The sequence below is a fragment of the Rhineura floridana genome, chromosome 1 (genome assembly GCF_030035675.1).
Source record: "Rhineura floridana isolate rRhiFlo1 chromosome 1, rRhiFlo1.hap2, whole genome shotgun sequence".
Taxonomy (NCBI): Eukaryota; Metazoa; Chordata; class Lepidosauria; order Squamata; family Rhineuridae; genus Rhineura; species Rhineura floridana.
The window spans coordinates 103,193,535-103,315,430 of NC_084480.1; the positions used below are offsets into that span (position 1 = coordinate 103,193,535).

Genomic DNA, 121,896 nt, shown 5'->3' on the forward strand with positions numbered 1-121,896 from the left:
CATAATTTTACACTTGTTTATATTGAATTGCATTTGCCATTTTTCCACCCATTCACTCAGTTTGGAGAGGTCTTTTTGGAGCTCTTCGCAATCCCTTTTTGTTTTAGCAACCCTGAACAATTTAGTGTCATCAGCAAACTTGGCCACTTCACTGCTCACTCCTAATTCTAGGTCATTAATGAACAAGTTGAAAAGTACAGGTCCCAATACTGATCCTTGAGGGACTCCACTTTCTACAGCCCTCCATTGGGAGAACTGTCCGTTTATTCCTACTCTCTGCTTTCTGCTTCTTAACCAATTCCTTATCCACAAGAGGACCTCTCCTCTTATTCCATGACTGCTAAGCTTCCTCAGAAGCCTTTGGTGAGGTACCTTGTCAAACGCTTTTTGAAAGTCTAAGTACACTATGTCCACTGGATCACCTCTATCTATATGCTTGCTGACACTCTCAAAGAATTCTAATAGGTTACTGAGACAGGACTTTCCCTTGCAGAAGCCATGCTGGCTCTGCTTCTGTTGATGTGAAAATACTGCATATGAACCCAATTTATCCATTGTGTGCAGGAAAGATGCAGTAGTGATGCTATAAATTCTGTCAGCATAGTTCTCTGCTGGTAAGGTGAATTGATTTTCCATTTGCCTGTCTTGGAGAGCTTATTTCCTTGAAAAGACACAAGTCTGGATGTAACCATGGAAAGCAGTAAATAAAAAAGTATTTCATTCTTGTTATATGGTTGGATTAGTTTCTGTGACAAGGTTCTTTTATATATGTAGGAAGAGAGACTATACAGAGACTAAATATTACTTAGAGAATTTGGGCATTACTAGCAATGTGAAGACACCTGCTATCTATTGAATTAGACCTACAGGGTGATAGCCATTGTTAGTCATACTCAGAGTAGACCCACTAAAATCAATGAGCAAGTAACTTGACCTGGATCTCTATCTCTAATAAAAAAAAAATGTAGGATTATAATGGAATTTACAGCTTATGGCAATAGAAGTAAGAATTTTAATAAATTCCTAAGCACTGATTAACTTGCACACAACTCTTGCATTGACATACACTGCTCCCTTTTCAATAGTTGGCTGGCAATTCAAGAAGCATGAGACTAATCATCAACTTAATGCTATGCATTTGAAAAACTTGCTTACTCCATCACTAAGGTTTGCACTCCTATATTCACATACCCAGGAGTAAGTCCCATTGAACTCAATGGGGCTTACTTCTGAGTAGATTAAGGCTGGAACTATATTGTGGTATTTAACATACAATAGGGATCCAGAATAGATGAAACTGAGATAAAACAACTTCCACAGATAAGCACCTGCTGATTGTCAAATGGTGCACTTTATATGTTCCTGTTGTCAGTAACCTCTAGTGTTTGAAATAAGACTCTGTTGACTACTAACCAACATTAAAACCATTATTTCCCCAGGGATTTTCACCATCAGAAAATCAGAAATAAGGCATGCACTGACTCTGATGCAATTTCAGCACATGCTAAAAATATTTTTGTTCACAATGAGCTTTGCTGGCTGTTGGTGCTAGCTACTATAGAAATGTATGTGGTTCTTTTTTGACTGCTTGATTGCATTTGATTTTAATTGTATTAAATTGCATAAATTGTGTAACAGGTGGTACATAAATATCTTAATAAATAATACATAACTGAAAACTAATGAATTATAAAACTTTATAAAAGTCTTGACTAGTTCAGTGCTGAAACTGTACTATAACATTTGAGCCTACCCAAGTGTAACTGAAAGTGAGGCTGCTTCCAGACAACCTGTCTGTTGAGCAGTCATCTTGATTTGTTTGCACAAAGTTTGCAGGGAGTTTATATGACATCAGCAGTTTATTGAGCAATTATTCTGATTTTATTGCAGGGGAATTATATAATATCACATCAAGCAGTTGCTATTCCACATTCGCCCATGCATTTTCCTGTCACTTTCCTTACTACAAAAACACATTCATTAAAAGCAATTTGTTGCACATGATCTCAAAATCCACTTTAATTGTACAGCCTGAATCTGCTGGGATGCCATTGAATCCCACCCACAAGATAGTAACATTCTAGAAGTGTCCACCCAGATCCATGAGAAACTTCTTTTAGAGTCAGAGTCTTCAGGACCCCACAGAGAACCCCACTCCAACTAAAGATCTGGAGGAACCACAGTAGTCTACATGCAGCCTGAAGAACCCCATCTCTGGGATATCTCACCTAGCCCCTCCAAGGAATCCCTCACAGTTGTCCCTTGATCCCCCACTCTTTCCTCCAGAGGCCTCAGAACTGAAGGCAGCAGTAGACTCAACAAAAAGCCCGGAGCTGGCAGAGGAGTGCCCATCTGACTGCCAGACAACTCTGTTGCTAGAAGTTTACTTGGGAAAATGGGTCTGAGGAAAAGGAAGATCAAACTGCAAACAATGAGCCAATAGAGGAGAAACTGAAAATGGCTGTATAAATCTCTCAATCTCCTCTACACCTTTGCTGGGCTAACAGCTCCCTTTTGAGCTCATTAATCTCCACCTCCCACTCCAGGTGCTGGTCATGGACATTAAACAGCTGTTGCATGTGAAGAATTGACAAAAGGTGAGTTGTATGCTGCTGTTTTCAGTGACCTCTAGTGGTTGAAAGAAAAACCTCCTCATTACCAAAATTAAGAACCATCTTTCCCAGAGACTTGTGAAACCAAAATGGAAAAACTGAATAAAATATTGACTTTTACACTGAAAGGTAATCTTACATATGTTCTCTCACACACATACAGGTACATATTGTCCATAACACCAAAGTATGTTCTTCTCAAGTTATAGTTTTAAAGCTGTAAAAGAAAGGTTGCAACTAATTCTAACATTCTTAACTCTGCTCTTGGGAATCTGTTGCTATTTTTAAAAAACCAGACAGCACTCCAAATATATCACAATTCAATCCAAATGTTCATTCCAAGGTATAGTGTTTCTTATTATGATTTGGAAATTTGTCTTTTCCATACTTTATTCTTAAAAAAAAGTTAGGTGATGTGGCTAGCTTCTGATGATAACATTATTTGAACTGGCTGATGTTATGTGCCTCCAAGTTGACTACGATTTATGGTGACCCTATGAATCAGCAAGCTCCAACAGCATCTGTCATGAAGCACCCTGTTCAGATCTTGTAAGTTCAGGTCTGTGGCTTCCTTTATGGAATCAATCCATCTCTTGTTTGGTCTTCCTCTTTTTCTACTCCTTTCTGTTTTTCCCAGCATTATTGTCTTTTCTAGAGAATCATGTCTTCTCATGATGTGTCCAAAGTATGATAACCTCACTTTCATCATTTTAGCTTCTAGTGATAGTTCTGGTTTAATTTGTTCTAACACCCAATTATTTGTCTTTTTTGCAGTCCATGGTATCCGCAAAGCTCTCCTCCAACACCACATTTCAAATGAGTTGATCTTTCTCTTTACGCTTTTTTCACTGTCCAACTTTCACATCCATACATAGAGACTGGGAATACCATGGTCTGAATGATCCAGACTTTAGTGTTCAGTGATACATCTTTGCATTTGAGAACCTCTTCTAGTTCTCTCACAGCTGCCCTCCCCAGTCCTAGCCTCCTTCTGATTTCTTGACTATTGTCTCCATTTTGGTTAATGACTGTGCCAAGGTATTGATAATCCTTGACAAGTTCAGTGTCCTCATTGTCAACTATAAAGTTACATAAACCTTCTGTTGTCAGTACTTTCGTCTTCTTGACGTTCAGCTGTAGTCCTGCTTTTGTGCTTTCCTCTTGAACTTTCATCAGCATTAGTTTCAAATCATTACTGGTTTCTGCTAGTAGTATGGTATCATCTGCATATCTTAAATTATTGATATTTCTCTCTCCAATTTTCACACCTCCTTCATGTTGATCTGTAAACTAGAGCTCATCCCTAACAAGACAGATGTTCTGCGAGTTCATCTGTTTAGGGAGATGCTGTTTAACCTGTTCTGACTGCACTCCCCTAAAGGATCTATTTCACAATTTGGGGGTAGTACTCCTAGATCCAGTTTTGTCAGAGGAGCCAGATAGCCTCTGTGACAAGTACTTTTCATGAGTTTAGGCTGGTGCATCAGCTGCAGCCTTTGGACACAGAGAGCCTCACCACAGTTATCCAAACCCTGGCAATATCTAGGCATGAGTACTGTAATGCATTGTACATGGGGCTGCCTTCGAAGACTATTCAGAAACTACAGCTTTCAGAATATAGTTGCTACATTACTATCTGTGACTAGACTCTTTGAACATGGTGCTGGCTATTAAAATTACTTGACCTGCTGTCAGATCATTTCTGACTGCAATTCAAAATGATGGTCCTTTCCCTTAGAGCAGTGATGGGGAACCTGTGCCCCTCCAGACATTGCACAACTCTCATTATTCCTGGCTATTAGCCATGTTGGCTGGGGTTGAGGTGGGCTGTGGATTCCAGGTTCTCCACCCCTGCTTTAAAGCCCTGTATATGGCTTGGGAACCAGGCACATGAAGGAACACATGCTTCAGTACCAACCTGCCTGCGTACTGAAATAATCTTTTGAGGCTCTTCTGCAGATTTTGTTAAGGTGGCTGGTGACCAGAGAGACACAATCTTCCCAGTTGTGGTGCTCCATTTATGCATTTTCCAGAGAAGTTCCTCTGTTGCCAACATTGCTATCTTTACAAAACCAGGCAAAGACTTAAAAATAAAATAAAATCCAGGCTTTTTAATGCATTGCTCTTTTAGCATGTTGCAATTTATTTTATTTTAGCTTTTTGTATTTTATCATATTTCTCTAAATGACCTTGGAAGCATTGCTGAAGGGGTGTGTGTATGTGTGTATATCTGTCTATGTTAAATAAATTGACAACCTTTTCCAGCTGGGTGAAAAGATCTTTTACTTTAGTTGTTTCTTCTGTGATGTTTTTATGTATTTATCAAATATTTCTATACTGCTGTAAAATATCAAAGTGATTTACAGCATGTTTAAAACAACAACAGCCATAGAATGTTTGAAAAAACATTAAAATACAATAAAAACAAAGGTCAATTGTTGTGAAAAAAGCATGTTCTTAACCGCCTGCATAAGCCTGGCGAAACAGAAAGGTTTTCAGCAGGCTCTTAAAAGTTAAAACAGAAGGTGCCTGCTGAATCTCTATTGGCACAGAATTTCAGAGAACTGGGCCAATGACACTGAAGGCTCAATTTCAGGTCAATGTTAAATGAGTTTTGCCAACTCAGAGGATGACCAAATCTCCTCCTGCAGATGATCTCAGTGATCAAGCTGGGATGTAAGGCTTCAGGTGGTCCCTCAGATACCCTGGTCCCAAGTTGTTCAGGGATTTGTAAATTAACACAAGGACTTTGAACCTGGCTCGGTAGAAGATGGGCAGCCAGTGCAGATGTTTTAGAAGTGGCATAACATGTTGTTCGCTATGTGCTCCCATCAGCAATCTGGCCACCACATTTTCCACCAGCTGAAGCTTCTGAACCAGGGCCAAGTACAGCCCCACATAGAGCACACTGCAGTAATCCAGCCTCAAGGTTACCTACGTGTGGACTACAGAGGTCAGGCTATCCCTGTCCAGGAACAGTCATAGCTGATGAACCAGGCAAAGCTGGTAAAAGGCACTCGTAGCCACAGAGGATACTTGGGCCTCTAGTGACAAAGATGAATCCAGGAGTACCTCAAGGCTATGGACTTGGTCCTTCAGAGAGAATGTGACCCCATCCAGAACAAGTGGCCTTCCTATCTCCTGGACATGGGAACCACTTACCCAAAGAGCCTCTGTCTTCCCAGGATTCAAGCACAGTTTATTGGCCCTCATCCAGTCCACTACAGTATTCATATACTGATCCAGAACATTCACAGCCTCTCCTGATTTACGTTATGGAGAAATAGAGTTGCATGTCATCAGCACATTGCTGACAGCTTGCTTCAAAACATGTAATGACTGTTCCCAACTGCTTCATATAAATGTTGAATAGCACTGAGGAGAGAATTGTACCCAGTGGACCCCATAGCACAAGTGCCAGGGGACTGAGGAATACTCACCCAGTGTTACTCTCTGGACATGACCCTGAAGTTAAGAGTAGAATCACCGTAATACAGTGCCTCCAATACCCATCCTACTGAGTCGGTCCAGGAGGTTACCATAGTCAATGGTATCAAATGCTGCTGAGAGATCAAGCAGAAGTAACAGGGTCATACTCCCCTATCTCTCTCATGATAAAGGTCATCCTTCAGAGTGACCAAGGGTGATTCTGTTCTGAAACCAGGTCTGAATCCAGATTGTGATGGATCTAGATAATCAGTCTCATCCAATAATACCTGCAATTGCTCTACAACCACCTTCTCCACAACCTTTGCCAAGAAAGGGGTGTTGGTGACTGGTCTATAGTTGATACACACCATTGGGTCCAGTGTAGGCTTTTAAAGAAGTGGACGCACCACCACCTCTTTAAGGGCAGTGGGCATCACACCATCATGCAAAGATGTGTTTACTACCCCTGTGACCCATTCAGTCATCCCACTTTAATAAGCCAGGATGGACAAGGACCTAATGAGCAGGTGGTTGGGTGCATCACTGCAAGCATCTTGTCCACATCATCAGGCCACATTAACTGGAATTGGTACCACAACACTGGGTTTGATGTTGCATTGGACACCTCGGCTGGCACTGCCACAATAGTAACATCTAAATCTTGGAGCAACTTTGCCCTCAAAGTGTTTAGGCAGCTGGTTACAGCTGGACACTGTGTGCTCCAGAGGTCCATCCCCCTGGTCAGGAGTGCCCGGACCACACGGAACAACTCAGCTGGGCGGTTCCTCAAGGACGCAATGGAGGCAGCAAAGTAGAATATCTTTGCTGCCCCACTGCCATGTTAAAGACCTGATTTTCAGCCTGAACATGTGCTGGGTCTTCTCCAGAGCAAGATCTATGCCACTTACACTCTAGCCTTTGCCCAATCTGTTTCATTGACAGGAGTGCAGTTGATGAATATAACAAGGAGCAAAGCAGGCTCCACAGCACCAGAGAGGGCCCTCAGGAGCAATTGTATCAATGCCATTCCATAGTGAGACTAGGGCCTCAGCAGGATCACCTGCTTTATCCACTGGAAAATCCCCCAGAGTGTTCAGGAATCTATCAGATGCCATCAGTCTCTGGGGGTGGACCATCCTAACTGGTCCCCTACCCTTGCAGGGGAGAATTGCTGCTACAAGACCAAACCTCACCAGGAAGTGGTCTGACCATGACAATGAGGTGATAGCCATCCCACAAATTTCCAGAACATCACCCTTCTCACAAGGAGCAAAGACTAGATCGAAGGTATGCCCTGTTCTGTGTGTCAGACTGATGACCATTTGAGACAAGCCCATAGTTGCCATGGAGGCCATGAACTCTTGAGCTAGACCTGAGGTGGCCTCAGCATGGATGTTGAAGTCACCCAAAACCACCATTCTGGGTTTCTCCAACACTACATCTGAGACTACCTCAGCCAGCTTGGTCAAGGAGGCTGTTGGGCAGCAGGGTGGGCGGTACACCAACAGCATCCTTAATCTGTCTCTTTGGCCCAACATCAGATGCAGGCCCTCCAGTCCCACTCTAAGAGAGAGGGGTTTCCCGGTGATAGTGAATTCCTATAGTCTACAGGAACACCTCCCCCCACCCCTCCAGTCTGGGCTGATGTCATACTGAGTACCCACGTGGGCAGATCTGAATTAGATTTGGGCTGCCCAGCTCCCTTACCCAGGTCTCAGTGATACATGCCAGGTCGGCATTCAACAGTAGAATCACCAGACTGTTGGGGTCAGTGGTAGACATCCATTAGTATCAAGGGTAAGGGAGACCCCAAAGAGTTATATCAGATGCAAGTACCTATCATCACCTCTCCGACATCTCCTTCTACCATGCCTACCCCTCCACTCAATCACTGAGATAGATTGCACAACAGTCCCCTCCTCCAGTATTCTCCCTCCAAGACACATCTTTATGCGTAGAAACACTCTGCTAGAATTTTTTTAAAAAAATCAATATACCAGGCTATACAGACATAAATACACCTCTGGTAGACCACAATACAGTCTGCCCTAGATATACCCACCCTCCAACAAAAGGAACAAAACAAATTAGCAGGCATCCCATCCCATCTCTCACCTGGGGCATACACTATCTCTTCTCTAGCCCTGTCTCTGAACCAGGGTTTTTTTTTAACTCTCTGGGATGCACCCGTCTCTCACAGTGGGCACCCCAAAAAGCATAAGAACAATATATATCATGCAGTTTAGCCTCTCATACACCCCAGTTGCATGTTACATACAATAAAAAAGAATAAAATACCCACGGGGGGAAATAAAGCAAAACAAAATAGGAAACCAAAATGGGATGGTATCCTCATCCTTGTTTCAACCCCAAAGAAATGACCCCAAAGGGATGACTCCCCTGGGGTTTGCCCACGGCATGGCAGCCCACTGCATGGGATGAGGCTCTGCTATATAGTTCTGCTGCTGATAGCAGTTAAACGGACAGCAGCCACAATGTCCTCAAATCCTGTTGTTCTCAGTTGCTAGGCTCTGTGGCCTAATGGTAAGAGGCTGGCCAGATGATGGATGGCAACTGCAGGCAGGTAAAAGGCTAGCAGGAGAACAAGGGAGCTGGTGTAGTTGCCTAGAAATCTCTAAGACCTCTCTCTCTCTCTCTCTCTCTCTCTCTCTTTCCCTTTATCTTTAAACCTTTATCTTTTAAAAATGTAAATCATCTTGAGACTCACGACTTAGTTATAAATTAATAAAATAAAAATAATGTACCTGTTCTACAGCATTCTTCCCCAACAGTTCCCCTGCAGACTGCAGTTCCCATAAGCCCCAGCCAGCATAGCAGTGACCAAAACACTTGGAAGACACCAATTTGAAGGCAGCCATATGGCTGGCAGGCCCCATCTGCACTATGCATTTAAAGCAGTATTATACGCTCCAAAGAATCATGCGAACTGTAGTCTGTTAGGGTGCTGAGAGTTGCTAGGAGTCCCCTTCAGAGCTACAATTCCTAGAGTTCCCTGGAAAGGATTGATTCATAAATCACTCTGTAGATTGTAGCTCTGTGAGGGGAATAGGATTCTCCTAACTCCCAGCACTCTTAACAAACTGCAGTTGCCAGGATTCTTGGGGGTGGGGGGAGCAATGTCTTTTAAAAGTGGTATGATACTGCTTTAAATGAATAGTGCAGATGGGACTACTTATTAATGTAGGTTACAGTGACTGAAATGTTCCTAGGTATTTAAAGTGACATTTGCTCTTGGGAACTTCTAGGGTCAATTAGTGGGTCCAGGACAACCTCCCCTGGCTCAGCATGGGAGTTAGCAGATATTAAGAGCAATCAACTATCTTCCAGAGAGGTGTGATGTTAGGTCAGGAGAGAAAGCAGGGGAACTTCTTCAGTTAGCATTCAAAGGATCACCATGAAGTCAGATGCATAAATAGATGGCAATCTAAGGCTGCAACTATACATAACAAAATCTGAGCTGGTATTGTGGAAAGACAGAGGAATGCATTAGGAAGGCCCCAGTTCAAATCCTGCTGAGCTCACTAGTTGGCCTTAGACAAGCTTTTCAGTGTTAGCCACACTGGGAGGAGGGCAACCCTACCATTAGGCAAAGGGAGACTGCTGCTTTGGGCATCAGGAAATGGTTGCAAATTGCAAGTTATTTATACTGCAATCTTATGCACATTTACCTGAGAGTGAGCCCTGTTGAACATGATGGGATTTGCTTATGAGGTGAACATCAGGTGTGGTGTTGTGGTTGTGTTGGACTGCGACCTGGGAGACAAGGGTTTCATAGAATCATAGAATAGTAGAGTCGGAAGGGGCCTACAAGGCCATCGAGTCCAACCCCCTGCTCAATGCAGGAATCCAAATCAAAGCATCAAATCCCCACCCAGCCATGAAGCTCACTGAGTGACCTTGGGCCAGTCACTGCCTCTCAGCCTCAGAGGAAGGCAATGGTAAACCCCCTCTGAATACCGCTTACCATGAAAACCCTATTCATAGGGTCACCATAAGTCGGAATCGAAGGCAGTCCATTTCCATACATATACAGGCACTGTTAATCTATTACTGTATTTTAACTTTCAGACTAGGAAGAGCTGCTTGTGGAATTTTCTGCCTCAGATTCCAGAATAACTTGGGCAGCCTTGAGTGTTATGCACCTTGACTTGGAGTGGGGGTGCTCTTTTGCCTCAGTCCACAAAATGCCTTAAACCAGTTATCTATAATATGGGAGGAGGGTCTTGGAAATGATTAGTGCATGCACCCCTCCCCTGAAGCTGTAAAAATAGATTTACACCACCCCAGCTTTTTTTTAAAAAAAATGTCATGTCTAGTTCAGCCCTCAGACTCTATGTGAACGTATTTTTAAAAAGTAACAACTGCTGTCTCACAAAAATGAGCAATTTTGTTTACATCTGGAGTTTACTGTGTGCTTATATGTCAGTCAGTCAAACATTTCCATTGTAGCTTACAATTAAATGTTTGCTGAGCAAGTGTAGAAATGTAAGATGCTTTCCTGATAGACCACAAGCGGCTGACATGTCAGTTGGTTACTATATAATAAATACTACATGCTAAAACTACATAATTTTAGTGTTAAAAATTAAATGTTGGGATTCCAACAAAATGAGTGATATGGTGCCAGAATTGCATGTCTACTTCCTAAAGCATAAAACACAGAAGAACCATTATTGTTGTTTACTGTGTTTTGGGGGATAATTTGTGGACCGACTCATATATTTACACTAGGTTGAGATTCTTCACAGCCAGATGTGAGCAACAAGGCTTGAATCTGCCATCCTCTGCCTCCAGCCAGTCAGAGTTAACGCAATGCTGAGAGGGGGGAAATATAGAGGGAAGAAACTGTCTCATCCATTGGGGAGTTGGAAAGGTAGAGAGTGAGGAGTATGGTATGTTCTGTGATTGCTCTTGTACTGGAAAGAAAGATTGGTAACAAAGCCTAAGCTTAGGGCAAGGGTGGATGAAAGAGTTCAGGGAAAGTCCAACGTTAGAAGGAAATGTATCTTTTTATGGCTGTGAACCAGCTAGGAATTATGGCACTATAAAATGGGTGTTTGTTTTTTAAAAAGGTTCCCTCTTCTGATTTACCCAGATGCCTAGAGAATACAAGTGGAAAACAGTATACTGGTCACTCACCCAAACAGACACTGGGACACACTTTAATGTTTATTTTATTGTTCGTTGGACCACAGTCCAGATTACCCAGTTGTGGGTAAAAAGAGGATGGGCGAAGTGGGATATGTGGCTCTAGTGAGGGGAACGAGAACAGGGAAGATATACCTGGTGCTACCCATGAGCATCTGAGGCCTGTCACATATTTGGTGGGATTGTGGAGATACAGCTGGACAGAGGGTGGGTGTCAGTGTTCCCAGTGGAAGGAAAATATTGAGAAGATCCTTTAGATACAATTACCAAGTGCCAAGCAGAGTGCCAAGGACTGTGTGGTTATGTTCTATAGCAACAAAATTTGTTCCTCACACAAACTCAACACCTTTTCAGACCCTGCTTTGAGCCCATTGCCATGCAAATGTTGGTTGCACTCTGGGGATCTTTGTTGCTTGTTTCCCAGGTAGGATGTAGGTTCATAGTACTGATGTTCAAAGCCCTATATGGCTTGGGACCTGGATACCTTAAAGATTGTCTCACCCCATATATATGCAATCAATCACTGTGCTCTGCAGAAGGGCCTCCTGCAAATAGCATCCCATCCATATGATTTAGGGACTGGGCCTTTAGGGTAGCAGTTCCTACCTTTTGGAACAGCCTCCCATTTATTTTCAGACAGGCACTGTTTCTATTGTCTTTTCAAAGCCTATTGAAGACCTTTTTTCAACAAGCCTTTTAAGTGGAGATTTCTACATCTGTATTGGACTTGAAATTGTTTCTATATGTGAAATTGTTTTATAAATGTCTTTATTGTTAAATCACTTCAAGATGTTTCATAGGAAGTGATTAATAAATGGAAATAAGCAAACATTGCTTGTGGCTTTTGTATGCAGTCTTTTTTTTAGTTTGGGTCACTGTTTTTCAGTATGCTGCTTGTTAACACTACCTTGAGCCTGAGAAAAGCGATAGTAAATAAGTAACAAATCATTTTAAATACCATTATATATTTGTAGCTACAGTTAAAGAGAAATTCCACATGGATTACTGTCTAATATTAGGCTGATGTCCTATAGTTAGATTGTAACTTGCTCAATATCTGTATTTCCAAGTAAGTGTTTTTGGGAGGAATGTCAAGGTGAAATACTTTCCTTTTTTGCTCAGATTAACTTATTACAAGTAACAGATCTTCATGGTAAAATAAATTACATTGTACAAATAAACACATAATAAACATCCTTTAGAGAAGATCTACTAGTTAATATAAAAGTAAAAATGACTGATTGTATGCACATCTTGCAGCTCAAAATATTATCTTCAGTATGCAGATAAGACAAGAACATAAAATGAAAATCTCATAAAATCCAGGGTACTAATCTAGGGAACTATATCTGCAATGGAAAAAGCCTTGTAAAATAAGACTAAAATTTTAAGAACTTAATTACACGTGCAAAAGGGAAAGAGCTCATTTCAGGGCAGTGTCAATTTTCTAGTAGACATAAATTAATATGAAACAATAATTAAGGCCTGTACTAAAATTTGCATCAAACTTATAATGTAAGCACATTTTAAAAAAATAGATTTATGACTGCAAGTTCCTCACTCCCATTTTGTTTACCTCTTCATTAATCTATGTTGAGATTGCAGCTATAATCTGCCAACCATTAGTGCTGCAGAACCTCTATTAATTCTAACCCAGGCAAATTCTTGTGTTCTTAAGGAGGAAATGTAATCAAAGTTTCAAAGCATTTAAAATATTTATTCAATATTATTTCTGAAGATACTTTTGGTTTCTGGTTTACCACCAATAAATGATTCTAGAAATGCATCAGGTGTTGAGGTGAAATACTTTAGGGGGAAACACACACACACATACATATAAAAAGAACAAGAATTTTTGACAGAGAAAAAGAAGCCAAGGAGCATAAAGTGAGAAAAGCACTCCCCGCTTCCATGCTACAGATATGAAAAGCACAATGCAATCCTTTTGAGTAAGAGAATCAGTTCCTTCTCTATATAAATTCCCTGATTGGACTGGGTGGCAAACCCAATACCGAAGCTGGCTTCTGTACACTTATGCCTCATGGGATGTGGAACCTTGTGAATGAAAACTTGTGCATCTTCTCTTGAAACAGCTGCTGGGGCTGTGTGCAGAAAGCGTTTGTAGGAAAAGGAAACAAGGGGCTGGATATATGAATATAAAGTCCTTACCTCATTCCACTTTCCTCTCAACAGCTGGTTAGCATGGCTGCTGATTATAATACAGTTATGTGCGTGCACATGAAGATGGCCTAAGTTCTTACTTTAAGAGGAATACTGCCTAAGTCCTTAGAAATGAGCCATAAAACAGGGAAGTCAAGATTAATGGGCGAGATAACATCATCTCCCATCCAGTAAAATGCAAATTTTAAAATCATACACACACCCCTGCATATAGCAGGAATTTTAAAAGTTCATGGGGACAGGGAATGGCAGGGGGAGAGAGAGAGATGAGTCGTGGGAGAAATCTATCCTGCACTCTCAGTCATTTCAGAGGAAAAGAGATGCTATCCTTCACTCAGTGTGACTGCAGCAGGGGATGGAGTTGGGCTTAGATGGAACATTCTTTGTTTCAGAGTTTTGTTTTCCCCTACAGTCATTCCAAAGGGATCCTCTAAGCATGGTGGAGTGGCCAACAGAGGGATTTGGGGCTTCCTGCGTTGGCTAATGCAGCAGGTCTAGCTCCCTTCTCTCATTCAGTGCTACTCACTCCCTGTATCTGCTCAAGACTAGATTTGCAATCTACTGCTGTGGTTAATTTATTTATTTACTTAATTTATTATTTGATTTATATCCCACCCTTCCTCCCAGCAGGAGCCCAGGCAACAACAGAAAATATGCATACAACAGTCATGTCCAGAGCCAGTTTGTGGGAAACTGGAATATCTATTCAACTCCAGTCCGCTTAAGGGTATGTTCCCAACATAAAATATTTTCCTTCCCTGCCTTGAGTTTGGGCTCCCAGTGCACATGCATGGAACCAGCTTAGACACAAACATATATAAATACCCATGTGTGTATATATATTGTATGTAGATGTATATATGTACACAGACACAGACACACAATTCACATACACACAGGTGAATATATGCTATGGGGGAAAAAACAACCCCTGAGATGTTTCTCTCTCTAAAATAAAATATAACTTTTATGGCATAACATTAAAAATGGCTGCCCTGCATCAAGGCTTATGATGGTGTATCCCAGATATTATCCCCTTTTTAAAGAAGACAAGACTCTTTCCAGTGTGATGGGAACTGATGGGAATACCCATCATACACGATTTAAAAGCAACTAGACCTTTTATGGACCTTAATACTGGGGAAGGAGGCAGATTTTGACCCTGTGGAAAGGATATTTCATTACTGTGTGCATATGAAAAGTGCACTTTTTGTAGTCAGAGAAAGGATTTGAGAAAGGTTGAGGCATGTGAAGCAGGAAGTTTTTAGACAGTATTAACGCAGTTCAATCGGAGTCTTCTTCATCAAGATATTCCTCCGCATTGCTTAATGTTCGCATTATGTCTAGAAAGAAGAGCAACAAACAATTTGAGCAAATTGTTAATTTAGGATGCAATACAAAAGCCAGCCAGAGGAATCGGAAGCAGCTTAAGTGCTGCTCCACCAGCAGAAAGGCACTGTATCTGTAGTCAGCACCTGCACTCCAAGACCACCCCCAGTATGTCTGTGGAAAGCCCCACAGATGTAGATGTACCACTGGTGGTGTTCCACTGGCTGTGGTAGTGGAAAGGGGCATGTTGGGGTGGCCAGCAACTGGCATAGTTACATTTCTCCCTCATTGGTGTGAATGGGAAGGAAAATGTACAAAATGGGAAAATGCAGGAGTTTGGGGAGGCGGAGGGACAGAAAGAACACTGCCACTCCACCTTCTCCTCTGACTGCAATGAGGGCATGGTTCTTCCCACCACCACTGCAACGTTGCTCTGTTAAGCATAGAGCCAGCCATTTTGATTGTTTTTAAATTCTGTTACTTGAATCTGTCATTTCCTGTGCCTCAAATTTCTAGCAAGCCAACTTCAAAATGTTTTGTATGCATCTCCATATTCTTAAAATAATCACAATAATTAAAAAGGCTCCTCTCTCATCAGCTTAGCATTCCTCCAGAACTACTATCTCATCTTTCTCCACATATCTGAGAACACATTGCCCTCTGAGCTCTGTGAAAATCAGCGTCTTCAGCTGGGTGCCACCTGTCTATCATTACAACTTGTCATTGTTCATGGTCATCTGTCTGCCTTAAGCAGATACACCGTTTCTAACCTCCTTGCATAATTCCACTTTCAGCAACTTGGGGACATTCTTAATTTGCTTATCGATGCAGCTCATTGTAATATGTCAAGACAAAAGAAAAAGAAAAAGGTCAAACCACACCTTGCCCTTGTTTCTTTTTAAGCAGGGAAGCACACGCTGCATTAGTAGCCATGTCCAGAGCCAATTTCTTCTCATTATTTCTTAAATCTGTTCTAGCACCTTTATGAAAATAAGATATAGGGCATCACTGTTAGAAATTCTCAGATGAAATGGCAAGAGCAGGGGTGGCTAATCTGTGGCTCTCCAAATGGAGTTGCCAATAACCAATAGTCATGGTAATGGGAGCTGTAGTCCAGCAGCATCTGGAGGACCACAGGTTAGTCACCGCTGTGTTAGAGTCACATACCTTCATTATCCTTATTAGCACTTTTGGTCTAAAGCCAAACTAGTTTTCCATTCAGACTTCCAATGAAAAGTATATAGGACTATCCTAATAGTGATTCTAAGGGACAGAGTGATGCCACTCTGCTATCTGAGGGTGCATAGCACAGGCATAGGATTTTCATTTTTAATTGAAGTTTCAACTGTACGTTGGGGGGAAAATGACTATTATATATAAATTATAAATTTGTATAAATGTATAAATGATTATATTATTATATATTATGTATAAAATGTGCACTGGTTTAAAATGTTCTTCAGATGTTTTATTGTGTTATTTTTTGTTGTTTGCCACCCTGAGCTTGTTTGGGGAGGAAGGACAGGATATATATACATTTTATTGTTGTTGTTGATGATAATTCACCACAGCAAACACCTCAATATCAGTGAAATAATTTCTCACATAATGGAGGTGCCTTTTATAACCTTGAACAATGCTAGCCTTGCCCTAGAGTTCTCCCCAAGAAAAAAGGAGAGGATGCTATAGAAGAAATGATGTTCTAGGGTTTTACTAACAAAGGTGCCAATCAGAGGGCTAGTGACCACAGCAAAGAAAGTAGCAGATTTGTTACTACATTCTTTATCTGATTCTACACCTCTGTGGATGCGGTACAGAAGGCCTACATCTTAACAGTGTCTGAGGACACAACAATATGGAATGCAGAGAGAGCTTGATCCAAATCTCCTTCACATAAGGGACCCAATAGTGCAGTCCTGTACATGTGTACTCAGAAATGATCTGAGTTCAGTGGGGCTTACTCCCAGTAAGTGAGAATAGGACTGCAAACCCAGGGACCTATGAAGATCTCAAGAGTTGCAATCCATGGACAATCTGGATCTTTCTCTCAATGTTTATTATGGGAAGCTTCAGTGACTACTTAGGATTGAGACTCAACAACTATGCCAAGTGAGAAAAGAATGATTAACTGCATTGTAGAAGATAAAATGAGGCTACAAAAACAGTTTGCTTCCATTACACGCTGCAAACTTGGTAGGCAAATATGTACCTATGGCTCAGTTCAGATGTGCGAATCTTGGCTTGATAAACTGACATATTTATGAGACTTGGGTCTACATGTTCCATCCTCCTGTCACCTCTTTCCTCCTCCTTTGTCTCCCAGAAGTCTTCAGTTAACCATAGTTTCATGTTCTGACATTACCAGGAAATTATGGTTACCAGGATCACAACCATTTAAAAAGCAACTTCAAACTGTAATTTAATATCCTGGCTTGTCCCAATGCTGGTAATCATAGTTTCCCAGTGCAGTTGTAGTGTTGATGGTTCATTAACACAAAAAGGGTTGAATCGTGATATGAGAAGAAAGGGGAAAGGGGAAAGGAAGGGGTAGTACGAGAACAACATGTGCAGGCATAAAGCTCATGTATTGCTCAGTTTTTTAAACAGACATCTGACCTGGGGCCACGTCTATAGCACAGCATGGATGTGTTGGTAAGCATAAATTACCTTTTGCCAGCAGTGTTTCTACAATATCTGCATAACCCTTCCATGCAGCAGCATGCAAAGCTGTGTCTCCCAGTTTGTTCTGTGGAAGTAGAAGGGAGGAAACCCATCAAGGTTAAAATGTGGCAATGCAAGTTTAGATCATGCCAATGGTAACCAAACACATTATCGCAAACCAATTCTTAAAAGCCATTCAGTGTGTGATTACCTACCTGTTGGTTTAGTTCTACATTTGGTTGCGTCAACAACACTTCCACTATATCTGCATAAAGTGAAAAGACATGGAGGGAAATGTCATGAGAAAATGGAACTTGCTTTCTTCTACTCAAATGCAGCAGGAAAGTCAGGTTCTAGACTCAATTAGCTCAAAAAGCACTGTAATTGTTTAAAGCCTGTGGAAGAAGAATTAACTTAAAGAATGAATGTATAAAAGTTGATACTTTCTTTTTTTAACCTCACTTTCTTAATTCCTTTCATATTTCAATTATATTCTGCTTTGCTATTATTAAGAGCACATGATTTTAGATCCATATTTATTACTCCCAGAGAGGTAGCCATATTAAGTCCCTCACAGCCAAAACAATGAAGTTTTGTGGCACCTTAAAGGGTATCAAATTTGTTGTGGCATAATCTTTCATGGACTACAGTCCACTTCATCAGAGGCATGTAAGTATTATTCTGAGTTACAAGTATATATATATATACATGGTTGGCAAAGGGGGAAGGAGGATGTAATCAGTAACGTCAGAAGGAAATGCAATGCAGAAAAGTACAGACAGTGATGATTACATCCTTAACAGTGGCAATTTACATAAAAACAGTTGTACTGATAACACAGACATACCGGGCTATATTACTGACAGATTTCAAAATGTCTCCTTAAAATGTTTATTTCTTAATTCCCCCTCCTTACTTTAAATTGTATCATACAGAAATTCAGACTATTATCGATTGCAGGTGAAGAAGAAATAATAGCTGGTCCATTAACCCAGCAAATGAAACCTCCAAGAAGAAAAGCATTCATCTTGATTTAAATTCTAATATACCTTTGTGTCCACCGTGGCATGCCCAGTACAAGGCTGTGCTTCCAGCTTTGTCTAAACCATTGACACCAACTCTGTTATCCAAACATTCCCTCAACCAGCTCAGGTTTCCTAAAACAAAACAATTTCCCCCCCACAAGGGGAAGAGGAAATCAACTATTAAATTAAATCATACTGAGAACTATGAAAACCACTGGTATGCAAGCATTTCAATTTATAAAAAAATAGTTACTAGTTCACATTATTGTTGCATGAACGGAAGTGTTATGCAAATTCTACCTTCCATTAAATATTCTTCTTAGAGGACACTAGCCTTTTTAACAAGTATTCAGCTGGTTAACTTTTAAGAGCCCATACAGTTGAACCTATGCATTATGCAGAGCTCACATAATCAAACATGACCTGTCCAGTAAGGAAAAAGTAATGTAAACTTTTACAGTCAAAATTATAACAAAGAATGAAAATTGTTGTGGAATCTATTCCAATTACAATTCAAACACTTCCAATTTTTGTAGAAATGTATTTTTTGCAGACCAGCTGGTATAGCACAGTGGGGAGGAGAGCCTGGTTGGGAGCCCAGAGTCTATGGGTTCAAATCCCCACTTGTGTCTCCTGGGTGTCAAGGGTCAGCTAAAGACCACCCCCACAGTGAATGGCTCAGGGGTTATGTGCCCTGCCCCCTGTGCAGCCGTGGGCAAGCTGCATAGTCCCAAGGAGCCCAGTTGCCCCCCAGCTAGCAGTTGCAGACAAGGAAGGGGCTGGCTTGTGCAGCTGTGGCAAGCTGAGCAGGCTCTAGCCAGCTGGGGAGGACTAGCCTCAGAGGGAGGCAATGGTTAACCCCCTCTGAATACCGCTTACCATGAAATCCCTATTCATAGGGTCGCCATAAGTCGGGATCGACTTGAAGGCAGGCCATTTCCATTTTTCATTTTTTTGCAGACCAACTGCAGGAGCAAATTCCACCAGACTTACTTCAGGGTAGACTTGAAGAAGATTGCACTATAAGTATTGAAACCCAACCATGCAGATTGCCTGTTTAACCAAATTGCAAGAGCACCAGTCCAGTAACTCCAGTACCCATGTGGCTGCTCCATATGAGATGAGGGTGTCCTTGGTTTGGACATCACACTAAGCCAAACCATGGCTTATCATGCATATGTGAGGAGCTCCTGGGGAGAACACACAACTGTTTTGCTCTTCCCCGGTTGTTTTGCTGCCCCGCCACACTAAGCTAAGCCACAGTTCAGCTTAGCATGTTGTCTGAACCTGGGCTCACAGTCTAGCTCTTTCCAGACTAACCATGAGGTATAACTAAGGTTTGTTCTTGGCTGATGGCTCATTGTTCGTCTGGAGAGAAATAAACCATAAGCCTAGGTTCAGATAACATGCTAAGCCAAGCCATGGCTTACCTCAGTGTGATGCAGCAGCAAAACAACCAAAGAAGAGTGAAATAACCGCAGTCTCCTCCCAGGAAGCGCATGCTTTTATTCTAAGTCATAGTTTGCCTCAGCATGACATGCAGACCATGCCAGTGATTAGGGATTGTCCTGCAATGGTGCCAGCAGTTAGGTTCTGCGCAAACTAGTAGGTGCTTTAACTAATACTATTACTGAATTTTATACACACTTACCTGGGAGTAAGCCTCACTGAACTCAATGGGACTTACTTCTGAACAGACAGACACAGGATCACACAGTTATTTAGGAGTAACCTTCAGTGAACTTAGTGGGAGTTACTTCCAAGTAAAATGCATCAAATTAGGGAAGTTACCCTTTTTAATTCTATTTATAAAGTGTAAAAATCAAAACCTAAAGAAATACCAAAATATTACACAATAATACATATAGTTAATCTGATCATGGGTAGAGGGAAATATAGCCATGGGGATGTGGTGAATTACCATAGAAGACGAGGGCAAAGTTATCTGCGCCTTGTTCCTTGCTGCCACTCCTCTCATGGATGGGTTCCTTGTTGCTCATCTGCTGTGCTCACTGGCCTGTGTGTGTTGATGTTTAACACCAGATCGGTACACAACAAGACCACTCTCATCCATGATTTGATTGTGGATGAAGGTGCCGATTTGGTGTGCATTACTGAGACCTGGGTGCGTGAGCTGGGAGGAGTTGATCTGACCCAACTTTGCCCACCTGGATATTCGGTGTAACACCAGCACAGGCTGCAGGGATGGGGGGGGAGGAGTTGCTGTGGTCTACAGAACTTCCATCTCTGTCACAAGGAAACCACTCTGTCTTGGAGCTGGCTGTGAGGGCCTGCACCTGGTGTCGGGCCGAGGAGACAGTAAACTAGGGTTGCTGCTGGTGTACCATCCACCCTGCTGCCCGGCAGCTTCTCTGACTGAGCTGGGAGAGGCTGTCTTGGCTGTGGTGTTGGAGGAGCCCAGAACGATAGTCCTGGGTGATTTCAATGTCCACGCTGAGGCTGCGACTAGTGTTCCAGCTCGGGACTTCATGGCCTCCATGACGAGCATGGGGTTGTCTCAAGTTGTCACTGGCCTGACACATAGGGCAGGGCACACCCTCGACTTGGTTTCTGCTCCAGATGGAGGAAGGGGTGGTCGAGAGATGGGGGTGGTGGATGTCACCCCATTATCATGGTCAGACAACTTCCTGGTGAACTTTAGACTTATAGCTCCAATCCTTCCCTGCACAGTGTGTGTGAACAGATAAAGATGGCCCACCCCCACAGACTAATGGAATCCACAGGATTCCTGAATGCCCTGGGGGAGTTCCCAGTAGATAGAGCAGGTGACCCTATTGAAGCCCTTGGCACGCTGTGGAACAGTGAGGCGCACCAGGCTCTTAAAACGGTTGCCCCTGAGCACCCTCTCCGGCACTGTGGAGCCCAGTTTGCACCTTGGTACACCAGTGAGCTAAGGGCAATGAAACAGGCTGGATGACGGCTACAGCACAAGTGGCGAAAGATGTGCTGTCAGGATGATTGGGCACATCGAGTAAAACATCATAATCATGCCTACTGTGTGGCGGTGAGGGCGGCGAAGAAAGCCCACTTCTGCCTCCATCACATCCTCAAGTAGTCATCCGGTGGAGCGTTTCCATATTGTCAGGGGTCTGTTGACATCAATTCCAGGAAATGGAATCTTAGACCCTTCGAAGGTCCACTGTGAATTGTTTGCAAGGCACTTTGAGGGTAAAGTTGCTCGCCTCTGTAGAAGTCTTGATGCCTCATCCACATCTACTGTAGTCTCCAATGAGGTGTCCAATGCAATGTCTGCTGCAATGTCTTGGGAATGGTTTTGGTTGATGAGGCCTGATGATGTACACAAGGTGCTTGCATTGATGCAGCCAGCAACGTGTCCTCTCGACCCTTGCCTTTCTGGGCTTATTAAAGATTGCTGAGGGTGTTTGACCAAGTGGATCCAGGGTGTGGTCAACGCACCATTGCAGGAAGGAGTAGTTCCAGCTGGCTTGAAAGAGGCAGTGATCCAACCATTCCTGAAAAAGCCCACCCTGGACCCATTGGTTTGTGACAACTACCGACTGGTCGCAAATACCCCCTTCTTAGGGAAGGTGATTGAGAGGGTTGTGGCGCAGCAATTGTAAGTACCCTTGGATGAAACAGATTATCTTGACCCGTTCCAGTCTGGGTTCAGACCAGGTTATGGGACTGAATCGGCCTTGGTCGCCCTGATGGATGACCTTTATCGGGAGAAGGACAGGGGGAGTGCGACCCTGTTATTCTTACTTGATCTCTCAATGGCTTTTAATACCATTGACAATGGTATCCTTCTGGGCCGACTTGGTGAGATGGGTATTGGAGGAACTGTTTTACAGTGGTTCCTATCCTATCTCCAAGGTCTTCTTACAGAATAGAATAGGGTGACTGTCTTTCGGCCCCCTGGCAATTGTGCTGTGGGGTGCCGCGGGATACCATCTTGTCCCCCATGCTGTTTAACATCTATATGAAGCCCTTGGGAGCAGTCATCAGGAGATTTGGGGCAAGATGTCAGCAGTATGCTGACAATACCCAGCTCTATTTCTCTGTAACTTCTGAATTGGGAGAGGCTGTGCAAGCCCTGGACCATTGCCTGGACTCGGTGGTGGGTGGATGAGGACCAATAAACTGAGTCTGAATCCTAGCAAGACAGAGGCACTGTGGGTTGGTGGTTCCCGAGTTCAGATAATTGGTCAGTTGCCTGCTTTGGATGGGGTCGTACTCCCTCTGAAAGAGCAGGTTTGTAATCTGGGGGTGCTCCTGGATCCATCTTTGTCGCTAGAGGCCCAGGTGACCTCAGTGGCTAGGAGTGCCTTTTACCAGCTTCAGCTGGTAAGACGGCTGCAGCGGTTTCTGGACCGGGACTGGCTGACCACTCTTGTCCACGTCCTGGTAACCTGCAGGCTGGATTACTGTAATGCACTCTATGCAGGGCTGCCCTTGAGGTTGGTCCGGAAGTTGCAGCTGGTGCAAAATGTGGTGGCGAGACTGCTCACTGGGGCAGGGTATCGCCAACATGTCACCCCGCTGCTGAAAGAATTGCACTGGCTGCCCATTTGCTACCGGGCCAAATTCAAGGTCCTAGTTTTGGTGTACAACGCCCTATACAGTTTGGGACCAGGATCCCTGAAAGACTGTCTTATCCTTTATATAGCCAGTCGATTACTGCTGTCTGCAGGTGAGGGCCTCCTGCAGATACCATCTTATCAGGAGTTCTGTTCTGCACAACATAGGAAATAGACCTTTAATGTGGCGGCACCTACCTTGTGGAATTCCCTCCCCTAAAATATTAGGCAGGGGCCATCTCTGTTATCTTTTTGGCGCCTATTGAAGACCTTTCTCTTTCAACAAGCCTTTGAAGTTGAGACCTGTCCCAGTCTGCATCTGTGTTGGAATTGCTTTTAATATGTTCTTAAACCCTCTTTTTAAAAATGTTTTTAATCTTAGAAGATGTTTTGATAGCTTTTTTTAAGTACTGTTTTTGAAGATGTTTTGTTTTAATGTGTTTTAAAGTTTGTTTTATGATGTTTTAATGTTTTCAGTGCTTTTGTTTGCTGCCCTGGGCTCCAGCTGGGAGGAAGGGTGGGATATAAATCATATAATAATAATAATAATAATAATTATTATTATTATTATTACTAGAGTGTGATTATGTTGTGTATATACTGTCTTAGACAAATTTCATTATTTCACATCAGTCATCACATCCATTTATGAAAACAATTAAATTATTGATCACCATATACCCATGAAGCAGAGCAATCAAGTTGTCGTTGGCTGGTAGGAGAGGAGCCGGTGGGAGCAAAGCCAGTGGAAGGGACCACCACCAGCTGCCATTCAGGGGGCACAGTGGAAGGAAAGAAAATGCATGTTTCCTTCTGCCACCCTTTTTCATGACATACAGCATGTTCCAGGACTGGGGAGCCACAGGACAGCGCCAAACAGAACTTGGATGTTGCTAAGGCCTCCAGACACACTCCAGAATGCCCCTGTTTGGGGCCTTGACCTGCCTTCCACTGGCTTTCCTAGCCCGGGCTGGGCTTCTCCAGCAGATCCCTGGGTGAACTGGGCTGGGCCCTCTGCCCTGTGCCATGGCTGTGCCAGGAAGGGGGGACTTCTACAAGCATAGCCAGGATCCAGTTGGCTCAGCCAGGGATCTGCTGTGTCCAACTCCCCTTAACCTAGCATATAAATCCAAATCCAAATTTAATCCAAATAGCATATATACCACTTAGATTTTCCCATTAGTATATCACCATTACCAAACCAATTATTTATTCTAAAACCATTATCCCTTTCCCAATACTGAAATAATTTATCTATCATCCCTATTTATTCCAACAAATACATATTTTGGAAAAATATATATCCAGAAAATCAAGGCTATAAGACATGAAGGCCAAACTATTTGTCCAATATACTCAAGCCATAAAAGAAACAATGGCAATCTTTTCTTTTAAAAGTAAAATTATTTTATTGTCGCAAACACAACAAAGAAAAAAATTCCACTCTCATAGCTATTTCACCTGTGAAACTAATAGAAAGAGACCCCATGAACTGCTGCTGCTGTAACTACCACTATTTAACATGTCTTTAGTGCAGCCATGGGCTGGCAACAGAGTACACAAGCACATTAGGGGATCTGATATACTGTGAACTCCATCTGTACCCACCTCTCTTAGCAGCTTCATGTAGTGGGTTGTCAATGGATTCTGCTTGCTCAGCCACTAAAACAAAAGCAAAAGCACTTGTCATTTTAAGCAGCTGCATTGATTTCTGCATCTTGTTGAATGGGCCTGAGAAAAGAGACTTGTTAATTTCTTTCTTCCTAAACATTTATAAGGAACCTTCCCTTTGGAGAAGGGCCATAGCTCAGTGGTAGAGGATCTGCTTTGCATGCCGAAGGTTCCAAGTTCAATCCCCAGCATTTCTAGAAAGGGCTGGGAGAGACTCCCTGCCTGAAGTCCTGGACAGCCGCTGCCAGTCAGTGTACACAATATTGAGCTAGATGGACCAAGGCAGCTTCTTGTGTTCCTAAACTGAAGATTGGTGATCTCCACATTACAAAGATCACAGAACTTGGTTGTGCTTAACAGAGCTCCTCACGAAGCTTCCTATTCAGTTTAATGTCAGGAAGCTCTGTGTGTGGCACTCCTAGATACAAAAGAAAACAGGGCTCCTCCACCTTCAACAATTGTGTAGAAGAGGTAGGTGTAGTTTGTCATGAAAGTTATACCTGCTGAATTCTCTTGGGCCCCTTTAAAGGCATGTGAATGTTCAGAACTGGCACACTGAGGTGCCCTTCCTGCAGCATCACACACTATGTCTAAGCCTCTTTCCAAAGCTCCCATGGGTTTGGGGGATGTTTTGCCTGATGGAGAAGCACGCTGCCTCTTCAAAGAGAGGCAGAAATGGCTTGGCCAGTGGAGCAGAATTGCAACACTAGCTTCCAGGCAGTGGTGTTGCTGCCACTTACCAGGAAATAGTGGTGTAGGGAGGTCAGGGCTGTGTGGGCGCACTGGTGGAGTCAATCCGGCACTCCCATCCAGTGAAGGTAATAAAATGTGGAAAGAAGAGTATGAAGGGAATGCATTAAAAAAAGCCATAGAATTGTTGGGGAGTCCCTGCAGGCCACCCAAAATCTCTTGGTGAGCCTTATAGTTAGCACCCCTGCTGTACAGACTGGTATTCAACATCCAGATTATGCAGATTCTACAATATGTTAAACCTATATGCAAATATGCTAGCATAGTATATCAGTCCGGAACTGAGTAGAAAGAGCAAACCATCTCTTATGCATTTTGGAGAAATGCAAGATGACGACATGATAGCAGCAGCGTTTGTTTGGAGCTCTGAAATTTGTTTGATTTTTATTATTTTATTATTCTTGTTATACTTCCCAGTTTGCGCTGGACGGGAGATCAAACCCAACTTAGATAAGGAGAGAGGAGGAGTGAAGAAAGCTTTGAAAAACACAGAGCAAAGCTGGAGTATTGACAAGAGAGTGATAGGTAAGCCTAATACAGCACGCAATTTAAGCAGTAAAATGTAAATACAGACTGATATACTACATCATCTTCAGATATAACACTAGTCCAAGGGTGAGGAACCTTTGGTCTTCCAGGTTTTATTGGACTCCCATCAGCTCCAGCCAGCGTGTTCAGCAGCCAGGGATGATGAGAGTTGCAGTCTAGCAACATCTGGAGAGCTACAGGATCCCCAACACTATGCTAAACCACAGTTGAACATGAATGTGCCTAGGCAAGCCTAAGGCTCACATGCTTCTCTTCCCCTTTCTTCCTCCTGTGTGGCCAGACAGAATACTTCAGAAGGTTTTGCTTCTGTTTTGCATGAATTGCAGTTTAGCATTTCATCTGAACTCTAAACTATGGCTTGTTTTCCTCTGGCTTGGCAAAGGGAAGAGCAGGGTGAGTGTGATTTGAGCAGCATGGCCATTATTCTGCTCATTCACACTAAGCCATAGTTTATTTCAGACTGTGGCTTGTTACATGTGAATGTGACTTATGATTTGAAGTTGGTTTATTTTAAGCAAACCACAGCTAACATTAACCACAATCTGTGTAGCTAGATGACACAACAAGCCATAATTAAGCAAAAACAGAAGCAAAAGCTTCCAAACTACTTCTCCTGGCTACATGCTGTAGGAGATGACATAGGTGAGTGTGCAAGTCCAAAGATTACCAAGGTTTGTTCATATCCAATCTTCTCATTGAAAATTAAAATTACTTTATTGTTGCAAACACAACAAACAAACATCCCACTCTCATAGCTTTTTTATGTTTAGTGTGAATCCAAATGCCCCAGAGTTTGAAGGATTAAAATGTGAGAAAGCAAAGTAAGATGGAGTCCAAAAATGATGCTGTTGTTCCTCCTCCAGTTTTTAAATCCTCTTAAGTTGCGAATATCTTTCTGTGTTTCAACAGGAGAAAGAATGAATGTACCTTTAAAAAATGAATCTGATGTTTTTCCAGCACTATGTAAAGATCAGTTTATTTTTCCAGGCTTTTACATTTATGTTGATCTGTTTTATTCTGTCTCATATCATATTTATGCTGCTTTTATAGACTTGTTCTTTTTAGCTTATTTTTATTTTCTTGTGTTCCTAACATTTTATTGAAAGCCATCCCAGTAATGTGATTGAAGTGTAGGGCATAAATTTGAATAAGAAACAAATTGATAAAATGGCATTTTTAAGTGTTCTTGAGATTTTTTTTGTTCTTTCCATTCAGCAGATGGCACACAAGAGCACATGGAAGCATTCTTCCAGTTAAAATACATGTTCTTGAAGCAGCTCTCTACCATGAAACCATGTACTGATGCCCAGTTCTGACATAGTATTAGAAGGAAGACACTAGGTTTCCTTATATTCTGATCACAGATACTCCCTAAAAATAAAATAACAAATACATGTATTATGTATTTCTTATTCTTCACAGTTGCGGTGGATGTAGGTACATCTTAAAAAGCAAAACAAATGTGGAATATACCATAGTTGCTGGGGATTAGTCCAGTTCTTCCTTTACAGGTTCCCTTCCACCAATTTGTGTCACTCTGGAGGGAAAAGAAAGCAGTGTTGGAAAAGGGAACTATCACTCCACTTGAGATATATTTGGTTTATCTAATATAGTCCAGTTGTTTTATAAACTCACCATATCCGAAATGTAGATAACATCCCCTTCTTCAAAATACAGCTCATCTGGCTGGAACAACAAATAGGATCCTTGAGTTTGTTGGCTGATTTAAAGCATATTTTAGAAGCATGTTTTGGGTTTACCATCCAACTCCAACCCTCCCACCTAAAAGTCAAATCTTGCCTAATTATGTTTTAGGATGTTTTTTCTTCTTCATTCTTGAGGAAGAGATACAAACTATTCTTCTCTTGCGCAAATGGTAAAGTGGCCAGATGAGTGTACATCAATTCAAAACTCAACTGCAGGCCTGCCTATGCCTTTGGGAGGGTTTACAAAAACAGTCTGAGGCCTATAAGAGAGTTATTGCTTTTTCATTCTGTTTTTATCGCTAAGAACATCTTTCCTTTCCACTTCTCTTTGCATAAAAGAATTAAGCAAGGAAAGGAAACAGAGGCAATGTTGACACCAGATTCAAGTGGCTGCCTGGCAAAGTGCCGTCTTCTGTGCCTCACCAACAGTACCTGCCATTTTAATTTCCCCACAATGCCCCAACACAGTGTTGCTTCAGAGCATTCTGGGAATTGTTTAATAGCAGGCAACTTGTAGCCATGCATTGCCAGATAAACATGGAGTCAGGGAGACTAGATGGTCCCAATTTACAGAAGACATCAGTACTAGCAGGCCTTTGTCAGCTGCCTGAGGCTACATGGTGCTAACATCAGGCCTGAACAGAGGAATAATTGTGAAATCATTTTTATTCAATGAACTGCATTCTTAACAACTTTCTTTCAAACTTTTTCATGCTTTCTACCTGGCACTAGATTAATGGAAGTCAGCATCTTTTGCTGAAATCTATCATGTGGTCTTTCAGCAGAAAACCTTTGTCCCTCTGTTCTTACCTGGCATCTAACAAGGTCACCACAACACTGGCTCATAAGACATTCAATGAGGAGCTTATCCTGGCGTGGGAAACTGGAAGTTAAGGAAGGGTCAAAAGGTGCCCCAGACAAGCTGAAAAGGGAAGGAAGGAAGCCAGAGGTTGGAGGTGGTTATCCCCTGCTCTGCTGGGGGGAAAAGGGAGAGGAGGAAGAAAATTGCTCCTGCCTTGAAAAGAAGCTTTGGCATCTCTGCCCCAAGGATGGTGGAGGTAAAGGAAATGTGGCTATTGCTGTCCCCGGCTGCCACCTTCTGGCTTGTTAAGGAATGATAAACCAGCTAATAACTGCAGAAGGGCTAAACTACATGTGATGCAGGAAAACTGTGATGGGATTTCCTGAGTTTTTAGTTTACTTTCCTGTAGCTGAAAGGGTAATTTTTATTGGAGCTGTGGTGCTGGGGAGGGGGTGTTCCAAAGTTCCTATTTGCACGGCAGTGGAAAATGTACAGGTACGTTTATTATGCCTATGATTTGCTTTTTGCTACAGAGATAATAGTGACTAGAGGAGGAGGTTATACAGATCTGGAAAAAGATACAATGTACGGGTTTTAAAACACCCTCCTCCAGCAGCATTTCTAAAAAACAAAACTGGGTTGGGGTCTCAAATCAGACCATCCAGTCACAGATCTTCTGTGTCGTGTGTATTGGCATTTTGTTTAGGGAAGACTTCTCATGCAGGAAGGTTGCACATACCTAACTTCTCTACTGGCCCACAGGCCCCTCCCCCACACCCTCTGTCACTATTATGCAGCAACAAGAGTGGCTGTATACTATAGCCAGCGTGGATTTTTCACATTCCACAATGTTAAATTGAAAATACCCCCCATGCCATTCTGATGCTTCCCATCAGGGCCGGTTCTAAAGGGCTGCCAGGTGGGGCACTGGCCTGAGGGCCCCTGGAACTACAGGGGGCCCTCCGCTCTCCTTCCGCGATCAGCAGAAGCATCCGCGGACTGCCATTCTCCTCGCTTTACTTACCTTTCCGTTGTTTTATGTGGTGCGCAGATTTGCCATCAATCAAGATGGCGGCCGAGGTTTCCTTAAGGGGCTGAAGCCTCTGCCGCCATCTTGGCTGATGGTACGCATGCATACTACACGCGCGCATTGCTGCCATCAACAAAGATGGTGGCAGAGGCTTCAGCCCCTTAGGGAAACCTCGGCTGCCATCTTAATTGATGGCAAACATGTGTGCACTGCAAAAAACAACAGAAAGGTAGGTGAAGCGTGGGGATAGCAAGGGGATGGCAGGCAGCGTGGGAGCTCCTGTCTTGCGGTCCGCAGATGCTTAAGTTCCATGGATCGTGGAGGGGGAGCGGAGGGGCCCAGGGCAGGCTGGTACCCAAGGGCCCCGGCATGCCTGGGGCCGGCCCTGCTTCCCATAAGCTCATTTCAAAACAAAACCTTACAGAACTTATAGTCCTGAACTCAGAAACGCTTGCTTAACAACCCTCTTAATTTCCATGGCGATACACGAGAATCGAGAGTTCAAAGTGTAAAAAGAGTGGGAAAAAAACCCAGAGCCCTTTTCGACTTCTTTCTCTGAGAGTTCTCATAATCTGTTGAAATTCATTAAAAATCAGCCATGTTCACAGAGTACCTGTAATCCTAATACTGACCTTGCCCCATACTCTGATCTTCATCTTCTGCAGTTTAAAAGTTAACAAAATGCCTGGCTAATTTTTAATTAATTTAAGGATGTTTGGCTGGAACCCAATTATAATGTGGGGCATGCTCAATAAGAACCAACTGTCAGTGTTCTAAAAGCCTCACAGCTGCTGGGCTTGGCTAATCAGAGGGCCACACCCACACCAGACTTTGATTTCACTTGAGACAGTCATGGCTTCCCTCAGAGAATCCTGGGAAGTGTAGTTTGTGAAGGGTGCTGAGAGGAGACTCCTGTTCCACTGAGAGAGCTCCAATGGCCAGACTGGTTTAATAGTCAGCCACTCTGATTGAAGGTTTGTGAGGGGAACAGGGCGTCTCTTAGCAACTCTCAGCACTCTTCACTAACTACACTTCCCAGGATTCTTTAAGAAAAGCCATGACTCTCCGAAGTGAAATAAAGGTCTGGTGTGGATTTGGCCAGGGACAGCTTTGGTTCAAATTTAGGTGGGAGGCTATATGTGCCTGCTGTAGAATAAAAAGGTGGGGGAAACGCTGAAAAGCAATGATACTGTTCACAACGTTTTCCTTTTGGAAAGGAAAGGATTTTCCCCTCTGCCCAGTACTCACAAAACCAATCTCCTTCCCTCCCCCCGCTTCCCCCAGGTCAGACTAGGACCTGGGAGACCAGGGTTCGAATCCCCACACAGCCATGAAGCTCACTGGGTGACCTTGGGCCAGTCACTGCCTCTCAGCCTCAGAGGAAGGAAGGCAATGGTAAAACCACCTCTGAATACCATTTACCATGAAAACCCTATTCAAAGGGTCACCATAAGTTCGGTCAACTTGAAGGCAGTCTATTTCCATTTTAAAACATGATTGCACAGAAATAAATCCCACTGAACTCAAATAGTATGCAAATGATCAAACTAGGGTTGCCAGGCCCAGCCTCCAAGAGGTCTTCTGTATCTTTAAAAGTTGTGCAGGGGGAAGGGAGAATTTCACCTTGTGGTTTTTCCCATTAAAGTGTTTCAAGAAAACCTGTACTTGGCTGAATTTTCTCTTCTCTTAAAGATACAGAATCATTCTCAGGCCCTGATCCTGGCAACCCTAGATCAAACCCACTCTCTTCTCCCTCCTATCCCCTCCCTCTTGCCCCTCCCTCCCCTTCCAATTCCCTCCCTCCCCATCCCCTTCCAATCCCCTCCTTCCCCTTCCTCCTCCCCCCCTCCCCTTCCTCCTCCCCATGGTCAGTTTAACCTATCTTAAGCATGATTGCACGGAAGTAAATACCACTGAACTCTATAAGCATGCAAATGATCAAACCTGCCCTCCCCTCTCCCTTCCTTCAATATGCTCTTCCCCCTTCCCCCATGGTCAGTTTTTCCTATCCTAACCATGATTACATAGGAGTAAATCCCATTGAACTCAATAAGCATGCAAATGATCAGACCTGCTTTTCTCCTCCTTCCCCTCTCCTCTCCCTTCCTTCTCCCCCTCTTCCTTCTTCCTCCTCCCCTGCCCACTCCAGCCCTCCCTCCCTCCCCCCTCCGGTCAGTTTTACGTATCCTAAGCATGATTGCACAGGAGTAAATAGCACTGAACTCAATAAACATGCAAATGATCAAACCTGTCCTTCTCCTCTCCTCCCCCTCCCCCTCCTGCCTGCTCCCATCCCAGTCCTGCCCGCTGCCTTTCTTCCCCTCCCCATCCCGTGGTCAGTTTCACCTATCCTAAGCATGATTGCAGGGGAGTAAATCCCACTAAACTCAATAAGCATAAAAATGAACAATCCAGGAGTGTCTCAAACAGTGGGAGGTGAAATATATTCTAGCAAAATTCTAGGTGTGCTCAATGTTTTTAATTAACCGTGCCCACCTTGCCTTAAATGAAGTAGTGTAAACATAGCAGGCTGAAAACATGCATCGTCTTTTTCCCAACAGCTAGAGTCATTGCTGAAGTAGCAACATATTGTAATCAGTCTGATTTTACATCAAACTGCAGTTTCAGATTCAACTGTTAATGCACTCAAAATAGAAATAGAACATAACCAACAATTTGAAATACAAAAGGCTATCTTCACCATCATATGACATTGACCAATAAAAAGGCATTGAAATTAATAAAAATAAATTTGACACAGATTTCTAGGATTAACAATGTGGGAAATAAAATTTTCTAGTCTGGATTCTCTGTAGAAACATTAGTAACACAGGAAAGAAGCAAAGTAAGAACACCAACAAATATACAAAAATATAATTCTCCATCTTTGGAGATGGCAGGTATTGCCAACACTCACTATGCTCAGAGGCACATGTTACCAAATTCTTCCAAGCTATTTCCCTGCTTTTTAAAGTTGGATAGAAATATCTGTGGGCTATAGGTATGTTCTTAAACCGCAAGGTTTTTTGCCTATTAGTGAATTCACATACAGACTCAAACTTTTCACAAATCCAGGCAGGTCCTTAAGCTCCTTAATAACTTTCCCATCATGTCCTGCATCTGGGAGGATAATGCAATATAAATAGCATCATGCTTCTCATTTGGGCCAGACTAGAAGTAACCTATGTGTTCCCACGTCTGGGAACATAGGCATTGCTCCCTGGTCTTGTAATGAAAGACCAGTCATTCTGCTCTGAGTTCCCAATGCAGACAGATTTCTATATGAGGTTTGCAATAACCATTTATTTGGTCACCTCTGGTGAGTAATGGTAAACTGCAGGTGACCATTGGCTGTGATTTCTCTCTCCCTGAGGTATTCATCCAGCTAGGCAAATGCAGCAACACTCACTGGTATCTTTCTCTTTTCATGCTTTCTGTCCATCTCTGGTGAGGAGGGAAAGACAGAGAAAGAGAATGAGAGGCTACAGCACATTCTCCTAACTGAACAAACAAAAAGAAAGCTTGCTGGTTGTTCTCTCCCACTTCCCACCTCAGTCAGTTTCTGAAAGAATTCTCTGGTTTCTGAAGTGCAGCTGTGGAAACTGTACTTTACTTTCTTTCCCTCAGTTTCTCAAAATATGGGGCAGAAGAAAAGGTGCAGAGAAGAGTGGGAAGAGAACTGGGCAAGGAAGGCTTTAGAGAGCTGATTAGCAAGGCCAAACATTTTTTATATCTAAAGTTACTTTATACTGGGAAATTACTCCACAGCAGGGGTTCCATTTTTCCTGGAGGCTTATCTGTACCTACCCTTAGGGCAGAGTTAATGCAAGCCTGTTATTAGCCAAAAGACACTCCTTAGAGAAAAGCCTATGCCTCATCCAGTGCTGTAGTAGAAGAAATCTGAGTTTGCTTACTCTGCTTTTCTTTACTGAAAGGATTTGTAAGAGAAAGTTACTTTTTAAGCTTTTGGCAGGATGTAAGAATAGCCCTCTATGTAACTGCTCAGAAGACACGCTGGATCAGCAAGAGAAAATAATGCCAACATCTTAAAAGGATGTTGGTGTGGAGCTTTTCACCCACCAGCCAAATGTATCTGTTGTCAAAATTAGGTTCTTGCTTCCTTTTAATGAATTCAGATAAATGTACATAGGCTGCTCAAAATCTTAATGACGTGGTGTTGCCACTGCACATCTCTCTGCAGGAAGCAAAAGATGAGGCCTAACAACTCTTTCCCACCTCCAAAAACTCTGTCCTACTTCTCACTTTTTACGTTGTTTATTCAGGAATTACTGCTGCTGAAGTCAGCTGGATTCAGAACTGACTAGCTCAATCATTGTGAATAAGATACATAGGGAACTTGGTTTTTACCCCACGGCAAGGTGGTCATGTGGACTCACAAGAATGTGTATGATTCAGTATTCTCGTGTTGATAAACACCAGTGCATGTTAGTGCATACTGAAAGCCAAATCCTTGGTTAAGGTGCACATCGCTGGCCCACATTTATCTAGAGGACACCATCATGTGAATAAGGCCTTGTTCCTGAGTAAATGTGTGGAAGATCAAATTACGCCATTGGTCTCTGGAATGCTCTGATTTTTCACCTCTGTGGGTAAAATGGAAATATCCATTCCTATGTTTTAATGTAATAAAGACTAGACTGAGTTTAGCTGACAAGTCATACTCAGAAATAACTTTTCCTTGTTCTTGAGAGAGAAAAGAATGAAACCTAAATACTTACAGTTCTGGGTTCAAATGTATACAGGGCTCTAAAAACTTTGACTTGTCCTAAAATAAAGAAAAAAGTAAGCATTAACAGAATAGTTTTTCTTTTCCCTGGAGCTGAATGAATCAAACATCTATGCACTAAACCCAAACAAACAAAATTAAATATTAATTAAATTTTAATTGCAAGAGTTATAAATGATAGCATGTACCCAGTAGTGGCTAGTGTTTATTTATAAATATATTTGTACACTGCTATTTTATTTTTGAAAAAAACATCAAAGCCGTTTCCAACAAACAAAAAAACCCATACAGTAAAAACCATTACAAATACGGTAAAAACAAAGGTCAACTATTTTAAAAAGACATAGTGTTGGGTTTGGACTGGTAAGACCTGGGTATGTCACATACCTTGTCACCCACAAAAATCCCAAAGTAAGCTTGGGCCAGTAACCATCTCCTAGCAAAACCTACCCGACAAGGTTGTTTTGGTGACAACATGGGCAGGGAAGATTCACATATACCTCCCAGGAGCGACTTAGAGGAAGGAGGATTAAAAATGCAATAAATAGACACTGCTGGTCTTTGCTAACCAGTATGTCAAACCAATCCCTGGCACTGCAGATGGTTAAACTTTGTGAAACCATTAGAAGCTTTAGTTAGACTTGGGACATTTTGTTGGGCATGGCAATTTAAATAACAGATGGGGAAGGTACCAAAAAACCTAAGAGGAAAGGAGGGGGACAGGAACAAGTGACTGCTACAATCATTCAGAAAGCCAGTTTTTCTTTCCTATCTCCTAACTTGCAGCACAATCCTATGCTCAGAAATTCAGACTTACTCCTATGAAAGTGGGCATAGTACTGCAGCAACTTACTTGGAAGTAAGCACCACTGAACACAATGAGGCTTGCTTCTGAACAAACAAGCATGGGATTGTACTGTAAGAGAACTCTATTATTCAGAAATAGACTGCTACTCTATACACATGTACCTTTGAGTAAGTCCCACTGATGTCAGTGGGGCTTACTTCTGAGTAGACATGCATGGTACCAATTTACTTATTAAATGCATACCCTCTCTCATGGGAATAGGACAATGTACCACACAATATAAAATATTAATTGCAGTTTCTATGTATTTCAAAAGAGAAAAAAGAAAATGAAGGTAAGAAAAAAATAACTAAAAATGTACATAGAGCTGACGGGTTTTTGCCTGGAGATTCCAAATTTTGGGGGTCCTCTCCAGGTCTCCAGGTGAGTCACCCAATCTCTGGACTCTTCGCTTTCATTAAAAAAATTAAGATCCTAGGCAGTCTGATTCAAGAGATATACACCAAAACATCAGTCCCCCCAACTTCTGTTAAATGAGCTTGTAGCTGGCTGCTCTAACCTTGCCCTTTCAGGTTTGTAGCCAATAAGTGAAGTCAGGGTTGTGATTGACAAGGGATTTGTTGACTGTCAGGCAATAGCTAGAACCCATTGCAAGGCCAGAAAACTGGTATTTTTTCCTGCTTGTCTGAAAATATCATAAGCTGTGTAAAAAAATGCATCATTTTCAGCAACAGAAAAAGTCTCTTTCTCTCTTATGTGCAGGAGAACTAAATGCCATTACATTGTGTTATGCTTTTCTAATTATGAGGAGTCAAACAAACTTAAATTTTCCTGTGCTGTTGAAGAGGCAGTTCATATGTCTAATTCACAGCCTGTTTTGAAAACCTTGCTTTTCTGGGAGAAAAGCTGCAATGTAATCCCATATTCTGGGAGTAAATCCTATTTAAGAGGACTTACTTTTGAGTAGACATGGTTAGGATTCTGCTGTAAATTAAGGAACCTTTGAGTGAACACAGCAAAGAATTGTGTTTGTGTTGTAAATCTTTCTCTCCCCCTCCAATCCCATTTTTAAAGCAATTAAGCGGAGCTTAATTAGGTGTCACTGCTTTTATTATGTAGGAAACCAATACTGATTTCCCCCCCCCGCCAAAAAAAAGTTCTGCAATGACCAACTGGTTTTGACAATAAACTATTATATGGGGTGTATGTATTTTACATCTCCAGTGTGTGTGTGTGTGTGTAGTCTTTCCAACAACCCTGTGAGACAGGGTTGCCGACTGGAAACCAAGGCAGCTCACAACAAGAAATAAATCAATTTAAAGTCCAATAACCATAAAAACAAGTATAAAACAATTGCAAAACAGCTTAAAGTGGCATGATTCTGAATTTTGGGTTGGATGAGTGAAGTTCCTTTTCATTTGAGGTTGCAGTTCTGTGCACACTTCCCTGTTTGAGTAAGCCCCACTGAATACATTGGGGCTTTCTTCTGAGAAAACATGCATAGGATTGCACTATAAATATCTTGTGTAAATAATAAAACAAGTTTGACATTCTTATATAAATAGTTCTTCATACTATGTCTCAATAAGTATCTAATTTCACACTATGGTTGCACATTATTATTTCCTCTATATTTTAAGTGTGCTCTTCCTTGGGGTCGTCATGACTCCCCTCTGTTGTTTTCATCCTGAGGGGCAGATTAGGCCGAGAGAGGATGAGTAGCCCATGGTCACCCAGTAAACTCTGTAGCTCTTTTCCATTTAAAAAAATTAATTAAAACAATTTACATGCAGGCAAAGTTTATGAAGTAGATCCACACAAACATTTAAAGCACATCCAACTTGCATTTAAAACGCTTGACTTCCCTCAAAGAATACTGGAAAGTATAGTTTCCCCCTCAGTTATAGTTCCTGCCACCCTTAACGAACTACAGTTCCCATGATTCTGTGGTGGGATTCATGTGTTTCAAATGTGTATTGAGTGTGCTTTACATGAATTATGGGAATCTGTCATAGGTATGCTGTGCATTCATTAGTAATTAAAAAGAATAATTTTAAAAGATACTTTTTTAAACAGGGGAGGAGTTGTAGCTCAGTGGTAGGGCATATGCTTTGCATGCAAAGGTCCAAAATTCAATTTCTGGAAAAGACTATTGCCTGGAATCTGGAGAGCCAATGTTAGTCCATGTCATCAGTACTGAGCTAGATGGTACCAAATGGCCTGAGTCTCCATAAGGTAGATTCCTTTGTTCCTAACAGTGGAAAGAGACCCAAGGGCCACAGCAACTCAGCCTGGATGGGAGACTGCCTGGGAACATGTATGCCACCTTGGGTTCATGGTGAAAGAAAGGCGGGGTATAAATGTAATAAATAAATAAATAAAATAAATAAATAAATAAACTCCAAAATGTATTTATGTATTTTATTTACAACATCTATATAAAAAACCTCAAAGTGGTTTATAGGAATTAAAACAATAAAATTATTAGCAAAAAGAGTTAGGTATTTAAAAACATTCAAAATAATAAAACCAACAATGAGTTAAAAACAGATAAAAACATAACAGCTTCTACATGCCTGTGTAGGCTTGCTGAAACAAAAATGTTTTTGCTGAAAGGAGTACAATGAAGGTGTCTGCCTAATGTCAATAGGTCGGGAGTTCCAAAGGATAGGTGCTGCCACACTAAAGGACTGATTTCTTACAAGAGCACAAGTACTATGTGGCATGTGTAACATGGAAAGCACATCTTGAACTTGACCTGGTAGCAAATCGACAACCAGTACAGATTTCAGAGCAGAGGTATGATGTGCTGATAGGGTCTCATTCATGTCAGCAATCGTGCCACAGCATTCTGCACTAACTGCAGCCCCTGGATCAGGTTGTGCTGCATGGGGATTTCTGTGACCTTGACTGACTGGCTGCCAGAATTTTTTAAGTTTTCATTTTTAGTTATGAATCCTGACTGGTTGTGGGATGCGGAGTTCTTTGCCTTACTCATAGTAATCTTGTTGTGGTTGGTATGGTATATTGCATTTACAAAATCATCACTGTGTTTTCTTTTTCTTTGTCTATTTGCATATCATTTACCTTTAACCTCACTCCCTAACATTCATAGAAGCAATAACAGTGGTTCCATGCGCTAAACCCCCTTAAGCCACTGATGATGCATCATGTTGTTTGCATGACAGTTTGTGTCTTGCCCTGTGGTGGTAAAAGAGAATTCACATACTGGGAAGTATGGCTGCAATTGCTGTTATTCCCAAGATATTGCTTGTGAAGATGAACCAAACCATGTGTGTTTTCTCTCTGTCAATTATTACTCCACACCACACCACATTCATAAGAACATGGGCAGCTGTCTTTTCCTGAGTCAGACCAATGGCCCATCTATCGCAGTATTGTTTACAACAGTGGTTCCCAATCAGGGCTGGCACCAGGCATGACTAAACCCTTGGGTACCAGCATGCCTCGGGCCTGCAGTGCTCGCTCATGTGCCCCACCTACCTTTCCTGTTGTCTTGAATGCTGTATGCACTGCAAGCATACGGCTGCCATCAACCAAGATGGTAGCAGGGGCTTCCCTAACAGGCTGATGCCCCCGCTGCCATCTTGGTTGATGGTACGCATGCACGCTATGCTACACATTCAAATGCCTGCCATCAACCAAGATGGTGGCAGGGGCATTAGCCCCTTAAGGAAGCCTCTGCTGCCATCTTGGTTGATGGTAGGTATGCATGCACAGCAGGCACAGCATTCAAGACAACAGGAAAGATAGGTGGGGCATGTGGATGTGTATTGTGGCCCCCAGTCTGTATGGGGGGGCCTGGGAGCACCCTCTCTGCGATCTGTGGCAGGTCAAGAGTCAACGCTGCTGCAGATTGCGGAACAGGAGTGCTGCCTCCCAGTCTAAGGGGGGTCTTCAGCCAGGGCCTGACCTGGCTGCCCTCTGGTGCCAGCCCTGTTCCCAACCTTTCCCCTCCACCAGACCACTTCAAAAAATTGTTGATGGCCTTGACAGACCACTTAATGATTTTTCTGCTTGTTGTAGCAATTGTAATGCTGTGCCAGGTGCTGTATGATTTTAATGGTATTTTTATTGCTTCTTTTTTTCTTGTATTTTATTGTATTGCATTACAATTTGCATTCCATAGAATTTAAAGTGCAATACAATAAAATGCAATAGAAGAAATAAAATTAGTAATAAAATACCATTAAAAGTTTTGGGAACGTCTGGTCTTCACTGATTGGCAACAAAGTCTTTCCTAGTCCTACCTCAAGATGCCGGGGATAGAACCTTGGATCTTCTGCATGCAAAGCACATGCTCTACCACTGAGCTACAGCACTTCCCATTCCACTGCTTTCAATGGGATTTCATTTTCATCTAGATAGAACTGTGGCAAATTTGTGTGTTAAACATGGATCTACCTCAGCAATGTTGAAAGATAGGTGTGTAAATATAACCAGAAATTATAGTGAAGAAACAAGCTGGCACCATGCAACCCGAGAACTGCAGACATGTTAATTGAACATTACTTGGATGTAAACTTGGCTGAAACGCTAATAAATTTGTTTAGGATTAAGTGTTAATCTGTAAAGTATTTTCACCTCATTCATCCTCATTACAAACCCATGAGGGTAGAAATTATGCTCTAATTATTTCCATGTTTTCTTATGCTTATGTCAACAGCAACCACAAGAGACTAGACTGTTTCCTTTTGGACTTTTTATGTTTTACTGCTCCCTTAAAGGGACATACAGTGGGCAAGAACAAGAAGCTGTTCACAGGGATTTTCAAATGATATTTTTCCAACTCAGAAGATGGTTCATTTGGGAATTATGGCTCATAGGCAAAGTTCACAAAAATCAAGGGCTATTAAAAACTAGCAGGGGTAATAGGATCAGAGCAATTGCACATGAAAGGGAAAAAAGAAGCAACTTCTAGTATTCTTTTAAAATATATTTTTGTCATCATTTAAAAAAATGCTCTCTCAGATATTGGAAAAAGTTGTTCTTTACATGGTCTCAGATTATTTTAATTGCAGCAGCAGTTTGGGAGGGCTATGGTCTAGTCAACAAATGGATTACTGTTTTGAAACACTAGGGCTTTTCTCTCCTGGCTTTTCCTCTGAGCCCTCCCCCTTAACCCTGACTCTTTTGTACCATCTTGCAGACGTTCTTGGAGAACTATGCCCTCCATTAGTATTTTCTATATTAAAAGTGCTATTGTCCTCCTTATTTGCCTCTGCACTCCCCCTTCCTCCTCCACGCATACCAAAAGTACACATTTTAAAACCTATGCAGTTGCTTTTATTACAACATTTTGGTTGGGCTTAACTTCTGAGGAGGAAAAGCTTACGACATTGGATGAGGGAACTGACAATGCCTCTGTATTGCAAGTAAATGGTTCTGCACTCATGAACATTTAGGAAATGACGCTGAACTAATGCAATATGGCATTACATTAGTTATGTTACAGGACTTTAGTACTGGCCTGGACTAACGTAGAAATGTTTAATTCTGCTTGTGTACAGACAAGATAATGCTAATGAGTGTCCAAGAGGTGTACTACACAGGATGTTTATTTATTTAAAATGGGGTGGGGAACCTCCACCCTGACATGCCTTCTCATTTGGACCATCATTTGGACCATGAAGGTGCTTGGAGGAAAGCCACATGCAGGTGTGGGGTGGGTAAGGGGGGGCTTCAAAGGAATAATTGGGAGCTTAAAGTGGTCTCCCAATTGATCCTTTGCTAGTGGTAGGTAGGAGTGCACCTTACTCAAGGAGAGGGAAGCGGTTTCCATTCAATGGAAGCCACTGTTCCCTCTCAGCACTGCTCTGTGAAGCTGCCCGTGTGGCTTCTTTTCACCTTTGACAGGCAAGGAGCCATATGGGGAGGCTTGCAAAGCACTTTGCCATCCTCCCCACGCTTCTCCTTCGCACTCTAACATCAGGGGTACAAAGGTGAAAGGAGGATTGCAAAGCCCTTTCCTGCACTCTCCCTTTCAACCTCCAATGCCGCAGGTTGAAAGAGCAGGGTGGGGCGGGCCTTGCAAGCTTTTCTCTACTCCTCCTTTCAACTGCCAATGCTAGGATTTTGGCAGGTGGGTGGGGCAACCCACCTGCCAATCATAAAGTGTCATGAGATTGACAGATGGGTTGCCCCACCCACCTGTCAAAGTTGACCTATTGGGTGGGGCTAGATAAAGATCTGGCCCCCAGAGCCAAAAAGGTTCCCCACCCCTGATTTAAAGCATCCACGCCCTGCCTTTCCTCAATGACCCAAAGGCAACATAAGTTAAAACAATAACTTAAACACTACAACATCTACAATACATACCAGAAAGGAGCTATGAAACAGGGGAAAGCAGGGGGAATTTTTTTTACAAAAAATTAACTGCAGCATTTAAAACCATTTCAAAAATAAAGGAATAAATAAAAGGACTTTGTCTATGGAAGGTCATCTGAGAGAGGGGCGAGACAAATCTCTCTCAGGGGGGAGGTTCCTCAGAAGCTACAGTTTTCAATGGGAGACTGGCTTTTGGGGGAAAAGGATCTGAATCATTTGATCTCTGCCAGTTTCCTACCCTCACCTCTGTGGGAAGAAAAATGTGGATAATCACATTTTTTCCTTACAGGGTTAGAAGCAGCACAGAGGGCATAGAGGTGAAAACTGGCAGAGAGGAAAGGGCTAGGATGCCCCATTCGCTCATTGGAGATTGTGGCCTTGATGGCCGCCTTATTTAAAATTAGGACTGTCCATGTTTGTCACTTTCGGTTTCTCATTTTTCCAATCTTAAATTTAGTTTACTACCTTTCTGCATCTTGCAAGTGAAAAAAAAAAGCCCTCACAGAAATTTGTCAGCATTTCAGAGTGCATTTTCCTTACAGACCCATAATTCTCAGAATTCCCTGCGAAGATGGCTTGATTGTTAAACCACTCTAGCATCGGTAGCTCTGTGAGGGGAATAGGAGTCTCCTAACAACTCTCAATCCCTTTAAGAAACTACAGTTCCCAGGATGCTTTTGGGAATCCATAACTGTTAAAGTGGTATAGTAGTGCTATAAAGGTAATGGTCTTAAGCTGAAAGATACAGATTGTCCCAAGGTCACTTACTGACAGGGTTGCCATATTCTAGTAGCACAAATCTGGGCATGCTAATATGCATATTATGCACATTATTTGCTAATTATGCAAACTAAGCATATTAATGGTTGCATTGTCAAGGTTTTTTTGTGCCTAGTAATTACCCTCAAAACTGTGGAAGGATGTGGGGAATCTTTAAAAAAAAAAGTTACAGTTTCAGCCTTAAATGCCTAGACTCTAATTTCCAACACGATGCATAGATTTATTTATTTAAGAGGATGTATATCCTGCCCGTCCACTGTTCAAAACAGAGCTTAGGGCAGCTTACAAACATAATAGAAACAAACATAGAACAAGTCAGGGCAGTAGTATAAAAAAACCAGCATAAAACAAAAAGCCAACAAAACATCAATTAAAACTAATATTGTGACCAAGGGGTTGTCTGTAGCAACAATTAAAAAATGTGAAATGAATACATCACTACAACTTGTGATGCAGATAAAAATCAGTATTATCAGTACCGCTAGGACACTACCCTGTACTACATGAAATAATAAAAAAGTAGGGTCTGAGTATATGATGCGTCTTTACTGCACTGATTCTCACATACCAGATCAGGAAGAGGGAAAATGCCACCTCCTATGATAAAGGCTGGAACTTGATGGAGACTAGAGTGCTGACACCTCTCTCTTTCTCTCTCTCATATATATATTATATGCGCACCACCTGGCCAACTGTGCTGGCATTTGACAGAGCAGCTTATAGCATACTCTCCCAGCTATTTTCTGTCTTCCATGAATAATACTGCTGGTGGTCTCCCCTGAAGTGTGTGTGTGTGTGTGAGAGAGAGAGAGAGAGAGAGAGAGAGAGAGAGAGTACACACCCCATCCACCCTAGGGAGAAAATGAAGTAGGGTGATCTTTGCTGGGGAGATGTCTGCCAGTCATTTTGAAGAAGGATATGAATTTTTAAAAAGTACTTTTTAGCCTTTTCTGAATTGCTGAATGGAGGCTGTCGGGCAACAGGGTGAATGAGGCTGCATTCCAATGCAACTTTACTTGGGAATAAGCAACAATTAACTGGGTGGGGGCAGAGCTGGAAAATGCAAATACTAATACCTCAGCCTTTCTACTGAGAGGCTTGCTTTTATATCTTATATTTGTTCAGGGGAAGGAGCGTTTGGTGGATTCATACCCCTTTATTCCATCCTCCATGTGATGGCAGGCAGACATTCCTATTGCATTTACCACTTAGGACACCCTGAGATACAGAGACAATTGAGATGGAGGCTTCTCCTTGCTGACTTAACCAGAAAGTCTACGGATAATGGGTGGAGCTGCATGTATTGATCAAGTGAGCACATGCAATTTTCTAAACTTGTAAGATTCTGCATATGCAGCAGGCAAAAATTCTTGATTTTCCCAGGACAGCTGTGCTGTCCTCATTGGCTAAGAACAATGGAAGGTGGGAGTAGGCTGATTTCTCACAAAATGATTTAGCAGAAAACTGCCTCCGCATTTTGCCTTGTATCTCCGGATCTACAAGGGCTAGCTTGCTTTTTTACAAAAATCAAAGCTGAGAATCCGGGCACTGGGAACCAGAATCCGGGTAAAACCCAGCTAACTGGGCAATATAGCATCTGTACTTACTGAGCATTGTAGTTGTGGGATTTGAATGAGAGTTTCCCGAGTCCTAGTCCAACACTCTAACCACTATATCAGGCTGGCTATGTGAAAAAGCTGGAGAATATAGCGGTTTATTTCTAAGCAAATCCAACTGCCCCCCCAAAAAACCCCCACAAGCACAGTATTTTTCCTGTGTCGCTACATATATTGTCGCCTACCAAGTTTTAATGATTTCCTAACCTATCATCACAGATGCCCCCAAAGCATCTATGCTGGGGGGGGGGAACCTCAGCCCCAGTGACCAAATCAAGCCCTCCATCCACTCTATTTGACCCCAAGGCTCCTTCCAATCCACATCCCACCCTCACCAGCCCTACTTTGCACCCTCCTTGAGTGTCCTTGAATTCTCATAGATGCATCTTGCTTGTTTGGATTGAGGACAGAGAGGAGTATGTGAGGGTGTGTAGAAACTAATCTACTGTACAGAGGCAATATTTACATCCATTGCTCCATGCACATTTTCCTCCAGCCTCACCCACCACTGGCATGTGGCCCTCTGAATGTTCCCCAGAAGGAAATGCAGTCCTCAAGCTGAAAAAGGTTTCGCAGCCCTGATCTATGATGTGTCATAAGCAGCCCATGATTTAAGGCTGCAAAAGAACTCCTCATATCCCAGGGGAGTTCCCTGTTGCCCATGTGGTCCAGGGGAGTTCGACAGAGAGGAGGGGGTTTGAGTGCATATGTGTCCCTGCCCAGACATGTATCATTTGGGGTGTTGCAAAGAATCAGCCTCTTTTATTATACAGCCACAAGAGTGGCTGTATACTATAGTCAGCATGGATTTTTCACATTCATATGCACAAAACTTATTTAAACCGATTAGCTGAACGATATCAACTGTTTTAATATTGTTACTTCCTCCCTGCTAAAACAACCTCAGCAGAGCACATGTCTTGTTTCTGTTATTTGGGCTGACTGCAGGTGTTGCCACTGCTCACCATATGCTCAGAGGCACATGTTACCAAATTCTTCCAAGCTACACAGGAAGTGGATTGGACTGTGAAAGACCAACCCAAATTGTGTTTGCATTTTGACGAATTTGTAGGGCAGCACAATATCTCAGAGAGGAGGTCAGGTCTCCTGCTCCCCTGGTGCATTCACTATAGCTGCCCAATAGCCCTGCTTTTTAAAGTTTGATAGAAATATCTGTGGGCTATAGGTATGTTCTTAAACCGCAAGGTTTCTATTAGTGAATCCAATCTTGGGCTCAAGGAAACTCCTTGTGTAGAAACTCTTCTGGACTGTGGAGTGATGGCTGTTCCACTTCCATAGATAAATGGGGAATTTTGCTCTAGTACAGATTTTAATTCAACTTGAATTTGGGGCCTAATACTGCTTGCCTGTTCTTTGAGGCAAAGATTATAATCCCCCAACTTTTTATCCAGGCCTGAGCACAGGAAGCTTCCCTGATCAGGGCCAGATTATCCATTAGGTTTAGTAGGCTGAAGCCTAGGGGCCTGGAGCTCTTAGAGGTCCACGATTCGTGGAAGCAGGACAGGAGCCACAGATCGTTGGACAAGAGCTTCTGAACCTCCTGCCATCCCCCTGCTTCACTTACCTTTTTCTCCACTGTTTTTTGCGGTTTGTCACAAATGAAGACGGCGGCCAAGGTTTCCCTAAGGGGCTGAAGCCTCTGCCGCCATCTTGGTTGATGGCACGCATGTGTGCTACATGTGCGCATTGCTGCCATCAACCAAGATGGCGGCAGAGACTTCAGCCCCTTAGGGAAACCTCGGCCGCCATCTTCATTTATGGCAAACCTGCGCGCGCAGTGCGCACAGCCGCAAAAGAGCAGTAAGGTAGGTGAAGCGGGGGGATGGGATGGGACGGGATGGCGGGCGGCTCAGAATCAGCCTAGGGTCCCTCCTCAGCTTAATCCAGCCCTGTCCCTGATAGTCTACTATGGCTGTTTTCACACAAGGGGTATTTCATTAGTTTTGCAGATTAAAATGGTAGCACTTCTGTCCCGATTTCTAAAATTCCTTTCACACTGCAGTACCTGTTGCATTAAGGAACCATGGCTTTTTCGGCTGATATACCAGCATTACGTGCAAATGTCTTTCACACTGCTGCAATAAATAATACCTTGTTTTTGTCCCTCACCCATTGCACACATGTGCACTGTAGCTCTCACATAATTCACTGCATGAGTTAGTATCTGGATACAGAAGTGTGTTGGGGGAAAGGGGAAAGTGGAAGCTGATACCCACACCTACACTGGAATACCGGTGCAATTTTCATCAGAAAAAAAAAAACAGGCAAAAAAAAATTGACGTGTGCCTAAAGGGCAGAATGCATTGCATGCTAGGATGACTATCATGTGAGCAACTGCAGCTAGTGTTAAACTCCCATGGTTTCCCAGGTTCCCAAGCTTGCAAGCAGATTCTTTCTGGAATCATTTATCATGGAAATGAGCACTAAACTTCCACTATATTCCACTCAGTTTCTGGAAGTAGCTTTTACGTTGTGCAAACGATCAAATAAAATGTGCCAAATACCAGATAAGAAATCATTGGAATAACAGAATAAAGTGCAGTGTGAAAGCAGCCTAAGTAGCCTTATACAAACCTGTTCGCTTCAGCCTTTCAGTTGTAATATGGGGTAATAATGGGCCTACATTTCAGGGTTTGTGGGAATTACTGAAATAATGCATGTGGCATGTTTGAACCAATCAGAAAAAGTACTATATAAATATTAAATACTAAGCATTATAATTTTGTCATATAAACCTTTTGGCCTTGCTGATTCATGTTAAGTTGAATGACAGTCCTCAGATCCATGAGTATTAATAAAAATTAAATAACTGGTCTACTAACAATATTTAGTAATTTTAGATTGCTTTAAAATAATAATGCTTAACTACGTTGTGAGTTCATCTGGTCCCTTTATACCAGGGGCAGGGAACCTCAGGACCTGGGCCCACTGTGGCCTTGCAGGCTCCCTGGCTGGCTCTTGGGACACTGCCTAGGTGGCCATACCCCCTCCCTAGACTGCATATCTCACTTGCCCCGCTTCACACCCTCCTGGAGTGCTTTTGCATGTTTTTGAACTGTGATTGTGCTTTGGCTGGAGAAATGTGCGCATGGGAATGTGTCCAGAGACCTCTGTCTGAAGGTAGCCTACGGTACAAGGATAAGAATTGCGTCTCCGGCTTCATCCACTTTTGCCTCTGACCCTGCCGACCACAGGCATGAGACCTGAAGGCTGCCAATGAAGGAACATGGCCCTTGTGCTGAAAAAGACTTCCCAACCCTCCTTTAGGCAACATTATAGTGCAATGCTATACACATTTCCTCCAAAGTTTGTATGACTGGGAGTTCAGTGAGACCTATTCCAAGGTAGGAATGGAAAGATCTGTCAATTTTGGTTCTCTCTGTTTCTCATTTTTCCATTCTTTAATTCAGTTCTCCATATTTCTGCAGCAATATAAATAAAAAAAAAATTTGAAAATTCTTTAGCATTTTAGTGTAAATTTCTGCTAATAAACACATTTTTGTAGACAGTTTTGGCTAATGTACATTTTTGCAAGCCATTTCTCATCATATAATGCATTTTTGTATGTTATTTTCACTCATACATTGATTTTATGCACACTTTCCCCTAACAAAGCATTTCTGTAAACCCTGTTAAATTGGTGAACTGCACTGCAAAATTCAAATAAATGCAAATTTCAGAGGATGACTGTGTTTTTGGTTCTCCTATTGTTCCAGAAAGTGTGAATGTGATAGATTTATTATTTATTTATTAGATTTATATCCAGCCCTTTCTCACAGTCGTTTAGTTTGAAATGCAAACAATCAAATTTCTTGACCATCCTTGTTTCCAGGTCAATGCTCCCTTAGATGGGGGAAATTAGATGGGGGAGAGAGAAACTCTGTGCTTTACCCAAGAGCTTGGTTGCTGCCACACATTTTGCCTCACCCCCAGCTTTTGCAGTGGCTGCAACCAAGCACTGACTGTGAGAGAGTGGTCTGGCCTTTTTAGTGCACTTATAAAGGCATGTGGGGTTCAATAAGGACTAATTATCTGCCTTGGAACTATTTTTGGTCTGTCATGGCACTTTGTGTAGGTGGATGCGCACACCCTGCTTTTAGCATAATATCTTTTAATGGCATCATTCCTCCAAGGAGAAGTGTTTTTCATCTTGCGTCTCTTAGTGCTCTGCTGCTAATGGTATATTGCAATTATGGTTACAGTAGGGCCCCGCTTTACAGCACTTCGCTTTACAGCGCTTCGCTAATGCGGCGGCTTTCAATTAGGGAAAGTCCCCGCATTAAGGCGCTTGTTCTGCTTTTACGGCATTTTTTTAATGTCGCGCACCATTTTGATGTCATTTTCGCGCAACATGCCCCATTATCATCAATGGGTTCCGCTTTATGGCGATTTCTCCTTTATGGTGGCAGTCCAGAATGGAACTTGCCGTATGAGCGAGGCCCGCCTGTATTGTATTTAAATGATCTACCCTGTGAACCTCTCAAGTATCTTTGTGGAAAACGTAGTATACTCATAAACATTTATCAGCATTTTAGTGCAAATTTCTCCTAATATACACATTTTTGTATGTAGTTTTGTCTAAAATGCATCTACCCTGTGAAACTTTCGAGCACAGTGTCTTTTGGGAAATGCAGTATACAAATAAATTAGCCCAGTGTCAGTGCTATCTTATTCTGTGGAAAAGAGGGATGTTTTTAGGTACAAAACAATCAGCAGCTTTCTTGGGCCAGAAGAATATAAGAGGTCAAAGAGCCATGTCCTCCTTTATTTTTAGAACTTTTTCTCTTTGGGTAATAAAGGAATTTTATCACCTCACTACGAGATGCACCTTTCTTCATCCACTTCGATATGTAAATTGTACAGGGTTTGTACTGGAGTCCTATCGCATTTCTGAGGAATTGCTTTCAAAATTTTGATCAGGGAGTTCAAATTAGAAAGACAATTCTCACATTCCAGAGCAGTCCAACTGGGACTTAATGAAGTCGATCTGGCTTAAGAACTGTGGCTTTTCAGATAATCCTACAATGCTATTTCAGTTAATATATAGTGTTTCCTCTTACCAATGCATTTTTGTACGTTATTTTCACTAATATGTGCATGTGTACGAACATTTCACTCAAGTAAATACATTTGTTAACAGATTACTTGCCTGGAGAACTGCATTGCAAAATTCAAAGAAGTGTGGATTTTGAAGGATGGCTGTGTTTCAGTTCACATTAGTTTCAGAAATTACAAATTGGCAGGTTTGCCTTTAAAAGAAAATGGAATCTCTCTCTCTCTCCCCCTCCCCCCCTCATCGTAGTGTTTGCCTGTTGGCTGACAACAAACGTCTGGAAATTGCTCTATTCTTTTATGATGGCCAGAGTGTAACAACTGTATCAACATTCCACTCTAAATCCCTTCCTCACCCCCAATAATGGGCTTCATCTGGGGATGGGAAAATCAGTAACTGGCTATGGCCTGGCATGAAAAAAACACAGTTTTATTAATGCTTTGAAACAAAGCTACAATCTTTCAAAACACAAGCGCGTGTGGCAAGATCAGCTCTTTAAACAAGCTTTTAATGTTTGTAATTTTCCACAATATTTATTCAGTAGCAGCAGCTGAAATAAAGTTGGCATTCAAAGAGCTCTCATAGAATGAAACTCAGATGCTATACATGCAATCAGCATGCAAGATAAAATTAACTATGCAAAGAAAGAAATGTTTTCTTATATTGATTATAGATTTTTGTAACTCAAATTAAAATAAACAATTGCAGGCTTTTATTGAGATTGGGAGTACATTAGGGCCCCGCTTCCCGGCGCTTCGCTTCCCGGCATTCTGCTAATGCGGCAGCTTTCATTCCCCATTTTAAAGCAGATTTTGCCGCTTTTGCGGCATTTTCGCATCATTTTCGCGCGACGCGCTCCATTATACTCAATAGGGTTCCATTTACGGCAATTTCAGCTTTACGGCAGGGGTCCGGAAAAGAACCTGCCATATAAGCGGGGCCCGCCTGTACAGTAAGTATAGCTACTTCATGGGTTTTTGCAATTTTCCCTAGAATTCAAACTAAGGCTACATAACTAAACACACTAGGAGTAAGCCCCATTGAACACTGTGGGATTTATTTCTGAATAAACATGCATAGGATTCACCTTCCCATGCAGCTCAGAAGTAAGTCCTGCTATGCTCAATAGTGCTTTATCCCAGGTAAGCTTACATCCTTAGTCTTTCTTCTTAGAAAATGCAACCTATTTCATGTATGTACTGAAAGGCCAACATGGAAATTAATAGATATATGTAAACGGGAAAAACTGTAGCAGCTCATGCCTGTTGCCACAAAGCAGCGTCCTGGAGAACCTTTATGTCCCTCAAATAATGGTTCTCATCCGGAAGGAAGGTGAAAAGTTGGATTTTGTTGACAGCCAATTAGAAACTACATATCTTCCTCATTGTGTATCTTTTCCACTAGGAAACCAAAACAATAGCTTGTAGCAACAGATTTCTAGTGATAGCCAGTTCAAAAGCTGAGCTTAGAGCCTTCAGTGCCTTTACAATTGTTATACATCATCCTAGACGGTATATAATCCCAGAATTGTGTGCAATATATTGGAGTCAGAGCTTCATTCAACAACAGACAAAATGAACCATAAACCACAAGCCAACAAACTAGCACTCTTGCATTTTAATCTTATTCATGGTACTCAAACTAAAGTGATTTAAGTTTGTGAAATCTGGCCCCACACAGGTAGAAACAGGATTAGGTGCTCTTGAGCCCATGCCATTTGCCCTTACCCACCAAAGTCTTAATGTCCACCAAATGTAAATATCTCCATGGGCTCGAATATCTTATGGACTGCATGAGAATAAATTTTCTATACGTACCCATGTCACCTCTCAGCAGAGGAGAGGTCATATTTGTATGGGTAGTTTCCCTATAGTTCTAATAAATGGACAGTAATTTCGCCACTGTTGGTTCCAGAATTGAAATTCACTCCTATCTGACCACAGTGTTCAAATTATTGGGGTGACCCTTAACAAAATCTGTAAGCACCACCCCTGGCTGCCTGCCCACCCACTGCACTCATCATCTGAGGCCTTGCTTCATGTTCCATTACCTTCAGAGGAATGATTGGCTGGGATGTAGGACTGGACCTTTTTGGTTGTGGCTCCCTTCCTCCCTAGACAAGCTTGGTTGCCCTTTCTCTTGTGGCAAATAGTAATGTGTGTCATTTAAAATTATTTCACCAGATGTTTGCTGTAGTTTGACTCTCTCTGCTGTCTGAATTCTTTTTAATCACTCTTGTCATGCTGTTTGCTGTTATTCTTATATTTATCTATTTATATTAGTGTATTTTATTTATTCATTCATTTATAGACAATTTATATTAATCACCATTGTCTCTAACAGCGAACAAGGAATATAATATAATGAACATAAAAATTGGTTAAAACTATAAATTAGGATTCAGTTAAAAAACCTGCTGGAATAAAAAAAATTTTTTAAGTATGTTTTGTTCAGCATGATGTAGCCTTCTGTTTTGGGGACTATACGATTGGAGATTCTTACGGTGGATTTTCTCTGCAAGCTGTATTTTTTATTTCCCTCTGAGATTAAACAACTTCAAAGTTTGTGAATTATTGCTACAGGCAAAGAATCTGTACCATTTGCCACCTGAGCCCTCACAATAAAACCAAGTGCCCAAATATGTCTGGAGGGCACATCCTGTAGCTGATAGGCAACTGCAACATGCACACAGCTCTGGGCGGCAAAGTGGCCTGCTGAGTATCGAAGGCAGGCCTGTTAGATTTCCAGATGTTGTTAGACTACAACTCCCATCACCCCAGGCCACCGGCCACGCTGCCTCAGGCGGATGGGAGATAGAGTCTCAACAACCTGTGGAAGGTCACAGGTTTCCCACCAGCTCGTTCCTCAGAGTGATTCTGTTAAGGCCATTGGAATGATTCCTGATAAATGGTAAAAAGAATTTCAGCTATACAACCAATCTAAATTTGAAAAAGAGAAAAATCCTTCTCTGTTCAAAAGAGACCGCAAGAATGGGCATTTTTACAAAGCATAAAGGCGCATCTAATGAATTCTTATATTTGTATCACTTATAGACAACATTTACTTTGCCTTGCAAGTAGTTGAGAGGAAACCCTGTGAAACAGCTGTGCTTCCTTGTCTCCTCCAGAGATGCCAGATTTCTACCCAAGATATTGGATTTGGGAAGGGCTGCAGCGCAGTGACAGAGCATCTGCTTTGCATGCAAAAGGTCCCAGGTTCAATCCCTGGTGTCTCCAGGTAGGGCTGGGTGCCTGAAACATTGAAGAACTCCTGCCAATCAGTGCTGGTACTACTGAGCTAGACGGACCAATGACCTGACTTGGTGTAAGGCAGCTTTCTATGTTCCTACTCTAGAGTTCTATTTTTGCTGCATTCTGGACAGGTTGCCAAGAAGGGCTGCCTGTCGGGACATCTCTCTCTGCCTCCAGGCTCAGCAAGGCTAAACAGCAGCTCCTCCAACGTTTACGTTTCTGACATGCCTGGTTATGCCACGGAGGGTGGGTAGGAGCTTACAACTCGTATTTGCTGCTAACTGCTCAGTAAGCTGCATTAATGCACCAAACCTCGAGCAACGGCAATTCTTTCGCAGCAGAACGTATAAGAAGAGGATGCCACCGGATCGATTGCCTTTGCATCAGCCACGCTCCCGCGGCCTCTCCACCGACCACAGCGGCGCGACGCGAACTCGGCGCACTTCCTGTCCTAACTCGGGCCGGGAGCAGCGAGAGCTCTTTCTGCTTCTTCTTTTTGACAGGAACAGCCTCGCTCAAGAGCCACACCCCGGATCAGAGAGAACCCTCTCGCTTCACGGGAGCCCCCACCCCCGCAATCTTTTCCTCTCCATTGCCTGCGCATCGCAAAAGGAGAAGCGGAGAACTTGGGGAGGGGGGAGTCAGGCAGGCAAGCAAGGCGGCGGGGATCAAATCAAATTTGGGGGCCAGACGCACCATTAGCTGCTAATTCGGAGCGCCCAAACTTAAGCCGGCGGGGGAACTCCAACCCACCGCGCACAGCGCTGCTTCACTGGCAGCGCTTGCTTTAAAAAAATAGTTACTATGATGATCCACGTGTCAGAGTTCCCCCTTTCTCTCTCCCACCCGGTCCGGCATTCGACATCAGCTGCTTCCCCCAAGCCATCCCCTCCCCCGTCCAGCTGGAGAAGGGCTAGATGTGGCGGCGAGGGCGGCGGCAGGAACAGAGGATCAGTATGACTGCCACCAGGAAGAGGAGGAGGAAGGTTAGGACGCGGGCACCTCCCGTACCTGGCTTGGCTGGTTTAGGTGGCGGCTTGGACATCGCTGTGCAGAAGTTGGAAGCAAAGTCCTCCTGGCCGTCAATCTAGTGCTGGGCTGCTTGCTCCCTGTCGATCTACGTAGCCCGCCAAGCGCAGGCTTTCCGGAGAGGCAGCGCGGACGAAGAGCTACGGACTTTGTGAACGTCTCAGCAGAGCGCTTGCTGAGCGCTCAAGTTGCTTTTGCAATGATGAGGAAGTGGGAATCGCAGCAGTAGCAGCAAAACTGGGTGCTTGGCGCTGCTGCCTCTAGCGGCCGAAGAGGAGCACTGCCCGCAGGGAGAAAGAGAGGCATTGAGCAGAAAGGAGGAGCAGGCGCCAACTTGCCCCAGTCAAATCACCTTTCCAGTATGAGGGAGGAGTGAAGGGCAAACGCGAACCAATAACATTGCACGTTCCTTCCTCAAGAGGGGAGGGACGGCTCCCTGGGACAGGTTCTCCTAGCTGCGAGTCTTGGCCAATCGGAATGCAGCTATGGGATCTCTCTGCCTGTTGTATTTGCATAGAGCACCGTCGGTCTGTGTTTATCTGCCACCCCTTTCCTTAACAAAAAAGAAAGAGAAACGCTAGGAGGGTTATAAGGGATGGGGTGGAGTTTGTTGGCTGTATGAATGTGGCTCGTACTTTCCTGTGGTGGTAGTTCGCGCGCCTTGCTTTGACGAGGAAGGTAGGTGGGGATAATATGCTTTATTGACAATTTACTGTGGAACAGTCCCTGCTGTTGCTGCTTTATAGGGCATCGGAAGAGAAGGCTTTTATCCAAGCCTGGGTAATAGTGACAAACGGGTGACTTGTTCTGTTTAGTGTGCGACGATTGTTGAATATGCAAAAAAAAAAGTGTTAACCCTTGTGTACATTCAAAACGTGTTGTGTACGTGGTATTTACAGGGCTGGCACGAGACATTTTGCTGCCTGGGGTAAAATAAAAGATGGTGCCCCCCCCCCAGTTCCACCTACTGAAGCAGACTAGACTGGCCGGTATATCAGTTCAGCACTCCGTTAACCTGTAGACCGATATGTGGTCCTAGGAGAGCCTCTGTGGCAACGGGAATTCGGGGGAAGGGCGCTCAGGAGAAATACCCAGAGGGTGCTATTGCTATCGCTAAGCATCCGCTACCTGAGGCTGTTCTCTTACTCTGCCTACTGGTGGGAATGGCCTTGCATACATACAACCAGATAATGTGCCTCCAACCAGATAATGTGCATCCAATAGTTTGCCTAACTGCAATGATTTCTTCATTCTGTCAGAATTAAGACTGCAACCCCTAAAAATTGCTACGGAATGCAATCCTGTTCACGTTCACTCGGAGGTTCCCTACAGTGTTCAATAGAACTTGCCTGCTAGTGAGCATGTTACAGGAGGATCCTGTTTTTCAGAGTTTGAAATCTAACTACTCTGCCTTCCCTCCTCACTTTTCTCGATGTGTAAATGAATAGATACTGTATTGGCTCAGGGCTTCAAGAGTTTTACTGCCAGTTTTATTCTCAAAGCTTTTGAGAAAAATCTCATGGGAAATGTTTCAAGAAACTTGGCTGCTATCGATACATTTCTTTCCAGTATCTAGGACTAAGCGACATTTAAATCAGTGTGTGCAGTTTTTTAAAATCCAAATGTAAAATTGCATTGCTTGGCATGTATGCTTGTGTAAAAACTGTTCAAGGGTACCAATCACAGCATGCTTACTAGGAAACAGATCCCACTGAATCTGGTGGGACTGGGATTGGCCTGCTAAAATCATTAAATGCTTATGGTGTTTTCCCTTGGAACCCTACTACTGAAAACTGTAATTATGACAGGATCACTTTTTAACAAAGCATTTCCATGTATTGAATAGCATGTTTTGGTCATAAAACAGTTGGGAGCTGTTAGCTGCACCGTCATTCTTACAGAAATTGGTGGTAATGGTTTGAGAATACTTCTAGGATCAGAGCAGAACCAAACTGTGTGCTACAGACAATTGGACAGAGTACAACTATTGGCAATTCTTTTTCCTATATAACATTCTCCTTTGATGCATGTTTATCTTTGTTTTGGACCCATGCCCTGCTGGCCTGGAATCTTGCCTTGCGTCACTTTCCATAAAATAGAGTTCAAAGCCCTTTAACTCTGTGTAGTTGGTAAATGGCTTGGCAGCAACTGTTTCTTAATGAGTGAGAGATTAACAACACATAAACTAGTAGTATTCATCTTTACTAGTATTTTTAATAACAGTGTTGAACCTGTATCCTAACAACACTTTGTCACAAATGAACCTTGAAGTGTTGACTTTAATGAAATTTATCACATGGACACATACTGCTTTTTATTGTTTGTGTCTGTAGTATTTCCAACACTGTTTGGGTATGTGTGCCAAATTTTATGTAAGATATTCCCCTAAGCGAGAGCCAGTGTAGTGTAGTGGTTAGTGGATCCATCTTTGTCGATAGAGGCCCAGGTGACCTCAGTGGCTAGGAGTACCTTTTACCAGCTTCAGCTGGTGAGACAGCTGCGGCTGTTTCTGGACCGGAATAGCCTGACCACTGTTGTCCACGCACTGGTAACCTCCAGGCTGGATTACTGTAATGTGCTCTATGTGGGGCTGCCCTTGAGGTTGGTCCAGAAGCTGCAGCTGGTGCAAAATGCGGCAGCGAGACTGCTCACTGGGGCAGGGTATCGCCAACATGTCACCCCGCTACTGAAAGAATTGCACTGGCTGCCCATTTGCTACCGGGCCAAGTTCAAGGTTCTAGTTTTGGTGTACAAAGCCCTATACAGCTCAGGACCAGGATACCCGAAAGACCGTCTTACCCGTTATATACCCAGTCAATCATTGCGCTCTGCAGGTGAGGGCCTCCTGCAGATACCATCTTATCAGGAGGTTCGTTCTGTACAATATAGGAAACGGACCTGTAGTGTGGCAGCACCTACCCTGTGGAATTCCCTCCCTTTGAATATTAGGCAGGCGCCATCTCTGCCATCTTTTCGGCGCCTTTCGAAGACTTTTCTTTTTCAACAAGCCTTTTAAGTTGAGAGCTATCCCAGCCTGTGTCTGTGTCAGAATTGCTTAATATGTTTTTTAATAATGTTTTAACCCTTTTAAAAAAGTCTTTAAAATAGTTTTTAACGCTGTTTTGTCTTAATGTATTTTAAGATTTATTTTTATGATGATTTAAAGTGTTTTTAGTGCCTTGTTTGCCGCCCTGGGCTCCTGCTGGGAGGAAGGGCGGGATACAAATTAAATAAATAAATAAATAAATAATGGTAAACCACCTCTGAATACTGCTTACCATGAAAACCCTATTCATAGGGTCATAAGTCAGAATCAACTTGAAGGCAGTCTATTCCCCTAAGCATGATGTCATTGTGCTTACTGCACTTCTTCTGTGTTACCATTTGGGCAATCTACAGTGTTAAGCATTGGAAATCATAGGACTGGTGATGGAAACCATACTTTAATACAGACTTCATACTGTTTAAGATCTACCACACTTGTGAAAAATATTTGTTCACAGATTCATGAACAGCCATGAAACTTGCATAGCTCAATCTGTCCAAACGTTACTAGAACTCTGTAAGAGAACAAGACTTGATATTGGGTTCACATGTTGTGAAAGAAAAATATATATCTTTAATCTTCAGCATTAGGGAGCATGATAGTCCCTTTATTGTGAGCCTTGATGCTGCTGTGACCTCCCAAAAATTTTCCCTATGAGTCCGGCCATCACAGTGGGGTTTTAGCTCCACCTATCGTGCGAAGGCAAGAATGTCTTTGAAGTCAAGACTAGGGGTGTCAGGCCCCTCCCACTCTCCAGTTCATTCTTGCCTTTCGTACGAACAAGATTGAGATCTATATAGCGTAGCGATTAGCTAAGTTCTTTTGGTGTTTGTTTGTGTGTTTGTTTGACAGGGCGCGGAGGTATTGTCTCTTGTGTGTCTCCAAGTGTCCTCCTTCCCTCCGTATTGTGTTTAACTGCGTTTAACTGTATCCGAAATTTGGGGAATTCTCTTGGGGAGCCTTTTTCCCTTGCCCGGGCAGTTTGTTTCCCCTTTTGGATTACTCCCCACCCCTAGGAGAGACCGCGGCTGTGGATCCTCCTCGTCCCTTCGCTTTTCCCTTTCTCTTGGGCTCTGCGCTTCCCCTGGGAACTTGCGGCTGCAATTCCCTTCTAGCGGCTTGTCTTGCTGGGCTGCCTTTTCTCCGCGCTCCGTGACGCTCTCGGAAGACCGCGGCTGCGGTTCTTCTGATCTCAGTGGGAGCTTGCAGCTGCGGCTCCCGCCGTTACCCTGTCACCCGTTTTAGCCTGCCCGGGTCCGTTCTCGCCCCACTGAAACCTGTGGCTGCGGCTATTTCATTAGTGCCTTTACCTGAGCTCTCCCTTTTACCTCAGCTCACCCTCACTACGTGGCTTTAATTTCCCACCGCAAAGGGCTTTGCAGACGGCGACGGCGGCTCCCTCTGCGGCGGCTGCCGCATTTCCCCTACTGCCTGTTCCCTCCTGGGGTTTTTTTAGAGCCGCTAGTGCGGTTTTCGGCCCCGCGGTTCCTCCTGCGAGACTGTGCTGGGCAGCCCTTCCCCCAGTTCGCTTCCAGACGGCCGCCATTGCTCCTTCTCTCTCCGCCATTTTTTCCCGCTCTTTTTTCCGGGCACCATTTTTTGAATTCAAATTTCCCGCCTTTTTTGTTACCCTTATTAACCATCGGATACCTCCCCTGCAGGCTATCTATCCGTATGTGTGTTGTATACGTGCTGCAGACAGACTTACACAGGGCTGACTTACACACAATTTTACTGTGGCTGTAATCCTAGTGGCTGGATTATATTATCAAGGCTGGAGCTCCAATCCTAGTGGGCTGGATTGTATTATCAAGGCTGGAGCTTTAATCCTAGTGGCTGGATTGTATTATCAAGGCTGGAGCTTTACTCTTAGTGGCTGACTTGTACTAAATCTGATTTATATTGGTATATCCTGCCCCCTCTGGGGTCGTGAACCAAGCCTGAAACCCAGCCTACAGCACTAATCTGAGTGTGCCAACTCTAAAACAGCCTATATTATATTAACGCTGATACCTCAGTGCATTCTGCCCCCTCTGTGGCAGTGCACTTCGCCATCTGCCAGTGTATTCTACCCCCTCCGTGGTCGTACGCTGTGCCAGTTCGGGTCTTTACATCCTGCCCCCTCCGTGGCAGTGTACTGCACCCAAGTTAATATAAGATGGCAGAACAGCCAGGCATGTCGCCATCAACCCATATGGTGCCAGATCAGCCAGGCATGCCACAATCAGCCAAGCCACAACATCCTAACACGACTAAGACCAGACATGCCAAAGCACTGGCTAAGACAAAACATCTTTCCAGCCATAGTAAACCAAAGCGCCCACGTTATGTCTCTGTGCCAACCACCACCACAGCACAGGCACACATAAGCGATATTCTCCATTCCCCTGCTGCTGCCTCTGACGAGGAAGAGTTTGTTGGCTTTCCCGCTCAGTGTTCGCCTAACGAACCTCCCTCCGTTTTACCGCCCCAAACATCTGTTCCAATAGTTCCTCAGGCACATACATCTGCCACATCCGGTCTGCAGCTCTCTCCTGATTTCCTCTCCCAACTTCAAGCCATGCTGGCATTTTTCACCCAAATGCAGTCACTACCACAAGTTCCTGCCATACCTCCACTCAACATGGACCAACGTGCGTGCCATGAAGCTCATTCTTCCTGTTCACCAGATCCCTTTGATGTAGCCAGAGGCAGATGTATGGACGAAGCGTCGTATGCGGAGGAGTCAACTTTCACTGACCATGTTGAAGGAGACGACTGGAGCGACTATTCAGATCATGAGGAGGATACATCTTATCGCTTGTTTAATACCTCAGACTATCAGCCGCTAGCACGCAGGGTAGTTAATACCCTTGGTCTCCAGACTGCGCCTTCAACTTCGTCCGCCCCAGCTATCAAAGGGGCCAAGGTCCTCAAATCCCCTGCACCTACTGAACACTACATCCCAGTGCCGAACCCAATTGCCAAATTAGCCTCTGAAGAATGGGCTCATCCACTCCAAGCTCGACGCTTCAAGAACCTGGCTGACAGGCTTTACGCCCTAGCTCCAGACTTTGCCACCAAGTTAGACGTCCCTGGCATAGATGAACCAATCGCTCGCCTCGTTTCACGATCTCTATTGCCCAGGGAAGGGGAATCCCACCTAAAGGTCACTACTGAGCGACGAATAGACTTCACCCTCCACAAGAACCACGAGGCCACTGCCCTATCCATGCGTGCCTCCGCTTCAGCCTCCATTTTCTCCAGAGCATCTATGATGTGGCTGGATGACCTTCTAGAGGACGCTAACCCTGATCCTGTCGCCCTCAGAAGAGCGCTATTGAAATTGCGTAAAACAGCAGCTTTTGTGGCCGATGCCACTCTGGATGCTACTCAATTAGGGGCACGAGCCATGACGGCTCAAATAGTCGCTCGACGCACCCTCTGGCTTCGCCACTGGCAAGCTGATTCAGTGGCCAGATTGAACCTGTCCAGGGCTCCTTACTCCAGATCTCTACTCTTCAGCGAGGAAGCTCTAAAGGCAGTGCTGGTTGATCCAAAAGACGCCCACAAACCGGTTCTGGCCACAGTCAAGAACATCGACCACAGGCCTTTCAGGCGATTTCCTTCCTTCCGTTCTAACCAGCCCTTTCGAGGAACGCGGCCAGGAGGACGAGGCCGCGACTTCAGATCCTATGACCCCAACGCATTCAGGGGCTCCTGGAACCGACGCTTCCAGGGCAGAGGTCAGTACCAAGGGCGCAGGGGCAACTCATTGTCCTCATATAAGGGAGGCCCTCACCTACGCAAGTAGTATTAACGCCCTCCCCATAGGTGGCAGATTACTTAATTTTGAAGATTGATGGCTGCGCCTTACTACGGTCTCCTGGATCAGGGACCTTTTCAGTTATGGCTATACCATAGAGTTCTGGGCAACCCCATCAGACAGATTCCACCCGTCTCCTTGCCCAAGGGCACCAGCCAGGCACAACATCATGCAGACAGCTATACACCACCTCTTGGACATAGCGGCGATAGAGCCAGTTCCCACAACTGAGAGGTCGGAAGGGGTGTACTCCCTCCTATTTGCTGTGCCAAAACGAGATTTATCATGGAGGGCGGTATTGGACCTCAAGTTTGTCAACCGTTTTGTAACATATCGCAGGTTCAAAATGGAATCACTCCATTCCATTACGGAGAGTCTGCATGAAGGAGACTTCCTGGCTTCTATCGACCTTAAGGAAGCGTATCTCCATGTGCCCATTTGCATAGCCCACAGAAAGTTTCTTCGGTTTGCTTTTGGCCACCAGCACTTTCAATATAGAGCGATGCCATTCGGCCTCTCCTCTGCTCCAAGAGTGTTTACCAAGGTGCTACTCATCCTAGTGGCTTACCTCCGGACCCAAGGGGTTCATATCTACCCATATTTGGATGATCTGCTAATACGGGCCAAGTCTGAGGAGCTGGCTCATCATCATTTAATGATCACCCTCCATGTTTTGCAGGCCTACGGCTGGCTTGTCAACCTCGACAAAAGCCATCTCCAACCAACCCAACGCCTACTACATCTAGGGGCAATGTTGGACACCCTGCAGGCAATGGTCTTCTTGGCTCCAGATCGCATCACTGCCATCACAAGCATCGCAAGGTCCCTGATGCAACAAACATCCGCAGACGTCATGCTTCTCGCCAGAGCGCTCGGGATGTTTATCTCTACAATCCACATTGTGCCATGGGCTCGAGCCCACACTCGGCCCCTTCAATGGATTCTGTTGCCTTTTCAAAAAGACATTGCCAGCTCCAACCATCGCAAAGTTCGTTTGAGCCCCGCACTGCGCCTCTCCTTCCGCTGGTGGACCAAGGTTCAACACCTCTCCAAGGGCACGTCGTTCAGAGAACCCCGCAGAACCGTTGTAACCACAGATGCCAGCCTCATAGGTTGGGGAGCCCACTGCAACTCCCAGTACGTTCAGGGGGTTTGGTCCAACGCAGAGCAATCTCAAAGCATCAACTGGCTGGAACTAAAGGCTGTCCACTTAGCTCTATGTCATTTTCAGTCTCTGTTCCCTTTGCATCATGTGCTCATTCGAACAGACAACACGTGTGTAAAATCACATTTGAACAGACGGGGGCACCAGGTCTCGTCCTCTGCAGGACTTAGCCTCCCTCATCTTTGTCTGGGCAGAACAACATCTACAATCCCTGAAAGCAGAACATCTCAGAGGGATTTGGAATGTGACAGCAGACTGGCTCAGCAGACAACAGGTCTTTCCGGGAGAATGGAAACTTCATCCAGCCATTTTCCATCGTCTCCAGTGTCGGTTCGGCGCCCTCTCAGTCGACCTGTTTGCTTCCAGTCGCAATTGCCAGCTTCCCAGGTACTTTGCCCGATACCTGGACTCAACAGCAGAAGCAGTGGATGCTCTGACAACACCGTGGCCAGACGGTCTATTGTACGCCTTTCCTCCCATACCATTGTTAGCCAAAACCTTGAGGAAGGCGCGAACCGAAAGGGCACAGCTGGTTCTGATAGCACCATTTTGGCCACGCCGACCGTGGTTCTCAGATCTTCTGGCAATGTCAATAATGGATCCTTGGACACTTCCAGTAAGGCCAGACCTTCTATCCCAGGGTCCAGTACTGCACCAGGACCCTACTTGGCTCAATCTAACAGCGTGGCGTTTGAACGGGGACATTTGAGGTCAGCTGGACTGTCTGACGCTGTGATTGATATTATTTTGGCCTCGAGAAGACCATCTACCACTCGTATTTATCAACATACCTGGGTGGCTTTCTCCAAGTGGTGTCAGTCCCACCACCATGATCCATCCCAGGCAACTGTGCATCAGGTGCTCCAATTTCTCCATAGCGGCTTTATGATGGGACTTCGACCCAACACTACGTCGACATGCGTCCACTCTGTCGTCCATTCTCTCAGTGTCCTCTCCTGGAGATCATATTTCCTCACATCCGTTCATCAAACGTTTTTTGAGGGGAGTCGCCCTACGCTCTCCGGCTGTTGTCCATCGGTTCCCCTCATGGAGTTTGCCGAAAGTTCTGCAGGCTTTGCAACGCCCTCCGTTTGAACCCATCAGGACTGTGCCCCTACGTATGCTGTCCTTCAAGGTCTTGTTTCTGATTGCAATCACATCTGCCAGACGCGTTTCGGAGTTGGGCGCATTGTCTTCTGCTCGACACCTCTGCGTCTTCCATAAGGACTCTGTTGTGCTGAAGACTGATCCTTCCTTCCGTCCCAAGGTCGATTCAGTTTTTCATTGCAACCAGGACATTGTTTTGCCTTCCTTTTGCCCGAATCCTACCCATCCTCTTGAAAAGGCTTGGCATTCGTTAGATGTCCGGAGGGCTCTCAAGACCTACCTGTCTAGGACCCAAGAGATTCGACGAACGGAGTCTCTGTTTGTATCCTTTCATCCAATGTCTATAGGGCATAAAGTTTCCAATCCTACTTTATCCCGTTGGTTAAGGGCATGTATTACTTTAGCATATGAGTCTCTGAAGCTGTCAGTTCCAGCTAGTATAACGGCTCATTCTACCAGGTCAGCTGCCACTTCGGCTGCTTTTGCCTCTAATGCTCCTGTTGCCGATATTTGTAGGGCTGCAGTCTGGTCTACCCCACACTCGTTTATAAGGCATTATAAAATTGATCGTTATGCCTCTGCTGACGCATCTTTCGGCAGACGAGTGTTGCAACAGGTTCTTAATGAGGATTAACACGTGGGTGGTCCCTCCCTGTATGGGCTGCTGTGGTACATCCCGCTGTGATGGCCAGACTCATAGGGAAAATGGACCATTGGTCTCACCTGAAGGGTGATTTTCCTATGAGTCCGGACATCACGACCCTCCCAGTTGGAGGATGACTATATATTTTCTAATGTGTTATATATTACTGTTACGCTATTATATTTAAATTTAAGAGTGAAGTCAAGACTTCTAGTTCTGTTATACCGCTATGTTGGAGTCATGTTACTATGCATGGTACTATTGTGTTATTTTCCTGCTGCCAGGCCGGTTGGCCTTGTTCTTGTATTTTTAGATATTTCTCCTTAGACTCGTTGCGAATGAACTGGAGAGTGGGAGGGGCCTGACGCCCCTAGTCTTGACTTCAAAGATATTCTTGCCTTCGCACGATAGGTGGAGCTAAAACCCCGCTGTGATGTCTGTACTCATAGGAAAATCACCCTTCAGGTGAGACCAATGGTCCATTCATTGCCTAGAAGCAGTGTATAACAGAGCAGTCTTAACAATAGAAAGCTGGTGTAACTTACACTAGTGTGACATACCCAATTCCAAACTCCTTTCAGGAGGAATTTGACAATTACCACTCATTTTGCTGGCTAAGTTTCGTCAGGTTGCTAGGGCCCCATCTGCAGTATCATACCACGTTAAGCAGCCATGACTTTCACTAAAGAATCCTGGGAACTGTAGTTGGTTAAGAGTGCTGAGAATTGTTAGGAGACCCCTATTTCCCTCACAGAGCTACAATTCCCAGAATTCTCTGGGAAGAGGGATTGCCTGTTAAACCACTCTGAGAATAGTAGCTCCGTGCGATATATAGGAGTCTCCTAACAACTCTGAGCACCTTAACAAAGTTTTTTTGGGGAAAGCCATGACTGCTTAAAGTGGCATGATACCACTTTAAATGTACAGTGCAGATAGGGCCTAGGTAACATAACCAAGTTGAAAGGGGTTTGGAATAGGTGTAAGACTCTCCTTTGCCTTCTCTTGAGCAACTCTTACCCACCTTCCTCAGAACTATCTCCAAGCTTATCTGAAATTGTTAGTCCAAGATTCCATGAGCTCAATTCAGGGACAGCATGTTATTCACTCTTGTTACAAGGACTCTCTCTCTTTCAATTAAACTTTTAGGCTGTAAAAGAACTATGAAAATGTTGGTGATTGGACTTGGAGGGTAAGTGTGAATGAGTAGTTAGTTAAAATTTTGTTTTACTTTAGATCAGGGATGGGGAGCCTGGGCTCCTCCTGATACTGCTTTAGTACAACTCCATTCATCCCCAACCAGCATGGCCAATGGTCAGGGTGAATAGGAACTAGCTCCAGGGCCGGTTCTAAAGGGCAGCCAGGTTGGGCACTGGCCCGAGGGCCCTGGAGCTACAGGAGCCCCTGAGGGCCCCTCCGCTCCCCTTCTGTGATCCGTGGGGGCCCCCACACCCCCCACTTACCTGTCAGCCAGCTTTTTAGCATTGCCTTTAATGAAAATGACGGCCGCAGCTTCCCTAAGGTATTAAAGCCACTGCCGCCATCTTAGTTGATGGCAGAGATGCACGCACATAGCACGCACGTGTGCCATCAACAAGGATGGTGGCGGAGACTTCATTCCCCTTAGAGAAACCATGCCGCCATCTTCATTAAGGGCAATGGTAAAGACTAGACAGGTAGGGGGGCCGCAGGGGGCCACGCATGCATGCATACGCATGTGCGCACGCACACACACACACACACCGGGGGGCCAGGGCAAGCTGATGCCCAAGGGCCCCCGCATGCCTGGAGCTGGTCCTGCTAGCCTCAAACAACATCTGGAGGGGCACAGGTTTCCCATCCCTGCTTTAGATGTTTAGATCTGTCAAATAGCTAAGAGTAGAATAATTTTCATTTAGCATGCTATGACTGCTTCCTGACATCTTTCAAGACAGTGGGGAAAACACAATTTTGTTATCATTCTGCTAGTGCTAACTATGGAGTGGGGATTGGTATCTGACACATCTCATTCCTGTTTCTTATATGGGGTAATATAGCTAACATGAGTCCATGACACTCATGCAGTTGAAATTGCTCAAATGTTTGCAAGAGGTATAGTAACTCTTTTTTCCCCTAGTGTCGAAAGACTTTTGAGTTGTGGGAAAATGCAACTCCCTACAATAGGAGCTCTTGAGGGAAGATATTCCCTGTAACAACAGGGTAGCTATTTTGCATTTGTTACACAAAAGATGGTAAAAGGTGTCTGAGAAGATCCTTGGACTCCTCTGTCTTTGGCCATTATAGCATACTCTATCTGAACACACTAAAAATATCTAGGCAAGCTGTATCTGCCATGTTACAATGTAGATGCTATGGTAAACAAAGCTGCTAACACTGGATTATCAGAATGATGTGGCTGTTACTATTTATTATATTGTCTGCTACTGTTCTGCCATTCTTTTCTTCAAATCTCTGATTCAGTGTAACAAATGGAGGGAAAACAACTCTGGCAAGAAGGCTTAAGAAACAGCTTCCAAACTGTATTATACTGTCTCAAGATGACTATTTTAAGGTAAATAATTAAAAGGACTTGGTTATATTCCTACAGGTTAGAAGTAGAATACAATATATCTCCAAAGGATCAATAACCTTGTTCGCTATGTTTAGAAGTTATGAGATGACACTTGTGTATTCTGGACAGCTTCCTCCAGGGCCGGCAGCAGAAGGTGGTCAGTTTGGGCCCTGGCTAAGGGCCCCTGAAGGGCCCCTCCTTAGGATGTGTGGGTAGAATTCCCTTCTGTGATCCGCGGCAGCGTCGACTCCCAACCCTGCTGTGGATCGTGAAAGGAAGCTCCCAGGCACCCTCCTACTACCGCAGAGGCCCGTGATGCCTGCCTGCATGCCCCACCTACCTCTCTCTTGATGTAAATGCTGGTTGCGCTGCGGATGCATGCCTGCCATCAACCAAGATGGCAGCCGAGGTTTCCCTAAGGGGCTGATGTCCCTGCCGCCATCTTGATTGATGGCAGGGATGTGCGCGCGTAACACGCATGCATACCATCAACCAAGATGGTGGCGGAGACATCTTCCCCTTAGGGAAGCCTCAGCTGCCATCTTGGTTGATGGCAGGCATGCATGCACAGCGCAGGCAGCATTCACCAAGGGAAAGGTAGGTTGGTGGGGCATACATACATGCATGCATGCGGGTTCTGGGGCAGGTTTGTGCCCAAGGGCCCCAACATGCCTGGTGCCGGCCCTGGTTTCTTGTATTCTTCCTTGCCTTCCTGTATATGTCTGTTTATTGCTTCAATTTTTTTATCTTTATCATCCTGGTCCTTGCTGACTTCAGATGAATATGGAGATTGCTCAACTTTTAAATAATAGGAATGTGCACAAACTCACATTTTCAAGATGTGCAGGTTTTCTAGTTGCTTGGTAAAGAACAGCGGTCAACCTTTTTGGAACAGAGCACAAATGTCAAAATTTGAGAGACTAGTGGGGGCACCAATCACAAATTGGCTACCATGGGGGGGGCATGGCATAATGCAAAATTAGATAATAGTCATGGGAAAGCTTTTCCTGTAATTGTATCTCCATACTAGAAAGGGCTTGACCTGTTGAATTTCTGTCTGCCATATAGCTGTTAATGGCACAAAAACCCTGTTTTTCCCCAGTGCCAACCCTAAACCATCCTGTACCCACTTACCTGGAAGTAAGCCCCATTAAACACAAAGATATTTCTGAGTAGACATGTATATCATTGTACTATAAGTTAACTGAATGTGTCCCTGGTCTTTAACTCTTGCAAAGTAGAAAACTTGCCTAAGCCTCTTGGCAAAGTTTTCACATTTGCCTTTTGGGAAGAGGAGGATTATTTAACATCTACCCACACTTTTTGTGTAATAGTATTTGTAGGAAATATTTCTTGGCACTGCCTAATATCAGGTGAACCCAATAGAGGAAAGATGCATCCTGGTTGCTAGGGAAAAAAGAAGGGCAAACTATGGAAATTCCAAGGAGCAGGAAAAAAGACAGAATCAGAAAAAGTGCACTAAAAGGGAGGGCAAAACAACAGTTCTTCAGGACCCCAGGGATTCCTATTGCCTGATGCCCAAATTATGCACTTATCAATCACAGTTCTGACTTCACTCATTGGCTAATAACACTGACAGGCAGGAGCAGCCAGGCTGGCTCATTTTACAAACATTGCTTAGAAGAGTACCTGCACATTTTGCTCCATAACTTTCTTTCTAGGAGGGCTAGAGAACTACTTCTTTTTAAGCTCAGATTCTGGGCTACCTGCTTGGGGTGCCATTGAAGACGTTTGTGGGTGCCATGGTGCCTGTGGGTGATGTGTTGGCGACTCCTGGTATAGAACTGTCAGGTTGCTTACTGTTTGTTGTGACTTTAAATGTCCAACTGTGTTCACTTAGAATGCTGAACAGTTCAGGGTGCTACTGCCTATCACATTATTTGCCTTTGTATACAGTGTCCCATTTTCAGTTGTGTTGCTATTATCTACCTCCAAAATTGCTGGCTCCAGTCCACCTATGCGTTTTAAGTGATCTGTATTTCTTTTTCACCTTCAAGTTGCCACCATAATGCTTATTATTTTATTTTTTTTCTAGCCGGAATCTGACGTGGCTGTAGACGAACATGGATTTTTACAGTATGATGGTTAGTAAACAAGTGACATTAAAAAATTGAGTTTTGAAAGCCTCAAATTAAGCAAAAGTGTAATATTCAAAGAACCACCCTCTTTTCAGCAGGCATAAAGATCAATTTGCCTCTACGGTTATCTTTAAGTATGTGTTCCATTGTACAATGGCAAAATTAGCACCTCTGATGCTTTCAAGAAATACATATATGAAAGGAGAATTGGATCAGCTGGAAAGAGTTCCAGTGGCTGAACAAGTATGTCTGCAGTGACGTGTTCAATCAAGCCATTCTAAAAACTATTATATTATTTGTAAAACTTTTTGTGCATTAAGTAATCTGCTATTCAGAAGCCAAATGTACCATTTTTGCAGCCTAGATTTGGGTTCCAGTGGGCTTTTCAAGCTTGTAGTACCAGACACTTGACAGTAAATGGGCAGCATACAGTAAGTTGTAGAGAGCAGTCAATGCTGACAGTTTGAATGCCAAGGAACAATAGGTGTTAATGGAAAAACTGCTTAGCAGTGTCTTACCAGAATCCCAGGATTCTGCAGGACTGTGACATGTGAAAGGAATCTTCACTTTCACAATCTCTCAGTTTGAACTAGCAGGAAAGCTTAGCTTAACCAGAGATAGCAGAAAGGAGCTAGGCAAAAGAGATACATAAGATAAATTTTGATGCATTGGTTTTAGATGCAAATTTTTGGTGACTTCTCTCAGTGCTCCCTGATTCAACTTCAAAGGCTCAATTGCATAACCAGGTTCTGAGTGCCACTTATACTTTAAAGAATATAAGTTTTGGGCTTCCTCTAAGTAGCAATATAGAGGTATTGCAGTCATAAATGCATAATAGTGGGCTCAGCTGAATCTGAGTAAGCATCTGGCCCAGTGACAGTTTAAATTGCACAACTGAGTTTCTTTCCAGATATGATCTGTGTTTTCTTGGCAAGATAATAAGTGAGAGTTTGGACTTTAGATAGATGGCCATAATAATATTTATTTATTTATTACATTTATACCCCACCTTTTCATCATAGAAACCCAAGGCGGCTTACATATGGTTCCCAGAAGGTCTCGCATACAGGCACTGACCAGACCTGACCCTGCTTAGCTTCAGCAGGGAGCTGGCCCTATGTGCCTTCATACTTCCCCTCCTCATACTTCAAGTTATGGTTAAACCAAATGGTGACTTCTGGTACATAGAAAGTTCAAACGGAAATTTGTTGGCCAACTTCCTCCATGCAGCTATTGCAGAATTGTAACCAAGCATCCTGTGTTTGTGAATAGTGTTCCTAGCAGTTAATCCATTTTGTTTAAAAGAGGCACTGATACTCCACTCCAAATGTATAATTCTGACATAGTCCACCTATGACAACAAAAACCATTCTTTCTCTCTTGGTATTGAATGGAAGCTGTTCATCTGCTCTGCTTCCTCATTTGTCCTTTATTCTGTCACTCCATTTCTCTGCTCTTTTCATCTTCCTTACAAAATAACCTTGCTTGTCTTGAGAGAAGATCACAGATTTGGGAGCTATAATGTAATTATGAGATATTCTCAGTTGTACAACACTGCTCTCTTCCTATTAAGAGCCTTGATGAATAATAGTAAAAAGATCAAATTTTAGTTCAGATGAACTCTGCCAATACTGAATCCTAAAAATAATGAAAATAGCTACATAGAAATCCCATTACAATAATTATATACCTCAAGCATTTTAATTTGTAGACTGTGAATGTTGCCTTAAATTTTAAGATAACACTGTTTCTTCTAGTACTTGATGCCCTGCATATGGAAAAAATGGTGGCAGACATACGCTCTTGGATGACAAACCTAGAAGACTCTGCATTGACAAGGCCACCATATAGTACCCATGATAATCAGAAAGGAGCAGAAGGCACTCGTGTTTTAATTGTTGAGGGCTTCCTTCTGTATAACTACAAGTAAGCACATTTAGCATGTTACAGTAAAAATAATGCATACCAAATAAGCCCACCTTACTTGTTTCTTTATTATTCCAGGCCTCTCAGTGATATATGGAATAAAAAGTATTTCCTAACGATTCCTTATGAAGAATGTAAGAGGAGGAGAAGGTACTATGTTCTTAAAATCGTTGCGCAATGTAATAAATTACTCTTTGTTCATGGTTGTGCATCCCCACTATCGCCATGCCTGCACTCAGGGCCGGTTCTAAAGTATGGCCAGGTGGAGCACTGGCTGAGGGCCCTTGGGGCTACAAGGGCCCCTGTGCTCCCCTTCTGCAATCCGCGGCAGGATTGCTACTGCGGATAGCATGGCAGGAGCTTCAGAGCCGCCCGCCATTCCCCCGTTTCACCTACCTTTCCCTCTGCTGTTTTTTGTGCGCACAGGTTTGCCATCAATCAAGATGGCAGCTGAGATTTCCCTAAGGGGCTGAAGCCTCTGCCTCCATCTTGTTTGCTGGCATGCATGTGTGCTATACACGCGCATTGCTGCCATCAACCAAGATGGAGGCAGAGGCTTCAGCCCCTTAGGGAAACCTCGGCCGCCATCTTGATTGATGGCAAACCAGTGTGTGCAGTGCGCGCAGCTGAAAAAACAGCACAGAGAAAGGTAAGTAGAGTAGGAGAATGGTGGGCAGCTTGGGATCTCCTGCCCTGCAATCCGCGGTACCAATCTTGCGGCAAATCGAAGAAGGGGAGTGCTGGGGCCCAGGGTAGGCTGGTGCCCAAGGGGCCTGGCATGCCTGGGGCCAGTCCTGCCTGCACTATGCAGTATAACAAGGGGGTTACAAAGGAGCTCCAGTCTCAGTTGGTTGGGGAAAAAAAACTTGTGCAGGTATAGAACTGCACAATTCTGAACAATGTATTTTCCAAAAAAGAATTAGCATCCCAGTGTGGCATAGTGGTTAAAGTGTTGGACTATGACCTGGGAGACCAGGGTGCGAATCCCCAAATAGCCATGAAGCTCCCTGGGTGACCTTGAGCCAGTCACTTCCTCTCAGCCTCAGAGGAAGGCAATGGTAAACCACCTCTGAATACCGCTTACCATGAACACCCTATTCATAGGGTCACCATAAGTCAGAATTGACTTGAAAGCAGTCCATTTTCATTTTCCATTTATTCTGTGCTTTCTTGCCACTGGCAAAAGTCTCTTAGAAATGAGGATGGAGTCAACACAACAGTCTTGACATCACAATCCAACACAGATTTAAATGATTTTAACTTTATATTGAATCGTGGCCTAAGGGAATGATATACATTTGTTCTATATATCAATTAAACAATTATGCTGTATTTATATTTTGGCTATAAGGAGACCATTAGAGTGCTAGTGAGTGGTGCCCTATTCTACTCCAGAGAGGAGAGGCCTTAGTTTCCAGCATGCAAACTTTGCATATTTGTATATTAAGCTTTGGCACTTGATATACTATTACAAATATTGTTACAGTACACAAGCGCAGACTGAGAATATAAACCTTCTGCTCAGAAGGCAATGGACAATAAGATACTGTTCATTCATAAGGCCTCTTCTTCTAGCCTTAACATAACTTGACAAACAAGAAAGAAAATGTTTGACTTGTTCAGCTGATAATATATTTAATATGCAAATGCAAGAAGCTCTGGTTGTGTAAAATCTGCAGAGGCTAGAAATGTATGCCTTAATGCTCTAGGCCTGAGATTCTCATTGAGACAGCCCAGCACCAACCTGCCCCAGGCCCTGGCACTCCCCTTCTTCAATTCGTGGCAGGATTGGTACTGCGGATCGTAGGATGGGAGATCCCAAGCCACCCGCCATTCCCCCGCTCTACTTACCTTTCTCTGTGCTGATTTTTTGGCTGCGCGCACTGCACGCACAGGTTTGCCATCAATCAAGATGGCGGCCAAGGTTTCCCTAAGCATGCATGTGTGCTACCATCAACCAAGATGGCGGCAGAGGCTTCAGCCCCTTAGGGAAACCTCGGCCGCCATCTTCATTGATGGCAAATCTGCATGTGCAGTGCATGCAGCTGCAAAAAACAGCAGAGAAAGGTAGGTGAAGCGGGGAAATGACAGGCGGCTCTGAAGCTCCTGCCCTGCTTTCCGCAGCAGCAATCCTGCAGTGGATTGCGGAAGGGGAGCGCAGGAGCCCGCGGCCAGTGCCCCACCTGGCTGCCCTTTAGAATTGGCCATGGCCCAGCACTGTGTGCATACTCCAGTAACACTTCTTGTGAATTCAGTGGGGCTTAGTCCAAAGTAGATCTGTATAGGACTTCAGTCTTGTGCTTCAGTTCTTAAACCACATGTACTTCAAACTAAGACATACAGGAAAACAGTAGAACCTATATTTATACATACAGGCATACCCTGCTTAATGTCACTTCACTTAACGTCGCCTCTCTATAACGTACATGCTCCATATGCCTGTATTTCTCCAGAAACGCAGCAGAGGCTTTAGCGCGTGGGGGTGGAAATAGACGCGATCGCGCCACCACAAATCAGCTGGGAGGCGCGATCGCAATCAGCTGGGAGGTGTGGCAGCGCAGCAGCAGAGGCTTTAGAGTGCAGGGGTGGAAATGGACGTGATCGCGCCACCACAAATCAGCTGGGAGGCGCGCTCGTGATCAGCTGAGAGGCGCGGCAGCGCAGCAGCAGAGGCTTTAGCGCAGGGCTTTGAGGCTCTGCATGAAGGAGAGGGAAAAAAAGTTTTAAAAGGTAGTGCTTCACTTTAAGGACATTTTCGGTTTATGTACTCGCTCTGGTCCCATTGAGTACGTTAATGTGAGGTATTACTGTATTATAAAAATGTAAGAATGTCATCCTGCAGTTCGCTTGGCCACAGGCAGATGGCACTGTGAACTACTGCATGACAAGGGGCAGTTGATGGGTGGTCTAGATGAGCTGCAGAGAGACAGCTAGACCAGGCTGCAGAAGCCCCCCAGCTTACTGGCCTCTCTACCTGCCACCCCAGGGGCCTGTTTCCAGGATCCAAATCCCCAGCCTGGCGCCACTTCTGACCACCTTCATCCTCGCTGGTCGGTTTGGGGATTCCCTGCTCCCACTGCTACCACCCAGCCAATTAGGATGAAGAGTTGCTATGGCAGGAGGAGCAGTTCAGAAAGAAGGAAGGTGGTCAGAAGCAGCACCCAGCCAACTTGGTAACCCACTGCTGCAGCCACTGCTGCCAATCCCCCAGCCAACTGCTGTTTCTGGCCTTCTTCCACACTGCACCTCATACCAGACCTACTTTACATCCTGCTTGGCTGCGGCAGCAGTGGCATGAGGTGTAAAAGAGAAGGTCTCAGACTTTTGCAATCCTCACCGCCCTTCTCCTTTGCACCTCCAACATGCGAGGGGCAGGGGCAAAGGAGAAGTGGGGAAGGATCATAAAAGGTCCCCTTTCAATCTCTGATGCTGGGATTTTGACAGGCGTGGTAATCCACCTGTCAATTGTGATGTCACAATGGCATGTAATTGACAGGTGGTTTGTCCTGCCCATCTGTCAAAGGTGGCCAATGTTGAGGGAGCTGAAAACATTCCCCACTCATAGGGGTTAGTGTGGGGTGGGGAGTGTGAGTTGATTGCAGAAGTTGAGGGGAGGGGAGTTTTGCAAAGGGGGGTAGGCAGGATTGGCAAGCAACATGAGCAGGGCACAGCCCTTAGTTTAAAATAAGCATGTTCCAGGTCAGAGTGCAAACACATTTTAATAGTAGACCCAGCCTCACAATGTACAATAGTGTTTTTGAAAAACCTGCAATTAAAACTGCCAGAGGATCTTTCATGGCCCTGACTACTCTAGTGTGACTTGTCAGGACATATAGTAATCTAGCAGGGCAGAGACTTGCTAGTGTTCTACTAGGTGTCTCAGGTCGTGCCAGCACATTTGACGGGGATCTGTCAAAAAATCAAAACCTGCATTAGGAAAGTGACTTAAAGGAACCTACACCATGTCCTTAATCTCACTTTGAGATTAAGTCTCTGAGTGAATATGAATAAACTACTGAATGACCACTATAATAAGAAGCTGCCGTCTTAATTAAATAGACCTATTTTCTCTAAGTGCTAGATCAGTCCTCCAGTCTCTTTAAATATACTTCACAGAAATTCCTGCTAAGGAAGATGTATGAATAAAGCTCCTGTGTTCTTATGTAGCAGCCGAATTTATAATCCACCAGACTCACCTGGGTACTTCGATGGACATGTATGGCCCATGTATCTGAAACATAAGAGAGAGATGGAAGAAAATGAAACTGGCATTGGTATGGCAGACATATATTTTAATATACATGTAGCTCATCCACACAGAAGATGTTGGCAAAAGTAGCAATGTTGTGTAGTTCAGGCTCAAAGGACTCGCCTTGCTGATATTATTTCAGCATCTGCCTCATATAGCAGATGTGAATGGGGAGGACTGGATAAGGCAGCGGTAGCTGAAGATGATGATACTTTTTAAATAATGCTCTCTTGCAGTGCAGTCCTGTGCTTGTCTACTCAGAAGTCCCATTCAGTTCAGTGGGAATTACTCCTAGGTATGGTGTAGAATTGAAGCTTTAGACAATCCTTTGTACTGTTACTGTACAAAGTGGTCTGCAGCTGTTTTGGATTCACTTTTTTAAAAAGGCAATATGTAAAGCTATGTGAAGGTAAAGAGTTGTGAATGGCATTTAATACTGAAATATTCAGTATATATCTATTCAGTTAAGTCCTCTTTTGTGGGTTGCACTGGAAGGCAATTTATTGAGAATTTCTGATCTGATTTCTTTGCTGGTTCTCTTTCAGTTTATTTGGATGGAACAAAATCACAGGAAGATCTCTATTCAAGAGTATATAGTGAAATAGCACAGGAACTGGAAAACACAAGTAAGTAGGTAGCCTGGGCTAAAATGGCTCGCATTTTGAAAACTTAAGGATGACATCCTACACACTGTTAGTAATACTTCCGTGAAGAAGTTAGTTTAGGCCAGTATATTCAAAACCGTGTGCTTGGAAGAAATGGATAATCAAACTCCTATAGGCCAAAAGCCTTCTTCCACAGAAGAGACTGCCTGCTGGACATATTTGTGGCTCACTGCTCTGACTTGGCTAGGCCTGGTGTCCTTGGGCAGCACTGATGCCTGCTCTGAGACTCGCTTCCCCTTTCCTCCTAGCTTTCAAGCTTACAAGGTAGCAGCAGTGGATGCTGCTGAAATTTAAAATTTCCCACAATGCTCCAGAGTGATATTACACCAAGTTATTGTGGGTAATTAAAATGGTAGACAACATGTAGCCACTACACACGGACCATGGTGCTGCCACTGCCCACTAATACTGTGCTGACCCCCCCATTTTTGCAAAGATCTTCAATCTCCATAAGAAAGATTGTTGTATATGACTCTTCTATGGACAGCAAACAATTTCAAAGAATTTTTTTTGTGGGGGGAGTACATCTACCTTATTAAGTATACCTGCTTCCAGCAGTGCAGATGCAAGGCTCTTCATACCAAGGCTCACATTCTGGAGCACTTCCTAGAAGAATAGGATAACATTGTGTGGACACATGGGCTTTCTAGGAAGTGCTGCCAAAATGTATTGAGGATATATATCAGTTTTGTCAAAAAGAGTACTTTCTTGGTTTTATATATTAAAATATGGTTATCCTGACCCATATTGATTATTCTGAGGATGGAATACATATTGAGACAATAAAACATCAGATAACAATAAAATCAACTAGTAAGTGGATCCCACTCCAACCTGTAATTAGCCCAGCACAAATGCTAGCTTAAACAGCCAGGTCTCACTGGCCATTGAAAAGAATCCACCATTTTTGCTTGCTGCACCTCTGAGGCGAGGGTATTCATAACGGGGATACTACAGTGAAAAAGGCCCTCTCCTGTGTCCCTACATAATGTATAGCTTCCATAGGGGGAGATGCAGAGAACAGCCCCCCCAACACTGGAGGAATACAATGTGCAAAAAGGCACTCCCCCAAGTATCTAAGTCCCAAGCTGTTTAGGACTTTGTAAGTCATTATTTTTTGTTATATGTCTTCAAGTTGTTTACGACTTATGGTGACCCTATGAATCTTTTTTTATATATATATTCATAGGGTTTTCATGATAAGAGGTATTCAGAGCTGGTTTACTATTGCCTTCCTCTAAGCCTACGACAACCGGTATTCCCAGGCGGTCTCCCATCCAAGTACTAACAAGGCCTGACTCTGCTTAACTTCCAAGATCAGACGAGATTGGGTGTGTTCAGTAAACTGGACCGAAAGCATATGGCAACAAGTGCAGCTCCTTCAGGACCAGTGTTATATGGTTCTTAGATGATGTACCACTTAGTAACCTTGCTGCTGCATTCTGCAGTAGCTGCAACTTCTGTGACTTCTTCAAGGGCAGCCCCATCTACAGCATGTTGCAATAATTCAGTTGGGGTATCAACTACTTTGACAAAGCTGTCACTCTCTAGGAATGGCTGTAGCTGGTAGACCAACCAAAGCTGACCAAAAGCATCCAAGCCACTGAGGCTACTTGGGCTTCCAGTGAAAAGTTGACCTAAGACAGGAGTGGGGAACCTTTGACCCTCCAGATGTTGATAAACTACAACTTGCATCAGCAAACATAGTAATGATGGGGGTTGGAATGCAGCAACATCTGGAAGGCCAAAGGTTCCCCACACATGATCTAAGATTACTCCCAAACTATGCACCTGCTCCTTCACAGAGAGTGCAACCCCATCGAGGGCAGGTTGTCTGTCTAACTCCTGGATATGGGAACCACCAAGCTACAGAGCTTCCATCTTGTTGAGATTCAATCTAACTTTGTTTGATGGTATAATTTTTTTATGATTCTGTCAAACTTTTGAGAACATAAAAAGGCTAGAAACAGATGAGTGGCTATGAAGAAGCCGCAGCCCAGTGTTCATGAATTAATGTGTGGATTTTTCTTCCCCAACCTCGGTTGGCATGGTGCTGTTATGCACATATCGAACCTTGCTCCTTGAGTGTGATTACTAACCTCATGCATGAAGATTTTTAATATGTGGTGGCTAAAATGACATTTTAAGAAGCTAATTGAAGCCCTTTCAAAGCAGCGGTGATCAGTGGGAGTGCATCACATTCTCAGGGATATGCTTTCTAGCTTGTTCATTTGGAGTTACTGATTGCTTTGCAGTGGTGCTGTCAATTTGGAATCCTCATCCAAGACCTAAAACTTAGGTTTTGCTTAGAATATTTTATACAGAACAGAACTGCTACATCACCACCTTCTCTCATGGCTGCTAAGTTTCTCAACAAGTTTCTCCTCCTTGCCTCATGCAGCAGTGATTCTAAGCATATCCACTGACTTTTCCTCTAATGTAACTTAAAGGGGTACAAACACCCTCTTTTGTACTATCCTACTACCCTTCCAATCACACACACGCCTCAGTCTTTTTCACTCTACTCCCTGACTAGTACTGCTAAAAGAATACATCCTGAGCAATACATCTGTTCCTCCAATGTGAAAAGGATTGTAAGCAAGTCACCGTTAACGGCATTACCAAGATACTCTTGTAAGGCTGGACAACACAAAATATTTTAGATATCCAAACATTGCTTGGCAGCAAGTGAAAGATGGATTTTTATCTTGTTTAATAAAGATAAATCGATTCCGAATTATAATCATGTCCTTCTTGATACAGATAACCTCCTTTGAGTATATTAGACATGTAAAATAATTAGAGTAGAATATAGCAAACTCTTTGTAACATGTTCAGATTAAAAGAGTAGATAAAATCATCTGAAAATCTAGAATATTTTTCACTGCAACGTAATAGTCCATTGATCAGAAGTAATAGAAATGGCAAGACCTTCTCAGCAGGACTGCCTAACATCATACAGTCACATGATATGCTGAAGATAGAATAGAGAAGGTTCAGCCCCAAGGCCCCCAAATGTCTTTCCCAATAGATACTTTTTTTCCTTTTAGTCCCCGCTTATTTTATATCATAGCAAGAAATAAGATTTCTTAACACATAATACATAGATAGGTATTTGGTATATGATACAGACAGCACAGCTGTAATATCTAGCCCCCTCTTCGTATCTCTATAGCAGTGTGATGCTGTTGACACTGAGATATTCAGAATTTTCTCTTTAAAATATCAAAGTCTACAGCAACTTTAGCTAGATTGGGATAATACACACACACACACGCCTAACTTTCTTACCTTTGAATGAGGGGGAAACGATCACAACATAGACTCGGGTCAATTGCCCTCAGAGCTCTGTAATATTGGAAGGCATGATACACCCAAGCACTTCTGTATTTTCAACTTTTGCAAAGCCAGAGTGTTTCTCCTATGTTTTTAATTTCCTAGGAAGTTTAGAAATTGGCTAGGTAGAGAGGTGTAAAAGCAAAAAACGCAGCTCAAGCACAATCCATAGCTTCTGCTAGTGGAAAGGCTGCTGTGCTACAGGTGTGTGATCAGTTCCCAAGAAGCCCACAACATTGTGGCCACAATGTTCCCTGCCCTCTGTCCACCAACAGCATAAATTATTTTAAGCCCTTGAACCTTTACTCCTTGTTCCATGTCTTCCATATGAAACTCTTATTTGCATTCTTTCTTTAGGGTGGTCAGACAGCATGGCACACTGGCTTGGGATGGTCTAAGTTCAGTTTTTTGAGAAAGCATTGGAGGATATAAACATGATCTGTAATCTGGTTGGTTGTACTTATTTATTTATTTTATTTTATTTTATTTGTATACCGCCCCATAGCCGAAGTTCTCTGGGGGGTTTACAGCAACTAAAAACATCAAAAACAAACATACAAATTTAAAACACATCTTTTAAAAACAATTTAAAACACAATTTAAAAGATTTAAAACAATTTTAAAAACACATGCTAAAATGCCTGGGAGAAGAGGAAACTCTTGACCTGGCGCCAAAAAGATAACAGTGACGGTGCCAGGCGCACCTCGTCACAGAGATCATTCCATAATTTGGGGGCCACCACTGAGAAGGCCCTCTCCCTTGTTGCCACCCTCCCAGCTTCCCTCGGAGTAGGTACCCGGAGGAGGGCCTTAGATGTTGAGCGTAGTGTACGGGTGAGTTCGTATCGGGAGAGGTGTTCCATCAGGTATTGTGGTCCCAGGCCATGTAAGGCTTTATAGGTTAAAACCAGCACCTTGAATTGAGCTCGGAAACATACAGGCAGCCAATGCAAGTGGGCCAGAATTGGTTTTATGTGTTCGGACCGTCTGGTCCCTGTTACCAATCTGGCCGCTGCATTTTGCACAAGCTGCAGTTTCCGAACCGTCTTCAAAGGCAGCCCCACATAGAGTGCATTGCAGTAATCTAAGTTGGAGGTTACCAGAGCATGGACAACTGAAGCCAGGTTATCCCTGTCCAGACAGGGGCACAGCTGGGCCACCAACCGAAGTTGGTAAAAGGCACTCCGTGCCACTGAGGCTACCTGAGCCTCAAGTGACAGAGGTGGTTCTAGGAGAACCCCCAAGCTACGAACCTGCTCCTTCAGGGGGAGTGCAACCCCATCCAGGACAGGCTGGACATCCACCATCCGGTCAGAAGAACCACCCACTAGCAGCATCTCAGTCTTGTCTGGATTGAGCCTCAGTTTACTAGCCCTCATCCAGTCCATTGTTGCAGCCAGACGAAGAAGATGAAAAGGAGAAATAGAGCTGCGTGTCATCAGCATACTGATGGCAATGCACTCCAAAGCGCCGAAAGCAGGCCTCAAACGGTTCTACCATGTCCCTGGGGCCAGAATGTAATAGCCCCCGGACAATTCTGAAGAGCTCCACTGAGCGGCAGAGTGATGATTTGATAGTGGCAGCAAAATATTGTTTTTTTGCTGCCCTCATTGTCCCTAAATACACCTTACCATAGGCACTTACCAGTGTATAATTGCATCCACTAGGAGTTTGTCTCCATCTGCACTCAAGCCGTCTCTTATATTCTTTCATCACTCTCAGCTCTGGGGTATACCATGGAGCCGTACGAGCTCTACACAGGAGAGGGTGCTCAGGAGCAATCATGTCAACCGCCCGGGTCATTTCTGTATTCCACAGTTCAACCAGGGTTTCGACGGGAGCGCCAGCCCTATCAGCCAGAAAACTCCCAGAGCCCTTTGGAAACCATCCGGATCCATTAGTCTCTGTGGGCGGACCAACTTAATAGGTCCCCCACCCTTGCAGAGGGGGAAAGCCGCTGTAAGTCTAAACTTCAGCAAGCAGTGATCTGTCCATGACAGAGGGACTGATGCAAGGCTCCCCACATTCAGATCACCAACTTCATGTGCAGATGCAAAAACCAAACCTAGAGTATGTCCTGCTACATGTGTTGGGCCAATGGCATATTGGGACAGTCCCATGGTTGTCATGGATACCATAAAATCCTGAGCCACCCCACATAAGGTGGCCTCGGCATGGATGTTGACATCCCCCAGAACCAACAGTCTGGGGGATCTCAACAGTACACCCGAGACCACCTCCGTCAGCTCAGCTAGGGAGTCTGTTGGGCAGCGGGGTGGGCGGTACACCAACAGAATCCCCAGTGTGTCCTGCTGACCCAACATAAGGTGCAAACACTCCAGACCAGTAGTCACATGAACAGGGTGGTTACAGTGGGAGATGGAGCTCCTATAGACCACAGCAACCCCCCTCCCCGGCCCTCAGGTCTACCCTGATGCTGAACCAGGTACCCTGGCAACCATAGCTGGGAGAGACTGACTCCCCCCTACTTAACCCACCCAGGTCTCAGTTATACATGCCAGGTCAGCTGCCTCATCCACTATTAAATCGTGAATGAAGAAGGTCTTATTATGCACCGATCTGGCATTTAGGAACAGCATCCAGAGGTTTGAGAGGTGGCTGATAGGTCAACCAACAAATCTGAGGGTGTGGGGAGAACCGGAACAAGGCACAGTTGTTAACTGCCTGGGCCGGGTTCCCCTTACCTGGCAAGTCCTCCTCACAACACCATATCTCCCTCGACCCGTTACTACACCAATTGGGGCCCCCTCAGGTCTCCCCACTTGGTTCTGAGTCCTCTCTCCCAGGCACATGATTCAAGACCTACTAAAAGGCAGATAAAGCAGGAGCCACCTCAGCCAGCCAGCTTATGTATCCCCTCCAGAGAAGGGACAGGTGGAAGAAATCAGCAACAGCTGGCTGAGTACCTGGGGCCTGGTCCTGCAAGGCGTGACACCTGCCGAGCAGAAGTCCAACAGGGAGAGGGTGGTGGTAGCTGAGCAGCAGTAGCAAGCCAGCAGGCAGGCAGGCTGGCTGGCTGGCTGGCAGACAGCAGCAGCAAATGGCTCTCCTTCCCTGGATAGGTATGGTGCCCTTTCTCCTGCAGGCACTTAGGGTATATCATGCCCTCCAATACCCCAGATGCTTTGGATAGCCTACGCCTGTCATTCCTTAACTGTTCTAAAGCCTGGACTGAGTTATTTCTGTGCATCCTCTGCTTTTTGCCTTAATGGACCAGTTCATACATACAACCCTATGTGGGGCTTGGCAGCAAAGGCATCGTTCTTTATGTTTCACTCCTGCAATATGTCCAGGGCATGAGTAGATGATGCTCAGGGCTCTTACTGATGTTTATCTCATCAATAAAAGTCAAATCAAATCAAATTTTATTATGCAGTCATAGACCCACAATACAAGTGATTAAGCAGTCAGTTAAACAAACAAGATTAAAACCAAATACAGTAATAACGATAATAATTTAGCAAGAGGCCACGGTAGTACAGATTGGCCTTTTCTGTAAAGTCTGAGCTACAAAGAGAAACTTCGCAACTAATTCAGTAGTGTCTTTATCCTTGTCAGACAGAAGATATTGCACGAGCCACTCAATAGGTCTACTGGGAAAGGCTTTGGTGATTGGAAAAATAAGTCTAGATCAAGCATCCCTGTATAGTTCACAGGAAAGTAGGACATGTCCAATTGTTTCAACCTCCCCCAATTCACAAAAGCATAGACGCCTTTCCAGGGGGGTTCCTTGAAAACGGCCCTCTAATACTGCAGAGGGAAGACAATTAAATCTGGCTCTGGTAAACAGGATCGGTAGTGCGAAAAAGTCAAAGTTTCAAAATAAGCTGCATATTTTGGAAACGAAAAGCTCAAGCCAAACTGGATGGGTGAGCAAGATGTATGTGCTCCGGCCATTGAGAATTGAAGGTCAATGTCCTTAATACGTTGACCAACAATATGATTCGTTACCTCAAGGTCCCAGGTTGACAATAGCTCCAGTGAAAGACCTAGACACTTTATCTTTTCATTAAAGATCTTGGACCAAGAGCTTATAAAGGAATCCCTCCATAACAAGTTTAAGTACCCTAAGGAAGGTCCAGCATAGGCCACAGATGGCGGCGGTGCGAGCAGAGCTTGTTAAAACTTCTGGATACTGATGTGTTTTCTTTCTTGCCTGGTAAGCTCTGCCTTTGAAATAGATGGCCAAATTGTAGCAAAACAACTTTATTTCGCTTGTAGCATCTGCTGGAGTTGACGGGGGAGTGTTAAATTGGCTGCTGGAAGTGAAAACAGTGGAAAACGCTGGAGAGATAAAGACAAGGGTAAAGACTTCCCCCCCCTCTCCTTTCCACCGGGACAAAAGCTGATTAACTACAGCGGCCAGCCGAGAGAGGGAAACCTTATTCTACAAGCTGTGTTTACTGCTGTTATATTGCAGACATTTTTAATTATTTCTTATTTATCTACAAACTCAATTGAGCAAATGGTTCTCACTCGTCAAGCAACCCGGCTGCTAGGGGTGACCATTCTAACAGGTTCAGTCCCTCCCAAAAGGAAAAGGAAAAGACAAACAGAAATTATCTCATATTTCCCTAAGAAAGAAGAACGTAGGGTAGGTGGAGGAAGAAGTTCTTCTCCGCAGAGTGGGGATAGTGACAAGAGCATGGGGCCGGTCCAAATTCCATCTAGCCATGACTGGACTGTAGTTCATAATAAATGTGATCTATACTTATATGATAAGCTTTCCCCGGGGACTGACCTTGCAGCAGAAATTGCTTTGATGGACACTTCTCTAGTAATCCCACGTGGAGATACCGGGGGGCCACCGTGTTATTCAGGCTCTCCCCCTCTGGCCTCTGAAGTTGCTGCTGAGCTGGAGGATTCCCTCCGGGTGGACGATGAGTGGAATGGAGCCCACGATCGGACTCTGAGCACTGAAGGTTGTCTGACACCTTCTCCCTTAACAAGGACCGGCAAAGCGTCAAGCCCTCTGATTACTCCTTCCTCTCCTAGGCAAATTGAGACGAAGGGGACAGAGAACACCCATCCATTTGAATTGGAGCTACACTTGTTCCTGATGAACAAAGAACTAGTGCGAATTAAAAACTTTCTGGCTGAAAGCTATGCCCTTTTGGTTGTAATAGCTGAATTTCACAAAGCTCATTCCTGTGATATAGTTGACAAAACTGACAAGATTGGCCCTGACCCCAAAACAAAGGTACTTATCTCCAGACCTAAAAAGAAAGGAACTAAGCGTAAGCCAAAGAAAGCAGAGGGCACTAAGCAGGCCCTGAACCAAAAAATTACATCTAAACCTAAAAGGAAAACGGATTTACCTTCAAAACGGCAAAAAGGAATGAATTTTAAGAAACTTTTTAAGATAATGGAAGAATCCCAGCAGACCTCTGCTAAACAAGTAAAAACACTTAAGCCAGATTCACAGACCATTAAGGCAAGATCCGTGGAGGCCGATTCAAATCTCTGCTTTAAACCACTTATTTCTCCCACTCGTCTAGATGATGTCTTTATACCTTTTGCAACACGTTTAACTACTTCAAGGGACAGCACGGCTCTTAGTAAAGAAATACAAGATCCGTGGCAACACGCTCTGGACACTGACAAACTGACGCACGATAAGATGTCTTATACACCTTTCCCTTTAACTCAGCAAAAATGGGAATTGGTGTTAAGCCACTGCAAATTAGCGATCTTCAATCTCTCCAAACCGAGGGCTATGTTGACTCCTAGCCAGCGCAAAGTACATTTACAATATCTGATACGAAATACTGTCCCAGACTGCGGCTTGATGGAAGATATAATAGATGTTGAATACCTCCCTTACGAGCACAAAACCGCTACAGCAGTAGTGACCTCTGGGAGTTGGCCATCTTTGATGCATCTATACACGGTTAAAGACCATTTTTATCATGCAGGCATGTGTATAAGTAGGTTATTTGAGAACCAGAAGCCGATGCACCTATTCAGCAAATCCCAGGACCATGCTTTTAGGAAAAACACAAGAAATCTCTCTCCATCTCAGGATGGGCCCTTGGTCAAGGTTCATTCCTCACTAGCTGAACAACATCTTTCCCAACAAAAACTTTTGATTTTACACTGGAAGAAAAAGAGCTCATAAAATCGTTCCACTCCTTGCCTACAAGATCTCAGAATGAGATTGTCGAAAGACTAACATTTCTAAGAAATACTCTTGCCCAAGCCTCAGCCTCTGACAAGATGCCCCTCCGCTTTGGAACGGTGAAATCTACTCAAGCAAGTCCGGATTGCATGATGAATTCTTTTCAACAGAATAGATTAAACCCCTTGGCTCAGATGATTGAATCGCTTGAGGATTCTGGGTCCCTACCCCTGAGGGGTTATGGCTATCATCCGAGCACAAACTCTGAAGGGATGCAGGCTCATTATAAGCCATCTGCCTTTAAGACTATGAATGAGCCTTTAAAATCTGGATCAGATTGGTTACGATCTAGATACCTTGATCCTGAGGAGCTAGGACATGACTTGGACGGCCCTCCTAAATCTCCACCAATTGAAAAACCACCACTTCCACCCTATGCTAGATCCGGAGCCATATTTTTGGATAAGGAACATGAGTTGAATCGGATTACAGAACTAGACTGACAATCTCCCCAAATTGTAGTCACTTCCAACAGCCCTACATTTGAACACTATGGAGTACGACGACATCAAAAGATGACTGAACTGGGCCTGAAATCAGACCATGTCAAATTTCTGACATGGAATATTGCGGGTTGGGCTTCTAAATTACACTGCCCTGGATGTGAGGAGTTTTTAAGATCATTTGATGTGGTTTGTATGCAAGAAACCTGGTTTACTAAAAACATTGTCCTAAATGGTTTTTCGGTTTTAGATCTACCTGTGGAGCCCGCTAAAGGAAGGGGGAGACCTAAGGCAGGCCTAGCTATTATGATATCCACCGCTTTACATGTGAATATCATCAATAAAAGTAACGTTGCCTATTTGTGATCTTAAACAGGAACTGTCCCAAAGAACTAAATCACTGAATGCCAAATGATGAAATATATATAATGAAACATAGGAGTCCAATATTGAATAAACAGTACCCAGTTCTCTTTAAGCTTATCTGTGTCCAAGGCATCTCTTGGAATACCTCTTTTTTCATGCTTTAAACCAGCCTGGTAGAAGCCTGTTTAATTGCAGCCCAGACTAGTTTCAAGATAATATATTTTCAAGACTCTTAATTGAACCGTTTGGGATAGTAGAGAGACATAGGAAGCAGCCTTGTACCACGACAGACCCTTAATCCATCTAACTCAGTATTGTCTATGCTGACTAGTAGTGGCTGGTCTCAGATTTCAGACACAGCTGTCTTCCAGCCCTACATGGAGAGGCTAGTGATTGAACCTTGGATCTCATGCATGCAAAGCAGGTGCTCTGCCACTGAGCTATAGCCTGTCTCTTAAAAGTGGATGCTCGAAAAGGAGCTCTCAGACTGGTAAATGGCATGAAAATAGCAAATGAGATTGTGTGTAAGCAAGTGTAAAGTAACCTAACCAAGGCTGGAGTCAGACATGACTCAGCCTTTGGGCACCAGCCTGCCCCAGGCCTTCGGTGCTGTAGCCCAACACTATAAGGGTGGTACGGGACTAACCCTGCTGCGGATTGCAGAGAGGGACCTTCCAAGCACTCCCCCCAATACAGACAGCACAAGCTTCAGTAAGCCTGCACACATGCCCCCCACCTCTCGTGTGAATGATGTGTGCGCATAGCACATATGCCTGCTATCAACCAAGATGGCAGTGGGGGTATTAGCCCCTCAAGCAAGCCCCCGCTGCCATCTTGGTACACAATAAGACCACTCTCATCCATGATTTGATTGTGGATGAAGCTGCCGATTTGGTGTGCTTTACCAAGACCTGGGTGGGTGAGCTGGGAGGAGTTGATCTGACCCAGCTTTGCCCACCTGGATATTCAGTGCAACACCAGCATGGGCGGCAGGGACAGGGGGGGGGGAGGAGTTGCTGTGGTCTACAGAACTTCCATCTCTGTCACCAGGAAACCACTCTGTCTTGGAGCTGCACCAGGTGTTGGGTCAAGGAGACAGTAAACTAGGGATGCTGATGGTGTACCATCCAGCCTGCTCCTCTGACTGAGCTGGCGGAGGCTGTCTTGGCTGTGGTGATATCAATGTCCATGCTAAGGCTGCCTTTAGTGTTCCGGCTAGGGACTTCATGGCCTCCACGATGACCATGGGACTGTCTCAAGTTGTCACTGGCCCGACACATAGGGCAGGGCACACCCTTGGCTTGGTTTTTGCTCCAGATGGAGGAAGGGGTGGTCTGGAGATGGGGGGGTGGATGTCACCCCATTGTCATGGTCAGACCACTTCCTGGTGAAGTTTAGACTTATGGCTCCAATCCTTCCCTGCAGGGGGTGTGGACAGATTAAGATGGTCAGCCCCTGGAGACTAATGGAATCCACAGGATTCCTGAATGCCCTGGTGTTGCGTTGCAGCCAACTCAGAAGGGACAGGAATGGGGGAGGCATGAGTTTCAGGCACCTCCGCAACCAGAAGAAGCAGAGTTGGGGATTGTTGTGTCTGAGCAGGATCGTGCGGGAGGGGGGCAGCCTGCTCTCCAGCCAGTTCCCACGAGTAATGCCCTTTCCGAGGAGCCAAGCGCACCGCCCCCAGTTGATGCAGAGGATTTGTGGGGGGAAGCTTCAGAGTCAGTGCCAGCTCCTCCTTTACCAAGCAGTTCCCAGGAGGATTCCAGTGTGGCACCGCCCCCTGACCTCGAGCCCATTGCTTGGGAGCAGGTGTCTTCAGATGAGCTGTTGGATGCGCATCCCATCTCCTCGTTCCCGTTGCCGCGAGAAACGGACAGGGCAAAGACAGGAATTACGAAGGAGTCAGAGATTACGTTCGAAAACATTTCCTATATAAGCCTGCCGCTCCCAGTGGGGGGCCGTTGAGTCAACTTCCTTCACACGCTGCAGAGCATGTCTAGAGTATAGTTAGGGAATCTAGTGAGTTAGCGTAGGGTTTCCTATGAAGCGCAATGCCTTTGATGTATCCATTACTCTAATAAAACGAGATTTACTTGCACACACACTCCAGCATCATTCTTTCGGCTCTGGACAGGACACCTGGTGGAGTTCCCAGTAGATAGAGCAGGTGACCCTGTTGAAGCCCTTGTCATGCTGTGGAGCAGCGAAGCATGTTGGGCTCTTGACACGGTTGCCCCCAAGCACCTTCTCCGGCAGTGTGGAGGTATGCACCTTGGTACACCAGTGAGCTAAGGGCAATGAAACAGGCTGGGTGATGGCTAGAGCGCAAGTGGCGGAAAACGTGCTGTGAGGCTGATCAGGCACGAGTAAAACATCATAACCGTGCCTACTGTGTGGCAGTGAAGGTGGCAAAGAAGGCCCACTTCTCTGCCTCCACAGCATCCTCAAGTAGCCATCCAGTGGAGCTTTTCCGTATTGTCAGGGGTCTGTTGACATCAACTCCAGGAAATTGAGTTGTAGACCCTTTGGAGTGCTTCATCAACAGGTGCAAACTAGTCGCTCTGTAGCACCATTAATCCAGCTTAATGGTGTTGCGCTGGAGAACATTGATCACTTCCCCTATGTTGGCAGCCATCTCTCTGTAAAAGCTGACATCGACGCTGAAATTCAACATTGTCTGAGCTCTGCGAGTGCCGCATTCTCCCGAATGAAACGTAGAGTGTTTGCAGGGAGGCCAAAATGCTTATTTACAAAGTCATTGTACTAACGACCTTACTGTACCCCTGTGAAACATGGACCATTTATAAACGCCACTCCTAACTTCTTGAAAGATTCCACCAACGCTGCCTCTGGAAAATTCTGCAAATTACTTGGGAAGACAGATGGACTAATGTTAGCCTTTTGGAAGAAGTAAAGACTATCAGTGTTGAAACAATGATCCTTCAACATCAACTTCGCTGGACCAGCCATGTTGTTCGAATGCCTGATCACTGTCTTCCAAAGCAGCTACTTTACTCCCAACTTAAGGATGGAAAATGGAATATCGGTGGACAGCAAAAGTGGTTTAAAGATGTTCTTAAAGCAAATCTAAAAAAATGTAACATGAACATCGAGAACTGGGAAGTCTTGGCCCATGAACGTCCCAAATGGAGGTTGGCTATTATCAAAGGTGCTGTGGACATTGAAGAAGCACGAATACAGGGCAAACAGGACAAACGAGCCAAGCAGAAGGCACGTCAAACAAATCCTCATCGCGAGTATCTTCCATCTGGAAACCTATGTCCTCACTGTGGGAGGCTGTGTGGATCCAGAATTGGCCTCCACAGTCACTTATGGACCCACTATTAAAGACCTTATCTTGGAAGACAATCTTACTTGGCCACAAGTGATCGCCAATGAAAAAATGACACCCTGGTAACCTCCAGGCTGGATTACTGTAATACGCTCTATGTGGGGCTGCCCTTGAGGTTGGTCCGGAAGTTGCAGCTGGTGCAAAATGTGGCGGTGAGACTGCTCACTGGGGCAGGGTATCACTAATATGTCACCCTGCTGCTGAAAGAATTGCACTGTCTGCCCATTTGCTACTGGGCCAAGTTCAAGGTTCTAGTTTTGGTGTACAACACCCTATACAGCTCGGGACCAGGATACCTGAAAGATAGTCTTACCTCTTATATACCCAGTCGATCACTGCTGTCTCCAGGTGAGGGCCTCCTGCAGATACCATCTTATCAGGTCTGTTCTGCACAACATAGGAAACGGACCTTTAGTGTGGTGGCACCTACCCTGTGAGACTCCCTACCCTTAAATATTAGACAGGCACCATCTCTGCTATCTTTTCGGTGCCAATTAAAGACTTTCCTCTTTCAACAAGCCTTTTAAGCTGAGACCTTGTCCCAGTCTGCATCTGTGTCAGAATTGCTTTTTAATATGTTCTTAAACTTTTTTAAAAACGTTTTTAATTTTATATGTTTTGATAGCTTTTTTTAAGTAACATTTTGAAGATGTTTTGTTTTAGTGTGTTTTAAGGTTTGTTTTTATGATGCTTTAATGTTTTTAGTGTTTTTGTTTGCCGCCCTGGGCTCCTGCTGGGAGGAAGGGCGGTATATAAATCTAATAATAATAATAATAAAATAATAATCATAATAATCATAACAACTATCTAGCACAAGATGTAGCAATTGCCACCACCTTGGATAGCTTTAAAAGGAATTACATTAATGGCAGGCAAGGCTACCAATGGCTACTAGTACTAACTCCAACATACTGCCTCTGAATACTGGTTGCAGGAGATCACCAGCAGGAAAGGGCTATTGCACTCATATTCTGCTTGTGGATTTCCCATGGGCATCTGGTTGGCCACTGTGAAAATGCTGAACTAGACGACTCTTTAGTCTGAGCAGGACTTTTTTTTTGTTCCACCAGTGTAACTGCAGAAACAGCTGCCTCTTTTGCTAGATCAGCCTTTTTCAACCAGTGTGCCTCCAGATGTTGTTGGACCAAAACTCCAATCAGCCTCAGCCAGCATTGCCAATGGTCAGGAAAGATGGGAGTTGTGGTCCAACAACATCTGGAGGCACACTGGTTGGGAAAGGCTGCGCTAGAGTACGATTTTGGTGCAGCCACTAAGGCAATAAATTCTAAGGACATCCAACGTACATGAGCCAATGGATTTTTGGACCGTTTAAGAAGCTTCGCATGAAGTCATATCCTTCAACGGTGTGGCAAAACCTAAAGCAATTCGATTGGTAATTTACCTGCGAGGTTTGCAGTTTCTTTTTGCAGTTATTATTTGGGAAAGGCAGGCCACGAGTAGCCTGTTTCACGGGCGTTAAGTTCCACTTAGCCACATCGTACGGGTAGTTTACTTTGCTCAATAGGGTTTCTTTCCTGCGCACACTTTGCTCAACTGGGCAGCAATCCTACTGAACACAGAGGAATTTACTTCTGAGTAAACATGTATAGGATTGCGATAAAGAACTTACTTCGAATTAAGAGGGCATAATGAATGCAGCCTTAAATGAAGAGCGTTCACTTGCCGGGGGTGTTCGGGGGAGGAACCTATTTGAGTATCAATGGCTATAGCGTAGAGGCGTAATAGCCACGCCTCTACTCCAAGGCAGATAGAGAGGCTGGCGGTGGGTGGACTACCCTCCGTCCACTATGTCAGGTTTCCTAACCCTTGAAGAGTTTAAGCTTTGTGTCTTTCCGCGTGAGGACTCGTTAGTTTGCAAGTAGCAGCATAACGGCCCAATGCGCTTGCGCACTGTTATTCTCTTCCTCGGGTTCATTGCGTTTGCGCACTGACAAGCCGGAGGGTGGGGGTAGAGGAGTGGCGCCATCGCGTTTGGCGAAAGGTGGTTGGTTGGAATGTTAACTGCGGGTCTTTCTCTATGAAGCCGGAAGCTCGAGGAGCAGTGGCGTGATGTCGGTCGCTGCCCCGTGCGCTTTGTCGCGGAAAGGGCAGCTGCAGCCGCCGGTGAAGGCGATGCGCAGGGGAAACCGGCAAAGCGGAGAGGGGGAGGAACAGCAGGAGGTGGAAGTGTGGGATGGGGAAGTGACGTTCGGAGGCGAGCGGCGCAGGCGGGAGCCGCAGCAGCAACTGCTGCCACAGCCACCAGCGATGGTGATGGGCGGGAGAGAGGAGGAAGAGAAGCTGGAGAGGGAGCACTTCCGGAGAATCATCAACGCCTTCCGTTACTACGGGTAACTGACAACACCCCCACCCTTACGTTGCTACCCCTCAGCCCCGTAACTGCATGACAGTGCAGGTTTCCCCACTTACAGCCCGGTACTCTTGGTTTTTACACAGAAATAATTCCCACAAAAATAATTGCCATTGGAACTTCCTCCCAAGTATATATTATTAGAATTGTAGCATTACAATTTTATTTATTTTATTATTAGATTTACATCCCGCCCTTCCTCCCAGTAGGAGCCCAGTTCTATTGTAGCTTTGCATCCGGTGGGGTTTCAATCATATATGCACCCTTACCTAAGAATAAGTCCCATGGAACATGATGAAATATATTTATGTCATATATTTGTAAGCTGCTTTTCAGGAGAAAACTTCATAAAAGCAGTATATACAAAATTAGCCAACAAACAATACAAAATGTACAGTAGATATGCTTAGGGTTACACTGTTAAACTGGCTTAATAGGGATCTGTCTTATCTGTGCAAGTGTATGTAGAAGGTGCTATCAAAATAAATAATCTCTCTTCCCAATGGAGCCCTGGGCACTGTAGTCCAGGATAGGAGACCTCTAACAATTCTCAGTGACTTCCCTAAACTACAGTTATCAGGATTTTTTTGAAGGGAACTTGTGACATTTAAGCTGGAACAAAGCTGGTACAGGGTTGTAGCATAGATAACGTGTTGTACTGTATTTAGTTTTCCATTATGGATATTGGAGGCAGATTGGGAAGCACTCTTGAGTCTAATGAAGATAACTTTTAAATATATATGATGAAAGGAATATTATTTAACACAGCCAATTACTTACAATAGGATCAAAATGTCTTCAGTTGAGGCACTTACAATTTTACTTGTCCACCAAAACCATTGAATGTTTGAGCTAAAGCACTTGTCATGATTTTCGTATCATGTTTTATTTATTAAGATATTTTTAAGCTGCACTTTTCATAAAAGTATATCAAGGCAGAAATACAGCATACAAAAACATGACAGAGTTAAAAACAATAATAAAAGCATCCGTAAGAACTGCATTGGTTGGAAAAGAAAATTCATACCAAAAGGTCTGTTTAAAAAGTTCATTTTTCAGACGACACCTGAAAGAAAGAAGAGATGTTAACAGTAAATACTGTGCATAGTCTTGCTTACATGCATCCACACATTGTCTTGGTATTTCAGCTTCCCTTTGGGATGGGATGATGCATCCACACCATAGGTGCAGCTTTCCCAAATGTTTGCTACGTACGCACCCAACAAAAATCTAATTGATACAAATGATATTTCTTTATCTTATAGACTAAAGAGTATGTTGGATCTGCTGGGCCTCTCAACATTTTTCAGTACTGCGGACCGTGGTGTCTTTCTGAATTGCCTGGCTGGAATGGGCTTTGGTGGTTCTGGGCCTTCCTTGGGTGTTGCTTCCAGAAGGTGGTGCTCCCCCCCCCCCCCGTTTGATGCCTTGGCCATTGACACTTTGTGTCCCTCAAGGATCAATTTAATTTAGCATTTACCTGGAACCTCTGTAGAGGATGGCACAGCTTGCATGTAAAGCTGAGCCAAACCATGACTTAGCATGAACAAGCAAACATGCAGGTTCCTGGAATGAAGATTATGTCCACTGTGCTCCTCCCCAGGTCCTGCTGCCCTTGTGCTACCACAGGCTAAACTGTGGTTTGGCTTAGTGTTACGTCCAAACCTGGGCTCATAATTTGCCTCACTCCAGACAAACCATGAGTGATAAACCAAGAGCAGATCTTGATTACAGCTTGTGTTTTGTCTGGTTCAAGACAAACCAGAAGCCCTGGTTCAGACATGATGCTGAGCCAAACCACGGTTTAGGCTAGGTAGCACAGCAGCAGTGGTACCTAGGGAGGAGCACAGCTGCTGCAGTCTTCTTTGCTTCACATACTGCTCTTTTGCACTAGGCCGGGGATAGGGAATTTTTGGCCTTCCAGATGTTAAGAACATAAGAAGAGCCTGCTGGATCAGGCCAGTGGCCCATCTAGTCCAGCATCCTGTTCTCACAGTGGCCAACCAGGTGCCTGGGGGAAGCCCGCAAGCAGGACCCGAGTGCAAGAACACTCTCCCCTCCTGAGGCTTCCAGCAACTGGTTTTCAGAAGCATGCTGCCTCTGACTAGGGTGGCAGAGCACAGCCATCACGGCTAGTAGCCATTGATAGCCCTGTCCTCCATGAATTTGTCTAATCTTCTTTTAAAGCCGTCCAAGCTGGTGGCCATTACTGCATCTTGTGGGAGCAAATTCCATAGTTTAACTATGCGCTGAGTAAAGAAGTACTTCCTTTTGTCTGTCCTGAATCTTCCAACATTCAGCTTCTTTGAATGTCCACGAGTTCTAGTATTATGAGAGAGGGAGAAGAACCTTTCTCTATCCACCCTCTCAATGCCATGCATAATTTTATACACTTCTATCATGTCTCCTCTGACCCGCCTTTTCTCTAAACTAAAAAGCCCCAAATGCTGCAACCTTTCCTCGTAAGGGAGTCGCTCCATCCCCTTGATCATTCTGGTTGCCCTCTTCTGAACCTTTTCCAACTCTATAATATCCTTTTTGAGATGAGGCGACCAGAACTGCACACAGTATTCCAAATGCGGCCGCACCATAGATTTATACAACGGCATTATGATATCGGCTGTTTTATTTTCAATACCTTTCCTAATTATTGCTAGCATGGAATTTGCCTTTTTCACAGCTGCCGCACACTGGGTCGACATTTTCATCGTGCTGTCCACTACAACCCTGAGGTCTCTCTCCTGGTCGGTCACTGCCAGTTCAGACCCCATGAGCGTATATGTGAAATTAAGATTTTTTGCTCCAATATGCATAATTTTACACTTGTTTATATTGAATTGCATTTGCCATTTTTCCGCCCATTCACTCAGTTTGGAGAGGTCTTTTTGGAGCTCTTCGCAATCCCTTTTTGTTTTAACAACCCTGAACAATTTAGTGTCGTCAGCAAACTTGGCCACTTCACTGCTCACTCCTAATTCTAGGTCATTAATGAACAAGTTGAAAAGTACAGGTCCCAATACCGATCCCTGAGGGACTCCACTTTCTACAGCCCTCCATTGGGAGAACTGTCCGTTTATTCCTACTCTCTGCTTTCTGCTTCTTAACCAATTCCTTATCCACAAGAGGACCTCTCCTCTTATTCCATGACTGCTAAGCTTCCTCAGAAGCCTTTGGTGAGGTACCTTGTCAAATGCTTTTTGAAAGTCTAAGTACACTGTGTCCACTGGATCACCTTTATCTATATGCTTGTTGACACTCTCAAAGAATTCTAATAGGTTACTGAGACAGGACTTTCCCTTGCAGAAGCAATGCTGGCTCTGCTTCAGCAAGGCTTGTTCTTCTATGTGCTTAGTTAATCTAGCTTTAATAATACTTTCTACCAGTTTTCCAGGGACAGAAGTTAAGCTAACTGGCCTGTAATTTCCGGGATCCCCTCTGGATCCCTTTTTGAAGATTGGTGTTACATTTGCCACTTTCCAGTCCTCAGGCACGGAGGAGGACCCGAGGGACAAGTTACATATTTTAGTTAGCAGATCAGCAATTTCACCTTTGAGTTCTTTGAGAACTCTCGGGTGGATGCCATCCGGGCCCGGTGATTTGTCAGTTTTTATATTGTCCATTAAGCCTAGAACTTCCTCTCTCGTTACCACTATTTGTCTTAGTTCCTCAGAATCCCTTCCTGCAAATGTTAGTTCGGGTTCAGGGATCTGCCCTATATCTTCCACTGTGAAGACAGATGCAAAGAGTTCATTTAGCTTCTCTGCAATCTCCTTATCGTTCTTTAGTACACCTTTGACTCCCTTATCATCCAAGGGTCCAATTGTCTCCCTAGATGGTCTCCTGCTTTGAATGTATTTATAGAATTTTTTGTTGTTGGTTTTTATGTTCTTAGCAATGTGCTCCTCAAATTCTTTTTTAGCATCCCTTATTGTCTTCTTGCATTTCTTTTGCCAGAGTTTGTGTTCTTTTTTATTTTCTTCATTCGGACAAGACTTCCATTTTCTGAAGGAAGACTTTTTGCCTCTAAGAGCTTCCTTGACTTTGCTCGTTAACCATGCTGGCATCTTCTTGGCCCTGGCGGTACCTTTTCTGATCTGCGGTATGCACTCCAGTTGAGCTTCTAATATAGTGTTTTTAAACAACTTCCAAGCATTTTCGAGTGATGTGACCCTCTGGACTTTGTTTTTCAGCTTTCTTTTTACCAATTCCCTCATTTTTGTGAAGTTTCCTCTTTTGAAGTCAAATGTGACCGTGTTGGATTTTCTTGGCAATTGACCAGTTACATGTATGTTTAATTTAATAGCACTGTGGTCACTGCTCCCAATCGGTTCAACAACACTTACATCTCGCACCAGGTCCCGGTCCCCACTGAGGATTAAGTCCAGGGTTGCCGTCCCTCTGGTCGGTTCCATGACCAACTGATCTAGGGAATAGTCATTTAGAATATCTAGAAACTTTGCTTCTTTGTCATGACTGGAACACATATGCAGCCAGTCTATGTCCGGGTAGTTGAAGTCACCCATTACTACCACATTTCCTAGTTTGGATGCTTCCTCAATTTCATATCTCATCTCAAGGTCTCCCTGAGCGTTTTGATCAGGGGGACGATAGATCGTTCCCAGTATTAAGTCCCTCCTGGGGCATGGTATCACCACCCACAACGATTCTGTGGAGGAGTCTGCCTCTTTTGGGGTTTTGAGCTTGCTGGATTCAATGCCTTCTTTCACGTATAGAGCGACTCCGCCACCAATACGTCCTTCCCTGTCCTTCCGATATAGTTTATATCCAGGGATAACCGTATCCCACTGGTTTTCTCCATTCCACCAGGTCTCCGTTATGCTCACTGTATCAATGCTCTTCTCTAAGACCAAGCACTCCAGTTCTCTAGATGTTGCTGAACTACAACCCCCATCATCCTCAGCAAGCAGGGCTAAATGGTCCTGTAGTTCAGCAACATCTAGAGCAGCCTTTCCCAACCAGTGTGCCTGCAGATGTTGTTGGACCACAACTCCCATCAGCTTCGGCCAGCATTGCCAATGGCTGAGGCTGATGGGAGTTGTGGTCCAACAACATCTGGAGGCACACGGTTGGGAAAGGCTGATCTAGAGGGCCAAAGGCTCTCCACACCTCTCCTACTTGCCCTATGCCATGGTTTGGTTTAGCATTATATGGAAACTAGGTCATTTTATGGTGATTTGGAGTACATTGTTATCAGTACGCAGATGACACACAGCTCTGATTACCCTTTTCATCAGACGCAAGGGAAGCTGTTAGTGCCCTGAACCTGATGCCTGGAGGCAGTAATGGGCTGGATGAGGGGTAATAATCAGGCTTAAGCAAGACAAGATGGAGGAGAGAAATTAACTTTGAAACAAGGATTCAGCCTAGTTTGGATGGGGTAGCACTCCCTTGAAAAATCAGGTTTACACTTGGGGATATTCCTGGATCTGGCTTTTCATCTGGATATCCAGGTAGTAGCTGTGACCAGAGGTACATTTGCTCAGTTTAGATCAGATCTGGCAACAGTAGCACATGCCTTTGTTACATCCAGGTTAAATTACTGCATTGTGTTCTATATGAGGCTAAGAAGAAGCTTTGCAAATTCCAGTTGGTCCAGAATTATTATTACTATAACGATTATTTATAATTGTTCCTTGTTTTTCACCAGAAGGCCCCAGGGCGAATTACAGCATATGAAAACACAGTACAATTAAGACAGCAATAAGCAAAAACAACCCCACCCATAATTCTATACTGCACATTACTAGGAGGACACCAACATCAGTTTTTCAATTTTCAAAGGCCAGGGTAGAGAGGTACATCTTCAGTACCTTATGGTTCTGAACAGATGGTGCCAGGCACACTTTTATGTGGGGAATTCCACATATTTGGGGTCACCACTGAGAAGGCTGTCTCACAACTTGCCAACCCTTTGAACTTCTGAGAGTGGCAGAACTTTCAATACTTGGGTTTCAAGTTGTTTGGGGTTTATATGCTAATAGCGGGATCTTGAATTGGGCCCAGTAGTTCACTGGTAGCCAATGCAGTGTTTTGTTGTTGCTTGCCACGTTGGACTTATTCTAGGGTTCAGAAGCTGTATCGGGATGTGATGAACTGTGATCTTGCATATTTGCATCTTATGGAAAGACTGAGGGCCACTTCATACTTATATTAAAAATGGATTTGCATCAACCAGTGCTGTTTTTCATAATGTGTGAGAGTGACTCTTGTCTTTTTAAAAATTACATATTATACAGCCACAAGAGTGGCTGTATACTATAGCCAGTGTGGATTTTTTACATTCTGCAATGTTAAATGGAAAATACCCCCCATGCCATTCTGATGCTTCCCATAAACTCATTTCAAAACAAAACCTTACAAAACTTATAGTCCTGAACTCAAAACCGCTTGCTTAACAACTCTCTCAATTTTCATGGTGATACACAAAACAGTCAGAGAGAATAAACAGTTCAAAGTGTAAAAAGAGAGAGAAAAACCTCAGAGCCCTTTTGGATTTTTTCTCAGAGAGTTCTCATAATCTACTGAAATTCATTAAAAATCAGCCATGTTCACAGAGTACTTGTAATCCTAATACTGACTTTGCCCCATACTCTGACCTTCATCTTCTGCAGTTTAAAAATTTTAAAAATGCCTGGCTGATTTTTAATTAATTTAAGAAATTTTGGCTGGAACCCTATGATAACGCGGAGCATGCTCAATAAGAACCAACTGTCAGTGTTCTAAAAGCCTCACAGCTGCTGGGCTTGGCTAATCAGAGGGCCACACCCACACCAGACTTTGATTTCACTTGAGACAGTCATGGCTTCCCTCAGAGAATCCTGGGAAGTGTAGTTTGTGAAGGGTGCTGAGAGGAGACTGCTATTCCTCTGACAGAGCTTCAGTGGCCAGACTGGTTTAACAGTCAGCCACTCTGATTGAAGGTCTGTGAGGGGAACAGGGCATCTCTTAGCAACTCTCAGCACCCTTCACTAACTACACTTCCCAGGATTCTTTGAGAGAAGGCATGACTCATCAAAGTGAAATAAAGGCCTGGTGTGGATGTGGCCAGGGACAGCTTTGGTTTAAATTTAGGTGGGAGGCTACATGTGCCTGCTGTAGAATTAAAAGGTGAAGGAAATGCTAAAAAGAAATGATACTGTTCACAATGTTTTCCTTTTGGAAGGGAAAGGATTTTCCCTTCTGCCCTGTGCCCGTCCACCCAATCTCCTCCTCTCCCCCGGGTCAGTGTTGGACTATGACCTGGGAGACCAGGGTTCGAATCCCCACACAGCCATGAAGCTGACTGGGTGACCCTGGGCCAGTCACTGCCTCTCAGCCTCAGAGGAAGGCAATCGTAAAACCACCTCTGAATACCATTTACCATGAAAACCCTATTCAAAGGGTTGCCATAAGTCGGGGTTGACTTGAAGGCAGTCCATTTCCATTTTTAAACATGATCGAACAGAAAAAAATCCCATTGAATCCAAAAAGTATGCAAATGATCAAACTAGGGTTGCTAGGCCCAGCCTCCAAGAGGTCTTCTGTATCTTTAAAAGTTGTGCAGGAGGAAGGGAGAATTTCACCTTGTGGTTTTTCCCATTACAGTGTTACAAAAATACCTGTACTTGGCTGAATTTTCTCTTCTCTTAAAGATACAGAATCATTCTCAGGCCCTGAGCCTGGCAACCCTAGATCATAGCCTCCCTCCTATCCCCTCCCTCTTGCCCCTTCCCTCCCCCTTCCTTTGCCCCTTCCTCCCCATCCCCTTCTAATCCCCTCCTTCCCCTTCCTCCACCCCCCTCCCCTTCCTCCTCCCCATGGTTAGTTTTACCTATCTTAAGCATGATTGCACGGAAGTAAATACTACTGAACACTATAAGCATGCACATAATCAAACCTGCCCTCCCCTCCCCCTTCCTTTGCCCCCCTCCAATATGCTTCTTCTTCCTCCTTCTCCTCCTCCCCCATGGTCAGTTTTTCCTATCCTAACCATGATTACATAGGAGTAAATCCCACTAAACTCAATAAGCATGCAAATGATCAGACCTGCTTTTCTCCTCCTTCCCCTCTCCTCTCCCTCCTCCTCCTCCCTCTTCCTTCTTCCTCCTCCCCTGCCCACTCCAGCCCTCCCTCCCCCATCAATTTTACCTACCCTAAGCATGACTGTAAGAGAGTAACTTGCACTGAACTCAATAAACATGCAAATGATCAAACCTGTCCTCCCCTCCCCCTCCTGCCTGCTCCCATCCCAGTCCTCCCCTCTGCGTTTCCTCCCCTCCCTCCTCCTGCCCTCCCCATCCCCTGCGGTCATTTTCACCTATCCTAAGCATGATTTCAGGGGAGTAAATCCCACTGAACTCAGTAAGCATGCAAATGATCAATCCATTCTCAGCAAGCTTGCACAGGATCCCATTTCTTACCTGCTGGATTAAAAAGCAGGGAAATTCACTTGTAGGCAAAAAAACTTACAGTTTAAGAATGTACCTATAGCCCACAGATCTTTCTATTGAACTTTAAAAAGCAGGGAAATTGGGCAGCTATACTGAATGCACCAGGGGAGCAGGAGACCTGACCTCTCTCAGATATTGTACTGCCCTACACATTTGTCAAAATGCAAACACAGTTTGGGTTGGTCTTTCACAGTCCAATCCACTTGCTATGTAGCTTGGAAGAATATGGTAACGTGTCTCTGTGCATATGGTGAGTGGTGGCAACACCTGCAACCAGCCCAAATAATAGAAAGAAGACATGAGCTGTGCTGATCTTGTTTTAGCAGGGAGGAAGCAACATTATTAAGAAAGTTGATATAGTTCAGACGGTCACTTTAAATATGTCTGATTTCCTTTGCAATTTTAGTGAAGTTTCCTATAGGAAATCATTTTCTTTTGTTTCTATTTCTGTGAATATGTGAAGTACAGCAACACTTTGCAAAATGTACACTAAAAAGCTTATTGTGGAATAATGGCACTGACTTCTGCAGAATAGTCTCCAGTGGACCTCAGGAGTGTCTCAAACAGTGGGAGGTGAAATATATTCTAGCAAAATTCTAGGTGTGCTCTGTGTTTTTAATTGACTGTGCCCACCTTGCCTTAAATGAAGTGGTGTAAACATAGCAAGCTGAAAACATGCATCCTCTTTTTTCCAACAGCTAGAGTCATTGCTGAAGTAGCAACATATTGTAATCAGTCTGATTTTACATCAAACTGCAGTTTCAGATTCAACTGTTAATGCACTCAAAATAGAAATAGAACATAACTAACAATTTGAAACACAAAAGGCTATCTTCACCATCATATGACATTGACCAGTAAAAAGGCTTTGAAATTAATAAGAATAAATTTGACACAGATTTCTAGGATGAATAATGAGGGAAATAAAATTTTCTAGATTAGATTCTCTGTAGAAACATTAGTAACACAGGAAAGAAGCAAAGGAAGAACACCAACAAACACACAAAAATATAATTCTCTATCTTTGGAGATGGCAGGTGTTGCCACCACTCACCATATGCTCAGAGGCACATGTTACCAAATTCTTCCAAGCTACACAGGAAGTGGATTGGACTGTGAAAGACCAACCCAAATGGTGTTTGCATTTTGACAACTTTGTAGGGCAGTACAATATCTCAGAGAGGAGGTCAGGTCTCCTGCTCCCCTGGTGCATTCACTATAGCTGCCCAATTTCACTGCTTTTTAAAGTTTGATAGAAATATCTGGGCTATAGGTACGTTCTTAAACCACAAGGTTTTTTACCTATTAGTGAATACCCTTCATGTGCGCTGTGCAGAGATCCAGTACCACTCATCTCTGTTCACAGCATCTACACATTAAAAATATTGTCAAACGTTCTATAGGTGGCACTTGTCTGCAGTCAGAGGTTTACAATAGTCTTTAAAACAACTATAAATAATATCTTTATGTGATGACATGCATTCTGCAAAGAATTGATAAATACCCAACCCATCAGTTTCAAAGGAATAGAATTGTGCATATTGCTAAATTGTCGACTGAAATCCATGGGACCTTGGACAATGCTGTATGGAGGTGGGGGAGGCAGAATCTGAGGTGCAGAAACAGCTAAAGGTTTGCTGCCTTTCACTACCCAGTGTGGAAGGAGTGGGGTGTGGAGAGGTGGGGGCTAGAGGGAAAATAAGTGTGCCAACTCCAGGCTGGCATACTCTCCTACTGCCCATTCCAGGGCCACATTTGGGGAAATGGGAGGGCTTTAGATCCAAGGTTTCGCTGATATGACTCCCAGAACGCTCCGTTTCTGCAGTAACTGCCATCATAGGTTTCTGTGTCTGCCACAGAAATTGTTTGTGAGGGTGGCCTCCAGGAGATCCCCTGTGTCCCCTGGGATGCCCTTCCAGGAACAGGACTGCACCCTAAATGGGATAATTTTGGCTGAATTGTGACACCATGTATTTGCTTTGGTTGTATAATGGAATGTGCTGGTGTATCTTGCAAGCTTGTAAATGTATGATTAAAAATTGGCCCAAATTTGGAATCCTCAGGAGTGTACAGGACTGATAGAAAGCTTTAGTTTTATTGTATTTATATTTGTTTCTGATATTCATGTTTTTTTCTAGAATTAATATGCATGAAAGAGTAAATCGTGCAGAAAGACAGTTCAGATCCCTTCCAGCCAGGCAGCAGAAATTGCTTCCTCAGTTCCTTCCTCATCTGGACAAGATTCGGAAATGTATTGACCACAACCAAGGAATCTTGCAGACAGTTGTGAATGACTGCACACACATGTTTGAAAATAAAGAATACGGTGATGATGTATGTTTAAATTGTATTTCACAGCCAACTATATATTTGCTACTTCACCTCTTTTCTCCATTGTATTTATTTCTTTGTCATAAATGCTTGTTTCCTCTTTCATAACTTACATATGTTTTATTGCAGGGATGGGGAAGCTGTGGCCCTCCAGTTGTTGTGGACTCCAACACCCATCATCCTCAGCTAGCATGCCCAATGGGAAAAAATGTTGGAAGCTGGGAGTCCCACAACTTCTGGAGGGCCATAGCTTTCCAGTTATGGATATTATTCCAGTAAATGGAATAATTCTTTTGTTTGTTCCTTACTTTATAATCATTTGATTAGACCACATGGTTGTTGTGTCAAGTGTTAGCAAAGTATATTTTTACAGTTGAACCAGCATAAAATTTCAAAAGCTGTAGGTTTACTATTATGTCTATTTTGATATTCCTTGGGCTGTATTCAGGGCTGTGGAGTCGGTACACAAAACCTTCGACTCCGACTCCTCTGTATTTCTACTGTCCGACTACGACTCCACCCAAAATTGCTTCTGACTCCACAGCCCTGGAAAGCGCTGTAAATGTTTTTTTTTAAATTGGAAGCTCTCGTAGGAGCATTTTTATCGCTGCCTGAATATGCACTGATCTTGGCATCACAGCATTTGTCTTCATCTGGGTCCTGTGTCATACACTGACACACAAAATGTTTTGCATCTTGAGTTATGGTGAAATGCTCAACTACAATGCTGACTTATGGGGCTCCCGTCTGGTTCCCATACTATAAAGGGAAACTGGATGGAACAATACATTCCGCACTGAGATCTTTATTTGGAGTCCCTGGCTGTGTATCAGGAGCGTCTTTATTGTTGGAAGCTGGGATGAATTCCTTGTCTTGCATATTATGGACACATACTATCTATTTCTGGATCCGCTGTTGTAAAGTATTATCTCCTGAATCTTACCTGTCCTGCTTTTTAAAAGACCCTTTTTCAAAAGAAACATGGACAGGTAAGGTAATGGAAAAGTTATCACAGACGGGCCTCCCCCCCCCCCGAACTTTTAGCGATGGATTTCAATAAGGCCAGGGCGACGGTTAAACTTAGACTTACCGATATTGATAACCAGATCCTACTCAGTTTGACAAAAGGCCCTTGTTGCCCGAGGGCTCTGGATATTAATATTGTTCCAAATTCAGAAGGGATGAAATACCAATATTGGTTAACGGTCCCCAAATATAGACGGGCTTTCACATTAGCCCGTTTTAATGTGCTGCCATCCAATTTTTTATCTGGCAGGTTTAAAAAAATTCCGAGTATGAATAGGTACTGTCTTTGTAATGACTCAGAAATTGAGACTATTTCTCATGTTTTATTTTCCTGTAAACTATATAACAAAATCAGAAAAGATCTTCTCCGCCCAATTCTGTCAAAATACCCTGGACGATCCAATGACACATTATTAATAACCCTTTTACAGGGTTACAATGAAAACATCACCCTAACTGTGGCCAAATTTATAAACTTGGCCATTCAGCAAAGGAAGAAATTAGGCTGTCTTTAATACAGAGGACCAAATATGAACTTGGCCCCGCAACTCTATTTGATAAACAATTTAATTTTAACCTAAATTTTATCCCATGGTGTATAGATGTTCTGGAGTTGGGCCTATAGAGACAAACAGACTAACCTAGTTCCGTTATTGTATTGTTATTGTATTGTTGTCATCCTTACACTATATACAAGTAAGTTTTATATTCCTTGATATATTGTATTTTAATATTTTAATATTTTATGTTCGCATCCATGTATATATGTTATTCATTGGCTTAGAGGTCTGTTGACTTCAGAATAAACAATCAATCAATGCTCAACTACAGCTGACTTCATGGGAAGCTTCTTTGACATTTTGAATTGATATTTAAAAGAAATTGTCAATCAAAATTTATTTTGAAGTCGGAGTCGGTACATTTCTCCCGACTCCGACTCCACCCAATATTGCTCACGACTCCGACTCCAGAGCCCTGGCTGTATTATGTACTTCATAATTCAATTTAATTGGATTTTTCCTTGCAAAACTTAAAGGGGACTGGGAATGATGGCAGCTTAAGTCTTCCTTTGGTTACACAGATTGGGTATAATTCTAAATGGGTCTATGGTAAGCTCCTCATAGTGAGAGTCTCTCATAGTGTGGAGGAAGCACCCCATTATGATATAATATGCATTGTTCATGCTAGGTTAGTTTGATGTGTCGAGAGCTGACTTGATGCCATCCATCCTACTTCTTTTAGGACTTAGTAATGGGGTAAAGGTGAGTCTCATCCTAGAGGTGAGAAAGAAAGGGCTTATCAGCTAATGGCAGAACAGTTACTTGAATTTCTAAGTTTCTAGATTGTAGCTAACTTTTTTTTTTCACTTCTTAGGAAAATGGAAAGATTACACCAGCTTCAACTTTTGACATGGATAAATTAAAGTCCACTTTAAAACAATTTGTAAGAGATTGGAGTGAAACTGGGAAACCAGAGAGAGATTCCTGCTATCAGCCAATCATTAATGAAATTGTAAAGAACTTTCCAAAAGACAGATGGTAACTATTTTTAGATATATTTTGAAGGGAGATATGCACAATAATGTGTTGGTTACCAAGGATTCTAAATAGAGAGAAAAAGTACTAAAATACTATTAGAATTTATCTTTGAACATTTCCATATTAACTGTATAAGGCAAAGTTATAAACTTTGGGTTATCTTTCTAATATGATTTTGTTCAAACTTTAAGGTTCAGCAGTCCAAATTATGGTTGTAGGGATAACACTTCACTTAGGTTTGATAGGATAACATCTTGGATTAGAACCAAGCATAATCTTAATGCATGCTATTTTTATTTTATCACGTGGAAGAATGTGTTGAGATATAAAAGTCCAATTTGACTAATATCTTGACTGAGTTCTCATACAGCCAGAAGAACTAAAGGCTATCTAGTTCAGTCCTCTGTTCTGAGGTAGAATAACTACAGTGTACCACAAGTGGAAAGCAGATACACTACTAGTTTTAAAGAGTCAATATATCTAAATGAATCATGCAGAAGATGAAGCTATGTATTGGAGAAGTGGAAAGATGTCCTTAAATCAAAATAGGCAAATAATTAAAGATATGCTCTAATTCACATGATGCTTATTATTTTGTACTCTTTATATCCATAAATATGAGGTCTGCTTACACTGGTTATGAAAAATGGAAATGGACTGCCTTCAAGTCGATCCTGACTTATGGCTACCCTATGAATAGGGTGTTCATGGTAAGCGGTATTCAGAAGGAGTTTACCATTGCCTCCCTCTGAGGTTAGTCCTCCCCAGCTGGCTAGAAATATTCAAGCATTGGTTTCCTTATAGAATGGAAACGATGTCAGCCTCAACTCAGAATGCCTCTTCTAATTTGTCACTTAACTCTCTTGACAGAATTCCAATTGTAACAATGGTGGGCTAGTCTGAAATAACCAGTTTTCTTCAACCCCACTTTTAACTTAGCTTGCAGTCAGTGCTGCTGCATTATCTAGCCAACTGAGAGTCTTAAAGAAGATAAACGCTCATAAGCTCATTCAAAATATAACATGAATACCCTTCCCTTGTTAGATTCAAGGCATTCAAGAATGTCTTCAATTATAGAAAAATATACGGTAAGTTTTTATACATCTAAAGGTGCTTTGTTGTAAATAATCCCCTTCTCTTTGACTTGGTGGAAAATTGAATATTCCCACATATTTGGTAATTTAAAATAGTGCAGAAATGCTTACAGTTGAAGATAGCATGAAAGTTTTCTGTCTTTTTACAATGTAACTTTTTTACTGGTTCCACTCTTGTTAATTCATTTAGATTTGTCCTTATTGGCATACAGTAGTGTCCTACTTTTAAAACAATTTATAGGCAAGAACCTATTTATATTATACTGGAAAGTAAGCTGGATTCTCCTTTGTTAGATAATCTTTTAAGTTACAAACTTAAATTAGAAATTGAGAGATATGGGTTTTATGGCACAATCCTGTGCATGTTTACTCAAGTAAAACACGATCTTCTGTGGGGCTTTTCCCCTAGTAAGTGTTTTTAGGATAGCAGCCTTAAAAACATATTTCAGTTGTATTTACAAGTAGAATAATTTAATTGCATCCATGTATTTACTAAAATTAATAATTGATTAATTGTATAAAAGGTGTTCTATTCATTTTCCTTATTTAAACTGCTGTAATTTTTTGAATGCATAGAATATGCATTGTCCATAAACCTTTTTCTTTCTAGCTTAAATGGGAAGTCATTTTTATTTTCTAAAAGAAAATAAATTGCGTACAGTAAACTTCATAATTAACATCTGGACATATTTCTATGGCTGCACACAACAGTGAGCTGAAAGTTAAGATGTATTAACCTAAACTGGTGGATAGAAGGTTTGTTAGACTCTAGATTGCTTTGGCTTTTAGATTATCCATTCTGACTTACAACTCCTTCTACTGCATTGAAGGCTGTTCCAAAAGGCACCTTTGTTGTTGTTATATGTCTTCAAGTCAATTACGACTTATGGCAACCCTATGAATCTTTTGGATATATTCATAGGGTTTTCATGGTAAGAGGTATTCAGAGGTGGTTTACCATTGCCTTCTGTCAGACCTCCTCTCTTGCGCTGGCCCCGGCACGGATCTCTCACAATCCCACCACTAGGCATCACTACCTGACACACTGGAAAGTAATGCTGCCCTGGGACTTTGCCTTAGTCTCCTCCTTTAACAGATTGTTATTAAGTGTTTAGGTACACTTTCAGCCCCCCCCCTATCTTTCTGTCTTTAAAGAATACAGCCCTGGGTTGCCTTTGGATACCTGCTGCTGATACACTAACCATTCGCCCCTGCCACCATAGATACTGGTTCCAGCTTTGGTTTTTGCTCTGCCCACCCTTCTCCTCTGTATGAACCCAGCCAAGGATCAGGCGTTGTTAAACCAAACAGATTTATTAAATAACACTGAGAATAAAGATTACTTTGAATTCAGTTGTCATGTGTGTGGTTACCTATAAATAACCTTCAACATATTATAGTTTCTCTTACTTCATATACTTTAGTCCTAAACCTGCCTCACTACCTGTGTAAATACTCGTCCACCCCTCACCCTCTTCAACCCAAAACCAGAACTGAACCCCTGACCAACTGTCATTCTCCCATGGACTGCCTTCAAGTCGATTCCAACTTATGGCTACCCTGTGAAGAGGGTTTTCATGAGGCTGAGAGGCAGTGACTGGCCCAAGGTCACTTCATGGCTGTGTGGGGATTCATGTGCGCTTCATGGCTGTGTGGGGATTCGAACCCTGGTCTCCCAGGTTGTAGTCCAACACCTATATACATTCAACCACCCAGACGCTCAGCCAATCACAACACAGCATTCCTCAACATTCCATCACATGTACTCTCCCTCCCAACTCACTCTACTTACCATATTTAACCTACAAAACCAATATAATAAATATTATACAACACTACGGGGGCATCACACTTTCCTCTGAACCTACAGCACTCAGGTGGTCTCCCATCCGAGTACTAACCAGGCCTGACCCTGCTTAGCTTCTAAGATCAGGCGATATCGGGCATGTTCATGGTAGTATGGTCATAGGCAAAAGGCACTTATCTTTCTGGAATATCTTGGAGAGGAGATATGCAGTGCTCTTCCTTAATTATTTTTAGAATCTTCAATTTTAACTCCATTTCATTTCTCTGTTATAAAATTGTGTATCTTTCTGCTTCTGAGATTTGAAAATAATTGAAGTGTACATCTAAAAGTCCTAATTTTTTGTGTTACTACAATTGGATAGTATTCAGTGCTGGCTTTGTGCTAGTGGAAAGCACACCTGGTTTTTGCTGATCAGCCAATCCTTTACAGCTACATGCACCCCCAAAAGCAGCTCCTAAGGGAGAATCCTCCAGAGCATTATAGGGCTGCAGTCAGTAGGGAAGATTAGAGAAAATTAGATGTCCTGCCTTGCATGAGTGTAAGTGCTTTTTGCTACACCAAACCTATCACAGGATACACATTTCAGCACATTTGTATGGCATGGTAAGCTGTGGTTATACCATGAAAGTGCAGATTGCTCCTGTTTTGCTGTTTCCTGCTAATAAGTGGAAGCAACAAACCACAATCCATGGCTTAGTGTTATGTCTGAACCTATACTAGATTGTTGAACAGCGTTTTATTTATTTATTTATTTTATTTATTTAGTTTCATTTATAGACCGCCCATAACCAATGGCTCCCTGGGCGGTGTACAACATATAAAAGTACAATATAAAATACAAGTGCATTAAACAATATCAAAAACAACTAAAGCAATTAACACATCAAAATACTTAAAATATATTAAATATATTTAAAATGTATTTAAAATGCATTTAAAATGCCTGGGAGAATAGGAAGGTTTTAGCCTGGCGCCGAAAAGATAACAACGTAGGCACCAGGCGTACCTCCTCGGGGAGACTGTTCCACAATTCGGGGGCCACCACAGAAAAGGCCCTGGATCTTGTCATTACCCTCCGAGCTTCTCGATGACTCGGTACTCGGAGGAGGGCCTTAGATGTCGAACGAAGTTTTGATTAAACAAGTTATTTTTCTTAACCATAATTCTGAAATACTGACTTTACAAAGGCAAATTGGTTGACCTATTTCTTGGCAGAGTTTTTTTCTTCAAACATCAAATCATAACATGCCTCGAACAACCAAAATATATTACTAAGCCCTGTATGCTTTGGTTTTAGGTAGTAATTGTAGTATGAAATAAGAAGTGTCTCTGTTTATTCCATCTTTTTGGTGTTGTTTGAATTAATTAATGTGACTTTACTATGTTTGATTTCTTTGTGTGTAATTTTCAGTAAATTGAAAACAATGCATTGAGTTATGCAAGTTTTTTATTCAACTAAGGGCATTCTTATAGTTGTTCACTGATTTTACTATTTAAACAGTCCTGTGAGATGTTGAAAAATGTACATTGCTTTAAATCTTGATCAAATTTATCCTGGAAAAATTGTCAGAATTTCAGGCTTGAGTTGCTTGCATTTTACTTAATGGTTTAAGTCTGATCCATTATCCATGGCAAGTTGGGTATTGCTGAATCTCCTTTGCTTAGCTTCAGAGTACTCTTCCCTGAGCAAGAGACCTGTGTGTGCTCAGATGTACATTCAGATCTTTCATGTTGGAGTGCAAAGCGTTCTGTACACAAATTGGCTCCTTTTCACTAAGGTGAATGAGCCAATTGTTCTAAATGGGAGATCTCCTTGTGTATTGAAGCTTGAAGCAACTGCACCTGTATCAGATTGCTTTAAGTTGTAGAATGCTGAAGAATAGTTAATAATTAGAAAGCAATTAGAAAGCCTTTCATGTTTTCTTGATTCATTTTCATGATACATTTCCCTGGACCATTTAATTTATTTATTTTATTTAAAAACATTTTAAAACTGCATATTTAAAAATCTCTAAGTAGTATACAAAAACCCAAATGAAAACAATAAAACCATCATAAAAACAATCTTACGGGTCAGGGAAAGTCTGGGCAAAAAAATGTCTTCACAAGGCATCTGAAGCAACTCTTTGATGATGATTCACATTAGTGGGATAGAGGTTAACTGGTGGATCCATGGTTGAGTTTGGTATTTTTTTGAGACAATGCTGTTCAGCCTTTGGCAATGTTCTGTTCTAATGTTTGTTTTTCCACACATTAACATAACTGGTAGCACCTACATTTGGGCAATCTGGGTTTTTTTTATGACCTAAAATGTGGCAACTGTCTCAGCTGTTAGAACTTACAGGTCATGTTTTTTGCCACATGATGAAGAAAGAGAGTTGCATTCGAAGGGGAAACTCAGTTGACTCATTAGATCTCTGGACTATAGTTGGGGATAGTTCCAGCAAAGGAACTATCATGCTGGAAGCCTATGTGAGTTAGAACAGGGTAGCTGACATGGTGCTCTCTAGATGTTGTTGATGCCAGCTACCAGCAGCAGCAGCAAGCATGTACAATGGCCAGGAATGGTGGGAACTATAGTCCTGCAACCTCTGGAGGACACCATGTTGGCTATCCTGACTTAACATGCCTCAAGACCATAACCAAATGTTTTAACTATTTTCAGGGCTTTGGGATACATGTGAAGTATTAGTTTTTGTTATGGACTGGCAATGACCTTGTATTGTCAAGTCTTGCAACTGAAAAAGATTTGATGGTTACAGAACGAGAGCAGTGATAAGAGAAGACACCCATTAACGTACTTTCCTTTACGAAGATTGTATGTAAAATAGCATGTTGAAACTAATGGGGTGGGCAAAATCCAAACAGCAGCAGTTCCATTACTGGAATCGCTAAAAGTCATAAAGTAGTGAGCTACTTTTTACTGAACATTAAACCAAAAAGGGCTGTTTGTGTGGTGAATAAAAGTCAGGATCACTGAGACCATGGTATTCCCAATCTCTATGTATGGATGTGAAAGTTGGACAGTGAAAAAAGTGGATAAGAGAAAAATCAACTCATTTGAAATGCAATGTTGGAGGAGAGCTTTGTGCATACCATGGACTGCAAAAAAGACAAATAATTGGGTGTTAGAACAAATTAAACCAGAACTATCACTAGAAGCTAAAATGCTGAAACTGAGGTTATCATACTTTGGACACATCATGAGAAGACATGATTCCCTAGAAAAGACAATAAAGCTGGGGAAAACAGCAGGGAGTAGAAAAAGAGGAAGGCCAAACAAGAGATGGATCAATTCCATAAAGGAAGCCACAGACGTGAACTTACAAGATCTGAACAGGGTGGTTCATGACAGATGCTCTTGGAGGTCACTGATTCATAGGGTCGCCATAAGTCGTAATCGACTTGAAGGCACATAACAACAACAACAACATTTCTGGTAAGGAGCATGATGGTGCAAAGGCCCAGTATGCTTTAGGTGCAGCCTTACCTAACGTGGTGCCCTCCAGACGTTTTGGAGTACAACTCTCATCCGCCCCAGCCAGCACAGCTGTATGATGCTGAGGCCGATGGAAGTTGTAGTCCAGAACATCTGGAGGGCACCAGGTTGTGGTGGCTGCTTTAGCACAATCTGAGATCAAAGGAACAATGGCTGTTCTCCCTCTGGAAAATAAAGCCTCAGCATCCAGGTTCCTTATAAGACAGAGAACAGAAATAAAGAAAACATTGAAATCCATATATTAGCAGATCTGGAGATTAAATTTAGGTGATATTAGGTCAATAGAAACCAAAATGTATTTGTCAGAATACCAAACAAAATTTGGGAAATAACAGAAATTATCCATATAAATGATATTAAACACCTGTGATGTTTAAAAAAATTGACTAGGACTATTCATTCTATCAGGTATATTTAATAAAGGATTAACAATTTCTTTTTGTGTGTGTTTCAGGGATCTCTCCAAAGTTAATATCCTGGTACCTGGTGCTGGGCTAGGTAGATTGGCCTGGGAAATAGCTATGCTTGGTTATACTTGCCAAGGAAATGAATGGAGTCTCTTTATGCTCTTTTCTTCTAATTTTGTACTCAACAGGTACTTAAACTTATTTTTAGTTGTTGGTTACTTTCTTCTATATCTAGTTTTGTATTTTTATCTCTGGTGTGGCTGATGCTGGACTTGTTTAAATTACCGGTTCCCATTACATTTGAACTGGGAAACGGTTGTTTAATCTCTGCTTACAAGCCAGAATGTCATTCTGATGTCATATCCTGGCTAATAAGCAGGAATTAAACGACATTTTACCAGTGCAGAAGTGATGGGAAACTATAGTGTAAACAACCCACAATACCAGTGCCAAAGCAGGGCAGGGCGCACAAAGGGAGGAGAGCAAGAAGTGAGTGTATGGGTGCATGGTTCATTCTAGAACCAATAAACTATGGTTTACCAGCCCAAGATCATTATTTCTGGACCAAACCATGTATATAGATCAATAGCTGGAACTGCTAAAAACATGGAACTAAAGAAATGTAGGATACCTATAATCTGGGCATTTAACTTCAGATATGAATCCCTGCACTTTGGCTTACACATATGGATATAATAATTTGAAAATAGGTTGGTGAACAGCATATTGGAACTCTTAGTTTTAAAAATGGTTAATAAGGTTAACAACAAAAATGTAAAACTAGCCTTCATTTATTGTTTTAAGAATCTTGGAATTTATGTTTTTGTAAGTAGACTTTTAAATGGTGAATGGTTTCTCTAATTGCTTCTTCTGTTATTTTTTGTAATATGTTATAATAATAAAGGAGCTTCAGGGCGATCTTACAGGAACTACTTCTAAAGTACATAACGGCACTAACTATCAGCTTGTGTTAGTGAGGGTCAAGTTAAAAATATTAAACTTGGCAATGTTTGCAAGATTCTCTTCTGAGTGATAAGGTGAAATGTTTTGATAATCATATATTACAGATGCTCTGAAACTAATTCATACAAACTATATCCCTGGATTCATCAGTTTAGCAATAACAAGAGATCTGCTGATCAGATACAGCCAGTTTATTTCCCTGATGTTGACCCTCACAGTCTTCCTCCTGATGCAAACTTTTCTATGACAGCAGGCGATTTTCAAGAAATCTACTCTGAGTGTAGTAAGTAAGAGAAAAAACATACACCAAGACTCAGATGGCAAAATATATGAACCACCAAATATTTTAGTCAACCTTAGTGGAAAAACTGTAAAACAAAACTCAGATTGTGTGATGGATAGTCTTGTGTTGTTGTTTTTTAAGTATTTCTTTTATTTAAAAATAAGCTACCCTTTTATGTGTTAAAATATTTTATATTCTTTTTCTCCTCCTTTAATTCGTTTTTTGAATAACCTTCATTTTTTAAATGTTTTCTTTTTTAAACATGATGAATATTTTTTTAACAGAAATAGCTCTGAATGTTTATTTTCCCTGATTAAAAAGCTAAGATGCTGAACTTGTTTACTGGCCCATATCCAGTTATGATGATGATGATGATGATGTGGATTATTATTATGTGGATTATTATTTTTTTAATTAACTGACTTGGCATGGTATAGTGATGGATGCTGAGTTAACCGGTGTTTATCTGTTGGAAAAAGAGAGATGTGGTAGTTGTCTTTTCAATAGCGAAATGGTTGCAAGCATCTTGGGGAAAAATCTTCCTTTATTCTTTATTCCCAAAGTTCTACTGTGGTTGTTCATATTTAAAATGATGAGGTTGTAACTGAAGATCAGGTGCAACATCTGCCTCATTGGGAGTGAGCAGAACTTATTGAATAAGCAGTGAACACTTCTACTTAACCTGTATCAATCTCTAAGATGCTTATGTTAGAAAATTTGTATATGACACAAATTGGGCTTCCCGTCCTTCAGGATGCTGTGTCATGACAACTATCCATGTGCTTGACTGCCTTTTTTGTCTGAATACACATTTTATCTAATACAGAGGCCTCTGCCTGTCATAGAAGCCAGAATCATACTCTGTAAGGGGAATTTTACATCAAGATTACTTGTATATAAATTACTTCTGTATTATTGGCAGTATGTCATTCAAAACCACGGTTTAGTGCAGGGATTGCCAATCTTGTAGGCTCATGGGTACATCTGGATTTTAGAGTACCATGGGTGCCACCCCCTCTGGACACTTCTCTCCCTCCTCACCAAGTCAGCCTACCTCCTATAGAAACACAAAAAGAGAAAGGGCCTGCACTTGCACACATTGCTTTTCCAAGGGATCTCTGTTAAAGTTGGAACAAGTATAATTAATTTGAGGTTTGAAAAGCACATAGGGCTTTGGGGGCACCAGGGGAAGACTTCAAGGGCACCATTGCACCCACAGATACCACACTGATGACCCTTCATTTAATACGATGTGCTTGAGCAGGGATGAGCAGCAGAGATCTTGTCTTGCCTGCTCCTCCTCCTCTTCTTTCTCTTCCTCCCCCCTTCACAGCTTAGAGGACTTCAGAAGCTTTTTCTTTCATTTTTAGTTAACCATGACTTTGTCTGAACTGGCAATCATGGATTACACAAACTATGCTTAGTTTAAACTAGCCAGCTTTGTAACCCATGGTTTGAAGTTTGCTTGTTTTGAAACTGGTCATGGTTAACATTAAATAGCAACATTAAATCTCTGGTTTTGGACTAAAATGGAAGCCACTGTTAACTAAACATGAAAGAAAAGGCTTCCAGAGGCCTCCCAGCTATGGCAGAAGTGAGTGAGTACACAACCCTAGGGTTTGCTCTGGCTCATTCTTCCTCATATATATCATGCTGTGCCATGTTTCGCATGATGTGCCAACGTGGCCATTGTGTATAATCAGAGGTTAATTGTTAAGCCAGAGCTAGCCAACATGGTGCCCTCCTGATGCTGTGGACTACAAGTTCTGTCAGCCCTAGCCTTCTGGGGCCAATGGTCAGGGATGATGGGAGATGTAAAAGAAAACATCTGGAGGACACCATTTTGGTTATCCCTGTCTTAGGCTGAGGGAGCCAAAAGCAGCCTGAAAGTCTCTGAGTAATAATGTGATCTTGCCTCAATTTCTTTTGCGGACATGAATGTATGGTTCAACCATGAGTGGAATGGGACACCCCTTTCTTTGTTTGATGCACTGCAGAAGGCTGCAGCTGGGAGAGGAAGTTGGTGGAGATTGAGGGCTCTCCCTTAAGCAAGTGGAAGTGTTGTTCTGCCATTTTCTCTCTGTTTTAAAGTGCAGCTAACTTAATGTATGGTGAAAGATTTACAGCTAGATTAATTTCTTTATTTTTGTCTTGATACAGATATATGGGATTGCATAGCAACCTGTTTCTTCATAGACACAGCACATAATGTCATAGATTACATTGACACAATATGGAAAATACTGAAACCAGGAGGAATATGGATCAATTTAGGTAACCTGCGATATCATTGAGTGATTGTAGCAGAAAAGGCTATAATGTTTATACTATTGGAGTTGAGAGAAAATCCAGCTTGTTCTGAACTCCTTGAACTAAGTGAATTTTAAATACTTGACAGTCTTGTTCTATTTTAATGCCAATCCATTTTGTCAAAATTTCCTTCAAAATTGGACCAATCCAGATTTAACATAAGAATGCCAATGAACCCATGGCAAACACTTCTAGATGAAGGTTGGACTTCTGGTATCAGTTCCTTCCTGACCTATTCAGACCCCAGTTTGCTCTTGGAGACTAGTGGAATCCACTCGATTGCTGTGGGACTTTCAGGTGGATAGAGCTATTGATCCCATTTAAGGCCCTAGTCTTGCTATGGAATGGCAAGCTGCAATGGGCCATTGACATGATTGCTCCTAAGTGCCCTTGCCAGTGTAATGGAGCATGTTCTGCCCTTTGGTACTCTAGGGAGCAGCAGACAATGAAACAAGCCAGATGACAACTGAATCACAAATGGTGCTAGGCTTGCTGTGAAATTGACCAAACGTGTTAGAACAGATAATCATGCCTCATGTGGTCAGTGAAAAAGGCTTTTTCCCTGCTCTATTGCATTCTCAAGTAGCCATCCAGTGGAGCTCTTTAGAGTGTTCCAGGGTTTATTCTACTGCAGTGGAGGCCTAGATACCTTGCAGACCTGCTGTGACATTTTTGCTAAGCTCTTTGAGAATAAAACTGCTCACCTCTGTAATCTTGATGCCATTCGTATGGCAGGTCCTATTGGGTATCTAGTGCTGCTTCTCTCCTTTCTGTATTGGTTCAGTTGGTGTGGCCTGATGATGTATGCAAGGTGATTTCAGTAATGCAATTGTCCATGTGATCTCTTGATCCTTGGCCCTCTTGGCTGATAAAAGCTAGCTAAGGAGAGTGTTAGGCTGGATGGGTCTTTTATGCAAGGGGATGGTGCCTGCTGTCCTTTAGATAGTGCCTGCTGCAATGATGTGGCTACCTGTAAAGATACATATTCTGGACTCAATTATTTATGACAACTAGCACCTGACTGAATACCCCCTTTGGAGGGAAGGTATGCAAGAGAGTCATGGCAGCGGCAGGTTCTCTTAGGGATGCCAGTTATCTAAACCCATTTCATTCTAGGCTCAGATCTGGTTTTGGGACTAAATTAACTTTGGTTGCTCTGATAGATGACCTTTCTTGAGAGAGTGATGGGAGAGTATAGCCCTGTTACTCTCGCTCAGTCTCTCAGGAGGTTTGTACCATCAGCCATGGTATTCTCAACAACCTCTGTGGACAGATGCCAGAGGCACTGCACTTCACTGGTTCTGCTCTTGCCTACAGAGGTAGTTTCAGGGAGTAGCATTGGATGACTGCAGCTCAATCTCTTGACAACTGTACTTTGGCATACTGTAAGGTACCATTTTCCCCAGTGCTCTTTAACATCCTTATGAAGCCATTGGAAATGATCATTAAAGGATTTGGAGCAAGTTGTCATTAATATGCTGTAACATCTGAATCAGGTGTGACTGTGAAGGTCCTGAATTAATGCCCAGACACAGTAATTGGTTGGATGAGGACCAATAAATTAAGATTGAATCCCGTTAAGATGGAGCCCTATGGGTGAGCGGTTCCCAAATCTGGGAGACAAGTCAGTTGCCAGGATTCTGTACAGTAGTGCACTCCCTCTGAAGGTTTAGGTGTGTAGTATGGGATGCCCATATTTGCTGCTGGAAGCCTGAGTGGTCTCAGTTGCGTGGAGTGCTTTTTACCAGCTTTGGCTGGTATGTCAGCAACAACCATTTCTGGACATGAACAGCTTTGCCACAATAGTACAGCCATTGGTAATCTCATGATTGAACTACTGCAATACATTGTGTGGCTGCCCTTGAGATTAGTTTGGAAACTGCACCTGGTGCTGAATCCGACAGCTAGGCTGCCACTGAGTAAAGCAACCAAGTGCCAGCATGTAATACTGTTAGAGGAACTGCACTGGCTGCCAATTTGTTACCAGGCCAAGAACTACTGTTAGTATAAGTCCTAAGCAATTTGGGTCCACGCTACTTGAGATACCTTCTTCTCCTTTATAGACTTATCCAGTCTATAAAGAGCCCCTCCTGGTGGTGCTCTATGCTCCTCAAATCTGTTTTGTGATTATTTGAAGTAGGGCCTTTAAGATAGTGGCATCTGCTATGTGAAACACCCTTCCTGCTGAGTTTAGACATGCACTGACGATTCTCAGTTTCCAGTGTATGTTAAATATCTTTTTGTTTATACAAGTGTTCTCAGAGTAATAATATCAACTACATTTTATTCTATTGATCACTGGATTAATAAAACTCTTTTATTTTATTAGTTTTGCACATTGTATGCTTCTTTAAAAACGTATGCACTACTTTGGATTTTTTAAATGTTAAGCAGTTTCTAACTACTCATAAATAAAATAAGTAAAAGTAAAACATTTTAAAACAACTAAAAGCTAATACAATGCAGTATTAAGATGCACAAATGTGTCTTGCCCTTGACCTGCAGTACTTGTTATAGGGCATTTAGAATTTGTTAGAGACATTTGATAAGTTACATTTACTGACCTTTTCAATGTGTCCTAGGTCCTCTACTTTACCACTTTGAAAATTTAGCAAATGAATTATCTATTGAGTTAAGCTATGAAGACATTAAAAGTGTTATATTACAATATGGATTCCATATAGAGGTAAGCATTTTTTCATTATGTTAACACACCAAGAGTAATAGAAAACATTGGCTTTTTGATTTCAGATAGTGCCACACCAGATTTTGTCTTCCATCAATATCTTGTAACTCTGTATCACTATGAAGCTCCTTCAGTCATCACAAATGCTGATTTTGAACTCAGGTGTTCCAAGTGCTTATCAGTTTGGCAGTCAAATATGCCACCCCAAAATAAGGTAGTGGTTTCTGCATACCAGATGCAGTTGATGCAAAATGCAGCTGTTGGGAAGCTTAGTGCTAGCTTAGCTAGCTTTACACATTTTACACTGGCTGCCTATTCAAGTTCAGGGTTTTGTTGTTGACATTTAAAGACCAAGCTGATGTTAAGGTCTTTTGGGATGACCCTGCTGTTCGGTTGTTCAATGACCAACAGATTGCCACTTGATGACAGTACAGAAGTAGGCTTCCTCACTGATAGCGCTTGCCCCTTGGAATGCCCTTGTTGGGGTAATTTGTGATGCAGATACTAAAGACCTTTAAATACCTATTAAACACCTATTAAACTTCTACCCAAACTTTCCTGGAGTCTGACTCTTTTTAATTCTCTGTTTTGTACACTGCTCAGTTTTATTTGTGATTTATAGTTTTGTTCATTTATGTAAACTGCTTAGATTTTTATTACATTAAACAGCCTAAAAGTGCATAAATAAATATTAGGAGAACTCCACTGGTAAGCAGAAGCATATAGGCTTGTAAATATTATTTAAATGGCATGACAAGGATCTGTGCGCTTCAGGGATATATGTAATGTTGAGGTGTCAGTTGAGGGGAGAAAGAATATTGGAGGTGATGGTGGGGTGATAGAGATTTGGCCTGTAGGCCTCTAATAGCTTATGGTAAGAATCCTGAAGGGTAGGGATCAGGATCAGGAAGGAAGCATGCAACAAAGTTCTCTTCCTTCGCTATATGGGTGTTTTAGGAAGAAAGGGAAAAACAAGAACATATTTTCTCCTTCCTCCTCTCAGAAACACATGTATCCTGATATATAGCAATAAAACACTCAGATTTAGGGCTAGCAGCCAACACTTTTAAAGCATACAGCAGGAGAAGATACCAAGAGTGTGGGAAAGGAAAAATAGTGGCCGTCCTTCCTCCCTTCCCTCATTTCTCATGCTCCAAATTCCACTAAAAACACCTGTTCCAGCTTGAGTAGACCCCTGAACAGAAACACTCCTGGCATACATGGCAACCATTTATTGTTGTTCCCTACATATAAGATTTGTTGCTGGTTAGTTAAATATATTGGATGCTCTTTCTGGTCATTCAGATAAATCAAGATGCATTTGATAGCACCTATGTTAAGAACCTATGCTTCAAAACTCCCTGACTGTTAAACATAAAAACATGAAGCAGGTACCCCTGCTACACCATTTTAGAGGCCCACTCAAAACATTTTATTTCAGCAAGCCTACTCAGACATATAGGGCAGTATTCAATTAAACAAAAATGCTAGTGTAAGGATCACCACTAGTGCAAGGGAATCCCCTCTTTCCCTACATATTCCCCAAATATGCGCCAGTGGGTTGGGAGAAACCCCAGAACAGATTGAAGGGATACACAGTGGAGGAGAAGGAGAGAAAGTTCCATTGTGCAAGAATGAAACCGTGTGCTGATGGAACATTCTCCTTAGCGCTACATTGAATACAAACCATCATTTAGTCCTTAATTTTTGGCTTGCTGATTTTTAAAAAAATCTGGCTTTTAATGTCTTGCTGCTGTTTAGTGTTTGGGTTGGATTCAGACTTAGTCATGCTTAGATCCATTGAAATCAATGGGATTTAAGTTAGACATGACTGACTTAAGTTGTGTTGAGTTCAGTGAGTCTACTCTAAGCATGACAAAATTTGGATCCAACTCTTTTGTGTTTTATTGTTGTTATCTGTTAATTCCTTTTGTATCTTCCTTTTGTGTAAACTGGTGTGGGAATTTTTGTTGAAGGGCAATGTATACAGTTCTATACTAATAGTAGTAATAAATTATTTTGAGTGAAATGCACACATGAGTGTTCAAAAAATGTTGTTTATTTTCAGGTGGAGAATGAATCCGTTTTGACCACCTATACTGTGAATGAGCTATCTATGATGAAATACTACTATGAATGTGTGATGTTTGTGGTTAGGAAACCAGGAAGCAGTGTCTGAAATGGATTATACAAGGAGGAAAATGCTGGCATTTTTGCTATTAATGTTAGTACAGTGGCCTCTGGAGTGATGACTGAACACAACCTCATATCAGTGGTGCCTTTTTATTTATCACAGAATATAACTCTATTGTCTATTTTTTTTAATCTCCTATAATCTTTGCGTATGTACTTCTGGATATCACCATCTGGGTAATGGAATGTTTGTTGCAAATATTCCTGTGTCATTTCTTTAAATTCCAAATAATGTTTTTTCTGACAAGGGTAATACTTTTTAAATGCCATCATTGACATTCATAATTCTCTGTAATATACAAAACTGTCTACTTTAACATTTCCCTAAAAGAATATCTAATGCCATATTGGATATACTATTGAATTTTTGTTCCACATTGCACAGAAAACAAATACAAAAAAAACCAACCTCAGCATATTTAAATACTGTTTTGGTGACTTTTACTCCTCATAGGAATTTAAGGGTTTTTTTTCCAAATCTGACAAACAGCATCATGTGAACTTTGCTATCTGCTTATCAAAGACTTGTAAAAATGTAAACTTTATAAAAATGGCACATGCATGCTTTCGCAAGAACCTTTAACATGAAACTGACTGTAATTTAGAGCTGACGCTGCTAATGATCAAATACATTTTAATTTTTTTAGAATAAATAAAAATGATACTACTTCTGGTCATGCCATCTTAAGCATTTGATGGGTAATTTGAAATAGTAATATGTGTCTGCAGTCACTGAAAATAATATCTGTCTAAATTAGACTAACAGTAATGCTTGTAGATTACTACGTTGATCACATGAAGGTTATCATCAACTCTGAAATTGATGGGCTTACGTATGTCAGCTGTGTGGGATTAGTTTATGATTTTAAGAGAGAATTTTTGATGGCGTTTACCACACAAAACAAACTTGGGCAAAACAATCCAAATCCACCACACTGGAGGGAGGTTCTTTGAGGTGCAGGTATCCCTTCACCCACCTGTGCCTGGTTCTGCTGCATAAAGCTCTCAGTGGAGCTCCCCTAAGCCACAGGGAGCTACTGCCAGTGGTATCTCACTGGTTGTAACTGGTGTACGCTCTGGAAATGGGGCATTTGGGAACAGGGAAGGGATAAAGGGCTGATCAAGGCTCCCATGTGGATCCTAAGTGAGTCCAGCTACCAGCAACAGGCCTGGAGCTGACAATGAAAAACCAGGATTTTCCTTCTCCCCTCCCCCCCTTCTTCCCTGACTGGTGCAAGCAGCAGGGCTCCAGATGCAGTGGTTGCTCCACCACTCTGTTAAGCCCTGTTATTGCCTCCCACCAGTTTGGATTTTGCCCTTAGTTATTACTGTTCGGACCTTGCAGTATTGACAACTCGGAATCCACCCACATTATGATGCATATGTTAAGAAGCTGGGTGATACTGCTTTGATGAAGCCAACTGTGCTACGTGCGTATTACTGCCATTTAGCTTGCAGCGTGCTGGCTAGATATTCTTATCTGGATTTCACACTAATCACCCACATGGCCTATTCTTTACATGTGTTAAAAATTCTATTTCGAGTTATGCCCAATTGATCTCTGATAGGTTGGTTTTCCAAAGTACGTACAAGTTTTCTTTAAAATTAATCACAGTTAGGTTTGGTATAGATACAAACATCTCAAGGCATGAGGTGTTTTGGGTGCTTTTTCTCCATACTGAATATGCTCACCTGACAAATACAATCCAAATTGGTGGGGGAACTGAGCTCTATGGCTTTACTTTTTAAAAAAATTAAAAAATTATTGAACTTATGCTAAGGAGTTGGTGAAATCTAGTTGGTGTGACTGGATTTTGCTGAAGACATTTAATAATAAAGCTTATGGCTCTATATGCTAGCATTCTGCTTAAGCTATTATTATTTTTATTTTTAACGAAGACATTTCTTGCATCTTTCTCTGCTTTAACTTACAATGTATTGCTCAATGGCTAAAGCAGTTTTAGTAATTTAAACTGGTAAATTCAAGGATTCAAGCTTGGATGTTTTGGTTGCTTTGGTCGAATACAAATGGCAGAAAATTAACGCTTTGGTCTTTTTCCTCTTGCCTTTTTTACAACAAAAGTTAAGGGAGATTTAACCAAAATCTGAGGGAAGAGAGATTTTGCTATTACAGTATCAATTTTAGTAAAGCTTCATCTCTGTACCTGGGAGTGTGTTATATTGCACTTAATGGGGATTACTTCTGAGGAGACATGTATAGGATTGTATAGTTAATTTTACTGGGTGAGGTCTAATATAGTCCAAGTGGTTATTTTCTGCTTTAGGCCTTCAGACAGCGACTCTCTAGAATGATCTTGACAGTAGCATAGGAAGCTGCCTTATATCAAATTGGAGCAATACTAGCTCAGTATTATCTACACTGACTGGCAGCAGTTCTCTAGGGTTTGAGACCAGGGATATTTCCAGCCATGCCTGGAGATGCTGAGAATCGAACCTGGGACTTTCTGCATGCAAAGCCTGTGCTCTGTACCACTAGTGCTTGGCTGTATTTGAGAGTAAAACAGTCAAATAGTTTTACTATGCATATCAGCAGGTCTGGCCCCAGCTGGTGGCCAGGTTGGGTTATGGCTGAAGGCCCCTGCAGCTCAAAGGAGCCCCTCCTTAGGGTGGCAGGGTAAAGCTCCCAGTCGACGATCTGCGGCAGCGTCAGGCTGCAGGACTCAGCGAGCCAACGCTGCCACAGATCACAAAGTGGGAGCTCACATGAGCTCCCAGGGACCCCCACCCCTGATACAGATGGCACAAGGCTTAAATAAGCCTGCCTGCCACAACTACCTGTTGTGTCAGCATGTATGCCGTGCGCACTGCATGTACACGTCTGTCATTGTCCAAGATAGCG

The 121,896-nt window shown here is 43.1% G+C and overlaps 3 protein-coding genes, 1 long non-coding RNA gene and 1 pseudogene across 13 annotated transcripts; 2 read left to right on the top strand and 3 right to left on the bottom strand.

The window, feature by feature from the left end:
- Positions 1-12,906: 12,906 nt before the first annotated feature.
- Positions 12,907-53,398, bottom strand: OSTF1 (osteoclast stimulating factor 1). Of its 3 annotated transcripts, XM_061627836.1 has the most exons (10): positions 53,109-53,394; positions 34,213-34,259; positions 27,571-27,621; positions 27,409-27,472; positions 24,574-24,627; positions 18,431-18,538; positions 17,597-17,646; positions 17,388-17,466; positions 15,602-15,700; positions 12,907-14,734 (listed from the first exon to the last, which is right to left on the bottom strand). In XM_061627836.1, exons 1-10 carry the CDS (start codon positions 53,140-53,142, stop codon positions 14,676-14,678), a joined length of 645 nt encoding a protein of 214 aa, XP_061483820.1. In that variant the 5' UTR covers positions 53,143-53,394; the 3' UTR covers positions 12,907-14,675. The 3 variants fall into 3 exon arrangements, with proteins under 3 accessions (XP_061483820.1, XP_061483838.1, XP_061483831.1); XM_061627854.1 differs by lacking the exon at positions 18,431-18,538 and having other exon boundaries at positions 53,109-53,398; XM_061627847.1 differs by lacking the exon at positions 15,602-15,700 and having other exon boundaries at positions 53,109-53,396.
- NMRK1 (nicotinamide riboside kinase 1) lies at positions 52,774-101,234 on the top strand. Of its 4 annotated transcripts, none has more exons than XM_061627793.1 (9): positions 52,774-53,804; positions 64,039-64,081; positions 65,350-65,440; positions 67,497-67,545; positions 69,297-69,465; positions 69,544-69,615; positions 73,633-73,739; positions 74,260-74,340; positions 81,958-82,718. In XM_061627793.1, the coding sequence occupies exons 2-9, from the start codon at positions 64,053-64,055 to the stop codon at positions 82,083-82,085; spliced, it is 726 nt and encodes a 241-aa protein (XP_061483777.1). In that variant the 5' UTR covers positions 52,774-53,804; positions 64,039-64,052; the 3' UTR covers positions 82,086-82,718. The 4 variants fall into 4 exon arrangements, with proteins under 4 accessions (XP_061483777.1, XP_061483785.1, XP_061483796.1 ...); XM_061627801.1 differs by lacking the exon at positions 81,958-82,718 and adding an exon at positions 82,732-84,869 and having other exon boundaries at positions 52,776-53,804; XM_061627812.1 differs by lacking the exon at positions 81,958-82,718 and adding an exon at positions 101,038-101,234 and having other exon boundaries at positions 52,780-53,804.
- Positions 68,571-89,978, bottom strand: LOC133385236 (uncharacterized). Of its 5 annotated transcripts, none has more exons than XR_009762831.1 (5): positions 89,709-89,978; positions 88,392-88,465; positions 74,925-74,985; positions 73,662-73,696; positions 71,489-72,161 (listed from the first exon to the last, which is right to left on the bottom strand). It is a non-coding gene; the product is annotated as an uncharacterized LOC133385236 (long non-coding RNA). The 5 variants fall into 5 exon arrangements; XR_009762832.1 differs by lacking the exon at positions 71,489-72,161 and adding an exon at positions 73,180-73,374; XR_009762825.1 differs by lacking the exons at positions 71,489-72,161; positions 74,925-74,985 and adding an exon at positions 68,571-69,055.
- On the bottom strand, positions 75,620-75,737 carry LOC133375893 (5S ribosomal RNA; annotated as a pseudogene).
- CARNMT1 (carnosine N-methyltransferase 1) lies at positions 89,878-119,711 on the top strand. Its single transcript, XM_061627780.1, has 8 exons — positions 89,878-90,429; positions 101,038-101,233; positions 103,631-103,794; positions 110,649-110,789; positions 111,669-111,847; positions 114,008-114,121; positions 116,740-116,843; positions 118,912-119,711. Exons 1-8 carry the CDS (start codon positions 90,149-90,151, stop codon positions 119,020-119,022), a joined length of 1,290 nt encoding a protein of 429 aa, XP_061483764.1. The 5' UTR covers positions 89,878-90,148; the 3' UTR covers positions 119,023-119,711.
- Positions 119,712-121,896: the final 2,185 nt, after the last annotated feature.

Excerpts from the sequence above, each read along its gene's own strand:
- OSTF1 (XM_061627836.1), bottom strand. The coding sequence starts at position 53,142 with ATGTCCAAGCCGCCACCTAAACCAGCCAAGCCAG. Across the intron at positions 17,467-17,596 it reads ATGTAGAACTAAACCAACAG|AACAAACTGGGAGACACAGC; the intron begins GTAGGTAATCAC and ends CTACTTCCACAG. Across the intron at positions 14,735-15,601 it reads TAAAAAGAAACAAGGGCAAG|ACATAATGCGAACATTAAGC; the intron begins GTGTGGTTTGAC and ends TCTTCTTTCTAG.
- NMRK1 (XM_061627793.1), top strand. The coding sequence starts at position 64,053 with ATGAAAATGTTGGTGATTGGACTTGGAGG. Across the intron at positions 69,616-73,632 it reads GAATGTAAGAGGAGGAGAAG|CAGCCGAATTTATAATCCAC; the intron begins GTACTATGTTCT and ends GTTCTTATGTAG. Across the intron at positions 73,740-74,259 it reads AGAAAATGAAACTGGCATTG|TTTATTTGGATGGAACAAAA; the intron begins GTATGGCAGACA and ends GTTCTCTTTCAG.
- CARNMT1 (XM_061627780.1), top strand. The coding sequence starts at position 90,149 with ATGTCGGTCGCTGCCCCGTGCGCTTTGTCGCGGAAAGGGCAGCTGCAG. Across the intron at positions 111,848-114,007 it reads AGAAATCTACTCTGAGTGTA|ATATATGGGATTGCATAGCA; the intron begins GTAAGTAAGAGA and ends GTCTTGATACAG. Across the intron at positions 116,844-118,911 it reads AATATGGATTCCATATAGAG|GTGGAGAATGAATCCGTTTT; the intron begins GTAAGCATTTTT and ends GTTTATTTTCAG.